Source organism: Camellia sinensis, chromosome 9, assembly GCF_055761805.1.
Source record: "Camellia sinensis isolate YWXY chromosome 9, ASM5576180v1, whole genome shotgun sequence".
In the NCBI taxonomy this organism is placed as follows: domain Eukaryota; kingdom Viridiplantae; phylum Streptophyta; class Magnoliopsida; order Ericales; family Theaceae; genus Camellia; species Camellia sinensis.
The window spans coordinates 101015714-101141166 of NC_138969.1; the positions used below are offsets into that span (position 1 = coordinate 101015714).

The 125453-nt window shown below is 38.1% G+C and overlaps 1 non-coding gene across 1 annotated transcript; it reads left to right on the forward strand.

Annotated features, from left to right (window-relative positions):
- Positions 1 to 13063: 13063 nt before the first annotated feature.
- Positions 13064 to 84807, forward strand: LOC114319951 (protein kinase and PP2C-like domain-containing protein). Its single transcript, XR_014340137.1, has 14 exons — positions 13064 to 13542; positions 20682 to 20785; positions 26298 to 26444; positions 67518 to 67634; positions 68721 to 68880; positions 72356 to 72423; positions 72551 to 72774; positions 74830 to 74882; positions 77218 to 77764; positions 78140 to 78209; positions 78318 to 78537; positions 78698 to 78802; positions 81784 to 81881; positions 84435 to 84807. It is a non-coding gene; the product is annotated as a protein kinase and PP2C-like domain-containing protein (transcript).
- The last annotated feature ends 40646 nt before the right edge of the window (positions 84808 to 125453 follow it).

A 125453-nucleotide genomic window follows, 5' to 3' on the forward strand; every position in this document is an offset into this window, starting at 1 on the left:
TCCCTCCCTAGGTGTTTAAGGTGTCCCCCAGACCTTCTTATCACACGATTTTGGCCCCCCGATGGACTATTTTCAAGCTTAGGTGCAAGAAAAGTGCCGTTTCGGACTTAGTTTGGAAACCGATAGTCCCGTGCTAGTTCCGTAAGTTTTCACAACTTACATTGGTCCCTCCCGGGGTGTTTGACGTGTTCCCCATGCCTTCTTGTGACTGTTACATGATTTTGGCCCCCGACGGCTTATTTTCGAGCTTAAGTGTGAAAAAAGTGCATTTTTTGATTTAGTTCTCAAACCAAGAGTCCCGTTCTACTTTCGTAAGTCTCCGCAACTTACCTTGGACCCTCCCGAGGTGTTTGGGGCATTTCCCGATCCTTCTCATGACTGTTACATGGTTTTGCCCCCCCGCTGTCCTATTTCCAAGCTTAAGTGTGGAAAAAGTGTCTTTTTCTAACTTAGTTTTCAAATCGGGAATCCCGTAAGTTTTCACAACTCGCGTTGGTCACTCCCGAGGTGTTTGAGGTGTTCCCGGCCCTTCTTGCGACTGTTACATGATTTTGGCCCCCCGATGGCCTATTTCCAAGCTTAAGTGTTAGAAAAGTGTATTTTCTGACCTAGTTTTCAAATCGGGAGTCCTGGGCCTGTTCGTTAAGTTTTCACAACTCAAATTGGTCCCTCCTGAGATGTTCGAGGTGTTCCCCGGGCCTTCTCATGATTGTTACACAATTTCGGCCCGCCGAGGCCTATTCTCAAGCTTGAGTGTGAAAAAAGTACCTTTTCCGACCTAGTTTTCAAACCGGAAGTCCCGCGCTAGTTTTGTAAGTTTCCACAACTTACATTGGTTTTTCCCGAGGTGTTGGAGGTGTTCTACGGGCCTTCTCGGGATTGTTACAAGATTTTGGGAGGGCCCCAATGGCCTATTTTCAAACTTAAGTGTTTAGGAAGTGCATTTTTTAACTTAGTTTTCAAACTGGGAGTCCCATGCGAGTTCCGTAAGTTTTCACAGCTCGCGCTGGTCCCTCCCTAGGTGTTTGAGGTGTTCCCCGGACCTTCTCTTGACTATCACACGATTTTGGTCCCCCGATGGACTATTTTCAAGCTTAGGTGCGATAAAAGTGCCGTTTCGGACTTAGTTTTCAAACCGAGAGTCCCGTGCTAGTTTCGTAAGTTTTCACAACTTACATTGGTCCCTCTTGAGGTGTTTGACATGTTCCCCGGGCCTTCTCGTGACTGTTACACAATTTTGGCCCCCGACGGCTTATTTTCGAGCTTGAGTGTGAAAAAAGTGCATTTTTTGATTTAGTTCTCAAACCGAGAGTCCCGTGCTACTTCCGTAATTCTTCGCAACTTGCCTTGGACCCTCCCGAGGTGTTTGGGGCATTTCCCGGTCTTTCTCGTGACTATTACACGGTTTTGGCCCCCTCGCTGTCCTATTTCCAAGCTAAAGTGTGGAAAGAGTGTCTCTTTCCAACTTAGTTTTCAAACTGGGAGTCCCGTGCTAGTTCCGTAAGTTTTCACAACTCGCGTTGGTCACTCCCGAGGTGTTTGAGGTATTCCCGACCCTTCTTGCGACTGTTACATGATTTTTGCCCTCCGATGGCCTACTTCCAAGCTTAAGTGTTAGAAAAGTGTATTTTCCGACCTAGTTTTCAAATTGGGAGTCCCGTGCCTGTTCGTTAAGTTTTCACAGCTCAAATTGGTCCCTCCTAAGATGTTCGAGGTGTTCCCCGGGCCTTCTCGTGATTGTTACACGATTTCGGCCCGCCGAGGCCTATTCTCAAGCTTGAGTGTGAAAAAAGTGCATTTTCCGACCTAGTTTTCAAACCGGAAGTCCCGTGTTGGTTCCGTAAGCTTCCACAACTTACATTGGTTTCTCTCGAAGGGTTGGAGGTGTTCCACGGGCCTTCTCGGGACTGTTACAGGATTTTGGGGGGGGCCGATGGCCTATTTTCAAACTTAAGTGTTTAGGAAGTGCATTTATTGACTTAGTTTTCAAACCAAGAGTCCCATGCGGGTTCCGTAAGTTTCCACAACTCACGCTAGTCCCTCCCTAGGTGTTTGAGATGTTCCCGACCCTTCTTGCGACTGTTACATGATTTTGGCCCCCCGATGGCCTAGCTTGAAAATAGGCCACTAGGAGTCAAATTCGTGTAACAGTCACGAGAAGTCCAAGGGAACACCTCAAACACCTCGGGAGGGACCAATATAAGTTGTGAAAACTTACGGAACTAGCACGAGACTCGCGGTTTGAAGACTAAATCCAACAAGGCAATTTTCTCACACTTAAGCTTGAAAATAGGCCATCGGGGGGCCAAAATCGTGTAGCAGTCTTAAGAAAGCCCCGGGAAGTAATCAAACACCTCGGCAGGGACCAATGTAAGTTGTGAAAACTTACGAAACTAGCACGAGACTCCCGATTTGAAAACTAAGTCAAAAAATGCACTTTTATCGCACTTAAGATTGAAAATAGGCCATCGGGGGCCAAAATTGTGTAACAATCACGAGAAGGCGGGGGGAATACCTTAAACACCTCGAGAGGGACCAATGTAACTTGTGGAAACTTTCAGTACCAACATGGAACTCCCGGTTTGAAAAGTAAGTCGAAAATGGCACTTTTTTCACACTTAAGCTTGAAAATAAGCCATTGGGAGCCGAAATCCTGTAACAGTCACGAGAAGGCCCGGGGAAGATTACGCCAAACTTCATTGAAGGGCCAACAAGATATGTCCACTATATTTTCCAGAACTTGAGCCATCAATGATGTCGATAAGCTAAGTATGGATGATCTAGCTGGTGAAGAAGGGGTACTTTAAACAGTTGATGCAGTTTTTGTTCTTCTGCTTCGTGTAATCGGTGGAAAAAAAAACTAACACTGGCTATCTTTAAACCAAATCTGTAGTCTTACAGAGTCTACCAACACGAGTCCACAGAACTTGGGTATATTTGACTATTCTGAAACTATGGTGCCCAACTACCTTGCAAAAATAAAACAGAACCCCCAATCAAATTTCAACAGCATGCTGGTTCAATTGATTATTACTAAATCACACTGAAAAAATGAACTCAAACCCCACAAACTGAAATGCCTGAACCATTCATCTAAATCTGAGAATCCCCATACATTGCACATAACACATAGCAAGAAAGAGAACAAACACCCCTATGGGGGCTAGGGTTACCCTTTTCTAGCTTTGAATTGATCTAAGGCTTCACTATTCAAACAAGCGATATCATAAATCCTAGAAATGGGAGAGCATCCTGTCCTAATTTTGGAAGGTACTATAGCTCACTATATGCATAAGGTTGGCTTTATTCTAGGGTTAATGTCAAGGTGACGCTACGAATGAGTCCTTTGGGTAATAACCAATGAAGATCCCAGGAAATCAAAAGAGTCAATATAGCCTCTCATCGAAATCTGAGAACCTTAGATAGTAGAACTACCTTTTTGACAGATCTCAAAAAGTTATAACACAAGGGCTCTAAAGTAACATAGAGATAGGTATAGTGTCACGAAAAGTTTGCCTGCATTCCCACCAAAATCTGGGCAACACAGGAACTTTAAGTTCACCATTGCATGCAATGCAATGAATATATAATTGGAAATAAAATTCATATCATAGAGGTCGAGTCAAGGTTTCTTAATATCTCCAACGGAGTCACCAAAAACTGTCACATGCCTGAGGGGTACCTATGGGCGTTAAACAGTTCGGGCCCTCTATTTATTTGATCTAGTCTCACGAGTGCAACGTGAAACATAGATGAGAGTCCAGATTTGACAACTTTTATAGAAAATCCATTTTATTGCAAAACCATTGCCAGAACTGGACTGCATCACCAGATCTTAGAGTCATTTTGGGAAAATTAGAAAACTAGCGACTCATGCCAAGGTCATTGTAACGCCCTCAAAATAGACCCATAAATCATATATCCGCGACATCCATAACCATAAGAGAAATAAACATGTTTCCATTCATCAGAGTATTTAGTCCAAAAGTATTACATGTTGACAACAAAAGTAAATGCCCTACGGGCTTATAACTTTCCAAGTCAACACCTGGTTATAAAAAGGAGAGTACTAACTCTACACAAAATAAGCCCTAGGCTTGATATACATATAATACAAAAAAAAAAATATATATATATATATAATCACGAAATAAACAAAAGAGCTTTCAACTCCCACAACCATCCAAGCTAAAACCTCGGAGGCGGCATAATACCTGAACTTGAAAATGATGTCCCACATAAGGTGAGCCAACACCCAGTAGAGATATGCTAAACATAATATGAGCAATAACTAAAACATTAGCATTTGATAAATGTTTAACTCATATAAACCAACATACAACACAACCCAGTTCCATGACAAATAATCTACGTGTCATTTCACTTTCCTTTACTTATACAATTTTCAATTTATAGACATGGCTCAGAACTTGGCCAAACAATTTAAATGAGATTACATCTCATATTAAAACACTTCCTTTATCCACAATTCACTTTCAGATGAGATAACACTCATATCAAACACTTCCATACTTCACAATAGATACACATATTTGCTGTATCAATCTCAAATAAACACTTCCATACTTCATATATGATACACAGATTTGTTGTATCAATGGAGTCCATCCCCTATCTCCTCCCAAACAACAACCGGTTTAGGAGTCCATCCCCTATCTCCTCCCAAACTGTGGAGTACATCCCCTATCTCCTCCCACACAACACAATGTATATAAGCATTTATCATATACATGTTCAATCAATACACAAATTTGATGTATTATTCCAATCGTCATATTCAATGACATTCAACCGATTAGTTTTAGTTCACCTAATCATCATGCAGTGTCTACAACAATCGAGACTATCCTCCACCGATAGCCCAAAACAATTATTTCTAAATAGATAATAAATGCATCGAACAGATAATTTATCAACATTTTCAAAAGTGGGTGATTAATCAATCCAACACCACTATTCATTCTCATAATAAACCAATTTCATTATTTCCAACTCGATTTCATATTTTCATATTAAATGTCATTAATTTCACTAATGACCCAAATATACCCAAACATGACATTTTCCCTCATTTTCTCAATATTGACCCAAAGGTCCAAATATTATCAACAACATCAATAACCTCTTTTTCAAACCCAAAACACATATGTATGAGTCAAAAGAATAAAACCCCTATTTTCAATATAACACACCTCAAACCCTAACTTCCCAAATCAAACCATTTATTCAAAAAGCTCAACATCTATGTTAAAGCTCATAAAGATAAGTAGTTATTCCTACCTCAAGAGATGAAACCAAATAGAGATGATGAAGAAATCTCAAAATGCTCCAAACCAAGAAATTTTCAGATTGATAGGTAGCCCACACCAAGCTCTACTCTTTTTACAAAGGGACAAAGGTAGGAGATCACTCAAGCTAGATCAAACCTTAGAGAGAAAGTATATGGTAGTGAGAGAAGCTCTCAAAATAGGGTTTTGAAAAGTAAAAGAGAGAGAGAGGGATATGAAAAAGTGATTTAAAATCACCCAGCTGCTAACTGATATACGACTAACTCGCTCGAGCGGAGAATAGGACGCTCGAGCGTCAAACACAAAAACTGGACCCGCTCGAGTGCCAAGACATAACTGCAAAACACACCCGCTCGAGTTCCAAGGGGAAACCCGCTCGAGCGTAGATTTCACTCTTCTAGTATTTTCACAGAATTCGAACACCCGCTCGAGCGCAAAGAGGCCCGCTCGAGCGCGACCTGCTTGAGCGTAAGGAAATCCATTCAAGCGTGAAAAACAAACCTACAGTACTTTTGCAAACGCACAAAATGCTGAAAGTGTATAAACTCCGCTCGAGTGCAAAGGGACCCGCTCGAGCGGACCACCAAAAATCTAGGCAACAAGAAATGGGACTAAAGCTCAACCAACCTGTTCGAAACACGCCAAATATATATTAAAACTCAAACATATGGAATTAAAGGATGACAACAAGACATATACAACAACCCACTCCATGGAACCTAAGTCCGGATACAACAATCAAAGAAGGAAGAATCAGGATCGCTATTCCTCGTAACCAAAGATGCTTCGCTCAGAACCTTAGGTATGAGAAAGGAAGGTTATTAATTGAGCATCCCCGCTCACCCGATTAAAGATCAGCCTCTACTAAACGATGATATGAGTTTTATTAACTTTATATGTTTATATTCTGATTATTAAATAAATCTTAAAAGTTACTATGTGAAGCATACAAATATAGACTATGCCATTCATTTTGGAACAACGTGATTTCATATGTTTTGAAAGAGTTTTGAAGATGTACAACTAAAAGAAATTGAGTTTACAATCATGAAAATCAACATCATTCCAAATTAAGCGACATAACCTCATCCATTGGCATTCATACAATTATATCAAGTAAGCAAGTAGCCATTTGGTTAGATGCTTAAACATAGTAAACAAAACACACACAAGCAGGATGCTAAAGTATGAGAAACTTACATATTTACCGACGTCCCGCAAACAGCTACAAAACAACATTAGAAAACTATGCATGATCTTATATACCCAATTCTAATGCAATTCACTCATGAAATGCAACTAAAGATTTGACTTCTAAGATATGACATGTAAATCATCTCAAGAATATGAGGTAGCGCACATAATCACATAGGAATTGATTAAAACCACAAATGCAAACTTAGCTGAATTAAGGTGCATGAAACATGGATGCAAAGCATGGATATGATTAAAAAAAATATGATGCTTATGCACAAATAAGGAAAGCAAGTAAAAGCGGAGCGGATAATTATTACAACACTTGAAAGAATAATTACAAACCAAATTAGAGAGGGAGGAGGAAAATATTATAACAAAATAAAAACCTCACAAAACACTCAAATAAAAAAAATAATAATAAAAGTTTCATACGTCTTGAAAACCACCAAAAATTGGTCAACATCAGAAGATTACGCCGTTTTATCAAAAAGAAGTTAATCGTCTGGCCTAGGCTTAGCAAAACCTGTCTTGTTGTAATACCGAGAAAAAAACAAACAAGAAATATGTAGGCAACTCAACTAACCACTTCCGATTAGCTTATAACAAAACTAATATACAACTTAAAACAAGAAAATGGCTATAAGATTGAAAGTGCAAGAAAATGAAAGAATTAAAAACTAACCGCTTCCAGTTAGATTACAACAAAACAATATGAAACAAGAGCAAGAAAATAAATATGAGTTAAACTAACTACTTGGATTACAACAAAACACTATGAAATAAAAAGTAAGAAAATAAATATGAGCTAAACTAACCACTTGGATTGTTTTGGATGGAGTGGGTGAGCCCACATTGGACTTCTTGTGGGTTTGCTTTTATTTGGGCCCACAAGTTTGATTTTGTTGAAGATACTACTGATTTTATTGGTGGTTTTGTGTAGAGTGGATTGTGGGTCCCATTTGATTTGTTTTTTTTGAGGGGGCTCACGTGGGTGTAAAGTGAAGCTAATTTTTTAGGTGTAAAGTGTGTTTGGCCGTGGGTTGTTTTTTTGGGAGTGGGTGGGCCTACATTGGATTTTCTTTGGATATTTGATTTGTTTATTGGCTACGGTTTGGTGGGTGTTTAAAGGCCACGGCAAATTGTTGGCAGTGGACCTCTTGGTTTTTTAGAAGATATTGGTGGGGCCTATTTGGACTTCTTGGTTATATTATTATTTGGGTCTATTATCCACGGTTTATGGGCTAATTCTTGGGCTCATTGTATATTGGTTTTAGAAATTTGTTTAGTCCATGAAGTTTGCTATCTACTACATTTGGTTTTTCATTATTTGGTTATTGATCCGTACATATTCATGTGATTCGGTTTTAGAGCAGTTCTCTGACCTCTTCTGGTGTGGAGTGAGGGGGACACTGCCATGGGGAATTGAGGTGTGGAATTTGCCATTGCTGGAACTGGAAGATGTGTGGTGAGTTAATTGGATTTTGATTGGCTCTTTTGTGTGGACAACATTTTGCATGGGCTATGCTTTTTTGTTGTTGATAAATCTAAGTGGGTGAGTGGTTTTGTTTTGGAAATTGGTGGGCCTTTAATTTTTGATTAGCCACACTGCAGCGGACCTTTTGTAGTCGATTATTTCATGTTGATTGATCGTGTGATCCTCATGTGACTCGATATTAGGGTGGTTTTGAGCCATTTCCACCAAGAGTGATTGGGGAGTCACTGCTTTGGGGAATAGTGGTTCGATAACTAGCCGAGTAAGAGACTGGGAGATGAGCGGGAGGATAGCTACCGGTTTTTTGGTCGCTTCTTGTCTTCATGTGACCCATCCTAATTGATTGTATTGCCACGCCTGACATGGAGTGAAGGGGACACTGCCGTGGGGTTTGAGGCTTGTGATCTACCATAGAAGGGACTGGGGGATGTGATGATTGCTCTCATGTTTTGTTGGCTATGTATTGGTTTGTTGCAGCGGGGCTATTGCTTTTTCACTAAACTTCTCAAGACCGTTGATTATGGTGATTGACTATGCTTCATGTGACTCAGCCAGGATCTTTCATGGGATAGATATTTTCCTTCGTCATAGCTTTGGTTGAGTGGCTAGGATGTCACGGCTCTGAGAAGCGAGATGCTTATTGGATTCCATGTTTTCATCCGAGGTAGAGACTGGGAGCAAGCGGGGACAGTTATCATTCTCGATTGGTCTTGTTGGGTGTTTAGTTTGTTACATTTGTATTGCGTGGTTGTCTGTTATGTTCTTGAGTCTGCGGTGTGTTTTTTGTTTACTTGCCCATATATCCATCCCAAGTTCCCATCTATTATCTCTGATGGTAGGGGTTACTTGGGAACAAAAAGGATATATGGGCAAAGTGGGGTTCTATTTTTTCTGCTGTTCTTTCGCTTTTGCGAGTGTGGTTATATGTTGTAGGATGTCCAGTGGTAATTTGTGGTGTTTTTTTTTTGTTCGTCTTTATTTGTTGTAGGGCGTACCTGGGGTATGCCCCTTGTAAACTTGTACATTTTACTGTCTTTATTTTATGACTTACTTACAAAAAAAAAAAAAAACACTTAGATTGCACAACAAAACGCTTTAAAATATGAAGTAAGAAAATAAATATGAACTAAACTAACCACTTCCAATTAGATTACAACAAAATACTATGAAATCGAAAGAAAGAAAATAATTATGAAACAGAAAATATAAAGAAAATGAAAGACTTGAAATTCACCTTCTAGAGAAAGATTGAACTTCTTGATTTCCAAACTTCATCTTGATCACCCTCAATGTTGTGAATTTTGATCTCAATCCTCAATTCAAGAGCTTGGAATTTGAGCTTAGAATAATGTTTTGGACAAGTGTATGATCACTGTTTAATTTTCTTCAACTTAGCAAGACTACTCTCGCTTTGGTCAAAGCTTTAGGACTTGGCTCTTGAGTGGTGTTTCCAAGGAAATATGAGATGTATTGAGGCTTTATAACTTCACTAATTTGGATAGACAACTCTCTTGCTTTCAAGGATTTTTTTTTCTCTCAAATTCTAACTCAAATTTTGTATTCTCTCTACACTTCTCTTCTAATTCATCTCCTCAAACTCAAGAATATAGCTCTCATTGTATAGGCAATGCTAGTAGAGCAATGGTGGAAGAAAAAGTGGATCATTTAGAAAAGATAATGGAGCTAATGGGACACTAAAATGGAGCATTATCCTCGTTGGCTCAAGCACTAGTCAATGGAGGATGAGTAAGCATGCATTTGGTGCAAAAATAGGTAAGAAATAACATCACAAAATGCCCTACACAGTAAAAAAAACTCGCCCAATTTGAATAGGTCGCGACTGTAGTAAGGCAAGTTGCACCCGCGATCACATTGGTCGTGCCTGCGATGGTGCTACCGGTTGACCGGCTAGGGTGGATTTTGTCCATTTTTGCTCTGATTCGGTCTTGTTTCGCTCTGATTTGGTCCCATTTCACTCCGGGTGTCCCACAGGGCTTAAACACTTGGCCGATATCGGCTTAGGGTTAGGAATAAAGCTCAAATTCCAAGCTCTCTTACTAATAATTTTGTGAGAAACACATTCTGATTGTCATCATCGGATAATCAAAAGAAAGTGCCCAAGTCTTAGGGCCGGTTAAAATGGGGTGTCTGCAATATTATGTGAATTTTTTTTTTCTTGTGACTAATTTTTACTATTTTTATAACTATTTATAAAATTGAAATATGTTGTGTGATTAATTTTTTTTAAACTAGTTTTATGTTTGAAACGTAAATTGTTTGGTTGAATTTTTAAATTTTGCCTTTTATTTTTTTAAAAAAAAATTAAAAGTAGCTTGATAAAAGATATCGTTTTCATTTTCATATGATTCTATTTTTGTTTTTAACGAAAATAATATTTGTATGTTTGAATAATATTTTTTATATTAATTGTATAATTTGAGTTAATATTTTTATTAGTCTTTACGTTTTTTCTTCGCAGATAAAATAATATTTTTTATTTAAAAATTAATTTTTAAAAAATAATATAAAATATTAGAAATATTTTTGTAATATCTTTTTCATTTATAAATAACTCAGATGTATATATATTTTTTAAAGTACTTTGTAGGGTACAAGTCCATTATGTGTGGGGGTACATGTTCATTATGTGTAAGTGCAAGTTTAGTATGTGTGGTGTCCAAGTTAAACCTATGTAGTGGTGCAAGTCTAGTCTGTGTTAGCATGCAAGTCGAATCTATTTGAGGGTGCAAGTTTAGTCTATGTGGTGTGCAAGTCAAATCTTTATAGTTGTGTAAGTCTAGTCTGTGTTGGCGTGCAAGTCAAATCTATATGGGAGTACAAGCTTAGTCTGTGTAGGGTACAATTAAATCTATGAAGGGTGCAAGTTGAATTTGTGTAAGGGTGCAAATCTAATCTGTGTGGGGCGCATGTTTAAGCCTCGTTTGGGAACAGACTTTTTTAGTAATTTTTTTTATTTTTTGGCTAAAATATGACATAAAAAAACTAGAATTTTTGGGATGAGTTTTTGGTTTTTTTACGAAAATATGTGCAATAAGTAGAGAGGAAAATGGAATCTTTGACTTTTTGGTATAAGTTGTTGGTTTTTTGATTTTTTTAGTGACTTTTTGACTAAAATCACCCTTGCCAAACGAGACTTTAGTCTATGTAGAGATGCATATTCAGTATGCGTAGGGTGTGCAAGTCAAATCTGTGTAGTAGTGCAAGTCTAGTCTGTGTTGGCGTGTATGTTGAATCTGTGTGGAGGTGAAAGTTTAGTTAGTGTGAAACGCAAGTTTAATTTGTGAGGGGTGCAAGTTGAATCTTTGTAGGGATGCAAGTCTAATCTATGTAGGACATGAGTTTAATCTATGTAAGGTGTGGGGTGCAAGTCTAATATGTGTAGGGTACAAGTCTAGTCTATGTGAAGTGTAAGTTTAGTTTGTGTAGGTGCAAGTCTTACTTTGTGTGTGGGATCAAACATGACCACTGTTTTTTTTATTATATTATTATTTTGGTTTGAGTTATTATTTGCGTGGTTTGAATTAATATATTTTTATTTACAATTGTACTATTCTAAACGTTTTCTCCTACCAATATATATATATATATATATTAATTAGAAAAGTAAAGTAATTTATTATTTATATTAACTTAAGTCATACAAATTATTTTAATTCTATAAAATTTTATATATTTTAGATTATTAATTTAAATTTTTATTAAATATGTGAAATATTAGTTGCATTATAAAATTTTAAATATATTTTTAGAACAATATCAATTTTATAAAAATAGAATTTGTATATTAAATATTAAATATATTTTAATAAAATAAAATAAAATAAAAAATATAAAGATAATTTTTTTTTTGTTTTTTTTTATTAAAAGAATGAGGTGAGTGTATATGTGCTGGGATAGAACTAGGAGAAGATTATGAGGGGTCATGACCCTTCTGTCTCTGTGAAAATTTTATTTTCTGTAGTACTTCTAAATATATATATATATATATGTATGTATTATTTTATAAATAAAATAGCATCTTAGTATAAAAGATATATACTTCATTCTTTTTCTCATCTTTTATTCTCTGTTATTTTTCTAGAAAAAAATTATTCATTATATTAGAGATTGTTTATATGATATTTAAATTTTTTTATGTGTATATATATAATTTATATATCATATTGTACATATATGTGTATTTGTCTATGCGGTACAAAAATATTATTTATCTTTTAACCCCTGTAGTAATAAAATCCTAATTTCATCTTTGTATGAGAGAGAGAGAGAGTATGTGCAAGGCATATTAGTGAGTATAAGAGTTAAGGGTAAAATTCGTTAAGTTTAATTTTATAATTATGATTTAAGTGTGAAATTGTGATTTTAAGTGTAGAGTTGTGAGTTCAGTTTTAAAAAAATAAAAATTTATTTGGTTATGAGTTTTGAAAATATTTTTGACTTTTTGAATAATGAATTTTGAAAAGAATTTTGAGTTTTGAAAAGAGTTTTAAGTTGTATTTTGAGTTTTAAGTTTTTGAATTTTGAGTTGTATTTTGAAATTTTTTGAATTAATTTCTTTTAAATATTTAAAAATGTTTAAGAAAAATTTATTTTTCATTTTAAATATTTTATTTCATTTTTGTAAATTTTTTAAATTCAAAACATAACTCCACACTCAAATCATAAGCAAACACATAACTCCAAACTCAATTCAAAAACTATTTTTAAAACTCATAACCAAACACATAACTCAAAACTCAATTCAAAATTTTTTTAATCAAAATATATATTTTTTATTTTTTTATTTTATTGAAAAATATTTTTTGTTATTTTTTTAAGTATTGGCCAAATAATTTGTTATGGTTTAGATATATATGGCCATCCAAATTTTTTTGAAATTAAAAAAAAATAAATATTTTAAAAAATAAAATCATTATTTTAAAACGAATTTTGAAAAAAAATTTAATTTAAATTTTGAGTCACGTGTTTGATTTAGAAAAGAATTTTGAATATTTTTTTATTAGAATTACAATTTCAAAAGAATTTGGTTATTAGGATTTTTATTAGAATTTTGCTTTATTCACCACCGCCCCCCAACGGTACAAAATTGCAACGGAGATCTTTTTATCCTCCTCTCTCCTCATTGCGATTAAGCTCACATCCCGAACCCTCTGAATAGTTTTGGTTAGGGTTTCTCTCTCTCTCTCTCTCTCTCTCGAACCCCCAATTCAACGTCCTCTCCGTTCTCCGCCAGCCTCTTCTCCCCAACGATAGATCCAGCATCCTCCCCCGTCAAAACGGCTTCGAAGAAAGAGAGGTGAGAAGCCATGGGAGGGCAGGGAAACCCTAGAGAGAGAAACAGAGAGCGGAGAGAGAGAGAGGGGGGAATGGGGGAGGGGAGAGAGAGACGATTGGGAGGAAATCGCTTCTTCCTGCTGTGGCGGCATCCACCCGACCCGGATGTCGTCTGCGCTGATTCGGCGGCTGGGGATTGAGGTCACGGGGGATTTCAAGAACATGTCCATTTTCGCCACAATTGACAAGGTTAGTAATTTTACATACATAATATGTGCTATATATTTACATATATACATATTAATTGTGCCAAATTTAGTTGTTTGAATTCTCAACTTGTATCTGTAGAATTTGTGTGAAATTCTCGTTGAACATTCTGGTAATCTCTTAAATTCCCAACTCTGAAATTGATTGCACTGTGGTTTCCTTTTCGTTGATTTTTTTTTTTTTTCTTTCTTTCTTTGTGTCTGAAATTGATTGCAGTTTGCAAGTATCTTTTTCACCTTTATTTTGAATCCTGCAATCCCAAATCACATTGCTGTTAACCTAAGATAACATGGACATAATAAAAACGGAATAAAAACGACTGTTCATATATATACCGGAAATCTTGAATTACAGTTGTTGTTGGTGCCATTGACTGCTCAAAGTTTGACAGGTTCAGCCCTTGGATCCCCACACTGCTGTGTCTTTCTGAGAGTAGATTAACAAATTAATACACCATGGTTTTGTTTTTCCATACCAAATTCTGATAATATTCATCTTTTCAATGACAAAGCCCCAAAGGGTAATCTATCAAATAGAAAATTTTCTGTGTTTTACATCCAATTTTTGTTTACATGATGGAAACAATCAAATCACACTAAGTTAGGTAAGCTACCAAATATCATACAAACCAAGCAGATAATGAAGATTTTAGTCTTTCAGTTTAATGGGTGCGTGGCTTGCACCCATTACACAAAGATTCAATTAGAAAACTGGCCCACCAATAAATATTATATCTATATTATGTTGTGGTTTGGCAAAAAAAATTTTAATTGGCTTTTTGGAGTTGAGATTTTTTTTAGTTGGGATTAAAAAGTTTGTTTGGGTTGATTATTTTAGTTTAATGGGCTTGGGGTATAGACTTTTGAGAATCTAAAATGCTTTTGGTTTACTATGATTATTTCTTTTGTGACTTGAGGAAAAGTTGCAGACTTCAAGGATTGCATTAGGGGGACCAACCTTTCATAATTTGATTTTGGGGAATCCATTTCCTTGAAACCCTAATCTCAACCTCATGTACTTAGCACTAGTTTCCATAAATCCTAATCTCAACATTATGTCCTTTTGTTACATTATTTATTTATACAGCTGGATCTATTTAAAAATAAAAATTAAATCATGTTTCAAAAAAAAATGTATCAAAACTTGACATGGCACGATAATCAAACTTGCTCACCCTAATAATGGAAAATTTCGGTGGATACATATGTAAATATAAGTTGGTGTTAATTTTGCAATTTGATGTGGATGGCAGTAGTTTAATAGGACCCCATCCTTATCAATAAATATATTGGGAACATGTGAGATAATACTCAAAATTTACCATTAATGAAAATAAATTTTAAAAAAAAATTGGTTGGTAAAGTTTTTAGAGTTTTTTTTTAAAAAAATATTCTAAAAAAATAATAATAATTTAGATAATTGACCCACTTTTCAAACTATTTGAGAAACTAACCTGCTTTTTAAAGTCGCTTTCACTTGCACAATACTATTAGGAATCTCTCTCTCTCTCTCTCTCTTGATAAATACTATTAGCAATCTCTTTCTTTTGTTTCTTGATTGATTTGTCGGAAGAATTTAGCTTATGGGTTGATGTATAGTTTGGCCTTTTTCCCTCTTATGTAATTTTTGCCCGGGATTTCTCCTTGTGTCTCGTTCTGGATTTTATCTAGCAGGAAGAGGAAAATTCTCCTTCATTATTCCCCCTTGAGATACAACATGAACAAAATAAAGTTGGTTGTCTTAAGGCTGGTGATGTTGAATTCTTAGACTATTTAATCTTGGATTAGAAAACTTAGGCTGTCATTGATTTAGTAGTACTAGAGGGCCAACATCAATCATTATATTCTCCTATGTGTTGGAGTGCTAACAAGAATTTGAATAAAATGGAAATTGATTGGATGGGATTTTGGTGTGCTGAGAAGTTGATGTACAAATGCCTAGGAGGACTAGCTCCAACCTTCAAAATCACAATTGAAGAAATAATACCTATTGGGAGCAAATATCAATCATTTTATTCCTTCTTTGTGTCTGCTTAGCAAAATCCTAGAAGAAATAATAGTACATATTGGGAGCAACTAGAATGGAAAGAACCCTCATTTTGTGATTTGACTGCTTAGCAAAATCATAGAAGAAAAAATACATATGAAAGCAAGTCAAATCCAAACAAAAGTATAAAGAAAAATCTTAGCTACAACATATCCAATTTTTTATAGGAAAACTTTTGACTTGAAGGATAGCTGAGGGACAAGCTTGAAAGAAAAAATCTTCCATTGTATGAAAATTGTGAGTTTTCAATCAACTTTGTTTCCATCTATTAAAAAACTGAGATCTCAAGTGGAAGCAGACACCCAATCTATTAAAAAACTGAGATCTCAAGTGGAAGCAGGCACCCAATCTCTAGGGATTTTCATGGCTCGAGCAGTGGCCAACGATTTTGCAAAGTCTAAGGTGGTTTTAACTTGGATTTTGGATGGGATTGGTCTTCAAGTCATCTCATTTATAAATACTCGTTCCATCCCCAACTGTTTGTCAATTTTCAGCATTCATACCTTTTAGTAGGGTCAATAAATAATGTTTTTTTTCCCTACCAATTGAAAGAAAGAATAAATAAAAAAACATAGATGATTTTTTTGGGATGTTTGGAATAGTTAAAATGGACCAGCAATTTCGTACGGGAGGAGAATTAAACTAGTTGTAACCAAAATAAATTTGTCAAATAAGAGAAGCATCCATATTCGCTTGCACTATCAATTGATTAATATGCGTTTTACATCACTTCAATACATTTCAAGTTTGTTTTGGTGATTTTCTAGTAAATGGTGGATCGCGTTTAATTTGTGGTGAATTCACAAAGTATCATGGATGCTTGATACTCTACCAACCATTCAGGAACAAACATCACCGATTTCCAGTGGTATAAGAAACACGCTAACAAGTTTTAGGATTCAACACCTAAGGCACATGAAATGGGTTAGGGTTGGGTTGTTTCTATTTTTTTTTTTTTCCCCCTTACTAATGGTGAATTGGTTGGCTATGGGGTCCTATGGTTTTTGTCCATTTTGATTTTCGATTGGAAGAAGAAGAAAAAAAGAAAAGAAAAAAGGAATCCTTTTGTGTTTCTAATTGATTATTATATTGATTGCAGAATTGATTGGCATAAAGCAAATTCGTACTGGTTTAATTGAATAAAATGAGCAATTCATAATCTCTGTCATGTTATGTTATCAATCCTAAGCAAATTCTTTTCCATTTTGAGGGCTAATCTCCTCTAGACCTTATTCAAGTGCCAAACAACATTTTAAGTGTGAAGCATTAGCACTTTATCAGTGTTAAGTATTTAAGAGCTTGTTTAGTACATGATGTACATCGAATTCTGTTCTTTTATTTTTTTAGCAAGAGAAAAAAAGCTCGAGATATATATATATATATATATATATATATATTGCATGAGAAGAAGAACATGCTTTGTCCTCTTTTTGATAACCAAATCTATTTATTTCATCTATGAAAGCCATTGACTTCCATTCTTAAATGAATGATCAAGTTATGTTGGCTTTTATTAGTGGGAGTTTTTAGAGGCCAACTGTTAATAGTGGACTGTGGAAGCATATGTGCCTTTGTTACTGATCTGTCTGATGTAACTCATGCAGTATTTCCATTTGCATATGAAGTTGGCAACTAAGATGTAGTGACTTGTGACTCCTCCCTCATCCTTTTGTTGTTTCGTAAATAATCCCACATTTGGTACTGCAAAAGTTGCTCAGAATAGCTAATCCCACGTGACCCCTTTACCTACATATGAGGGATTATTTTGTCCTAGGGGTGGGACAGTTAAACCGGGGATAACTATTTTGCATGTGAATGACTAAAATGCCTTTGCCTGGCTTACACATTCGGGGGTATCTTATCTGCCTAATCCAAACTGAAATCAAACAAAGGCGGTGTAAAGTGGTGACTGTGCTCCTTTTTTTGGCACCTGTCTAATATATTTACTTGTCAAAAAAAAAAAGGGAAGAAGAAAGAATTGGGCCGGAGTCTTCAGTGATTTGTTTTTGGTGATGCATCTAGGAGCACAACAGGAGAATCTTTAATGGAGGTGTAGTTTTTATTTTGGAGTTGAAACATTTAATATTGAGCCCTTTTTTGGATTACTAATGCGTTATGTCTTGATATTTTGAAAATTTCCTATGTCGGCATGTTCGTATCATGCGTAGTTTATGGGCAATAACATGATCTTTACTGGTTTAGATAGTCTAGTTCCTTGAGTTGTTGGAGCTTCTGTATAATGGTGGCCCTAATTTTGTAGGTATCTTTTTTGAAAATGAGACTTTAAACAGTATGGTTTCAAAGCTTGGTCATATATGGCAATAGTGGACCAGAGTGATGGTCTCTATATTCATTTTAGCAGGGGAATTAGACAACGCATTTGACATCAAAGTTTCTTTGAATCTATTTTATCTGCACAGAAATGAAAATTCTCTTTGCATGGAATTAGCTGAATGTCTTTGCTTGGTAGTACAATAAAGCTTGGTTGCAAAACCAAAATGCTGATATTCATAAAAATAAACTTTTCATAAACAACTGAAAACTGCTCGTAAAATGTTTGGGATGGTTATTATTATTATTATTTTGAATTTATTGTCGACAGCAATATAGTCTAAAAAGAACAAAAGGTTATTATTCTTTTAGCCTTATTGTTGAGTTTCTAGAACCCAAAAGCACATGCATAAAAAATTCTCGAATTTCTTTGAGAATAAGTAGATAAGGAGAAGAGGTGAACCAATATCAGAATAACTGGAAGATCTTTTGGAATATTAGTTTCTAATTGTTATGACCTTTATTTTGAATTGTTTTACTTGTGTTAAATGTTGAGTTCATATGAAAATGTTATGTTTTGTCTATGATTATTTTATAGTACAGAAGAATATAAGCTTTGAAACTGTTCTAAGTGTGCTTTTGCTGTAATAGCGCTGTTGGAAATTATTTTAATATGCATTAATAAATCTTCTTCTATGCTTCAAGTGTTCACCTGTCTTTCAAAGTTTTTTTTGCTATTTCCATTGCATTTGTGGCATGTTTACTAGATATTCCTTTTTCGGAGTCTTTTTAAATGTCGTGCTACAACAAAATTTTGATCCTTGTGCATGATATTGCATTAGAAAGCATTGCAATTTTAGGCTATTTACCTTTGTGGAGATGTTTTTCTTCTTATTTTTTTGTCGATTTTTAATTAAGAATTTGGATTATCATCTTTATTTTTATTTTGTATATTCTTTTCAATGATGACCAAAATTCTTTCAAACCTGATAGTCTCTTGTACAAACTTTATGAGAAAACAGGATTTTATAACAATGGAAAAAGGAAATGACAACTGCAATTTCATTTTTAACATACGGTTCCCACCATACTTATAAAAGTAGCATGTGCAACCCTCTTCAAATTCTTTTGTCGACAGAATGTTCATTTTTTTGGATGTTGTACCAGTCTCGGTTACCATCCTTGTGCTATGTCTTGATAGTCTTCTTATTTTTTTAATCTTCTTTCCAAGAGGATGAGATAATGAATAAGCTGCGCATCTTTTGATTTGTCCTTTGAACTTTTTTTTGATAAATAATTTATCCTTTGAACTTTTCATCCTTGAGATCCCACTTATCTGCTAACTGGGGGTTGAAAAGTTGCATGGCCCATGGTTAGCCAAATTCTCCCCATGATTATTCTTAGATGGATGACGGTGGCATGAATATGCAAGTGGTTATTGGATTAGGAGTTGTTTCTGGATTTTATTTTTTGTTTTGTGGAGATGCATTTTCTTTTTGTGTTTTCTTGCTTGTAGAGGATGCCTCATCCTTGCCTCTTTTTTGATCTATTCAATAAAATTTTGTTTTTGCTGATCAAAAAAAAAAGAAAAAAGAAAAAAAAAAGTTTTGTCATTTGAATTCAGAGGTGGTTGATTGGTTTTGAATGGTATAATTTCTTCTTATCCTGATGTTTATTGTTTTTTACTGTCTGAGGTGCATTCTTTACAGAAAGCTGTATAGGGTACAAGCTTCAGTTCACAAGTCAAGCTCACTTATAAATGGTGTAGAATTCAATTTATTTGATGAGCTTGCTAAGGCTTGGTTTGGCTTAGTAAGCCATGATTGCTTTGATGGTTTTATTTTTATATTTAAGTCTTTATGTGGAATTTTCTTTGTACCATTTAAGTAGGAAAAGATTGATGCTACTTTTTTGCAGTGAGCATTGTTGGAGGATAATTTAAGAGCAACCCACCACTTGCCTTGATGAGTTTGGATCATTGAATATTAAGCAAGCTGAGTCAGTTTATTATGCTAACATGTGCTAGATGAAGGTGAAGGTTCCCACTTCATCTAGACTGTAAATGAGATGAAGCCAGCCAAGTACAAGGAGCTTGAGCTTGGTTCAGTAGCATAGGAGCTATGCTCAATCTCAGCTTAGACTTGTTTTGACAAGTAAAATTCATACAAAGCCGGTTTTTGGAGATAAGCCACTACTAATTCGATATTTCTTGGAGACGTTTCTTTGATTGACTTGAGTGTAGTTTTTGATTCTCTCTTCTTCTTCTTTTTTTTTTTTTTTTTTTTTTTCACTTTTTATTTATTTTTTTACAAGATGTAGTTAAGAAGTTCAGCTTTTCTCTGCTTCTCTTTCTTTGGCTTCTTGCTTTGCACTTCAACTTTTCAATGAGAATCTTGAGGGTCCATTTGATTAGAGTAAAAAATATGATGGAAAACAAAAGTGATAGATAGTGAAGTGAAAGAAAAGGTGAAAGGAAAATTTATTTTCTCGTTTGCATTTGGTTTATTTTTTTGTGAGAAAGTTACAATAGTTGGCTACTTTAATGAGAGAAAAAAGTGACTGTATTTTTTTGTAAGAAACTAGAAGTAAAGTTGCCATTCTGGTGTGGGTTGTATAAGATATTTAACTTTGTTGTATTTTCCACCCTTCTCCTGCTAAACAAATACATGAAATTAAATAGTTGAATTTTTGTTCTCTTTCCCCATCTTCATCTTGTTCAAACTCAGTCTGAGTGATTGTATGTTGTTTCTTCAGCAGTCACTTGCTTTGCTAACATCAACTATTTATTTGAAATTATTTTGCAGTTGTATCCTCCTAATGATTGGCTAGTGGGGTCATCCTTGCCCTCTAAATTCAGCCAAACCATTATTGAATCAGCACTCAATGAGCTTACTCCAAACAATGTTAGGTGAGTTCATTGCTGCTCCGAGAAGCTCTAACTTACTATATTACTGATACATATGCTATGATTGACACTTCCTTCCCTTTATATATTTGTTTTGTCCAAGACGTACATTTAGTATCGATGATGCAAAATGTCCTTAATTTTGGCATTAGTAAACAAGCTAATGAAGTATCTGTTCAAAAACATGCTAATGAAGCATTCAGACTTCAGTTTACACAGAGCATACAAGATCACTCTGTGCATGCCTGCAATACTTGTTATACATTGCATGCTTGTTTTAGTTATTATTAGAGAGGTCCATTACATGCTATGAACAAATAACAGAGACAGGAGTTTGCAGCTCAGATAAATAAATGATTGTATGTTGTTCTTATATACCTACTTTATTGAAAAGACACATGGAAAATGCTTCATCTTCAGTTGGATCAGAAACTATCCAGAGAGTAATGTGACTAATAAAGTTTATGGTAGAATTGTTGTCTTTGCGAGTTAAATATCGTAAGTGTCAATATAGTCAATAATAAGACAATTTGCATGTCGTCGTGCATACAAGATCCAAATGCCATTGTTTCAAGTATACTCACAACATGTGGTTTGGCTGGCATAATATGAAAGCATGTTTAAGGTGAATGTTTATATATTTCATCTAGAAATTTAGGATGCTAGGAACTATCCAGAAAGGATGGGAAAACTGAAATTTAGGCAATCGACAATGTCTTGTCTTGCTACTTGAAGGTTTGATTTCAGTAGAATATTCAAATACTTGATTAACGTCTGCTAATTTGTCATTGGATTTTACAGTAATTATGGGTATTGTGAGTGCTCAATTCATTTTTCCCTCCTCTCCGTTTAGTACATAGCTAGTGTATTTACTGGTAAAACTTCATTAGTACACTTGCCCAAATGGAAGGTAATGATATTGAGGACATTTCTTTCACTTGGCAATTTTGATGTTGAATAGATGTTTAGACAATAATGAATACTTGTTGACTATGCTTTTATGTCCATTCTTGCCCAACAATTGTTGGGACACTTGCAAAAGTGTCACCTTTATTGACTTAAGTACGTGCAGAAGTCCAAGGGCATTACTCCTCCTTGTCAAAGAATTTTTATATGGTTATATAAGTGAATTCACTTTCATTATTGTACATCACATTCCATCCCACATCGTCTAGGTAGGAAAAGTTCCTAGGCTATATAAATGAGTTCATATTCCTTCCAAGTAACAACATGCTTTAAACCCTTGAGGGCCTAGCTCAAAGTGAACAATTGTTATGATTTGAGATGGGGGTGTTATAGTAGCAGAAGTTGTTAGAATATTTCCTTATTTCCTTATTTAGATTAGATTGTGATTGTGATTGTGATTGTGATTGTGATTGTGATTGATTGATTGTGATTCCTTAATCAGTCAATCAATCAATATAAAAGGTGATTCCTTAATCAGTGCCTTAGGGCTTCCTTTTGTAATAGTTGATTGATTAATATAAAAGGTGATGATATCATAATCATCACTTAAGCTTTGTGTTCTCTTAAATTATATGGTATTAGAGCCAAAACCCTAAAAACTGTCACTCACACAGCCACTACCACCAACCAGCCATCACCTATCACCACCCATCTTGTATCGCTGGTCCCTGAGTCTCTGTCGGAACCAGCCAAGGTCCCATAGAGCTGTTTCGACTTCAGCTGAAGGCCCTTTTGGCCTAGTCGACCCTCGTGAGGGTTGTCCTAGCCTCTCTTTATGTATTTTGGCTCCTGTGGATGAGTGTTTGTGGGTTGCCCATCTTTTGTTGCCTCAGAGTCTCTGTCGGAACTAGACAAGGTCCCACAGAGCTGTTTCGACTTCAGCCGAAGGCTCCTCTGGCCTAGTCGACCCTTGTGAGGGTTGTCCTAGCCTCTTTATGTATTTCGGCTCTTGTGGATGAGTGTTTGTGTGTTGCCCATCTTCTGTTGCCTCAAGTTTCTTTCCCTCGACCTATGTTACATGGACTCTTTGGAATTTCGAAGGTACCCGTGGCGACACGACACGACACGGGTACGGGTGCGGGTGCGGGATACGGCTCCTTAGAAACGGATATGGCAGAAGAATCGAAAGAGAAGAGAGCAAGGAGAGAACCTGGCCTTCGACTTCAATCGGTTGCAGAGCATCGATCGATCTGCGAAGCTTGATCTGCAAAGTTGATCTGCGAAGTCGATGTACTGTGCTTCGTCGTCTTCCCCTTTGATCTCGATCTCGGACTCTCTTCGTCGTCTTCCCCTTCCGTCATCTCTGCGAAGCTAACACAATTTTTATTTCTATAGGTCTTTGACTTTTCTTTTTAATATAATTTGAATTATATATAATATAAATTATATTAATATAATATTATTCATATTATATAATATTATTTATATAATATATCATAAATAACATAACTTTTATGTATAAAATTAAAATAATTTATTTTATCATATATAATATAATTTATTTTATGTCTAAAATAAAATAATGTTTATAATTTTTATTTGTTATTTTTTAATAAAATTTGTTATTCCTTAAACTTTTTAAACTCATCTTCATATAATAAATATATTTAAAAATAACTATTTAACGTATTCCTGTACCCGTATCCTAATTTGGATCCGTATCCACGTATCCTTAATTTTTAATTTTAAAGTGTCCGACCCTTAGATACACATCCATACCCGATACCTGATACCCGCACCCGATACTTGATACCCGCACCCGAGTCCGTGTAACGTAGATTACTATTAGGAATCTTTCTCTCTCTCTCTCTCTCTCTCTCGATAAATACTATTAGGAATCTCTTTCTTTTTTTTCTTGATTGATTTGTTGGAAGAATTTAGCTTATGGGTTGATGTATAGTTTGGCCTTTTTCCCTCTTATGTAATTTTTGCCTGAGATTTCCCCTTGTGTCTCGTTCTGAATTTTATCTACCAGGAAGAGGAAAATTCTCCATTATTCCCCCTTGAGATACAACATGAACAAAATAAAGTTGGTTGTCTTAAGGCTGGTCATGTTGAATTCTCAGACTATTTAATCTTAGATTAGAAAACTTAGGCTGTCATTGATTTAGTAGTACTGGAGGGCCAACATCAATCATTATATTCTCCTATGTGTTGGAGGGCTAACAAAAATTTGAATGAAATGGAAATTGATTGGATGGGATTTTGGTGTGCTGAGAAGTTGATGTACAAATGCTTAGGAGGACTAGCTCCAACCTTCAAAATCACAATTGAAGAAATAATACCTATTGGGAGCAAATATCAATCATTTTATTCCTCCTTTGTGTCTGCTTAGCAAAATCGTAGAAGAAATAATAATACATATTGGGAGCAACTAGAATAGAAAGAACCCTCCTTGTGTGACTTGATTGCTTAGCAAAATCATAGAAGAAAAAATACATATGAAAGCAAGTCAAATCCAAACAAAAGTATAAAGAAAAATCTTAGCTACAACATATCCAATTTTTTATAGGAAAACTTTTGACTTGAAGGATAGCTAAGGGACAAGCTTGAAAGAAAAAATCTTCCATTGTATGAAAATTGTGAGTTTTCAATCAACTTTGTTTTCATCTATTAAAAAACTGAGATCTCAAGTGGAAGCAGACACTCAATCTATTAAAAAACTGAGATTCCAAGTGGAAGCAGACACCCAATCTGTAGGGATTTTCATGGCTCGAGTAGTGGCCAACGATTTTGCAAAGTCTAAGGTGGTTTTAACTTGGATTTTGGATGGGATTGGTCTTCAAGTCATCTCATTTATAAATACTCATTCCATCCCTAATTGTTTGTCAATTTTCAGCATTCATGCCTTTTAGTAGGGTCAATAAATAATGTATTTTTTTCCTTACAAATTGAAAGAAAGAATAAATAAAAAAACATAGATGATTTTTTTGGGATGTTTGGAATAGTTAAAATGGACCAACAATTTCATACGGGAGGAGAATTAAACTAGTTGTAACCAAAATAAATTTGTCAAATTAGAGAAGATATTCGCTTGCACTATCAATTGATTAATATGCGTTTTACATTACTTTAATATATTTCAAGTTTGTTTTGGTGATTTTCTAGTCAATGGTGGATCGCGTTTAATTTGTGGCGAATTCACAGAGTATCATGGATGCTTGATACTCTACCAACCATTCAGGAACAAACAATTTTCCAGTGGTATAAGAAACACGCTAACAAGTTTTAGGATTCAACACCTAAGGCACATGAACTGGGATAGGGTTGGGTTGTTTTTATTTTTTTTTTCCCTTACTAATGGTGAATTGGTTGGCTACGGGGTCCTGTGGTTTTTGTCCGTTTTGATTTTCGACAGGAAGAAGGATAAAAAAAAAGAAAAAGGGAATCCTTTTGTGTGTCTAATTGATAATTATATTGATTGCAGAATTGATTGGCATAAAGCAAATTCGTACTGGTTAAATTGAATAAAATGAACAATTCATAATCTCTGTCATGTTATGTTATCAATCCTAAGCAAATTCTTTTCCATTTTGAGGGCTAAATCTCCTCTAGACCTTATTCAAGTGCCAAACAACATTTTAAGTGTGAAGCATTAGCACTTTATTTGAATCACTAGATCTTTAGCATTGTCAAATTAATTTTTTATTTGAAATGTTACTGCAATAGTCCTTTGACCAAAAGATGTGAAATAAAACCTTGTTTATAGATGAGGGCTTATTAGGGTTATATTTTAAGCCTGGCTAAGAAAGATTTATACAAGTCAACTAAAATTTGGGATATACGTAGATCATGGGATATACGTAGATTTTGTTCCCTAGGAATGGCACTGTATAGTTACCAAAAAGCATGACATGTTGCATTTCAACTGCAGGAAACTTTCACCAGAGTAAATGCTCCCATAGAGTGGCTGCGATGAATTTTTTCCACAGCGAAGCATGGCTGGTATTAAGGGCGATACATGTTAGATTAGCACAATGTAAGAATGGAGTTAATAATAAAGACTTCCTTTAGGAAAAACTGAACCTAGGTGTTGGTCAGCATGCAAACGGAAGGCTGTATACACTCACAAGACTTTAATCCTAAAGTATCAAAATTGATAAGACCTAAAGCACATACCTACTACATCAAGTGTTTTGGGAAGGGTGAGATTAGAAATCAGACAGAAAATTCATTTTACTTTTTTGGTTAGGTAAAATTCATTTTACTTATAGTTAAAAGAGATTGAAATTTTGAAAGTACACGTTTTCTTTTGATTTGTATCATTATCATTGTCATGATGATTGCACCAGCATGTGACTGTCATTACATTAGATAGCAGGATTGGTTGTGGTACGCCATCACTGCCGCCATTCCATCACCATCATGATTTCATCAACTATTGGAATAGTTTCTATTTGCATCTTGAGATTTATTAAATTATTGTGAACTGTAGCAGTTCAATGTCAACTTAATGTTTAACTGTGAATTGTCTCTATTTATTTCTTCATTTTATTGATTATTATTATTAGTTTTTTTTTTTTTTTTTTGATTTTTTCTTTTCATGCAGACATGGCGTAAAACAGTTGACAGGGCTTCAAAGGTCTTCTCGGAGATGCATTACAACCGGCACAAGCGCTTGACAAATGATATTGCTTAGACCATGCTATTTCACACTGTGGAAATTTTTATCTGACCTGGGGTGTTGGGAAGGTAGGTTTGGCCCTTGTGCACTACTAGCGTCTAACTTATATTTACTTATTCTTGTATATGTATTTTATCACCACAGCAAAATAATTGTTGTATTTTGTGTCATAAAAATTAAGTTTTTTGCCCTCAAAGTTGTCTTTATGGAGCTGTGTGATTTAAATTGGTAATCCAATTTTCCCATTATGATTTATAAAATCCAGTAAACATTTTGCTGTGGAAATTTTTGTCTGACCTGGCGTGTGGTGGAAGGAAAGCTTGGTCCTTGTGCGCTTCTAGCATCCAACTTATATTTACTATTCTTGTATAGGTATTTTTGTCACCACAACGAAATAATTGTTGTATTTTGTGTCATATAAATTAAGTTTTGCCCTCAAAGTTGTCTTTTATGGAGCTGTGTGTGACTTTAATTTGATTTTCCACTTTTCCCATTCTGAATTATAAAATCCAGTGAACATTTTGTTGTTGGTAAGCAATATTGATCTTGTGACAACCCTGTTAATCATTGGTTTTGAATGTTATTTAAGTGCTTTGTGTGAATTTGAATGCTTATTATGTGTTTAATATGGATTTTAGGTTCATATATGTTAACCGTAGGAATATCTGTTGTGATTTCGGTTATAATCTGAAATTGAAAGCCTTAATGACGTCAGAAGTTTGATTAAAATTTGATTCAAATTAAATCAATTAAATTAAGCCTTGATTAATTAGTCTTAAGCTCTATTTAACTAACTTGATCCCTAATTAAGGCCCTAAGCTAATCTATGAGAAATGTTAATTAATCTCATTTAGACACAAATTTGCCAACAATTAAGTTTAGAGAGAGAGGAAACTCAATTTTAGAGAAAAGAGCTTGGAAGCTTGGAATTTTGCTTGAGAATTGAAGAATTGAGGAAGACAACTTAAGAAATTGCTACAATTAGTGTTCTTGAAGACTTTAGGTATGTGTTTAATTCCGAATTCATGAACTGAAGTCGAAACCGGCACTTTTTTCACAAATAAGCTTTAAAATAGTCCACGGGTGCCAAAATCGTGTAACAGTCGCGAGAAGTCCCGGGGAACACCTTAAACACCTTGGGAGGGACTAATGTAAGTTGTGGAAACTTACGGAACTAGCTCGGTTTGAAAACTAGGTCAAAAAATGCACTTTTCAATCAATTAAGCTTGAAAATAGGCCATTGGAGGCCAAAATCGTGTAACAGTCACGAGAAGGATCGGGGAACACCTCCAACACCTTAGAAGGGATTAACGTAAGCTGTGGAAACTTACGGAACTAGTACAGGACTCCTGGTTTGAAAATTAAGTCAAAAAATTCATTTGTTTCACATTTATGCTTAAGAATAGGCCATCGGGGGCCAAAATTGTGTAAGCATCATGAGAAGGCCTGGGGAACACCACCAACACCTCGAGAGGGACCAACATAAGTTTCGAAAACTTACGGAACTAGCACGGGACTTTCGGTTTGAAAATTAAGCCGAAAAACTCACTTTTTTTCACATTTAAGTTTGAAAATAGGCCATCGGGGGCCAAAATCATGCAACAGTCATGAGAAGGACCGGTGAACACCTCAAACACCTCGGGAGGGACCAATGTAAGTTGTGGAAACTTATGGAACTAGTACGGGACTCCCGATTTAAAAACTAAGTCGAAAAAGACAATTTTTTCATACTTAAGCTTGAAAATAGGCTATCGGGGGCAAAAAACGTTTAACAGTCACGAGAATGCTTGGGAACACCTTAAACACCTCGGGAGGGACCAATGTGAGTTGTGAAAACTTACGAATTGTGAAAACTTATGAAACTGGCTCGGGACTTCCGGTTTGAAAGCTAAGTCGAAAACGACACTTTTTTCACGCGTTAGCATGAAAATAGGCCTTGGTCTGCCAAAATCGTGTAACAGTCATGGGAAGGGCGGGCTACACCACAAACACCTCGGGAGGGAACAATGTAAGTTATTGAAAATACGGAACTAGCACGGGACTCCCGGTTTTAAAAGAAAGTCAAAAAATTCACTTTTTTCGCATTTAAGCTTGAAAATAGGCCGTCGATGTTCAAAATCGTATAACAGTCACGAGAAGGCCTAGGGAACACCTCAAACTCCTCGGGAGGGACCAATGTCAGTAGTGGAAACTTACGGAATTTGCACGAGATTCCCGGGTTTGAAATCTAAGTCGAAAAAGGCACTTTTTTCACACTTGCGGTTGAAAATAGGCCATCGGGGGCCAAAATCGTGTAATAGTCGATGGCACGGGGAACACCTAAACACCTCCAGAAGGACCAATGTAAGCTGTGGAAACTTACGGAACTAGTACGGGACTCCCGGTTTGAAAATTAAGTCCAAAAAGGCAAATTTCTCGTATTTAAGCTTGAAAATAGGCCATCAGGGGCCAAAATAGTCTAACAGTCACGAGAAGGCCCAAGGAACACATCAAACATCTCGGGAGGGACCAATGTAAGTTGTGAAAACTTACGGAACTAGCACGAGACTTTCGATTTGAAAACTAAGTCAAAAAAGTCACTTTTTTCACACTTGAACTTGAAAATAGGTCTCGTGTATAAGTTATAGAAACTTACGGAACTAGCACGGGATTCCCGGATTGAAAACAAAGTTATAAAATGCACTTTTCAAACACTTAATGTTGAAAATAGGTCATCGGGGGCAAAAATCGTGTAACTGTCACGAGAAGGCCCAGGCAAAACCTCAAACACCTCGGTATGTAAGTTGTAGAAACTAATGGAACTGGCACGGAACTCTCGGTTTGAAAACTAAGTCAAAAAATACACTTTTTTCACACTTAAGCTTGAAAATAGGCCATCGGGGGCCAAAATCGTGGAAAATCTGAAGGCCTCGGAAACACATCAAACACCTCAAGAGGGACCAATGCAAGTTGGAAAATTTAAGGAACTAGCACGGGACTTCCGGATTGAAAACTAAGTCGAAAAAGGCCCCTTTTTCGCACTTAAGCTTGAAAATAGGCCATTAGGGGCCAAAATCGTGTAACTGTCTTGAGAAGGCCCGGGGAACCTCAAACACCTCGAGAGGGACCATTGTAAGTTGTGGAAACTTACGGAACTAGCACGGGACTCTAGGTTTGAAATCTAAGGCCTCGTTTGGGAACAGGCTAATTTAGTAACTTTTTGGCTATTTGGCTAAAAAGGAAGGTAAAAAAAACTTGTATGTTTGGGATGACTTTTTGGCTAATTACGAAAAGATGTGCAAAAAGTAGAGAGAAAAGAGAATCTTTGACTTTTTGGTATGGGTTATTGGCTTTTTGGCTAATTTAGTAACTTTTTGACTAATTGACTAAAATAGCCTCTTGCCAAACGAGGCCTAAGTCAAAAAATGTACTTTTTTCAAACTTAAGCTTGAAAATAGGCCATTGGTGGCCAAAATTGAGTAACAGTCACGAGAAGGCTCGGGGAACACCTCAAACACCTCAGGAGGGACCAATGTAAGTTTTGGAAACTTACGGAACTAGCACGGGACTCCCGGTTTGAAAACTAGGTAAAAAAATGCACTTTTTTCACACGTGAGGTTGAAAATAGGCCGTCGGGGGCAAAATTGTGTAACAGTCACGAGAAGGTTCAGGGAACATCTCAAACACCTCGAGACGGACCAATGTAAGTTGTGGAAACTGACAGAACTAACACGGGACTCCCTGTTTGAAAACTAAGTCGAAAAAGACACTTTTTTCACACTTAAACTTGAAAATAGGCCGTCAGCGGGCGAAAATCGATTAACAGTCACGAAAAGGCCCGGGGAACACCTCAAACACCTTGAACACCTCGGGAGGGACCAATGTAAGTTGTAGAAACTTACAGAACAGGCATGGGATTCCCGATTTGAAAATTAAGTGAAAAAATACACTTTTTTCACACTTAATCTTTAAAATAGGCCATCGGCGGCCAAAATGGGTGTAACAGTCACGAGAAGGCCTGCGGAACACCTCAAACATCTTAAGAGGGACCTAATGTTAGTTGTGGAAACTTACAGAACTAGTACGAGACTCCCGGTTTGAAGACTAAGTCGAAAAATACACTTTTTTCACACTTAAGCGTGAAAATAGGCCTTCGTGGGCCAAAATCGTGTAACAGTCACGAAAAGGCCCGGAGAACACCTCAAACACCTCGGGATGGACCAATGTAAGTTGTGGAAACTTACGGAATTGGTACAGGACTACCGATTTGAAAACCAAAGTCAAAAAATGCCCTTTTTTCACATTTAAGGTTGAAAATATGCCATTGGGGTCCAAAATTGGGTAAAAGTCATGAGAAGGCCCAGACCTCGAGAGGGAGCAATGTAAGCTTTGGAAACCTACGAAATTAGCACGGGACTCTCAGCTTGAAAACAAAGTCTAAAAATGCACTTTATTCACACTTAAGCTTGACAATAGGCCATCGGGGCCAAAATCGGGCAACAGTCACGAGAAGGCTCATGGGATACATCAAACACCTCGGGAGGGACCAATACAAGTAGTGAAAATTTACGAAACTAGCACGGGACTCCTCGCTTGAAAACTAAGTCAAAAAATGCACTTTTTTCACACTGAAGCTTGAAAATAGGCGATCGGGGGCCCAAAATTGTGTAACAGTCACGAGAATCCCAGCGGAACACCTCAAACACTTCAAGAAGAACCAATGTAAGTTGTGAAAACTTACAGAACTGGTACGAGACTTCCGGCTTGTAAACTAAGTCAAAAAATACACTTTTTTCACAATTAAGGTTGAAAATAGGCCATCGGGGGACAAAATTGTGTAACTGTCACTAGAACCCCCACGAAACACCTCAAACACCTCGAGATAGACCAATGTAAGTTGTGGAAACTTACAGAACTAACATGGGAGTCCCAGTTTGAAAACTAGGTCGACAAAGGCATTTTTCTCACACTTGAGCTTGAAAAAAGGCCATCGGGGGCCAATATCGTGTAACAGTCAAAGAAGGCCTGGGGAACACCTCAAACACCTCGGGAAGGACCAATTTAAGTTGTGGAAATGTACGGAACAAGCACGGGGCTCCCGGTTTAAAAACTAAGTAAAAAAATGCAGTTTTCTCATACTTATGGTTGAAAATTGGCTATCGAGGCCCAAAATCGTGTAAGAGTCACGAGAAGGCCTGAGGAAGACCTCAAATAGCTCGGGAGACACCAATGTAAGTTGTGGAAACTTACAGAAGTAGCACGGGACTCCCGGTTTGAAAACTAAATCCAAAAAGGCACATCTCTTTACTTAAGCTTGAAAATAGGCCATCGCGGCCAAAATCATGTTAACGTCACGAGAAGGCCCACGGAACACGTCAAACACCTCGGGAGGGACCAATGTAAGCTGTGGAAACTTACGGAACTAGCACGGGACTTCCGGTTTGAAGGCTATGTCGAAAAAGACACTTTTTGCACACTTAAGCTTGAAAATAGGCCATCAGGGCCAAAATCATGTAACAGTCATGAGAAGGCCTGGGGAACACCCCAGACACCTCGAGAGGGAATGCAAGTTGTGGAAACTTATAGAACTAGTACGGGACTCCCGGTTTGAAAAATAAGTCGAAAAGAGAAGTTTTTTCACACTTAATCCTGAAAATAGGTCATGGTGGGCCAAAATTGTGTAACAGTCACGAGAAGGCCCGGGGAACACCTCAAACACCTCGAGAGAGACCAATATAAGTTGTAGGAACTTACAGAACTAGCAGAGGACACCCGGTTTGAAAACTAAGTCGAAAAAGACACTTTTCTCACACTTAAACTTGAAAATAGGCCATCGGTGGCCAAAATCGTGTAACAGTCACGAGAAGGCCCGGGGAAATACTTCAAACACCTCGAGAGGGACCAATGTAAGTTGTGGAAATTACAGAACTAGCACGAGACTCTCGTTTTGAAAACTATGTCCAAAAAGCACTTTTCTAACACTTAAACTTAAAAATAGGCCACTGGGGGTCAAAATCGTGTAACAATCACGAGAAGGCTCGGGGAACAACTCAAACACCTCGGGAGGGACCAATGTAAGTTGTGAAAACTTATGAAACTAGCACGGCACTCCCGGTTTGAAAACTAAGTCAAAAAATGCACTTTTTCATACTAAAGGTTGAAAATACGCCATTGGGTACCAAAATTGTGTAACAATCACAAGAAGGCCCGGGGAACACCTCAAACATCTCAGGAGGAACCCATGTAAGCTGTGGAAAATTACGAAACTAGCACGGGTCTCCCGATTTGAAAACTAAGTACAAAAAGGCACTTTTCTCACATTTAAGCTTGAGAATAGGCCATCGGAGGCAAAAATAGTGTAACAGTCACGAGAAGGCCCCAGGAGCACATCAAACACCTCGGGCGGGACAAATGTATGTTTTGGAAATTTACGGAGCTAGCACGGGACTTTTGGTTTGAAAACTAAGTCAAAAAAGGCCATTTTTTCACATTTAAACTTGAAAATAAGGCCATCAGGGGCCAAAATCGAGTAACAATCACGAGAAGGCCCGAAGAACACCTCAAACACCTCGGGAGGGATCAATATAAGTTGTGCAAACTTACAGAACTAGCACGGGACACTTGGTTTGAAATTTGTCGAAAAATACACTTTTTTGACACTTAAGTTTGAAAATAGGCCATCGGGGGCCAAAATCGTGTAACAATCATAAGAAGGCACCTCGGAAGGGACCGATGTAAGTTGTGGAAACTTACAGAACTAGCACGGGACTTCCGGTTTGAAAACTATGTCAAAAAATGCACTTTTTTCACACTTGAGCTTGAAAATAGGCTATCGGGAGCCAAAATTGTGTAACAGTCACGAGATGGCCTGGGGAACACCTCAGACACCTCGAGAGGGACTAATGTAAGTTTTGGAAACTTACAGAACAAGCACGGGACTCCCGGATTGAAAACTAAGTCGAAAAAGGCATTTTTTTAACACTTTACCTAGAAAATAGGCCATCGGGGGACGAAATCGATTAACAGTCACGAGAAGTCCCGTGGAACACCTCAAACATGTCGGGAGGAACCAATGTAAGTTGTGAAAACTTACGAAACTGTCACGGGACTTCCGGTTTGAAAACTAAGCCAAAACACACACTTTTTCACGCTTGAAAATAGGCCATCGGTGGCCAAAATCGAGTAACAGTCACGAGAAGGCTCGGGGAATACCTCGAACACCTCGGGAGGGACCAATGTAAGTGGTGGAAAGTTACGGAACTAGCCTGGAACTCCTGGTTTGAAAAATAAGTCCAAAAGCCACTTTTTTCACACTTAAGTTTAAAAATAAGCCATCGAGGGCCAAAATCTTGTAACAGTCATGAGAAGGCCCAGGGAACACATCAAACACCTAGGGAGGGACCAATGTAAGTTATGGAACCTTATGGAACTAGCGCGGGACTCCCGACTTCAAAACTAAGTCAAAAAATACATTTTTTTCACCCTTAAACTTGAAAATAGGCCATCGGGGGCCAAAATCTTGTAATAGTCACGAGAAGGCCCGGGGAACACTTCAAACACCTCAAGAGGGACCAATGTAAGTTGTCGAAACTTAAAGAACTAGCACGGAACTCCCGGTTTGAAAATTAAATCGAAAAAGGCATTTTTCTCACACTTAAGCTTGAAAATACACCATCAGTGGCCAAAATCATGTAACAGTCATGAGATGGCTCGGGAAACACCTCAAACACCTTGGGTGGAACCAATGTAAGTTGTGGAATCTTACAGAACTGGCACAGGACTCCCGATTTGAAAACTAATTCAAAAAATGCACTTTTTTTACACTTTAAGTTTGAAAATAGGTCATCGAGGGGCTAAAATCGTGTAACTGTCATGAGAAGGCCTAGGGAACATCTCAAACACCTCGGGATTTACCAATTTAAGTTTTGGAAACTTACGGAACTCGCACGAGACTCCCGGTTTGAAAACTGTGTCTGAAAAGGCACTTTTCTCACACTTAAGCTTGAAAATAGGTCATCGGTGGCCAAAATCGTCTAACAGTCACAACGAGGCCCAGTGAACACATCAAACAACTCGGGAGGTACCAATGTAAGTTGTGCAAACTTACGGAGCTAGCACGGGACTTCCGTTTTGAAAACTAAGTTGAGAAAGGCATTTTTTTCACACTTAAGCTTGAAAATAGGCCATCGGGGGCAAAAATCATGTAACAGTGACGAGAAGGCCCAAGGAATACCTCAAACACTTCGGGAGGGACCATTGTAAGTTATGGAAATTTACGGAATTAGCACAGGACTCCCGGTTTGATAGGACTCCTAGTTTGATAACTATGTCAAAAAATGTACTTTTTCCACACTTAAGCTTGTAAATAGGTCATCGGGGGTCAAAATCGTGTAACAGTCACGAGAATGCCCGGGGAACACCTGAAACACCTCAGGAGGGACTAATGTAAGTTGTGAAAACTTACAGAACTTCAACGGGACTCTCGGTTTGAAAACTAACTCAAATAATTCAATTTTTTCACACTTAATCCTGAAAATAGGCCATCAGGGGCCAAAATTGTGTAACAGCTATAAGAAAGCCTGGCGAACACCTCAAACACCTCGACAGAGACCAATGTAAGTTATGGGAACTTACAGAACTAGCACGGGACTCCCGGTTTGAAAACTATGTCCAAAAAGACACTTTCTCACACTTAAACTTGAAAATAGTCCATTGGGGGCCAAAATCGTGGCGAGAAGGCCCATGGTACACATCAAACACCTCGAGAGAGACCAATGTAAGTTGTGGAAACTTAAGGAAATAGCACGGGACTTTCGGTTTGAAAACTAAGTTGAAAAAGTCACTTCCGTTTTGAAAACTAAGTTGAGAAAGGCATTTTTTTCACACTTAAGCTTGAAAACAGGCCATCAGGGGCAAAAATCGTGTAACAGTGACGAGAAGGCCCAAGGAACACCTCAAACACCTCGAGATTGACTAATGAAAGTTTTGGAAACTTAAAAAACTCGCACGGGACTCCCGACTTCAAAACTAAGTCGAAAACGATACTTTTTTCACAGTAAAGTTTGAAAATAGGCCATTGGGGGTCAAAATTGCGTAACATTCACAAGAATACCCGGGAAAAATCTAAAACACCTCGACAGAGACCAATGTAAGTTGTGGAAACTTACAGAACTAGCATGGGACTTCCGATTTGAATACTGAGTCGAAAAATGCACTTTTTTCACACTTAAGCTTGAAAACAGGCCGTCGGGGCCCATAATTGTGTAACAGTCACCAGAATGCCCAGGGATTATCTCAAACACCTCGGGAGGGACCAATGTAAGTTGTGGAAACTTGCGGAACTAGCACGGGAATTCTGGTTTGAATATTGAGTTGAAAAAGGCACTTTTTTCACACTAAAGCTTTAAAATAGGCCATCGGGGGCCAAAATCGTGTAACAGTTACGAGAAGTCTCGGGGAGCACCTCAAACACCTCGTGAGGGACCAATGTAAGTTGTGGAAACTTATGGAACTAGCTCGGGACTCCCGGTTTGAAAACTAAGTAAAAAAATGCACTTTTCAAACACATGAGCTTAAAAATAGGTCATTGGAGGCAAAAATCGTGTAATACTCACATGAAGGACCGGGGAACGCCTCCAACACCTCAGGAGGGACTAACGTAAGTTGTGGAAACTTACAGAACTAGTACGAGACTTCCGATTTGAAAACTAAGTCGAAAAAGTTGCTTTTCTCACACTTAAGCTAGAAAATAGGCATTCGGGGGACAAAATTGTGTAACAGTCACGAGAAGGCCCAGTGAACACCTCGGGAGGGACCGGTGTAAGTTGTGGAAACTTGCAGAACTAGCATGAGACTCCTGGTTTGAAAACTAAGTCAAAAAATTCAGTTTTTTCACATTTATGCTTGAAATAGGCCATCGACGGCCAAAATTGTGTAACAATCATGAGAAGGCTTAGGGAACACCACCAACACCTCGGGAGGGACAACGTAAGTTTTCAAAACTTACGGACCTAGCACAGGACTTCCGGTTTGAAAACTAAGTCTTTTTCCACATTTCAACTTGAAAATAGGCCATCGGGGGGGCAAAATCGTGTAACAGTCATGAGAAGGCTCGGGGAACACCTCCAACACCTCGAGAGGGACCAATGTAAGTTTTGAAAACTTACAGAACTAGCACGGGGCTCTCGGTTTGAAACTAAGTCCAAAAAGGCACTTTTCTCACACTTAAGCTTAAGAATAGGCCATCGGGGAACAAAATCGTGTTACAATTACGAGAAGGCCTTGGGAACACATCAAATATTTCGGGAGGGACCAATGTAAGTTGTGAAAACTTACGGAACTAGCACGGGACTCCCGGTTTGAAAACCAAGTCAAAAAATGCATTTTTTTTTCACACTTAAGCTTGAAAATTGGCCATCGGTGGCCAAAACTGTGTAACAGTCATGAGAAGGCCTGGGGAACACCTCAAACACCTCAACAGGGACCAATGTAAGCTGTGGAAACTTATGGAACCAGCACGGGACTCCTGGATTGAAAACTAAGTAAAAAAATGCACTTTTGTCACACTTAAGCTTGAAATTTGGCCATCGGGGGCAAAAATAAGGTAACAGTAACGAGACTTCCCGGGGAACACCTCAAATAGCTCGGGAGGGACCAATGTAAGTCATGGAAACTGACGGAACTGGCACAGGACTCCCGACTTGAAAACTAAGTAAAAAAATACACTTTTTTCACACTTAATGTTGAAAATAGGCCATCGGGGATCAAAATCGTGTAACTATCACGAGAAGTCCCGGGGAACACCTCAAATACCTCGAGAGGGACCAATGTAAGTTGTGGAAACTTACGAAACTTACACGGGACTCCCAGTTTGAAAACTATGTCAATAAATGTACTTTTTTCGTACTTAAGTTTGAAAATTGTCCGTCAGGGGCCAAAATCTTGTAACAATCACGAGAAGGCCCAGAGAACACCTCAAACACCTCGGGGGGGAAATAATGTAAGTTGTAAAAATTTACGGAACTAGCCCGGGACTCCCGGTTTGAAAACTAAGTCAAAAAATGCACTTTTTTCATACTTAAGCTTGAAAATAGGCCATCTGGGGCCAAAATTGTGTAACGGTCACGAGAAGGCCCGAGCAACACCTTAGACACCTCGAGAGGGACCAATGCAAGTTGTGGAAACTTACAAAACTAGTACGGGACTCCCGGTTTGAAAATTAAGTCGAAAAAGGAACTTTTTTCACACTTAATCCGAAAAATAGGCCGTCGTGGGCAAAAATTGTGTAACAGTTACGAGAAGGCCCGGGGAACACCTCAAACACCTCGAAAGAAACCAATGTAAGTTGTAGAAACTTACAGAACTGGCTTTGGACTCCTGGTTTGAAAACTATGTAAAGAAATGCACTTTTCTAACACTTAAGCTTGAAAATAGGCCATCGGGAGCCAAAATCGTGTAACAGTCACGAGAAGTCCCGAGGAACACCTTAAACACCTCGAGAGAGACCAATGTAAGTTGTGGGAACTTACAGAACTGGCTCGGGACTCCTGGTTTGAAAACTAAGTCGAAAGAAGCACTTTTCTCACACTTTAGCTTAAAAATAGGCCATCGGGGGCCAAAATCGTGTAACAGTCACGAGAAGGCCCGGCGAACACCTCAAATATCTCAGGAGGGACCAATATAGGTTGTGGAAACTTACGAAACTAGCACGAGACTCCCGGTTTGAAAACTATGCATAGAAATGCACTTTTCAAACACGCAACCATGAAAATAGGCCATCGGGAACCAAACTTGTGTAATAGTCGCGAGAAGGCCCAGCAAACACCTCCACCACCTCGGGAGGGACCAATGTAAGTTGTGGAAACTTAAGGAAATATCATGGGACTCCTGGTTTGAAAACTAAGTCAAAAAATGCACTTTTCGTACACTTAAAAATGAAAGTAGGCCATCGGGGGCCAAAATCATGTAACAGTCACAAGAAGCCTCGGGGAACACCTCAAACACCTCAGGAGGGACCAATATAAGTTGTGGAAATTTACGGAACTAGCACGACACTCCTGATTTGAAAACTATGTAAAGAAATGCACTTTTCTAACACTTTAGCTTGAAAATAGGACATCGCGAGCCAAAATCATGTAACAGTCACGAGAAGTCATGGAGAACACCTCAACCACCTCGGGAGGGACCAATGTAAGTTGTGGAAACTTACGAAATTTGCACAAGACTCCCGGTTTGAAAACTAAGTCAAAAAAAATACTTTACTAACACTTAAGCTTGAAAATAGGCTATCGTGGGCCAAAATCGTGTAACAGTGATGAAAAGGCCTGGGAACACCCCCAACACCTTGGGAGGGACCATTGTAAGTTGTGAAAACTTAAGGAACTGGCATGGGACTCTCGGTTTGAAAACTATGTAAAGAAATGCCCTTTTCTAACACTTAAGGTTGAAAATAGGCCATCGGAGGCCAAAATCGTGTAACAGTGATGAGATGGCCCAGGCAACATCTCAAACACCTCAAGAGGGACTAATATAAGTTGTGAAAACTTATGGAACTAGCATAGGCCTCCCAGTTTAAAAACTATGTAAAGAAATGCCCTTTTCTAACACTTAAGGTTGAATATAGGCCATCGGGGCCAAACTCGTGTAACAGTCATGAGAAGGCCTGGGGAACACCTCCAACACCTCTGGAGGGACCAATGTAACTTGTAGAAACTTACGGAACTTGCACAGGACTCCCGGTGTGAAAACTAAGTCAAAAAAGGCACTTTACGAACACTTAAGCTTGAAAATAGGCCATTTGAGGCCAAAATCGTGTAACAGTCACGAGAATGACCGCGGAACACCTCCAACACCTCCGGAGGGACTAACGTAAGTTCTGGAAAATTAGGGAACTAGCACGGGACTCCTGATTTGAAAACTAAGTCAAAGAATTCATTTTTTCACATTTATGCTTAAAAATAAGCCATCGGAGGTCAAAATTGTATAATAATCATGAGAAGGCCTGGGGAACACCACCAACAACTTAGGAGGGACCAACGTAAATTTTGAAAACTTACGGAATTAGCACGGGAGTTCCGGTTTGAAAACTAAGTCGAGAAAGCCAATTTTGCACACTTAATTTGAAAATAGGCCATCGGAGGCCAAAATCGTGTAACAGTCACGAGAAGGACCGGGAAACACCTAAAACACCTCGGGAGGGACCAATGTAAGTTGTGGAAACTTATGGAACTAGCACGGGACTGCCGATTTGAAAACTAAGTCGAAAAAGACAATTTTTTCACACTTAAGCTTGAAAATAGGCCATCGGGGGCGAAAAACGTGTAACAGTCACGAGAAGGCTCAGGGAACACCTCGAATACCTCAGGAAGGACTAATGTAAGTTGTGGAAATTTACGGAACTAGCACGAGACTTCCGGTTTGAAGACTATGTCGAAAAAGGTGCTTTATTCACACTTAAGCTTGAAAATAGGCCATCGGAGTCCAAAATCCTGTAGCAATGACAAGAAGGCCCAAACAACACCTCAAACACCTCGGGAGGGACCAATGTAAGTTGTGGAAACTTACAAAACTTGCACGGGACTCCAAGTTTTAAAACTATGTCAATAAATGTACTTTTTTCATACTTAAGTTAGAAAATAGGCCATCTAGGGCCAAAATTGTGTAACAATCACGAGAAGGCCCGAGGAACACCTCAGCACCACGAGAGGGACCAATGCAAGTTGTGGAAACTTACAGAACTAGTACGGGACTCCTGGTTTGAAAACTAAGGCCAAAAAGTAACTTTTTTCACACTTAATTTGGAAAATAGGCCATCGCGGGCCAAAATTGTGTAACAGTTACGAGAAGGCCCGGGGAACACCTCAAACACCTCGAGAGAGACCAATGTAAGTTGTGGAAACTTACAGAACTGGCTTGGGACTCCCGGTTTGACAACTAAGTCGAAAAAAGCATTTTTCTCACACTTAAGCTTAAAAATAGTCCATTGGTGGCCAAAATCGTGTAACAGTCAGGAGAAGGCCCAGCGAACACTTCAAACACCTCAGGAGGGACCAATATAGATTGTGGAAAATTACAAAATTAGCACAGGACTCCCGGTTTGAAAACTATGTATAGAAATGCACATTTCTAACACTTAAACATGAAAATAGGCCATTGGGGACCAAACTCGTGTAACAGTCATGAGAAGGCCTAGCAAACACCTCTAACACCTCGTGAGTGACCAATATAAGTTGTGGAAACTTAAGGAAATATTACGGGACTCTTGGTTTGAAAACTAAGTAAAAAAATGCACTTTTCTAACACTTGAGCTTGAAAATAGGCTATCGGGGGCCAAAATCGTGTAACAGTCACGAGAATCCCCACGAAACACCCCAAACACCTCAGGATGGACCAATGTAAGTTTTGGAAACTTATAGAACTAACACAGGAGTCCCGGTTTGAAAACTAGGTCGAAAAAGGCATTTTTTTCACACTTAAACTTGAAAATAGGCCATCGGGGGCTAATATCGTGTAACAGTCAGGAGAAGGCCTGGGGAACACCTCAAACACCTCGGGAGGGACTAATGTAAGTTGTGGAAACTTACGGAACTGGCATGGGACTCCCGGTTTGAAAACTATGTCGAAAAAGGCTCTTTTCTCACACTTAAGCTTGAAAATAGGCTATCAGGGGCCAAAATCGTGTAACAGTCACGAGAAGGCCCGGCAAACACCTCAAACACCTCGGGAGGGAACAATGCATGTTGTTGAAAATACTGAACTAGCACGGACTCTCGGTTTTAAAAGCAAGTTAAAAAATCCACTTTTTTCACACTTAAGCTTGAAAATAGGCCATCGATGGCCAAAATCGTGTAACAATCACCTCAAACTCCTCGGGAGTGACCAATGTCAGTAGGGGGAACTTACGGAATTAGCACGGGAGTCCCGGTTTGAAATCTAAGTCGAAAAAGGCCCTTTTTCACACTTAAGGTTGAAAATATGTCATCGGGAGCCAAAATCGTGTAACGGTCACAAGAAGGCACGGGGAACACCTCAAACATCTCGAGAGGGACCAATGTAAGTTGTGGAAACTTACGGAACTAGCACGGGACACCCGGTTTGTAAACTAAGTCCAAAAAGGCAAATTTCTCACACTTAAGCTTGAAAATAGGCCATCAGGGGCAAAATAGTCTAACAGTCACGAGAAGGCCCAGGGAATACATCATACAACTCAGGAGGGACCAATGTAAGTTGTAAAAACTTACGGAACTAGCATGGGACTTTCGGTTTGAAAACTAAGTCGAAAAAGTTGTTTTTTCACACTTGAGCTTGAAAATAGGCCATCGAAGGCTAAAATCGTGTAACAGTCACGAGAATACTCGGGGAACACCTCAAACACCTCAGGATGGACCAATATAAGTTGTGGAAACTTATGGAACTAGCACGGGACTCCCGGTTTGAAAACAAAGTCAAAAAATGCTCAAGCACTTAAGCTTCAAAATAGGCCATCAGGGGCCAAAATCGTGTAACAGTGGCGAGAAGGCCCGGGGAACACCTCCAACACCTTGGGAGGGGCCAACGTAATTTGTGAAAACTTACGGAACAAGCACGGGACTCCTGGTTTTCAAAACTAAGTCGAAAAAGGCACTTTCTTCACACTTAAGTTTGAAAATAGGCCATATGGGGCCAAAATCGTGTAACAGCCACGAGAAGGCCAAAGAAACACCTCAAAGGCCTCGGGAGGGACCAATGTATGTTGTGGAAACTTACAGAACTATTACCGGACTTCTGGTTTGAATACTATGTCGAAAAAGACACTCTTTTCACACTTAAGCTTGAAAATAGGCCATCGGGGTCCAAAATCCCGTAACAGTCACGAGATGGCCTAAGGAACACCTCAAACACCTCGGGAGGGACTAATATAAGTTGTGGAAACTTACGGAACTTGTACGGGACTCCCCGCTTGAAAACTAAGTCAAAAATTGCACCTTTTTTCACACTTAAACTTGAAAATAGGCCATCGGGGGCCAAAATTGTGTAACAGTCAGGAGAACCCCAGCGGAACCCCTCAAACACCTCGAGAGGGACCAATGTAAGTTGTGAAAACTAACGAAACTTGCACGGGACTCCCCGTTTGAAAACTAAGTCAAAAATTGCATTTTTTTTCACATTTAAACTTGAAAATAGGCCATCGGGGGCCAAAATTGTGTAACAGTCAGGAGAACCCCTGTGGAACCCCCCAAACACCTCGAGAGGGACCAATGTAAGTTGTGAAAACTTATGGAACAAGCACGTGATTCTCGGCTTGAAAACTAAGTCAAAACATGCACTTTTTTCACACTTAAGGTTGAAAATAGGCCATCGGGGAGGGGGGGAAATTGTGTAACAGTTAGGAGAACCGCCGTGGAACACCCCAAATATCTCGAGCTGAACCAATGTACATTGTGGGAACTTATAGAACTGGCATGGGAGTTCCGGTGTGAAAACTAAGTCGAAAAAGGCACTTTTGTCTCACTTAAGCTTGAAAATAGGCCGTCGAGGGCCAAAATCGTGTAACAGTCACGAGAAGGCCCGGGAAACACTTCAAACACTTCGGGAGGGACCAATGTAAGTTGTGGACATTACGGAACTGGCACGGGACTCCCGGTTTGAAAACTAAGTCGAAAAAGCCTCTTTTCTCACACTTAAGCTTGAAAATAGGCTATCGGGAGCCAAAATTGTGTAACAGTCATGAGAAGGCCCGCGGAACACCTCAACACCATGGGAAGGACCAATGTAAGTTGTGGAAACTTATGGAAGTGGCACGGCACTCCTGGTTTGAAAACTAAGTCAAAAAATGCACTTTTTTCACACTAAATGTTGAAAATAGGCCATCGGGTGCTAAAATCGTGTAACAGTCACGAGAAGTCCCGGGGAACACCTCAAACACTTTCGGGGGGACCAATGTAAGTTGTGAAAACTTTCGGAATTAGCACGGGTCTCCCGATTTAAAAACTAAGTACAAAAAGACACTTTTCTCTCACTTATGCTTGAAAATAGGCCATTAGGGGCCAAACTAGTGTAACAGTCAAGAGAAGGGCCCGGGAACATATCAAACTCCTCGGGCGGGACCAATGTAAGTTTTGGAAATTTACGGAACTTACACGGGACTTCTGGTTTGAAAATTAAGTCGAAAAAGGCATTTTTTTCACACTTAAGCTTGAAAATAGGCTATGGGGGCGAAAATAGTGTAACAATCACGAGAAGGCCCGGGGAACACCTCAAATACCTCGGGAGGGACCAATGTATGTTTTGGAAACTTATGGAACTAGCATGAGACTCCCGATTTGAAAACAAAGTCGAAAAAGGCACTTTTTTTATACTTAAGCTTGAAAATAGGCCATCGGGGGCCAAAATAGTGTAACAGTCATGAGAATGCCCAGGGAATATCGCAAACACCTCGAGAGGGACCCAATGTAAGTCGTGGAAACTTACGGAACTAGCACAAGACTTCCAGTTGAATACTAAGTCGAAAAAGACACTTTTTTCACACTTAAGCTTTAAAATAGTCCATCGGGGGGCCAAAACCGTGTAACAGTCACGAGAAGTCCCGGGGAACATCTCAAACCCCTCGGGAGGGATGCTTACGGAACTAGCTCAGGACTCCCGGTTGAAAAATAAGTGAAAAAATGCACTTTTCAAACACTTTAAGCTTGAAAATAGGCCATTGGAGGCCAAAATCGTGTAACAGTCACGAAAAGGACCGGGGAACACCTCTAACACCTCAAGAGGGACTAACGTAAGTTGTGGAAACTTATGGAACTAGCACAGGACTTCCGGTTTGAAAACTAAGTCGAAAAAGTCACTTTTTTTACACTTAAGTTTGAAAATAGGCCATTGGCGGGCAAAATTGTGTAACAGTCACGAGAAGAACAGGGGAACACCTCAAACACCTCGTGAGGGACCAATGTAAGTAGTGTAAACTTATGAAACTAGCACGAGACTACTGATTTAAAAACTAAGTCGAAAAAGACAACTTTTTCACACGTCAGCTTGAAAATAGGCCTCGGTGTGCCAAAATCGTGTGACAGTCATGGGAAGATCGGGGTACACCTCAAACACCTCGGGAGGGAACAATGTTAGTTGTTGAAAATAAGGAACTAGAACGGGACTCCCGGTTTTAAAAGTAAGTTAAAAAATTCACTTTTTTCACACTTAAGGTTGAAAATAGGCCCTCGATGGCCAAAATTGTGTAACAGCCACGAGAAGACACAAGGAACACCTCAAACTCCTCGGGAGAGACCATTGTCAGTAAAGAAAACTTACGGAATTAGCATGGGACTCCCGGTTTGAAATCTAAGTCGAAAAATGCAATTTTTTCACACTTAAGGTTGAAAATAGGTCATTGAGGACCAAAATCGTGTAACAGTCACGAGAAGGCACGAGGAACACAGCAAACACCTTGAGAGGGACCAGTGTAAGTGGTGGAAACTTACAAAACTAGCATGGGACTCCCGGTTTGAAAACTAAGTCGAAAAAGACACTTTTTTCACACTTAAACTTGAAAATAGGCATCGGGGGCGAAAATCGTATAACAGTCACGAGATGGCCCGGGGAACACATCAAACACCTTAGGACGGACCAATGTAAGTTGTGGAAACTTAAGGAACTCGCACGAGACTTCCGGTTTGAAAACTAAGTCGAAAAAGCCACTTTTTTCACACTTAAGTTTGAAAATAGGCCATCGGGGGCCAAAATCGTATAACAGGCACGAGACTTTCCGGGGAACACCTCAAACTCCTCTGGAGGGACCAATGTAAGTTGTGGAAAGTTACAGAACAAGCATGGGACTCCTAGTTTGAAAACTAAGTCAAGAAATGCATGTTTTTCACTTAAGCTTAAAAATAGGCCATCGGGGGCCAAATTTTTGTAACAGTCACGAGAATGCCTGGGGAACACCTCAGACGCCTCGAGAGGGACCAATGTAAGCTTTGAAAACTTACAGAACAGGCGTAGGACAGGACTCCCAGTTTGAAAACTGAGTCGAAAAATACACTTTTTTTCACACTTAACCTTGAAAATAGGCCATCGGGGAACGAAATCGATTAACAGTCAGGAGAAGTCCCGGGGAACATCTCAAACACCTCGGGAGGGACCAATGTAAGTTGTGGAAACTTATGAAACTGCCACGGGACTCCCGATCTGAAAACTAAACCCAAACACGCACTTTTTTCACACTTAAGGTTGAAAATAGGCCATTGATGGTTAAAATCGATTAACAGTCACGAGAAGGCTCAGGGAACACCTCAAACACCTCGGGAGGGACCAATGTAAGTTTTGGAAACTTACCGAATTATCCCAGAACTTCCGGTTTGAAAACTAAGTCTAAAAAGCCACTTTTCTCACATTTAAGCTTGAAAATTGGCCGTCAGGGGCCAAAATCATGTAACAGTCATGAGAAGGCACAGGAACACATCAAACACCTTGGAAGGGACCAATGTAAGTTGTGGAAACTTACGAAACTAGCCCGGGACTCCCGGTTTAAAAACTAAGTCAAAAGATGTATTTTTTTCACACTTACGCTTGAAAATAGGCCATCGGGGGCCAAAATCGTGTAACAGTCTCGAGTAGGTGTGGGGAACACCTCAAACACCTCAAGAGGGACCAATGTAAGTTGTGGAAACTTACAAAACTAGCACGAGAGTCCCGGTTTGAAAACTAAGTCAAAAAAGGCACCTTTTTCACACTTAAGCTTGAAAATAGCCCATCAGGGGCCAAAATCGTGTAACAGTCACGATAAGGCCCAAGGAACGCCTCAAACACCTTGAGAAGGGCCAACGTAAGTTGTGGAAACTTATGGAATTGGCACGAGATTCCGGTTTGAAAACTAAGTCAAAAAATGCACTTTTTCCACACTTAAGGTTGAAAATAGGCCATCGGAGGCCAAAATCGTGTAACAGTCATGAGAAGGCCCGGGGAATACCTCAAAGGAACTAGCAAGGGACTCCCGATTTGAAAAATAAGTCCAAAAAGGTAATTTTTTCAAACTTAATTGTGAAAATAGGCCATCGTGGGCCAAAATCGTGTAACAGTCACGACAAGGCCCAAGGAACACATTAAACAACTCGGGAGGCATCAATATAAGTTGTGGAAACTTATGAAACTAGCACGAGACTTCCGGTTTGGAAACTAAGTCGAGAAAGGCACTTTTTTCATACTTAAGCTTGAAAATAGGCCATCGGGTGCCAAAATCGTGTAACAGTCACGAGAAGGCCCAAGGAACACCTTGAATACCTTGGGAGGGACCAATGTAAGTTGTGAAAGCTTACAGAACTAGCACGGGACTTCTGGTTTGAAAACAATGTAGCAATCACGAGAATGTCTGAGGAACACCTCAAACACCTCAGGAGAGACCATTGTAAGTTGTGGAAACTTACGGAACTTCAACAGGACTCCCGGTTTGAAAACGAAGCCAAAAAATGCACTTTTTTCACACTTAATCTTGAAAATAGGCCATCGAGGGCTAAAATTGTGTAACAGTCACGAGAAGGCCCGGGGAACTCCTCAAACACCTCGAGAGCGACCAATGTAAGTTATGGGAACTTACCGAACTAGCATGGGACTTCCGGTTTGAAAACTATGTAGGAAAAGTCACTTTTCTCACACTTAAGCTTAAAAATAGAACATCGGGAGCCAAAATCGTGTAACAGTCACGAGAAAGCCCAGGAAACGCATCAAACACCTCGGGAAGGACCAATAGAAGTTGTGGAAACTCACGGAACTAGCACGGGACTTCCGATTTGAAATCTAAGTAAAAAAATGCACTTTTTTCACACTTAAGCTTGAAAATAGACCATCAGTGGCCAAATTCGTGTAACAGTCACGAGAAGGCCCAAGCAACACCTCAAACACCTCGGGGGGGACCAATGTAAGTCGTGAAAATTTACGGAACTTGCACGGGACTCCTCGCTTCAAAACTAAGTCAAAAATTGCAGTTTTTTTACACTTAATCTTGAAAATAGGCCATCGGGGGTCAAAATTGTGTAACAGTCACGAGAACCCCAGCGAAACCCTCAAACACCTCGAGAGGGACCAATGTAAGTTGTGAAAACTTACGGAACTAGCACGGGACTCCTGGCTTGAAAACGAAGTCAAAAAATGCACTTTTCAAACACTTAAGCTTGAAAATGGGCTATCAGGAGCCAAAACCGTGTAACAGTCACGAGAACCCCCGCGGAACACCCCAAATACCTCGAGATGGACCAATGTAAGTTTTGGAAACTTACAGAACTAGCACGGGAGTCCCGGTTTGAAAACTAGGTCGAAAAAGGCACTTTTTTTACACTTGAGCTGGAAAATAGGCCATCGGGGGCCAATATCGTGTAACAGTCAGGTGAAGGCCCGGGGAACACCTCAAACACCTCGGGAGGGACCAATGTAAGTTGTTGAAACTTACGGAACTGGCATGGGACTCCCGGTTTGAAAACTAAGTCAAAAAATGCACTTTTCTCACACCTATGGTTGAAAGTAGGCTATCGGGGGGCCAAAATCATGTAACAGTCACGAGAAGGCCCGTGGAACACCTCAAACAGCTCGGAAGGGACCAATGTAAGTTGTGGAAACTTACGAAAGTAGCACGGGACTCCCGGTTTGAAATCTAAGTCCAAAAAGGCATATCTCTTTACTTAAAATTGGAAATAGGCCATCGGGGCCAAAATCGTGTTACAGTCACGAGAAGGCCCATGGAAAACTTCAAACACCTCGAGAGGGACCAATGTAAGTTGTGGAAACTTATGAAACTAGCACGGGACTTCCGGTTTCAAGACTATGTCGAAAAAGACTTTTTCCACACTTCAGCTTGAAAATAGGCCATCAGTATCCAAAATCCTGTAACAATCACGAGAAGGCCCCCGGAACAACTCAAACACCTCGGGAGGGACCAATGTAAGTTGTGAAAACTTACGGAACTTGCATGGGACTCCCAGTTTGAAAATTATGCCAATAAATGTACTTTTTTCACACTTAAGATTGAAAATAGGCCATCGGGGGCGAAAGTCTTGTAACAGTCCGGAGAAGGCCCAGAGAACACCTCAAACACCTCGAGAGGGACAAGTGTAAGTTGTGGAAACTTACAGAACTAGCACGGGACTCCCGGCTTGAAAACTAAGTCCAAAAAGGCAAATTTCTTACACTTAAGCTTGAAAATAGGCCATCAGGGGCCAAAATAGTCTAACATTCATGAGAAGGCCCAGGGAACACATCAAACATCTCGGGAGAGACCAATGTAAGTTGTAAAAACTTACGGAACTAGCATGGGACTTTCGGTTTGAAAACTAAGTTGAAAAAGCCACTTTTTTCACACTTAAACTTGAAAATACGCCATCGGGGGCCAAAATAGTATAACAGTCATGAGAAGGCTTGGGGAACACCTCAAACACCTTAGGAGGGAGCAATATAAGTTGTGGAAGCTTACGGATCTAGCACGGGACTTCCGGTTTGAAAACAAAGTCAAAAAATGCACTTTTCAAACACTTAAGCTTGAAAATAGGCCATCGGGGGCCGAAATGGTGCAACAGTCATGAGAAGGCCCAGGGAACAACTCCAACACCTCAGGAGGGACCGACGTAACTTTTCAAAACGTATGGAACTAGCACGGGACTCCCGGTTTGAAAACTAAGTCGAAAAATGCATTTTTTTCACACTTAAGTTTGAAAATAGGCCATTTGGAGCCAAAATCGTGTAACAGTCACGAGAAGGCCAAAGGAACACCTCAAAGGCCTCGGGATGGACCAATGTAAGTTGTGAAAACTTATGGAACTAGCACTGGACTCCCGGTTTGAAAACTATGTCAAAAAATAAACTTATTTGACAATTAAGCTTGAAAACGGGCCATCGGAGCCCAAAATCATGTAACAGTCACGAGAAGGATCGGGCAATACCTCAGACACCTCGAAAGGGACCAATGTAAGTTGTGGAAACTTACAGAACAAGTACCGGACTCCTGGTCTTAAAACTAAGTCGAAAAAGGCACTTTTTTCACATTTAAGCTTGAAAATAGGCCATCGGGGGCCAAAATCGATTAACAGTCACAAGAAAGCCCGGGGAAAACCTCAAACACCTTGGGAGGGAACAATGTAAGTTATGAAAACTTACGGAACTGTCACGGGACTTCCGGTTTGAAAACTAAGTCTAAACACGCACTTTTTTCACACTTAAGGTTGAAAATAGGCCATCGGCGGCCAAAATCGTGTAACAGTCACGAGAAGGCCCAAGGAACATCTGATATGCCTCGGGACGTACCAATGTAAGTTTAGAAACTTACGGAACTAGCACGGGACTCCCGGTTGAAAAACTAAGTTAAAAAATACACTTTTTTTGCACTTAAGCTTGAAAATAGGCCATCGGGGGCCAAAATTGTGTAACAGTCACGAGAAGGCACGTGGAACACCTAAAACACCTCAAGAGGGACCAATGTTAAGTGGTGGAAATTTACAAAACTAGCACGAGAGTCCCGGCTTGAAAACTAAGTGGAAAAAGACACTTTTTTCAAACTTAAGTTCGAAAATAGGCCATCAGGGGCCAAAATCGCGTAACGGTCACGAGAAGGCCTGGCGAACACGTCAAACACCTCGGTGGGGACCAATGTAAGTTGTGCAAACTTACGGAACTGGCACGGGACTCCTGGTTTGAAAACTAAGTCAAAAAATGCATTTTTTTCACACTTAAGGTTAAAAATAAGCCATCGGGGGCCAAAATCGTGTAGCATTCAGGAGAACACCCGGGGAACACCTTGGGAGGGATCAATGTATGTTATTGAAACTTACAGAACTAGCACGGGACTGCCAGTTTGAAAACTAAGTCGAAAAAGGCACGTTTCTCACACTTAGGCTTGAAAATTGGCCATCGGGGGCCAAAATCGTGTAACAGTCACGAGAAGGCCCATGGAATAGAACAAACAATTTGGGAGGGATCAATGTAAGTTGTGGAAACTTATGGAACTAGCACGGGACTTCCAGTTTGAAAACTAATTCGAAAAAGGCATTTTTCTCACACTTAAGCTACAAAATAGGCCATCGGGGACCAAAATCATGTAACAGTCATGAGTAGGCCCATGGAACACCTCAAACACCTCGGGAGAGACCAATGTAAGTTGAGAAAACTTACGGAACTAGTACGGGACTCCTGGTTTGAAAACTATATCAAAAAATGCACTCTTTTCACATTTAAGCTTGTAAACAGGCCATCGGGGGCCAAAATCGTGTAACTATCATGAGAAGGCCCGGGGAACACCGCAAACACCTCGGGAGGGACAAATGCAAGTTGTGGAAACTTACGGAACTTGCACGGGACTCTTGGTTTGAAAATTAAGTCAAAAAATGCATTTTTTCCTACTTAATCATGAAAATAGGCCATTGGGCGCCAAAATTGTGTAACAGTCACGAGAAAGCCCAGAGAATACCTCGAACACCTCCAAGGGGACCAATGTAAGTTGTGGAAACTTATAGAACTAGCACAGGACTGCCGGTTTGAAAACTAAGTCGAAAAAGACACTTTTTTCACACTTAAACTTGAAAATAGGCATCGGGGGCGAAAATCGTGTAGCAGTCACGAGATGGCCCGGGGAACACATCAAACACCTTAGGGCGGACCAATGTAAGTTGTGGAAACTTAAGGAACTCGCACGAGACTTCCGATTTGAAAACTAAGTCGAAAAAGCCACTTTTTTCACACTTAAGTTTGAAAATAGGCCATCGGGGGCCAAAATCGTATAACAGGCACGAGACTTTCCGGGGAACACCTCAAACTCCTCTGGAGGGACCAATGTAAGTTGTGGAAAGTTACAGAACAAGCATGGGACTCCCAGTTTGAAAACTAAGTCAAGAAATGCATGTTTTTCACTTAAGCTCAAAAATAGGCCATCGGGGGCCAAATTTTTGTAACAGTCACGAGAAGGCCCGGGGAACAACTCAGACGCCTCGAGAGGGACCAATGTAAGCTTTGAAAACTTACAGAACAGGCGCAGGACAGGACTCCCGGTTTGAAAACTGAGTCGAAAAAGGACACTTTTTTTCACACTTAACCTTGAAAATAGGCCATTGGGGAACGAAATCGATTAACAGTCAGGAGAAGTCCCGGGGAACACCTCAAACACCTCGGGAGGGACCAATGTAAGTTGTGGAAACTTATGAAACTGCCACGGGACTCCCGATTTGAAAACTAAACCAAAACACGCACTTTTTTCACACTTAAGGTTGAAAATAGGCCATCGATGGCCAAAATCAATTAACAGTCACGAGAAGGCTCAGGGAACACCTCAAACACCTCGGGAGGGACCAATGTAAGTTTTGGAAACTTACCGAATTACCCCGGAACTTTCGGTTTGAAAACTAAGTCCAAAAAGCCACTTTTCTTACATTTAAGCTTGAAAATTGGCCGTCAGATGCCAAAATCATGTAACAGTCATGAGAAGGCACAGGAACACATCAAACACTTCGGAAGGGACCAATGTAAGTTGTGGAAACTTACGAAACTAGCCTGGGACTCCCGGTTTAAAAACTAAGTCAAATGATGTATTTTTTTCACACTTACGCTTGAAAATAGGCCATCGGGGGCCAAAATCGTGTAACAGTCTCGAGTAGGTGTGGGGAACACCTCAAACACTTCAAGAGGGACCAATGTAGTTTGTGGAAACTTACAGAACTAGCACGAGAGTCCCGGTTTGAAAACTAAGTCAAAAAAGGCATCTTTTTCACACTTAAGCTTGAAAATAGCCCATCAGGGGCCAAAATCGTGTAACAGTCACGATAAGGCCCAGGAAACGCCTCAAACACCTTGGGAAGGGCCAACGTAAGTTGTGGAAACTTATGGAATTGGCACGAGATTCCGGTTTGAAAATTAAGTCAAAAAATGCACTTTTTCCACACTTAAGGTTGAAAATAGGCCATCGGAGGCCAAAATCGTGTAACAGTCATGAGAAGGCCCGGGGAATACCTTAAAGGAACTAGCAAGGGACTCCCGATTTGAAAAATAAGTCCAAAATTGCAATTTTTTCAAACTTAATTGTGAAAATAGGCCATCGTGGGCCAAAATCGTATAACAGTCACGACAAGGCCCAAGGAACACATCAAACAACTCGGGAGGCACCAATGTAAGTTGTGGAAACTTATGAAACTAGCACGAGACTTCCGGTTTGGAAACTAAGTCGAGAAAGGCACTTTTTTCATACTTAAGCTTGAAAATAGGCCATCGGGTGCCAAAATCGTGTAATAGTCACGAGAAGGCCCAAGGAACACCTTGAATACCTTGGGAGGGGACTAATGTAAGTTGTGAAAACTTACAGAACTAGTACGGGACTTCCGGTTTGAAAACAATGTAGCAATCACGAGAATGTCCGAGGAACACCTCAAACACCTCAGGAGAGACCATTGTAAGTTGTGGAAACTTACGGAACTTCAACGGGACTCCTGGTTTGAAAACGAAGCCAATAAATGTACTTTTTTCACACTTAATCTTGAAAATAGGCCATCGAGGGCCAAAATTGTGTAACAGTCACGAGAAGGCCCGGCGAACTCCTCAAACACCTCGAGAGCGACCAATGTAAGTTATGGGAACTTACCGAACTAGCATGGGACTCCCGGTTTGAAAACTATGTAGGAAAAGTCACTTTTCTCACACTTAAGCTTAAAAATAGGACATCGGGAGCCAAAATCGTGTAACAGTGACGAGAAGGCCCAGGAAACGCATCAAACACCTCGGGTCGGACCGATAGAAGTCGTGGAAATTCACGGAACTAGCACGGGACTTCCGGTTTGAAATCTAAGTCAAAAAATGCACTTTTTTCATACTTAAGCTTGAAAATAGACCATCAGTGGCCAAATTCGTGTAACAGTCATGAGAAGGCCCAAGCAGCACCTCAAACACCTCGGGGGGGACCAATGTAAGTCGTGAAAATTTACGGAACTTGCACGGGACTTCTCGCTTCAAAACTAAGTCAAAAATTGCACTTTTTTTACATTTAATCTTGAAAATAGGCCATCGGGGGCCAAAATTGTGTAACAGTCACGAGAACCCCAGCGAAACCCTCAGACACCTCGAGAGGGACCAATGTAAGTTGTGAAAACTTACGGAACTAGCACGGGACTCCTGGCTTGAAAACTAAGTCAAAAAATGCACTTTTCAAACACTTAAGCTCGAAAATAGGCTATCAGGAGCCAAAACCATGTAACAGTCACGAGAACCCCCGCGGAACACCCCAAATACCTCGAGATGGACCAATGTAAGTTTTGGAAACTTACAGAACTAGCACGAGAGTCCCGGTTTGAAAACTAGGTCGAAAAAGGCACTTTTTTTACACTTCAGCTAGAAAATAAGCTATCGGGGGCCAATATCGTGTAACAATCAGGTGAAGGCCCGGGAAACACCTCAAACACCTCGGGAGGGACCAATGTAAGTTGTTGAAACTTATGGAACTGGCACAGGACTCTCGATTTGAAAACTAAGTTAAAAAATGCACTTTTCTCACACCTATGGTTGAAAGTAGGCTATCGGGGGCCAAAATCGTGTAACAGTCACGAGAAGGCCCGTGGAACACCTCAAACAGCTCGGAAGGGACCAATGTAAGTTGTGGAAACTTACGAAAGTAGCACGGGACTCCCGGTTTGAAATCTAAGTCCAAAAAGGCACATCTCTTTACTTAAAATTGGAAATAGGCCATCGGGGCCAAAATCGTGTTACAGCCACGAGAAGGCCCATGGAAAACATCAAACACCTCGAGAGGGACCAATGTAAGTTATGGAAACTTATGAAACTAGCACGGGACTTCCGGTTTCAAGACTATGTCGAAAAAGACACTTTTTCCACACTTCAGCTTGAAAATAGGCCATCAGTATCCAAAATCCTGTAACAATCACGAGAAGGCCCCCGGAACAACTCAAACACCTCGGGAGGGATCAATGTAAGTTGTGAAAACTTACGGAACTTGCATGGGACTCCCAGTTTGAAAACTATGTCAATAAATGTACTTTTTTCACACTTAAGATTGAAAATAGGCCATCGGGAGCCAAAATCTTGTAACAGTCCGGAGAAGGCCCGGAGAACACCTCAAACACCTCAGGAGGGAACACTGCAAATTGTGGAAACTTACAGAACTAGTACGGGACTCCCGGTTTGAAAACTAAGTCCAAAAAGGCAAATTTCTCACACTTAAGCTTGAAAATAGGCCATCAGGGGCCAAAATAGTCTAACATTCATGAGAAGGCCCAGAGAGCCCCCCAAACACCTTAAGAGGGAACAATGCAAGTTGTGGAAACTTACAGAACTAGTACGGGACTTCCAGTTTGAAAACTAAGTTGAAAAAGGAACTTTTTGAGAGAGACCAATGTAAGTTGTGGGAACTTGCCGAACTGGCACGGGACTCCCGGTTTTATCGCACTTAAGTCTCAAAATAGGCCATCGGGGGGCCAAAATCGTGTAGCAGTCACAAGAAGGCCTGACGAACACCTCAAACACCTCCGGAGGGACCAATATAAGTTGTGAAAACTTACGGAACTAGCAGGGGATTCCTGGTTTGAAAACTATGTAAAGAAATGCACTTTTCTAACACTTAATAAGCCATCGGGAGCCAAAATCGCATAACAGTCACGAGAAGTCCCGAGGAACACCTCAAACACCTCGGGAGGGACCTATGTAGGTTGTGGAAACTTTCAGAATTAGCACGGGACTTCCGGTTTGAAAATTAAGTCAAAAAATACACTTTTTGAACACTTAAACTTGAAAATAGGCCATCGGGGGCCAAAATCATGTAACAGTCCCGGGAAGGCCCGGGTAACGCCTCAAACACCTCAGAAGGGACCAATATAAGTTGTGGAAATTTACAGAACTAGCACGGGATTCCCGGTTTGAAAACTATGTAAAGAAATGCACTTTTCTAACACTTAAGCTTGAAAATTGGCCATCGGGAGCCAAACTCGTGTAACAGTCACGAGAAGGCCCAAGGAGCACCTCCAACACCTCGGGAGGGACCATTGTAAGTTGTGAAAACTTACGGAATTGGCACGGGACTCCCGATTTCAAAACTAAGCCAAAACATGCACGTTTCTAATTGTTAAGCTTTAACATTGGACATCAGGAGCCAAAATCGTGCAACAGTCACGAGAAGGCCCGAAGAACACCTCAAATACCTCAGGAGGGACCAATGCAAGTTGTGGAAACATATGGAACTAGCACGGGACTTCCAGTTTGAAAACTAAGTTCAAAAAGGTATTTTTCTCACACTTAAGCTTTAAAATAGGCCATCGGGGGCCAAAATCGTCTAACAGTCACGAGAAGTCCCGGGGAACACCTCAAACCCCTTGGGAGGGACCAATGTAAGTTTTGGAAAGTTACGGAACTAGCTCGGGACCCCTGGTTTGAAAATTAAGTCAAAAAATGCACTTTGCAAACACTTCAGCTTGAAAATAGGCCATTGGAGGCCAAAATCGTGTACCAGTCACGAGAATGACCGGGGAACACCTCCAACACCTCAGGAGGGACTAACGTAAGTTGTGGAAAATTACGGAACTAGCACGGGACTTCTGATTTGAAAACTAAGTTAAAAAATTCACTTTTTCACGTTTATGTTTAAAAATAGGCCATCGGGGGCCAAAATTGTGTAACAATCATGAGAAGGCCTGGAGAACACCACCAATAACTCAAGAGGGACCAACGTAAGTTTTGAAAACTTACGGAACTAGCACGGGTCTTCTAGTTTCAAAACTAAGCCGAAAAGGTCACTTTTTTCACACTTTAAGTTTGAAAATACGCTATCGGGGGCCAAAATCGTGTAACAGTCACGAGAAGGACCGAGGAACACCTCAAACACCTCGGGAGGGATCAATGTAAGTTGTAGAAACTTATGGAACTAGCACGGGGACTGCCGATTTGAAAACTAAATCGAAAAAGACAATTTTTTCACACTTAGGCTTGAAAATAGGCCATCGGGGGTGAAAAACGTGTAACAGTCACGAGAAGGCCCAGGGAACACCTGTAACACCTCGAACATCTCGGGAGGGACCAATGTAAGTTGTGGAAACCTTACGGAACTAGCACGGGACTTCTGGTTTGAAGACTATGTTGAAAAAGGCACTTTTTTCACACTTAAGCTTGAAAATAGGCCATCGGGGTCCAAAATCCTGTAACAATCACGAGAAGGCCCAAGGAACACCTCAAACTCGGGAGGAACCAATGTAAGTTGTAGAAACTTACGAAACTTGTACGGGACTCCCAGTTTGAAAACTATGTCAATAAATATACTTTTTTCATACTTAAGTTTGAAAATTGTCCATCAGGGGCCAAAATCTTGTAACAATCACGAGAAGGCCCAGGGAACACCTCAAACACCTCGGGGGGGAAATAATGTAAGTTGTGAAAACTTACGAAATTAGCCCGGGACTCCCGGTTTGAAAACTAAGTCAAAAAATGCACTTTTTTCACACTTAAACTTAAAATAGGCCATCTGGGCCAAAATTGTGTAACGGTCACGAAAAGGCCCGAGCAACACCTTAGACACCTCGAGAGGGACCAATGCAAGTTGTGGAAACTTACAAAACTCGTACGGGACTCCCGGTTTGAAAACTAAGTCGAAAAAGGAACTTTTTTCACACTTAATCCGGAAAATACGCTGTCGTGGGCAAAAATTGTGTAACAGTCACGAGAAGGCCCGGGGAACACCTCAAACTCCTCAAAAGAAACCAATGTAAGTTGTAGAAACTTACTGAACTGGCTTGGGACTCCCGGTTTGAAAACTATGTAAAGAAATGCACTTTTCTAACACTTAAGCTTGAAAATAGGACATCGGGAGCCAAAATCGTGTAACAGTCACGAGAAGTCCCGAGGAACACCTTAAACACCTCGAGAGAGACCAATGTAAGTTGTGGGAACTTACAGAACTGGCTCGGGACTCCTGGTTTCAAAACTAAGTCGAAAGAAGCACTTTTCTCACACTTAAGCTTAAAAATAGGCCATCGGGGGCCAAAATCGTGTAACATCTCAGGAGGGACCAATATAGGTTGTGGAAACTTACGAAACTAGTACGAGACTCCCGGTTTGAAAACTATGCATAGAAATGCACTTTTCAAACACTTAACCATGAAAATAGGCCATCGGGAACGAAACTCGTGTAATAGTCGCGAGAAGGCCCAGCAAACACCTTCACCACCTCGGGAGGGACCAATATAAGTTGTAGAAAATTAAGGAAATATCATGGGACTCTTGGTTTGAAAACTAAGTCAAAAAATGCACTTTTCGAACACTTAAGAATGAAAATAGGCCATCGGGGGCCAAAATCGTGTAACAGTCACGAGAAGGCCTGGGAAACACCTCAAACACCTCAGGAGGGACCAATATAAGTTGTGGAAATTTACGGAACTAGCACGGCACTCCTGGTTTGAAAACTATGTAAAGAAATGCACTTTTCTAACACTTTAGCTTGAAAATAGGCCATCACGAGCCAAAATCATGTAACAGCCACGAGAAGTCATGGAGAACACCTCAACCACCTCGGGAGGGACCAATGTAAGTTGTGAAAACTTACGAAACTTGCACAAGACTCCCGGTTTGAAAACTAAGTCAAAAAAAATACTTTACTAACACTTAAGCTTGAAAATAGGCTATCATGGGCCAAAATCGTGTAACAGTGATGAAAAGGCCTGGGAACACCTCCAACACCTTGGGAGGGACCATTGTAAGTTGTGAAAACTTAAGGAACTGGCATGGGACTCCCGGTTTGAAAACTATGTAAAGAAATGCCCTTTTCTAACACTTAAGGCTGAAAATAGGCCATCGGGGGCCAAAATCGTGTAACAGTGATGAGATGGCCCGGGCAGCATCTCAAACAACTCAAGAGGGACCAATATAAGTTGTGGAAACTTATGGAACTAGCATGGGACTCCCAGTTTAAAAACTATGTAAAGAAATGCCCTTTTCTAACACTTAAGGTTGAATATAGGCCATCGGGGCCAAACTCGTGTAACAGTCATGAGAAGGCCTGGGGAACACCTCCAACACCTCTGGAGGGACCAATGTAACTTGTAGAAACTTACGGAACTTGCACAGGACTCCCGGTGTGAAAACTAAGTCAAAAAAGGCACTTTACGAACACTTAAGCTTGAAAATAGGCCATCGGGGGCCAAAATCGTGTAACAGTGATGAGAAGGCCTGGAGAACATTCCCAACACCTTGGGAGGGACCATTGTAAGCTGTGAAAACTTATGAAACTGGCACGGGGCTCCCGATTTGAAAACTAAGTTTAAACATGCACATTTTTAATAGTTATGCTTGAAAATTGGACTTTTTCACACTTAACCTTGAAAATAGGCCATTGGGTGACGAAATCGATTTATAGTCACGAGAAGTCCTAGAGAACACCTCAAACACCTCGGGAGGGACCAATGTAAGCTAACTGCCACGGGACTCCCGGTTTAAAAACTAAACCAAAACACGCACTTTTTCACAATTAAGGTTGAAAATAGGCCATTGATGGCCAAAATCGAGGAATAGTCACGAGAAGGCTCAGGGAACACCTCAAACACCTCGAAAGGGACCAATGTATGTTGTTGAAACTTACGGAACTAGCACGGGACTCACGGTTTCAAAACTAAATCAAAATATGCATTTTTTTCACATTTAAGCTTGAAAATAGGCCACGGGGGTCAAAATCGTGTAACAGTCTCGAGTAGGTGTGGGGAACCCCTTAAGCTTGAAAATAGGCCATCAGGGGCCAAAATCGTGTAACAGTCTCGAGTAGGTGTGGAGAACACCTCAAACACTTCAAAAGGGACCAATGTAAGTTGTGGAAATTTACAGAACTAGCACCAGACTCCCGGTTTGAAAACTAAGACAAAAAAAGGCACCTTTTTCACACTTAAACTTGAAAATAGTCCATCAGGTGCTAAAATCGTGTAACAGTCACGAGAAGGACCTGGGAACACCTTAAACACCTTGGGAAGGACCAATGTAAGTTGTGAAAACTTATGGAACTGGCACGAGATTCCGGTTTGAAAACTAAGTAAAAAAATGCACTTTTTTCACACTTAAGGTTGAAAATAGGACATCGGAGGCCAAAATCGTGTAACAGTCATGAGAAGGCCCGGGAACACCTCAAAAAAAAAACATCGGGAGTGAATAATGTAAGTTGTGAAAACTCACGGAACTAACACGGGACTCCTGATTTGAAAATTGAGTCCAAAAAGGCAATTTTCTCACACTTAAGCTTGAAAATAGGCCATTAGGGGCCAAAATCGTGTACAGTCACGAACACAACAAACAACTCGGGAGGCACCAATGTAAGTTGTGGAAACTTACAGAACTAGCACGGGACTTCCGGTTTGGAAACTTACAGAACTAGCACGGGACTTCCGGTTTGAAAACTAAGTCGAGAAAGACACTTTTTCACACTTAAGCTTGAAAATAGGTCATCGGGTGCCAAAATCGTGAAACAATCACGAGAAGGCCCAAGGAACACCTCGGAAGGGACCAATGTAATTTGTGGAAACTTATAGAACTAGCACGAGACTCCCGGTTTGAAAACAATATCAAAAAATGCACTTTTTCACACTTAAGCTTGTAAATAGGTTATCGGGGGCCAAAATCGTGTAGCAGTCACGAGAATCTCCGGGGAACACCTTCAGCATCTCAAGAGTGACCAATGTAAGTTGTGAAAACTTACAGAACTTCAACAGGACTCCCGATTTGAAAATCAAGTCAAAAAATACACTTTTTTCACACTTAATCGTGAAAATTGGCCATTGGGGGCCAAAATAGTGTAACAGTCATGAAAAGGCTGGGGGAACAGCTCAAACACCTCGAGAGCAACCAATGTAAGTTGTGGCAACTTACCAAACTAACACGGGACTCCCAATTTGAAATCTATGTCGAAAAAGTCGCTTTTCTCACACTAAAGCTTAAAAATAGGATATTGGGGGCCAAAATCTTGTATTTTTCAAACTAATTTTCAAATCGGGAGTCCCGTGCCTGTTCGTTAAGTTTTCACAACTCAAATTGGTCCCTCCTGAGATGTTCGAGGTGTTTCCCGGGCCTTCTCGTGATTGTTACACGATTTCGACCCGCCAAGGCCTGTTTTCAAGCTTAAGTGTGAAAAAAGTACCTTTTCCGACCTAGTTTTCAAACCGGAAATCCCGCGCTAGTTCCGTAAGTTTCCACAACTTGCATCGGTTTTCCCGAGGTGTTGGAGGTGTTCCACCGGCCTTCTCCGGGACTGTTACAGGATTTTTTTGGCCCCCGATGGCCAATTTTCAAATTTAAGTGTTTAGGAAGTGCATTTTTGGACTTAGTTTCCAAACTGGGAGTCCTATGCGAGTTCCGTAAGTTTCCACAACTCACGTTGGTCCCTCCCTAGGTGTTTGAGGTGTTTCTCGGGCCGTCTCTTGGCTGTCACCCGATTTTGGCGCCATCCCCCTCGATGGACTATTTTCAAGCTTAGGTGGGAGAAAAGTGTCATTTCAGACTTTGTTTTCAAACCGGGCGTCCCGTGCTAGTTTCGTAAGTTTTCACAATTTACATCGGTCCCTCCGGGGGTGTTTGACGTGTTCCCGGGCCTTCTCGTGACTGTTGCACGATTTTGACCCCCGACGGCTTATTTTCGAGCTTAAGTGTGAAAAAAGTACATTTTTTGATATAGTTCTCAAACCGAGAGTCCCGTGCTAGTTCCGTAAGTCTCCTCAACTTACCTTGGACCCTTCCGAGGTGTTTGGGGCATTTCCCTGTCCTTCTCGGGACTGTGACACGGTTTTGGCTCCCCCGGTGTCCTATTTCCAAGCTTAAGTGTGAAAAAAGTGTCTCTTTCCAACTTAGTTTTCAAATCGGGAGTCCCCGTGCTAGTTCCGTAAGTTTTCACAACTCGTGTCTGTCACTCCCGAGGTGTTTAAGGTGTTCCCGGCCCTACTTGCGATTGTTACATGATTTTGGCCCCCTAATGACCTACTTCCAAGCTTAAGTGTTAGAAAAGTGTATTTTTCGACCTAGTTTTCAAATTGGGAGTCCCGTGCCTGTTCGTTAAGTTTTCACAACTCAAATTGGCCCCTCATAAGATGTTCGAGGTGTTCCCCGGGCCTTCTCGTGATTGTTATACGATTTCGGCCCGCCGAGGCCTGTTTTCAAGCTTAAGTGTGAAAAAAGTACCTTTTCCGACCTAGTTTTCAAACCAGAAGTCTCGCGCTGGTTCCGTAAGTTTCCACAACTTACATTGGTTTCTCCCGAGGTGTTGGAAGTGTTCCACGGGCCTTCTCGGGGACTATTACAGGATATTTTTGGCCCCAGATGGCCTATTTTCAAATTCAAGTGTTTAGGAAGTGCAATTTTTGACTTAGTTTCCAAACCGGGAGTCCCATGCGAGTTCCGTAAGTTTTCACAACTCACGTTGGTCCCTCCCTAGGTGTTTAAGGTGTTCCTCGGACCTTTTCTTGGCTGTCACCCGATTTTGGCCCCCCCGATGGACTATTTTCAAGCTTAGGTGGGAGAAAAGTGCTGTTTCGGACTTAGTTTTCAAACTGGGAGTCCCGTGCTAGTTCCGTAAATTTTCACAACTTACATCGGTCCCTCCCGGGGTGTTTGACGTGTTCCCCGGGCCTTCTCAAGACTGTTACACGATTTTGACCCCCGACGGCTTATTTTCGAGCCTAAGTGTGAAAAAAGTGCATTTTTTGATTTAGTTCTCAAACCGAGAGTCCCGTGCTAGTTCTGTAAGTCTCCGCAACTTACCTTGGACCCTCCTGAGGTGTTTGGGGCATTTCCCAGTCCTTCTCGTGCTTGTGACACGGTTTTGGCCCTCCCCGTTGTCCTATTTCCAAGCTTAAGTGTCGAAAAAGTGTCTCTTTCCGACTTAGTTTTCAAACCGGGAGTCCGCGTTCTAGTTCCGTAAGTTTTCACAACTCGCGTCTGTCACTCCCAAGGTGTGTGAGGTGTTCCAGGCCGTACTTGCTACTGTTACATGATTTTGGCCCCTCGATGGCCTACTTCCAAGATTAAGTGTTAGAAAAGTGTATTTTTCAACCTAGTTTTCAAATCTGGAGTCCCGTGCCTGTTCGTTAAGTTTTCACTACTCAAATTGGCCCCTCTTGAGATGTTCGAGGTGTTCCCCGGGCCTTCTCGTGATTGTTACATGATTTTGGCCCGCCGAGGCCTGTTTTCAAGCTTAAGTGTGAAAAAAGTACCTTTTTCGACCTAGTTTTCAAACCGGAAGTCCCGCGCTAGTTCCGTAAGTTTCCACAACTTACATTGGTTTCTCCCGAGGTGTTAGAGGTGTTCCACGGGCCTTCTCGGGGATTGTTATAGGATATTTTTGGCCCCCGATGGCCTATTTTCAAACTTAAGTGTTTAGGAAGTGAATTTTTTGGCATAGTTTTCAAACCGGGAGTCCCATGCGAGTTCCGTAAGTTTCCACAACTCACATCGGTCCCTTCCTAGGTGTTTGAGCTGTTCCCCGGACCTTCTCTTGGCTGTCACCCGATTTTGGCCCCCTCACCCCCGATGGACTATTTTCAAGCTTAGGTGGGAGAAAAGTGCCGTTTTGGACTTAGTTTTCAAACTGGGAGTCCCGTGCTAGTTCCGTAAGTTTTCACAACTTACATCGGTCCCTCCCGGGGTGTTTGACGTGTTCCCTGGGCCTTCTCGTGATTGTTTCATGATTTTGGCCCCCGACAGCTTATTTTCGAGCTTAAGTGTGAAAAAAGTATATTTTTTTTTTTAATTCTCAAACCAAGAGTCCCGTGCTAGTTCCGTAAGTCTCCGCAACTTACCTTGGACCCTCCCGAGGTGTTTGGGGCATTTTCCATTCCTTCTCGTGACTGTGACACGGTTTTGCCCCCCCGGTGTCCTATTTCCAAGCTTAAGTGTGGAAAAAGTGTCTCTTTCCAACTTAGTTTTCAAACCGGGAGTCCCCGTGCTAGTTCCGTAAGTTTTCACAACTCGCGTCTGTCACTCCCGAGGTGTTTGAGGTGTTCCCGGCCCTACTTGCGACTGTTACATGATTTTGGCCCCCCGATGGCCTACTTCCAAGCTTAAGTGTTAGAAAAATGTATTTTTCGACCTAGTTTTCAAATTGGGAGTCCTGTGCCTGTTCGTTAAGTTTTCACTACTCAAATTGGCCCCTCTTGAGATGTTCGAGGTGTTCCCCGGGCCTTCTCGTGATTGTTACACGATTTCGGCCCGACGAGGCCTGTTTTCAAGCTTAAGTGTGGAAAAAGTGTCTCTTTCCAACTTAGTTTTCAAACCGGGAGTCCCCGTACTAGTTCCGTAAGCTTTCACAATTCGCGTCTGTCATTCCCGAGGTGTTTGAGGTGTTCCACGGGCCTTTCTCGGGGACTGTTATAGGATATTTTTGGCCCCTGATGCCCTATTTTCAAACTTAAGTGTTTAGGAAGTGCATTTTTTGACTTAGTTTCCGAACCGGGAGTACCATGCGAGTTCCGTAAATTTTCACAACTCACGTTGGTCCCTTCCTAGGTGTTTGAGGTGTTCCCCGGATGGATTATTTTCAAGCTTAGGTGCGAGAAAAGGGCCGTTTCAGACTTAGTTTTCAAACCGGGAGTCCCGTGCTAGTTCCATAAGTTTTCACAACTTACATCGGTCCCTCCTGGGGTGTTTGACGTGTTCTCCGGGCCTTCTCGTGACTGTTACACAATTTTTGCCCCCGACGGCTTATTTTCGAAAGTGTGAAAAAAGTGCATTTTTTGATTTAGTTCTCAAACCGAGAGTCCCGTGCTAGTTTCGTAAGTCTCCGCAACTTACTTTGGACCCTCCCGAGGTGTATTGCGCATTTCCTGGTCCTTCTCGTGACAATGACACGGTTTTGGCCCCCCCTGGTCCTTCTCGTGACAAAAGTGTCTCTTTCCAACTTCGTTTTCAAACCGGGAGTCCCGTGGCAGTTCCGCATGTTTTCACAACTCGAGTTGGTCACTCCTGAGGTGTTTGAGGTGTTCCCGGCCCTTCTTGCGACTGTTACATGATTTTGGCCCCCCGATGGCCTACTTCCAAGCTTAAGTGTTAGAAAAGTGTATTTTCCGACCTAGTTTTCAAATCGACAGTCCCGTGCCTGTTCATTAAGTTTTCACAACTCAAATTGGTCCCTCCTGAGCTGTTCGAGGTGTTTCCCAGGCCTTCTCGTGATTGTTACACGATTCGGCCCGCCGAGGCCTATTTTCTAGCTTAAGTGTGAAAAAAGTAACTTTTCCGACTTAGTTTTCAAATCGGAAGTCCCGCGCTAGTTCCGTAAGTTTTCAAAACTTAAGGAAGTGTTCCCCGGAATTGTTGGTCTTCCACGGGCCTTCTCGAGACTGTTACGGGATTTGTTTGCCCCGGATGGCCTATTTTCAAACTTAAGTGTTTAGGAAGTGCATTTTTTCACTTAGTTTTCCAACCGGGAGTCCCATGCGAGTTCCGTAAGTTTCCACAACTCACGTTGGTCCCTCCCTAGGTGTTTGAGGTGTTCCCCGGACCTTCTCTTGACTGTCACACGATTTTGGCCTGCGATGGACTATTTTCAGGCTTAGGTGTGAGAAAAATGCCGTTTCGGACTTAGTTTTCAAACCGGGAGTCTCGTGTCCTCCCGGGATCTTTGACGTGTTCCCCGGGCGTTCTCGTGACTGTTACACGGTTTTGGCCCCGACGGCTTATTTTCAAGCTTAAGTGTGAAAAAAGTGCATTTTTTGATTTAGTTTTCAAATCCAGAGTCCCGTGCTAGTTCCGTAAGTCTCCACAACTTACCTTGGACCCTCCTGAGGTGTTTGGGGCATTGCCAGGCTAAAGCCTGAGGAATTTAGCTCAGCCATTCCGTTTATGAAGAATTGGTGGATAATTAGGTGGGGCACGTCTAGTTGGCCTAAGGAATTCGCAAATGAGTGGTTGGACTGAGAGCCAAAGTTCCCCCTCTACGATGGATATCACGGTAAAGGGAACAAAACCTGATTTGCCCCAAGGGGTGGTGTCTAGCTCGACTCAGGAAAGGTGGACGTCGTCCGGAATATGGTAGTCGCTTCGAAATTCAACCATGGCACAAGCAAGTCCACCAAAAATCGGTATTTGCCCATTGGTTTAAAAATTGTTATGAACACGGCTGCCTAGCTCGGCCCTGGTGTGACTTTGGATGGCTCGGCTGAGCAAACTCGCCCAGGGGGAAAGTGCAAGGGTGTGCCTGGTCAACCTAGTCATGTTTGCAAAGTGGAAATAAAAGTGTTATGCCCAGATAACTGGACCGCGCTAAGTAAATAGGCAAAGTAATATCAGCCTAGCTTGGTTACAGTTGAGTTACAGACCATTTCTAATTCGGCCGTGAAACAAGGCCGACTCAAGGTTTATAGCACGGTTGGTGTTCTATACATTTCTAGTTTAGTCGAGTACTATCCCAAGGGTCGCAAACAAGTTCATAGTTCGGTCACAGCACAATTTTGGATCAAAAATCATGTTCGAAACTGATTCAAAATCCAGTTGAGTGTGTCTTTAGGTTTGAGCGTGAGGTTTTTTGGGTTTATGGTATTTGCTCAAGGCTCTATTGCATATAACACACATATATGGGAGATTAATTGCTATTCTTTAAGAAAATAAACAAAGGCGTATCAGTTAAAACAGAGAAAATGGCATGAGGAACTTACAGATTAAGGGCGTGAAAGCAGAATTCAATCAAACGAGCCCCTGCGACTTGGATTAGGACTTGGCAGTAGAAGATAAGGATTTGGAGTCAAAAATGTGAGAGGTTTTCCAGAGAGCAGATGAACAATAACAATGGACGTTTGAAGACTAAGGGAATAAGTGCAAAATGGAAGTAAAAAGGCGGGACTATTCAAATTTTGGAAGTTATGATTGACGGCTGTCACAGCAGTAGAGGCAATCAAGGGGAGCCACGTATCCCAGTAAGGGCGTGGTGTCAGCAGCGTCGAAAAGCGGGCTGTACTACGTCAAAGACGGGAAAACCGAGTGGGTTTTGTAGCTCGGCTAGCCGAAGTACTTCACTTTGGCTAATATCTTAGCACGGTTTGAAGGTAATAATCTCAATCATGCTTCGCAGATGGAACTAAGGGCCAGTTGAGAGGATAATTTATATGCATAAACCGAGCCGAGCTAGGTCCATTTGGTTTAAGTATTGGGCCTAGCTAAGTAGACTCCACAATTCGTAAGGGCGCTTGCGGCCGAGCTAAGAGCTTTTATAGCTCGGTCTTGTGGTGTACAGCTATCAATCCAAGGACTGGAGCAGATTGGCTAAATGTAAACAGCAACTCGGACCGGGGTATATTTGTAGCATACTGGACTGAAGGTTATCTTAGTCGAATACCATCTTGGTTCTATCCAATGTAGAGCAGGGGCAGGCTAGCTCGATTGAGTGTACTACCGAGCCAAGGTAGGAGGTTAGAGCCGTCTCACTTGGTTGGTAGTGAGTAGGATGTTATCAGGATAGGGATTATCCTTGGGAGTGTGATTATTAGGAGGACTCGTATAAGGAGAGCTGGAGTCCTACTAAGATTGTGCCAGGTGGAATCTATAAAAGCTCATGATAGGACCTACGTACAGGTATCAGAATTCTTATTCTCAAATACACAGAGCTTTTTATCTATAGTCTATTTGCTGACTTAGGCATTGGAAGGGTTTCCGGCACACACCCACCAGCTAAATCACGTTTGTATTTTCAGGTGATAAGACGACGACGTTTGAAGGAGTGCAAACTTCATCAACAGAATTATACGAGACAAATTATTTCGTGCTCGTACAATTTTAATAAAATAAATAAAAATTCAACTTTTTAACCGACCTAGCAAAATAATCTATCTTCATCCTCTCCATCCCAGCCCCAACCCGAAGCTTCGTTTTTCCACCCTCTTCTACATATACATAAACATATAAATATATACATGGGTGAGAGGCGAGAGAGAGAGAGAGAGAGAGAGATATGGGGGTGGAGATTGTGGAGCCAAACACATGCATTCGGGGTTGCTGCTGGAGCGACTCAATTCCTCTGCATCTCCCACCTTCTTCCTACTCTCTCTTAAACCCAATTGCTCGAGGTGTCAATCAATAAATATATGTGTGTATTTGTTTTTTTGTTTCTCAATTGCAATTCAAAGAGAGCTTAATTTGTGGCCCTTAATTTGTACCCCTCTTTGGCTTTGCTCTCACATTGGCTTTGTTGTTGTGAATGTGAAACTGAATTGGTGTGTATTCATTCTGTTTCAGGAGCAGAAGTGTGGTTTATGAAGCTGTTTTGGATGGAAACAAGGTTGCTGTGAAAAAACCCATTTTGTCTACCTCTGATCACATTGATAAATTCCACAAGGAATTGCAAATGCTATGGTCATTTCTACTCTCTCTCTCTCGCTCTCTCCATATATACATTAGCTCATTTTGTCCTATTTAGCACACAAATATTCTCCACCTTTTCTCATTTTCTATCTCTGCCTTACGTGAATTCCAAATTAGCAAATCCCCTTTTTGTGTGTATATACATGTGTGTGTGTGTCTCACTATGTAAGTAACCGACTATAGTGCGATGATCAAGGCCTGCCCTGAGTTGTTGGAGCCCTAAGCGGACTCTTGAAATTGGAGCCTTTTATATATAATCATTAAAAAAATTGCATGTAAAATAGTAAGTATTTACATTTGATGTATATATATATATTTAAATTTGCTATTACCCACACAAATTTAGCTTGCAGATATAATTACTAAAATTTACTTACACAAATTAAGACCTGATTGGAAAAATCATTACAAGAGCTCAAAATGATAAGAATATTGTCTTGTTAGTTTTATAATTTAACCAAATTCAGTTTACAAAAAGGTATCAGTTAAATAATACCAAATAAAAATTGAACCAACTACAACAGTGTATCAGTTAAATATTACTTTTCTCACATTTTTTAATGCAAAATTTTACTAATTAAGCTTGCATAATCTATAAGGACCCTTTAGTTTAGATTGTGAACTTAGATTAGTTGTACTGAATCCTTATTTTTGAGCCTACTAATGCTATAAGAGTTAAAATTAATTAGGGGCCCCTAAATTTTGTTAAAATTTGGAGGCCCTTGGTGGTCTTGCCTCAAGGTTGGGGCTGGCCATGCATTTGGGGGAGGAGAGGGATATTGGTTCTGGAAAAGGATGTTGAGGTGGTTTTAGGTAGTTTTACCATTTTATCATTCTGTGCAAATCAAAATAGAATCCAAAGATGTTTTGAGCACGGGGTAATTCAGGCATACTAAAAATCTGTCAGGGACATCAATTAAGGTGTTACCTTCTAATAATAGTATAAAATATGTGCTTATATATGAATTTATGTGTGTAGATGTTTATGTATGTGTATTTGGTTTGTTTATTTGAACGTCTACATATGATATGCGGGATTCTTTTTTGACAATTTGGTTATATGATGTGATGATGAAGCAAGTTAGCTCATCCAAGAATTGCCACATTGGTTGCAGCACATGCAAAGCTTCCAAATTACATGTTTTTCTTCAAAGAGTCCCTAAATTTGGCGAGAAACTACACGTGGAAGAGTGGAATCCAACTTTTGATCAAGTGCTCACCATCTCAGTCTAGTTAGGTATGTCTTTGATGATCTTGGCTTCATTTGAGTTTGTTTTAATTTTGTGAAGTAAACCTTAATTCCTTACTCGTCATTGAAATTCTTTGTATTTTCTTTGTGATATTATGTGCAAAATTCCTCTTATTAAGGGTAAATAAGTAGTATAGATTAGGCTGAACATGACACTCGTGGACTCATAGTGTTTTATTACCTGTTATGATTAGTTTAGGTAATATGAAATACTTGAGATGATTCTTATAGGTGCTTAGTTCACATTGATGACATGTTAGTGATGTGGTGTAGATTTCAGGTTTAGTTTCCTAACTACTGTAAAGTTATATAGTGAATCTTTCCATTGGTGGTTTTCTTGCTTGAAGTCTCTTTTTACTGAGTGTTGCTAATGGTACTACTCGTGCTCTGTCACAATTATTACAAATGATGAATTTTCGGAATTCTTGGACATTTAGTCTTTTTTGGAAAAATAATAAATAAAGAAATGTAGTAAATCCTTTAGACAGAGTCTTCTATTAAACCTAAATTGTTTTCAAAGCATCTTTTCAATTCTGGACGAAAACAAAAATTTTAGCCCTAGTTTTTGTTTAGATACAATTGAAGGAGTAAAATTGTAACTTAAATCATAGATTTGTGTTAGGAGCAAAACTCCAACAACCCTAGCAATAATAATAATAATAATAATAATAATAATAATGATAATAATAATATTTATCAAAAAAAATAATAGTAACAATTATAAAAATTTAGCCATTAAACAATAAACACCTATGAAGTACGGTACTCCAAAAATCTTACCGGGTGCGGGTACGAGTACTAGTACGGCAGTACGCGTACCGGGTACGCCGAATACATGCCGAGTACAGCAAATACATTTGGGTACGTTGTGGGTACGGCATGGGTACGACACCAGTACGGCAAAATGATTTTTTTTTTTTTTTTTTTCCCTAAGATGCTAGAATTTATTGCAGCCTTTATTATTATTCTTTCAATTTTGAAAATATCAAATAATTTATTTCCTACACTCTTTACCTATGAGTCATGGTTTTGCTCTCTTTTGTATCCTGTTTTAGACAATCAAAAAAGAAAAAAAAATAATTGTATAACCTTTTAGACAAGTTGTTCTCTTTTTAGTTTTGATATTGAAATTTTGATTTGTAGGTTGGATGTTTAGCTATAAATTTTTAAAAAAATTAAAAAAAAATTGACGTAAAATTGATGCGCCTAGCCGTACTAGTACCCTACTTTTTAAAGAATTTGCCGTATCGGTGTACCCGTATCGTACCCGCACCCGCACCCATGCTTCATAGATAAACACTTAAGGCTGCAAATTACTATTTGACGATTGTCACCGTCTAGAGGGAAAAAAGGTAATAAAAAAAAAAATGATATGAAAGTCAAAATGTAAATGCTTTGTATGTAACTTTAATTTGTTGATTAAGGTTGGAGTTTTCTATTTATTTGGGAGGCTTTTATAGGAACAAATGAAATTACAATGGACTTCATTTGATTGAAGGGTTGATATCATGTCTTTAACAAATTAGGAGCAATTGAAATAGGCGCACGCCTCGGATGCGCTTCGTTAATGTCATCTCACCTCAGGGATGGCAATGGATCGGGTTTTGAGTGTGAATTCTTGCTTTTAAACTCAATTAGTTTAGTGATACAATTTTATACTTTGCTATAAACCTAACAGTTTTGACCTACCTACCGCTGTAGTTTACCCTACCCTGGCACAAATACAATTGGGCCGAGGAATTTTGCCATCCCTCAGGTGCACTTTACTGCACTTTGTTCCTAGGTGCGTGCCTAAGCACGCTTTTGATAGCATTGGCTTAGATTTTACACACATTCCATAAAACATACGGTGTCAATGATTAAGGATGTGCAATCTACTACCATGTTGTGTTCTTAAGTATTATTTTTTTCAAACATATAGGAATTAGTAGTGTTTTTTGTCAATTTTGAATAGATTATTCCTGATGCATCTAGAGAAGGGAACCCAAACTTAGATTAGGTTATTGACCATTGACCAAAATAAAATAAAGAGATTAACTTATTGGTAAGTTTTAGCATGTTGCACAAGATTTATAAGAATGTCTAAACATATGAGTGATGGTAATGAAGTATTTATGTCACGATGGACATAATGCTCTTCAAAAATTTTGATATATATCCTTGAATTTCTGTAAAACATGGGAATAGCTAACGTGGAATATGATTTCAATTTTTAAAACATTTATGAATAAATAATGCAAATAATATTAATTTTTCTAAATTATTTCCAACATCTCACCAATTTAACCTGCATGGATAGCCTAGTAGTCAAAGGAGTGAACTCTTGGATAAGATATAAACTCAGATGTTTTGGGTTCAGCTCTTGCTGGCATCTAGACCCTGTCTTGGAGAGGTTCTTCATCATCCAAAAGGAAAAAAACCTCGCCAATTTTAAAATTTGGTATTGCTACTTAGCATCTTAGGTAGACGTCCTAATTAGATACCTCTTTAAGTTTCAGCTGAAAATTCTTGGAATTACTTTATGGATTTAATGGTAACTACTGAACCTCTTCAAATTACTCGTCCCATTAATTTAGAAATTCCAAATTTGTTTTGGTTTCAGCTCTCGCTTCTTCTTCTCTGTTTCTTTCTCTCAACATCTTCTGCTTCCTTTGTCTCTCTCTCTCTGCATATTCTTCTCTTTTCTACATCTTCCCTGGTTCTTTCTCCTTCTCTGCATAGCTTAGCTTCGCTTCTTCTTCCTCTTCTTTACTGCTTTCTTCTTCTTCATCTTCCCAGCTGGTTTCTTCTTCCTCTCCTCTGTTGCTTTCTTTTTCTTCTTCTTCACTGATGTTGCTTCTATTCTCTGCTTCTTCTTTGAATCTATTATCTACTTCCTTACTCCTGCTACTGCTGATCTGTCTGTTCTCTGCTGTAGCTGTTGTTTTGTCTTCTGCCTAACTGTTGTTGGATCTTTCCTCTGTCACTGATGTTGCCTTCTCTCTTTCTTCTCTGCTACTACTGCTGCTGATGATGATGATGATGAGGATTTCATCCGTGTCCAATCACTTAATTTGTTTACTCTTTGCTTGGTACCACATGTGTTTTGATGGAATTCCTATGAGAAACCAGTTTACTTGTTTGGGAGTTTGGGCTGAATGTAGTAAAGTTCTCCATTTGAGTTATATCACTTGAAATTTTTTCTAACCAAAGTACCAAACTAAGCTAAATCCGAGTACATAGGAAGGAGAAACTTCGGAGCAATTTTTTTTGAAACGTAAACATCTCTTCAAACTCGAGATGGGTTTTCCCCGACAAGAGGGGTTTGATGTAATGTGGTCCCATAGGAAAAGATTGATTGCTGATTACTGGCATTGGATAAGCTTATTGCTGTATGTCTGTTCCTTTGTTTTGATTCTCTGTTTTATGAACGTATGATAAGGTTTATACTAAAGTTATAATGATCATGTTTCCTATTTTACAGCTAAAGCTCTGCAACATCTACATAAACTTGGGATTGTACACAGGGATGTAAAACCAACAAATATTCTTGTAAACGCCATCACCATTTTCTGATTTGTTTTGTTTCTGATCTTTTTGTGGGTAAGATTTTGTGTTTCCTATTGAAGTGGTTGAATAACATGTTGCTGCTTCCTCTATTTTTTTTTTTTTTTGGAAGCTTGATGAAAACCTTCGTCCACATCTGGCAGACTTTGGTTTAGCAGAATATAAGAAAGATCTTAAACGAGTTTCTTTGGAGAACTGGAGATCATCTGGAAAGCCAACTGGTGGTTTCCATAAAAAGAATATGGTCGGCACACTCATTTATATGGCACCTGAAATATTGAGAAAGGAGATACATAATGAAAAGTCAGATGTATATAGTTTCAGTGCGACAATAAAGTAAGAGTTTGACATTAAATTAATGATTTTTCTATGCTCTCTGCCACTTTGAATTATAGCAAATCAAAATGTTGTTTTATCCTTTGTACCTGATGATGTGTTATGAGACGGACAAGAAGTTTTTTGAAATGCTATATGTTGATGACAAGTTAGTGATCGTAGAACCATGCTTTGATACTGAAATAAATAGCCTGCACCCGTGCTTGTAGCCTCTGGTAGCTCCAAAAGGTTTATTGAGTTTGCTCTACAAATTGCTGGCAGAAATTGCAGTCTTTAGTAGCTAGTACCTTGTCAGTTAACATTCTTGAGAAGTTGATGACAGATCCAATGATACATGTTGGACATTTCTTCATGTTAGATGCATGTCCAAATATGTCAGTAGTTTTTTAGATCCGGACACATTTTGGACAATCGGGGGACACGTGTGTACACTTAAGAAAGGTGATAGGATTTTGTTAGTTAAATTAGTTATTGGACAAAATATAGTAAACGTTATTAGTGCTTACGCCCTCTAAGTTGGATTAGATGATCAGACTAAGAGATTTTTGGGACCAAATGGATGAGGTGTTACAGAAAATACCCGTATGAGAGAACCTTGTTATAGGTGAATATTTCAATACCCATGCAGGAATAGATAAATTAGGTTATGAGAGGGTGTATGGTGGTATGGTTTTGGTGATATGATAAGACTGGAGAGAATATTTTAGATTTTGCGTTGGCTTCTGACCTAGTGGTAGCCAATACTATGTATAAGAAGAGAGCCTTTAAGAGTGCGTCAATTAGGAGCCAAATAGATTACTTTCTAGTAAGAAAAGTGGACCACTTAAAATGCAGCAACTGTAAGTTGATTCCTACAGAGAGCCTAACGTGTCAACATAGGATTTTTGGTACCAGATTTATGCTTTAAAGGGAAACACCAAGCTAGGAAGAATATTGGGCGCTGTAGGACGAAATGGTGGGGCCTAAAAGGGGATAAACTAGAAATATTTAAGAATAGAATGGATGAAGAAGGTAATTGGGACTTGGAAGAAGATGCCAACATTATGTGGAACTCAATGGCCAATTGTATGAGGAGAATCTCAAGGGAAGTCCTTGGAGAGTCGAAAGGAAAGAGATCCAACTCTATGGAAACTTTGTGGTGGAGAGATGAGGTTCAAGCAGTAGTAAAGATGAAAAAAGAGTGCTTTAAAAGTGGCAAAAGGATAGAATTGAAGAAAATCTTAAGAGTTGCAAGTTGGCTAATCAGGAGGTTAAAAAAGTAGTGAGAGAGACTAAGTTAAAAACCTATGATGACCTATACACTAGACTAGATAGTAAGGAGGGAGAGAATAGAATATACAAACTTACTAAGATAAGAGAGGAAAATAAGAGATTTTAATCAGGTTAAGTGCATCAAAAGTGAGGACTCTAAGGTGTTGATAAAGGATGAAGAGATTAAGAAGAGGTGGAAGAGCTATTTTGAGAAGTTGTTAAATGAAGAACGTGGAGGAAGGTCAAAATGGAAGTAGCCAGTAATAAGGAATATCAAAACTAAGGCTTTAGGACCTTTGAAGTGGAGATTGCACTTAAGAAGATGAAATTGAATAAGGCTTTAGGACCCAATGATATCCATGTTGAAGCTTGAAAATGTTTGGGTAAGAAGAGGGCTGCTTGGTTGAATAGGTTATTTAACAAAATTTTGTTGATTAGGAAAATGGAGTGGTGGAAGAGTATTTTAGTGCCAATCTATAAGAATAAAAGAGATGTCTAGAATTGTAACAACTATAGAGGAATCAAGCTAATGTGTCATATAATGAAAGTGTGGGAGAGAGTAATGGAACGTTGATTGCGAGATATAAAAGAGATGTCAGATAATTAATTTGGATTTATGCTCGGTAGGTCAATAATGGAAGTGATCTATTTTTCAAGGAGAGTAATAGAAAAGTGTAAAGCAAAGAAAAAAGACATTTATATGTTTTTTGATCTTGAAAAAGCATATAATAGAGTCCCTCGGGATATAATCTAGTGGGTGTTAGAGCAGAAAAGAGTGACAAAATGTTATATTGATGTGATTAGGGATATGTATAAAGGTGTGGTGACCACTATTAGATTGTCGGCTGGAGAGACAAGTGAATTTCCAATTACTGTGAGGTTATACCAAGGATCAACCTTAAATCCTTATCTTTTTGCTTTAGTCATGGATGAGTTGACGAGAAATATTCAAGATGATGTGCCATGGTATATATTTTTTTGCAGATGATATCGTGTTAGTGGATGAGAGTAAAGGAGTTAACACTAAGTTGAAGACTTGGAGAGAAGCATTTGAATCTAAAGAATTTAGGATAAGCAGAAATAAGACAGAGTACATGGAGTATAATTTTAGTAATAGTAACAATGGACATAGAGGAGAAGTGAAGATTGAGAACCAAGAACTACCTAAGAGTGAACATTTTTATTATTTATGATCGATTATCACAACAACTAGGGAAGTTGGAGAAGATGTGGTTCATACAATTAAGACAGGGTGGCTTAAGTGGAGGAATGCGTATGGGGTACTGTGTGATAAACGAGTACCCACTAGATTAAAAGGAAAGTTCTATAGAATGACTACTAGAATAGCGATATTGTATGGGATGGAATGTAACTAAGAAACAACATATAGATAAGATAAGTGTTGATGAAATGAGCATGCCAAGGTAGATGTGTGGCAAGACTAGAAAAGACAGAGTTAGGAATGAGTATATTCGTGAGTGGGTAGGAGTTTATACCGATAGAAGATAAGCTGAGAGAGAATAGATTAAGATGGTTTGGTCATATACAATGGAGACTAATAGAGGCAGCAGTGAAAACATGCGATATAGTGACGGTAGAGGGAAGTGTTAGGGGAAAGGGAAAACCTAGATTGACGTGGGCTAGTATAGTAAATAGAGATATGAATTTCCTTAATTTGACTAACCAAATGGCTTTTGATAGACTCGAGTGGAGAAGAAGGATTCATGTAGCTGACCCTATTTGATGAGACTTAAGGCTTGGCTTGGTTTGGTTTCGTTTGGTTTTGTATTAATTAAAGTATTAATATACATGACATATAATAAATATATAAAACTATTTATTTTGCAGGTGTCCTTCACGTGTTGCATCTTGCATTTTTTGAAATTTGTTGTGCTAGCGTGTCCATGTCATATCTCTATCGTGTCTCTTGTCCATGTCCATACTTCTTAGAGTGTCTAATAATGGATTAAACACTATTTTCTTGGGCTGACTATTTTCATGTCGTACTTGTCAAAAAGCAAATAGAATGATTGGTCATCTTGATCATTCATGAATGCCTTAATTCACTTTATCTAACAAATTTCGTGGCAATGTAATAACAAGAAGGGTATGCATGTACTTTATATTGTTAGGGGATAACATTTCAATGCTAGATAGTATGTATAGACCGAGTCTTTTGCTTTGTTATCTTGGTAGCTTATATCTCTTACAGTCCTACCTTGTCCTAGAACTTGGGATTTGATAGATCATTATCATTTGCAATGACATGTAGAAGAATTTATTTTATAAGAGGTGATGTAAGGGGTGCTAACTCCTATTTATAAGAGGGGGGTCACAAGACCCATAACAAATTTCCTAGATATTTCTGGATTCCATTAGGATATGCCACAACGTGTGGCTGTGTATCAATCCCTTAGGATTTGCCTTGATCCCTGAGCATCCACACAAAAGGTCCAATGGTGTGGTATCTCTCTCTCAGTAAGGCTGGCTTAAGTGGCACTCACGGGGGTGTCATAGTGATCAACACTTTAGTCTCTAGCCACCAAACCACAAAATCTTCCGAGGTGCTATGTTGAATACTTCAGCATATATAAGTCCTGCCTCTTTGACTTGGCTATTGGACGAATGGCACAGTGTTTCTATCGCAGAGTTGAAGGACATGTAGTTTGGCCACCATGGTGATTAAGACAAGTGGAACACTTGAATCCTGCAGTTTAACCACAGCAGTTTCAGGCAAGCGTGGCATGAACTCATTTTCTGGGACTCGGGGTATATTTCCTGCCACTCTGTGTTGAAGGTCATGTAGTTTGACCACCACGCTAAGCTCTCTCATTTTCAGCTACTCTGTGTTGTTCAATCTCATTTAACATCTAGTGGGATTCCTCTTCCTGCTTTCTAGATTACTTCTCATACCATTCCTCATTTTTCTTGTCATTCAGTTTATGAGCACACATATGTTCATGCATATAACTGCTTATCAGGGTTCAGGTTTCCCATATAATTTTCATATTCTAAAAATTGTATTAAAAAAAAAAGGTTTCTGTTGAAGTTAAGTTTCTTCTGGACGTCCAATTCTTCACAGATAATATCTTACATCTTAATCTGATTGAATGCCCCCTAATCATTTGACCCGTCAACTATGCTTTTTAACATGGTTGTGCCTCATCGGTGCATCATGTGATCTGCTTGCAGGCCCACACTGTGCTGGAAATGAACTATACTGAACAGCAACTTACAGCAGCTGTGGTGTCTGAAGGATTGCGACCTGCTCTTGCTGGTCACTGCTCGTCTGCACCAACAGGTTTCCCGTCCTTGATACAGAGATGTTGGGATGCAAATCCCCAAAATAGGCCTTCTTTTGATGATATTATTCTGGAACTTGATCCCATCTTGGAATGCAGAAAGAGAGTAGAGGAAGACAAAAAGGAAAAGGCACTTGTTGAACCTTCAATCCCTCTTGGTGATGAGGGCATCCCGAGCCTTCTTGCTTATCAAAAAAGTATTAACTGGTTTACTGAGGGTGAAAACCTGTCAAAGAGATCTTGTCTCGCAGCTGATTCTGGTGTCAGAATTTGGCCTGATCCTTTTACTGATCCTTCAGCATACCATCCAGTGCTGTCTTGGGGATCCTTCAGTACTTGTGTGAGAAGGGAGACAATGGTGGACACTCACTTTCTTATGCCCCATATGTGCGGTGAGAAGGATATCCATGTGTTTGGAATCTTTGATGGTCATCGAGGTGCGTCATAAATTAAGAGCTACTTATTTTCATCCTATTGGTGTATTTGGTACCAAACTCAAGCAACAGTGGATTTTAATGAGAACTAAAGCTCATGTGGGTGATCACAATATTAATTAATAAACAATAGCTTGGGCATCACTTGAAGTGTTTCTTAATGAAACCAGAATGACATAATGAGCATTACAAAGCCCAACTATTACAAAATGGAATTATTTTGGAAATTAGTTTTTAGAAATAAATGTTTAAATTCTTGAAGAATTCCTTTGTTTTTTCTTTTTTTTTTATAATTCTTTTTGGTTGTTTCCAAACATAGCCTATGTTTCGTGCATTAGTTGCTCTAGATTACAATAAAAATGGCAAGATCAAATGCAGGTGCAGCAGCTGCTGAGTTTTCTGCTCGAGCTCTACCAGGATTTTTGCAAAGTCTTGGTTCCATAAAAAGGTTTCTTCCATTCTATTATTCTTGTGGGCTCTTTACATTCTATAATCTATATATGAATCTATTTCATAAGAAGTACATATTTTTATTTTGTATTTGATAACAATGCAGTCCGTCCAATGCATTACTAGAAGCATTTGTCAAGACAGATGTTGCATTCAGGAATGAATTGGATTCCCATCGTAAATCTAAGGGAGTTATTCAGAAAGACTGGCATCCTGGTTGCACAGCCATTGTGGCTCTTATAGTCAGAAACAAGCGTTTTGTTGCTAATGCTGGCGATTGCAGGGCAATGCTATGCCGAGCTGGCAGTGCTTATGCTCTAAGTAAGGTGAGATCGGACTTGATTTATCAACTAAATGATTGTGTAGTTGAAACATTCTATTAGAATAAAACATGGACCTTTTTTAACTTATTTTATTAAAAATTGTCTCCTTTGCTTACCCAAGTGGGTTAAATTGTTCTCCAACTAATTCAACTTGACGCTGTAGGATCATGTTGCAAGTTGTCCTGAGGAGAGAGAACGTATTATCAGTGAAGGGGGACAGGTCAAATGGCAAGTTGACACGTGGAAGGTTGGGCCTGCTGCTCTCCAGGTTTTCTTCTTATCCTTTGCTTAACGATATTCTAGAAAAATGTGTAGACTATTGTCTTCTAATAGGGTTGTCTATTGTGAGGAAGTATATAATATAAACTTATTTGTTTCGTCAAATTCTTTTTGCACCAAGTGTTAAGACACATGGACCACCACTACAACCCGTATCTAGGGATATCTTGAGCATTATGATTACCAAAAATACTTATGATCACTAAAACATGAGAGAAAATATAAAAGGTAAGGAGTTGGTCCTTGCATCCTTCTCCAACTTCTGAGCGTAGCGAGGAGGCTCCTTGTGTCCTGCATCGGCTGGTAGTTGTATGGAGGGTTCATCAGTTGTCACCATGAAGAGGAACATTATGCAAGTTGGGTTGAAAGCATTCGATGTGGTTGTTGACGGGGTTGATCGCAAGAAGATGTGGGTCGCGAAAAAGGGTAGATCTCTGCAAAGATCCCTGATGTTGGGATTTGAAGTTCCTTTGTTGGCTCAAAAGAAGCTTCTTAATTCCTGAAGAGAGGTCTTTTGGGCAGTCTCAACCTCTCAGAGGGCGCATAGGCTTTTGGAGGTCTAGAGACTGGTGAATAGGAGTGGTTGCTCCTTGAGGTTAGGATTTTTGGGGCAAATCAGTGGCAGGTTGTCACACCCCAATTTCAGATTAGAAATCTAGGGCATGATGGTTAAGGGTTTAAGGCTAGTTAAGATTATTAAGTTAATATAGTGAGATCTTCTATTGTAAGTTCATATTGGATGTGGACTGATTCAAAAGAGTAGGGTGATTGATGTATGTTTTAAAGCCTAATTAAGTGTTCAAGGGTTCAACAACAAAAATGGAAACGAATAGCAAAGCAAATGATTTAGATTTCAATAACAAGACTTGCTTAATATGTGTGTTTATAATCCTAGTGTATAAAAGTAGCACACACCAAACTCTCTTTCCTCCCTACTCAAATCCCCTTACATTACACAAAAGAAATAGTACAGGTACAACTTTCAGGTATATACATTACACTTTACAATTAGCTCACAACAGTACAATAAAAAATAGGGTAAATTACATTAAACCCCCCTCAACTATGACCTATTTTTGAGTTGCCCCCTTAATGTTTTAAAGGCAACACTTACCCCCCTTGAAGTATATGAATTGCAAAAGTCATTAACACTGTTAACAGAAATTATTAAGTTACCCTTTTACCCCCTTCAATTGTATTGCTATCAGACTACCATTATCTTCTTCAACCACTACCTAATTTCTTCCAAACCCTAATCAAATCAATTCAATCCCAAACCCTTAATTCCATAGTGTCTCCACAATTCCGATTAACAAACACAACAAATTCATTTGACAAAGGGAGTAAAGTCAGCCACTGTGAATCACCACAACAATCCCATATTTTTGCAGGACCTAATGATCAACAAAGGGACTGAAGTTTGGGGGTGGCAATGGAGATAGGGGTGTTGTTTAAGGGCTTGGGGTTTTGAACTCATTGAAGAGAGAGAGAGATGAGGGGTTGGCAGTGGCTACAACAGCTTACGGCAATGGCAATGGCGACAACGGTGGTTGAAGACAATGGCCCACCTCTCTTCATCTCACTCGCCACATGCAACTCCTCTTCCAGCCTACACCAACTCCTTTTTTTTCTTTCTTTAACCAATGGCATCTCCTTCATTGTTCCTCCCTCCTCCCATCTCTACACCACCACCTTATTTCCCCCACCACTCACCACCTCTCCTTTCGATTCCCACCAAGCTGAAACCCCTTACCCACAGCCTCCCTCCCACTGATCAAACACCCCAATACACATTGAAACCCCTCAACACTAAAAGCCCTATATTAATTCAACATATGTCCACTAAAATCCCCCCACCTAATCAACGTGTCACCATCAAAACCCTCAATTCTTTTGCTGTGAAACCTTTTTATCAAATCATAATGGCTTGGCTAATAAGGGTTCTCTAGTTGGTATTAGCCATGGAAGTTTCTGGTTATGGCTTGGCATTTCTAGCCATGTAGAGTTGCTGGTTGTGTATATATATACAATGTATGTATATATAATAAGGCTTTTTTAGTCATAAATTTTTAATTACAGTATGATACATTTATGCCAAATGACTACCGGTGTGATGACATAAGAGGTTTAGAGTTACAAAACAAAACTATAAGCGGGTTGAGTGTTGAATTTTAAACATTGATTTTTAACTTGACAATGGGTCATAGTTGAGGGGGGTTTACTGTAATTTACCCTAAAAATATATATGTTGTTAGAATAGGAAATTGGTAGAATAGGAAATAATGAATTGTATTCTTATTTATTCCTTTTTTAGTTGCTCGAATTATGCCTGTAATTGATCAGAATTATCAATATAAAAGGGAATGAAGTCTGACTCATTCCCTAACTCTTTCTTTTCTCTAAACCTACATATGTGTATATATATGTATGTATGTATGTATATATGTTAATATAATTTACCCTAAAACATTGATTTTGGTTCTTTGTGTGGTGTAGCTAAAATTAAATACAACAATAGGTTGTGTATAGGAAGATTCATAATTCTCAACCAAACTTGCTAGCATGTCCACCAACAAAGCACACCTACGCAAACATTTTTTCTTTAATTTGTTAAAGTTATATATTCCTTTATTTTTATTTTTCCTTCATGTCTTGTGAGGGCCTGAACCTTGCACCTTATCTTTTTGGGTATTAAGAGATAGCACTGAGCTAATAACTGATATTTTATTTTTTTTATTTTTTAAATTCTAAATAATGAATTAGAAATAAAAGGTTGGTTTCTATTTAATGAGGTTTCTGTAAACTAGATTTAAAAAATAAAGAAACAAGAAGAGGGTGGGTAAACAAGAACACATGGTCCCTGCCCGGCCCCACCCTTTGCCCGTGCTTCCAGTATTCAACATGATGTGAAAGCAATAATCAATAATTTGTAGTTGAATTTGAAGTTTATTAATCACATATTTTTTACAGGTTACGCGCGGTCTATTGGTGACGATGATCTGAAGCCTGCTGTGACTGCAGAACCTGAGATAACTGAGACCATACTGTTTGTAGAAGATGAATACTTGGTAAGGTCCTTTGATCTGATAATCTTCTGTTATCTGGGGTTTATTATTTGTGTGCTACGAGAAACTAATAAATGAATTTGTGGCTTCTAAATAGACTTTTATGTACAGTTTCCAGGGAAATCAGAAATTTTAAATAACTGCAGTTGCATCTGCTTTAAGCACCTTAAAAGCATTTGTTCTGTATGCCATTACCAAACACAATTTTCTGTAGTGCCTGGATGATCATAGCACAATTCATGTTCTTGCAATTTGAAATTTGTAGGCCCCCAATTTAGGAGGTCCCATACTTGGAAATGTTATTAGCAAGACAATAGAATAATCCTGAGATATATTATTGAAGTTTGAAATCTGTAGCCTTACAGAACAAGATTTTCTCCAAGTGTTTCCCACAAACACTCCATTAATCCTAATAGTTTAAAAACACTTTTACGAATGATGTGGAAAAGAAGTAACACAAGGTTTTAGAACAATAGACTTTTAAGGAGTTGAATTTAAACAACAAAGCTCAAATGCAAAAGAATATGGAAGTTGAAGCTCAAAACTTGAAAGATCTTGATGGGTATTACATTTAATCCTTCATCCCATGTTTGTAGACATGTAAAAATCTTCTTTTTATTGCCCTTCATCTCATTTTGGTCATTCCAGTGCAGTAAATGCGTCTCTAGCAGTTGAAACAAAGTAGCTGTTGCATATTTTAGAATTTAAATTTCGTGACGAAGGAGTCAACTTATTTTGAATCTAGGTGAAATCTGAAGCTCTCAGAACTTTTCTTAAGGGATTCGATTTATTTTGTCAAGGAGTTGACTAATCCTTTTTTCTGCACGACAACTGGAGGTTAGGGTCGACTCATTTATTTGAGGTCGACTCAAGACCTTCAATGTTTTAAAAAGTTTCACGTGTTAAGCTTCTCAAACTCATCCAAAACACTTTCTAACGCCAAAATAATTTAGATAATGAACATTTAATCACAAAACAAATATCAAAGACTTATTTTGGAGCTTTTTAATCTCAATTATTACAGCAGGAAAAATGTAAAACTTTTAAAATACTTGTACTCCTTTTGTAATGAATTATTCATCAAATACTAATGACAAAATCATGTTACATTCTCATATTTCATTAAGCTATCCAATAGCTAACACCAAAGGATATTGACAATTCAAAGTACGAGTTTATCATTTGCTAGCCACTCACTAATTTTGTATTGTGAAATATCAAACATATATCACTGTAAAACACAACCAACAAAAGCATCATAGACAAAATCAAAACTAAACCATAGGTCTAATTTCTCTTTCACTTGAAGCATTTTGAGGCTTCTTGAATTCAACCCTTATTCTTTTGTTATGTTTACAGTTAAAATATAATACAAGTACCTTGGCAGACTAACCCCAAGGGGTTGGCCTAGTGGTCAAGACCTGGGCCTAGGGTGTGCTCCCTTCAAAATCTTCTAAGTGCAAACAATTTCTTGGGACCAGTTCATATGGGACTTTGCCCCGACCCCCCACTAGTGGATGGTGGGATTGGTCTTCCGGAGTAGTTGGTCTAGTGGGCCAGATGTTGAGTTGTCAAAAAAAAAAAAAAAAAAATTATCTTGGCAGACTTGTAATTATTCTAATTTGTATTATGCTTTTCGTTTGTTAGTGCATAGCACAGGTAGGCACTCAGATCAAACTTATTCAAAAGAGATCGTATACCACAATTTGAACGATTATGGTTTATGCCTTGGTTTTTCGGTTCTAAAAATAAAAAAATTCTAGCGACCTTGCCCTATCTCTTTCCTCCCCATTCACACCTCATGGTTTCAAAGCATTGAAATAAGACAAAACAGGGAGGGTGTGGAGTAAGCCTAGAATAAGAAAGTGTTCTGACGATTGAACTTCCATAGAACTACATGTAAAGTGAGACAGTCCATACCTAGTATTAGGGAGATAACATCTCTAGTATATTTGGGACTGGTTAAGTTTGAGATAACATTATAGTGTTAAAGATATCATAATATATGAAGATCCATAACTGAAGGGATTTGATTGTATCTCCCACTTTATATATATGGTGTACCATGTAATCAAGAGGATTAAGTAGTGTGAATAAAAGATGTAGCCCATTGGGCTTTATATGTGTGGACGTAGGCCAAGATTGACTGAACCACATTAACTTTTTGTGTTCTTTCTTCTCTCTTTTCTATTTTTATTATCTCTTCATATTCAACCTTCTTGTCATATTACCAATATCAACCGTTAACACCTCTTTTCACATGCTTCTCATATTTCTGAACTTGGAGTTATATTCTTTAGTTTGGTGATCTCTAAAAAATGATCTTTTGAAAAAAATTACAGTGGCTGAAAAGGGGGGTGGGAAGTAAAACCCTAGATAATTTTGCGACCTTTATGCTTTTCCCAATAATTCTTATTTAATTCAAATGCTTATGATGTATGTTTCATTTGTAATCAGATCATTTTCACAATTTTGCTCTATTTATGACGGTTGGTTGTGACTTGTTAGCATATCACATTTTTATAGAGAGAGTAACAATATGTGTTCGACTGTCAGGTTATGGCTAGCGTTGGCTCTGGGATGTTATGAGCAACGCAGAGATTGTTTGCATAATAAAGGACACAGTGAAAGAGCCTGGGATGTGCTCAAAGAGATTGGCAACCGAGGCTGCTGAACGTGGAAGCAAAGATAATATAACTGTTATTGTCGTTTTCCTGCATCCTGTATCTACTGCAGAGAGGATTTACTAGGTTTGATGGTATTCTTATACAAATTGTTTTGTATGTATGAAATTAATTTTAGTGAGACATGGAAATGAACCAGAGGTGGTAGGAAAAGGTTTACCTCCTCGTCTTGTGGAAATTGTATGCGTACATTTATTTTTAGTGGGAAACTACACAAAGCATATGCTTGTATTATTGGATTTCAATGTGCGTATATGGAATAATATTGCTAATGGATGTTTAATGAGTTCACAGTGCGCACGCGCACACACACACTCTCTCTCTCCCCAAAAAGGCATGAACACTTCATCAAAATTAAAAATTGTACTACATGATTAAGGCAGGAATTTTTGATATGATAATACGATTCAAATCTACATTAATATGTATATAGCACGACTCGTTAGCACGAATATTAAATAGGTTGGATTACTGTCGAATTTGTATAGAACAAAGCTGACACGAATAATCGGTATAATGAAAAATTAGTTACATATTTAATATTATTTCTATTAAAGTGTGTTATGACATTTTTTAATCTCTTATATAACTCCATCTAACTAAGAAAAAAGCATGTAAAATAGGATTTGAAAGCTAATAAAGGTTTTGTTTTTGTTTTTAATTGAAAATTTATTTGTCTGCTGTTTGAGTTAATTTAGTAAAAATATATATATATATATATATATAATAAGATATTGTTTTTGTAAATTAAGAAAATCAAATTGAATTGAAATCAAATATTCTTATGAATAATTTCATTCAATATAGATTAGTTTCATAAAAATTAAATTGTGAAGGAATTTTTTTTTATATTTTTTGTACGCTTGATATTTTTAGCTTGTGGTAAAATATTATTACATGACACGTTAATATTATACAAATCGGATACAAATCAGAAATGACATGACACAATAACACGAAATAATACATGAGTTAGGTTATTATTAAGATAATTTTGACACATTCAAAATATCACGACACGAACACGACCCCGAAAGCATGCGAAGAAAGCAAGAAAACCTATACAATTATATTAGTAAAGCGTAAAGATATTTCCTCTTCTTATTATCTTAGTATTGACCCTGAAACATTTGTACTAACCCAAATCAGGTTCATCCCCCTTTTGATTTATTAACTAGAGTTTCAGGCTTGTTGATATTATTATGGCCGTGAAAGGCCTTAAATGAGAGATTTTTCTTACTTCACTCCTAGCATTGAAAATAGGCAGCCTTATGTCAATATGAGCTCGTCCGAAGATCGTGATTTAGCTGTTGCGAACTCCTCAGCTTTCCGCTAGACCCACCCTCTAGCTGTAAAAATTAATGTCTGCCATTTATTTGTTTCATAACCATCACTACTATATCATAATCTAGGATCACAAAATTTCTAAACCAAGACAACTACTATACACAATTCTAAAAACAAAAAAAAACAAAAAATAACAACCACCACTATTCGTGATAATCAAACACAACTATAAATCATTAACCAAACATTCCTAATGTTATTTTGGTTAATAAATTTGGTTGCAGATTTAGCAAATCAAAGGGAAAAAGTGTGTAAAATGCGAATAAAATATAGTTACATTTTATCTACATTTAACACAACTTTTCCTTTTTCTTTTCAAATCCTTACTAAAATTTATCAACCGAATACAACCTAAATATTTGGGGGAAATCAAAACAGTACACTTTTGGGATATTCTAAATAAGTGCATTTTTTGACTTTTTATAAAATATGAGTTGGATATGGGTTGGGTTTGAAGTGATGTGATAGAGAGGTGATATGACTTATAAATAAGTGCACTTTTTGACTTTTTATAAAATATGAGTTGGGTATGGGTTGGGTTTAAAGTGATGCGATAGAGAGGTGATATGACTTAAATAGGATAGTGACTTTTTGACTTTTTAATTTTTTTAGAGGATGACAAACAAGGACGGCAAGATTTTTCTTTACTCTAACCAGGGGCACGACTATAAATTTTCTTGTAATTTTATTGTGCATAGCTTTAAACTATAAATGACCGAAATGATATTTGCAATGCTTTGTGATCGGGGAGAAGTTTGGTATTAAAATAGTTAAAAACTTATTAAAAATCAAAAAGCTTAAAAGTAATATAAAAAATAAAAAAACTCATTATTTATTTTTTTGCATATTTTCTATAAAAAATAAAATAAAAATTAGAGTCATTTACAAACACTTTCATTTTTCACTTCATATCTTAATCAAAAAATTACTAAAAATAAATCACTTCCCAAAAGAAAATTAAAAGATGGGAAGACGAGTAATAGTATTTGATTGTATTTGTACCAATGTAGTCACTATGTTAAACCACTTGCGTGGTTAGTCCTTTGGTCACTAAGCCTCTCTTAAGGAGAAATTTTGAGTTACTCTTAGGAGTATAATAGGAGGCAAGACTTAGTGTTTGCTAGGAGAAGGTGTGAGTTCAACTCCCTTAGATGTTAATCTAATAACTAATTACTAATTTTTGCTAATAAGAAAATAAAAAATAAAAGCAGAAAATTAATGAAAAAAGAAGGGTTGAAGATGGAAGAAAAAGTAAAATAAATGAGAAGAGAGGGGAAGGAAATAGGGAAAATATTGTACGTAAATATATTAAAATATACATTTTTATAATTATAAAAAAATTAAAAAAAGAATATCATTAAATTTGCAATAATTTTCCCAATCAATATTAAAATAGATGTATATTTGAAAAACAAACAATAAAAAAGAAAATAATATTATATAGATACTTTTTTCATATTATAGAACAAGTAGTGCTATATAAAAAATAAAAATAAAAAATTGTACAGAAATATTGCAATAAAAACAAAATAAGTAATGCTATATGGGTGTAATTTTTATCATTGTTACGTCATTTTGAGAGTAAATTTTATATAAAAATTATGGTGACATATCATTTTTCTTGTAAAAACATTATGTTAATTTGGACCTAAACATCTAAAAATTCAAGAAATGACTAGTGTACTCACCCTTTTAAAAAATAATCACACCATAAGAATCTCTAATTCTGACCCTTAAATATTTGAAAATTAATGTGTCCATTTATGTGTTTCACAACTATCACCACTATATCATAATCTAGCATCACTAAATTTAAAAACAAAGACAACCATTACACTCAAATAAAAAAATAAAAAACAAAAAAGGCAACCAATACATGTGATAATCAAGCACCACTATAAATCATTAACAAAACATTCTTATGTATATGGGGAAGAAAAAAAGATTGGGTATTCTAAATTAAGAGTTTTAATAGTTTTAATTGGTGTGTAGATCTCGTGTGATGTGATGTTTTGATTTTGATTTTTTTCTTTTTCTTTTTTTTTTTTTTTTTTTTTGATTTCTCACATTATTAGTGCAAATTAAAGGGATGTATCATTACTGATTTGGGAAAAACCAAATCTGTGCATTTAATAATGCAGAATTTTCTTTACTCTAGCAGGGCCCACAAATATAAATTTTCTTGTAATTTTATTGTGCATAGCTTTTAACTATAAATCAGCCAAATAATGTTTGCAATGCTTTTGTGATTGAAAAGAAATTGTTTGGTGTTAAAATAGTTAAAAACATATTGAAAAGAATAAAAAAGTTAAAAAATCATATAAAAAATTTTAAAATTCTTTTTCATTTCTTTTACACATTTATTCTAAAAAAAAAATTGAAGTGCTTTAATTTTCCAAATACTTTAATTTTTTCACATTACATTTTAACTTAAAAAATTTACTAAAAAAATCACTTGCCAAAAGAAAATTGAAAGATGGGAAGATAAGATTAGTGGTATTTGGTTGTATTTGTACCAAGTCATTGGTTAAACCATTAATCTAATCAAGGAGAGGGTGTGAGTTCTCCATGGTGTTAATCTAACAATTAATCACTAACTTTTGCAAATAAATAAATAAAAGCAAAAAAAACAATTAAAAAAATTAAAATTAAAGCAAAAGCAAAATAAATAAGGAGAGGGGTAAGGGAATGAGTGTAAAATTGGTCTGTCGGCCCGATATTCGACACAACCCGACCCCCTAGTCTAGGGCTTGGTCCATGCTTTTTTAGGCTTGACCTAGCCTGAACAGCCCAACTTGAGGCCCAAACCGTCTGACGCCCAACATCACTTGCAAGCTAAGCCCAAGACCAAGTCCAAACCCAGGCCTGAGGTCTGATTAACCCTAGGATTGGACTTGGGCCTAGGCCTAAATTTTTTGGAACTGGACTGGCCCTGGTCTGACCCTAATTTTTGGCAAGAGCCTGAGCAGGACCAAGCTAAACGGGCCAAGCCAAGCCGATTTTACACCCCTAGCAAAGGGTCGTTATCTATATATCTATTTCTAAGAAGCTTTTGATTACACCATATAAAAATATCTCTTTCAATTCATACATAAAAGTCATTCTTTATCTATGTAATGTATAAAAAAAATTAACTATCATCGTCTTTTTTTTATTGAAATAACGCAATAGTGAAATATATATATATATTAATCCACGATATCTCATGTTAGTTGTCCACTTCAAAATTCTCTTCTTTCTCTTTATCTTTTCTACATGACGATCTGAAAGGGCTATGAATTACAAGAGACATCACATGCAAATGCTGTTAGGGTAATGCTAAAATATGTAAACCATATGCGCTTTTGTTATATATTTTTGTGATATATATATTATATATTTTTTGCCTCAAAGTGGCAAAAAATAAAATGGGGTTTAAAAAGCACAAATGGGCTTAAAGAGCACCAAAGCGATACTGTTTGGCCCCATAATAAATTCGATTGTGCTCAGCAGGTACCCCTTCTTCCTAAAAGTTTGGGAGGTTCTATTCTATGAGGTATACAACCCATGAAAAGCAAAACTAATGGGAGCCCCATGGAGAAGAAGTGCGGGTGTTGATCATATTTCATTTCCAAACCCTCTGGCTTCCAATGACACTGCCAACACCATCCCAACAGCTAGTCTTGTTTATCATCCATGTATCATATATAATATATACACATACATACTATATATATTGCAAAAAATGCATGCCTGCCTGAGACCCAACCCGACCAGGCTTAAGGCCTAACCCCCCCAGGCTAGGGCTTGGGCCATGTTTTTTCTAGCCCTACTTAGCCCGAGCTGCGCCCAATGACAGCTGGAAGCTATTTTGGTGAAAATAACTAAATAAATAAATCAGGCCGAACACAAGCCTATGCCCAGGCCTGAAGCCCGATTACACCTAGGCATGGGATTTGACCTAGGCCTAGATTTTTACGAACTAGACCGACTCAATCTGGCCTAATTTTTTGCAAGAGCCCAAGCAGGGCCAGGTCAAATGGGCCTGGCTGGGATGATTTTAAACCCCTACTAAAGGGTCCTTATTTGTATATCTATTTCTAAGGAGCCTTTGATTACATCATATAAATATCTATTTACATTTCAATAGTGCTAGAGACCCCCACATGGGGGTGACCCCATCACCTCCACATACACGTAGGGGTCAAAGAGTGGAGAACAAAAAATAAAAAATAAATTTTTTTTAAGCCAATCAAAAATCAGTGATGGTGGTGGGGGTCTAAGTCATTTTTTATTTACATTTTATATATAAAATCCTTTCTTTATAATGTACAACTATGATAATGTATAAAGAAAATAAAATTTTAACTATCATAGCCGCTCTTTATTATTGAAATGACATAATAGTAAAATATATATACATATATATATATATATATTAACCCACAATATTTCATGTCAGCTACCTACTACTAAATTCTATTTCTCCTCTTTATCTTTTCTACATAATAGTCTAAAAAGGTTATGAATTGACTGAGACATCACATGCAAAAGTTGTTAGGGTAATGCTAAAAGGTGTGTACCATATACGTTTTTGTCATGTATTTTTGTGAAATATAATATTTATTGTTATAGTAAATGTTATGTATTTTTAACCCAAAGCGGCCAAAAATCAAAAAAAAAAAAAAATCTTGAAAAGCACACCAAAGCATCACCGTTTGGCCCCATAGCAAATCTTACTATACTCACAGGTACCCATCCTCCCTATAAAGGTTGGGTGATTCTATTCTATGAGGCTCACAACCCATGAAAAGTAGAAGTAGTGAGAGCTCCATGGAGAAGAAGCGTGGGTGTTGGTCATTTTTCACTTGCAAAACCCTTTGACTTCAAAAGACACTTCCAACAGTATCCCAACAGTCAGTCTTGTTTATGATCTAGGTATAGTATATATTTATATTGCAAAACTAGCCTGACTAGGCCCGAGGCCCAGTCCATCCCAACCCTTTCGGACTAAAGCTTGGACCATGTTTTTCTGACTTAACCCTCCCCGAAGCCTAGGCCCAATGACACCTACAAGCTATTTTGGTGAAAAAAATTAAAAAATCAAAAAAATCAAGCTCGAACGAGAAATGACCAAAGCCTGTGCCATGGCCCAAGCTGAGACCCGAAGCCTGATTATCCCCAAGCCTGGGCTTTGGCATGGGACTAGATTTTTAAGAACTAGACCTACTCGGTTCAACCTAATTTTTGCACGAGCCCAAGCAAGGCCAGGCCGTGATGATTTTATACTCCTGGGAACGGGTTGTTTCCTGTATATCTATTTTCTAGGGAGTCTTTGGTTACACCATATAAATATCTATTTTCATTTATATATAAAAGCTTTTCTTCATAATGTACAACTATGATAATGTATGAAAATAAATAAATTAATAACTATTATAAAAAAATGACTTGTTAAATTTATTTAATTTTCTCCTTATGAAATATAACATAATTTTCACAAAGTTTAAGTAAGAAATTATATTCGATTAATCATATACTAAAACTAATTCAATTTTTTTTATTCACACCCTGGCCCATGAACCTTTTTATAAAACTAATTATATTCAATTTTTTTATCCATGAACCTTTGTAGATGGTAATTTGACTAATAAAAAACTCACATACAATTTATTCAATTAAATACATGAGGAGACCAGTGGTCTTTGTGGACACTAATTTGACTAACAAAAAAATTGAAATAGAATTTGTTCAATTAAATACATATGGAGACCATAGATCTTTATAGACAGTAATTTGACTAACAAAAGAATTGGCATAGAATTCATTCAATTAAGTACATATGAAGAACACGAACCGTTGTAGATAGTAATAAGACTAACAAAAAAAATTGGCATAAAATTTGTTTAATTAAATACATATGGAGTCCATGGATCTTTGTAGATGGTAATTAGACCAACAAAAAAATTTACATAAAATTTGTTCAACTAAATACATATGGAGACCATAGATCTTTATAGACGATAATTTGACTGACAGAAAAATTGACATAGAATTTGTTCAATTAAATACATATGGAGACCACAAACCTTTCTAGACGGTAATTTTTTATGCGACCTACAAAATATTGATATGGAATTGTTCAATTAGAAGTATGCTTAGTATTAACCTATGTAACCCTTAGCTTGTTTATGGTTTGATAATCTATAAGGAATATGTGTAAATTTAAAGGTAATAAAAAGTTATATAATCTATCATAAGTGAAAATATTATGAGGGAAAGACCTTAACTAGGTTGCAAACGAGTAATAGTTTGTTCAACATTGGTTTGAAAACCTGTTCATTTTCAAAGCATATTCAAACTTGGTATATTTAAGTAACAAGTTTATCTCGAACAAGTTTTTAACAAGTCAAATACGAGTTGAACTCGAGTAACTTATTTGTTTTATAGTGCACAAATATTTAACAGTGATCAAACTTGGCTTATTTACATAACAAGTTAATCTTGAACAAATTTTTAACAAGTAGTAGAACAAGAGTCAAGCTCGAGTAGTTTTTTTTAATAGTGCATAGTCGATAATAGGTTGTTTAATTGATTTGAAAACTTAATAAGATTTAAAATGTGTTTATAATTGGCTTGATTACATAAGGAGTTCTCGAACGAACTTTTAACGAGTCAAATACTAGTCGAGCACAAACAACTTTGTTTGTTTTACAATCCTAACTTTAATTAATATGTAATAAAAAAAATAGTTTAATTTGTTAAATCTAACTGGGGACTTTTACTTCCCTTTGGACTTGCCACTCTCCGAAACAAAAAGAGAAAGACAACTTATTTAATTTTTTAACTAAGTCCACGAAGAAGGAAAGTTACTACACCCACATAGAAAAGAAGGTGCAGAGAATACATTATAAGAATCCTAAATTTGCGAGAAAACTAAGAGCTAGTCGGAAGGAAAGAAAAGATATCCATTTGAATCCTTACTTGTGTACTCGTTGACAAAGTAGAATGATAACAAAAATAATACATGTAATTGACCTTACTTAATTGAGACACAACTAAGATTAATTTGGTTAAGATGTAAATTTATTTTCTTTATTGTAATATAAGTGATAAATAAGCTATAAATAAATTGGTAGATAGTACTAGCATACCCATTACAACCCAACATTAAACATGCTACACATGTCAAATTAACCCAACACAATTTATTTATTTATTAATTAACTAGTTAAGTTGCTATTGAACTATTTTGTGTAATATATTTGTAAGTCAACATGACCCTACAGACCAGTTAATCGAACAGGCTTGACATTCCTAGACTATTCCAAATGAATCAAATAATTAAATAAATTACATATATGAGGAGTATTTTTTAAAGATACAAATTAATATTTGGTTTGAAGTATTTATTTCAAGGGAAAAGGTGTTTTGAGGTTATGCTCAGACACGTGGCATGGTATGATGCACTTAGATGTACAAATATGGTCCAAATAGGCTTTAAGTGATCTGGCATATGAGGGCGGACTCAAGAAATTAAATCAGAAAGACACTTATTAATTATTACATTAAAAACTTTTACAAAAATATTTCACATAAATTTTTACGATTAACTTTAAGAAAAATAAAAAATAATAATAATAATGTTATTTGTAACTTGTTTATCATAGACCCAAAAAAAAAAAAAGTCATGGATATAAGTTTTAAGATAAAATATATAATGATAAAGTAATTTTTATACCAAATATGAGTAAAAATTCAATATAATAGTAATATTGCGTCATCATTGACATGTGATATCACCAATCAATAGTAAAGAAATACACGGAGGATGAACAACGCATGTCAAAATGTAACTAACAATCCAATAAATTCCATATCTTTATTGAGATTAATTATTTTTCATGTCAATTATAATAGATATCACCACTATATTAAAATTTTCATAAACAATAATAGGACTTATTGTAGTCTCTTTATTTTCAATCAAAATAACCATTATTGTTATCATAATTTAAAAAATGTCATTGACATTTCATTCTAAATAATTTTTTTATAATTTTTTTATTTAAAGTATTTTTTTATGTTTGTAAAAAAAAAAAAATCCAAAACTCAAGGGGGCACGTGACCCTTAGACCCTCTTTGCCTCCGCCGCTGACAACTATTGACAACTACTGATGTGGTTGGACTTGTAGGGCTTACTACTGGAGGTCATTGAGATGGTACTAAGAGGCTAATCTGGCATATCAAATTATATGTGGTTAGTTGATCCTTCTTAAGCAGAGTGTACAAATATCGTTAGAGTTGTTAGACAGTGTTCAGGAAGCTTGAAAGGCTAGCCAAAATGCCTTTGGAAGGTTCCTAAATTACTGCTGAAGAAACACCTTTGGGTTCAGATGGAGTTAAGCACGATTCTTATGATGTTAGAGAGGCATGTTTAACCCCTACCATCCTCTATTTTCATCTACGAAAGTGTACAGGTGGTCTTACACCTCAAAGAATGTGAATAATGCAGTTATTTAGGCTAAATATAACATAATATTAACAGAATTAGCAGAAAATAGCTGGTATAGTGTATTGTTAAGGACATATGTATAGAATATGTTACTGTTGAAAACTATAATGTAGTAGTAGAGATTTAGCTGTAAAACTCTCGTAGGAACAAGGAGACTAAGTTCAAAGATTAATTCAGATATAAAACATATGCAAAAAATGGTCAAAGGCTTTGTTTTGCTCAAAAAGAACTCTGAAAGCTAAATTTGTGAAGAACTAGAGCTTCTACTATGGAGATTTTCAAGAGAAAGAGCTTCCCCAATAAAGAAGAAGAACCCCTTATTTATAGAGAAATAAGGCTTCTAAGATTTAGACAAATGTATAGACCAATAATTGCATATAGATACTAATATGATATATGCAAAGTTTATTTCCATAATAGGAAAAGAAATTGATCTTACCATATATAGTAAATTTCAGGAGTAATAGTTGTCTGCCACTGCTACTGAACAAATTGAAAGATGGCTGAGATTACCTAATTAGACCTCCATCAATGAGAAAGTGACACTTAAGAGGTGACTACAGACACCTCTTTTTGATCGACCCTAATACTTGAGCGCTTTCTTTTGATTACCCGATGATAAAAATAGGAATGTATTTCTCGCATAATTCTCAGTAAGAAATATAGAATTTATGTTTTAGTTCACACCCTAAGCTTGTTTTGGCTTAAGTGTTTAAGTCTTGTTCAAAACTCTCTTTCGAAACCTTCTTTCCGCTTTTTGTTCCGAATATTTTCGTAGTATTTCGAGGCTCACTTTTAAACTTCAAAATGAAACTTTTTTCTGAGGAAAATGAGCAAAGAACAGTGTAGAAATAGGAGGAAAGGATGATAATTTTGTCGAAAAATCTTGTTTCGTGCAAAATAGTCAACCACGACTAACTTTTTTGGCCGGCCGGCCAATTAATCGACCAGCCAGCCAATTAGTTTGCCAGCCAGCCAAGGTTTTTTGGCCGATTGGCTAATTTGCCCAGGAGTAGGGCAATTTAGACAGAATTCTTGTTGAAAGCGTATAGGTCATGCCATTTCAGATTTTTGGTTGACATATTCATGCACGATGTACACACCCACCCTCTCTATTATCCTCATTTGGCCTCTATTGTCAAAGGGTGATTGTCTTCTTCCCAAAAGAGAGCATCCAATACAACCACCCTTGTCACCCCATTATACTTGTCGCTCACCTTGTCTCCCACTTCCTTGACTTGGCCTTCCATCATTGGCTATATGGAGGATCAAAGGAATGAATGAAAGGGAAGAGGAATGAATTAAGAGAAAAAGAGAGAAATATAGAGAGAAAGAGAGAAGTCTTCAACATTTGAGCTATAAGCTTCCATACACTGATATACCATCTTCCATATATCAAAACTAGCCCAGAAATTCTGTAAAAGCCATATTCTTGAGCCTTAATCGAAAAGAGAGTGAGTGTTGTTGAAATTGAAAAAAACAGAAAGTTATATAACTCCCCACACACACACACTGTTAAACAACCCAAAAATACCATTCTAACTAGAATTTCAAATTTTTGAACTGAGAATTGAGAACACACTTCATAAACTTGAAAAGGAAGTTTGGAAATCAAATTCTTCTTTGGAAGGTAAATTTTACATAATTTTCATTTTCTTTTACTTTCTTGCATTTTCTTTCTTATATTGCTTTTCTTGCTTCAATTTCATGTTATAAACCTGTTGTAAGTTAACTGGAAGTGGTTAGTTGAGCCACTTGCATATTTTTCATTTGTTTTTCTAGTGTTTGAACAAAATAGAGTTTTTGTCCTGACCTGATTGGCCGGCCGGTCAACTTTTGGTCGGCTAGCCACCTCTTCTGGACAAAACCCAACAGCCTCCCGATGTCAAGAAAAACAGTCTCCGATGGTCTCTGAGGCCCCCTGAAGCTCCTATTTTTCTTTTATTTTAGTTAGAGAGAGTTGTGAGGATATTTTGCTGTAACATTTTTGTTGCTCTTCCCCCCAAATCTTATTTGTAATATTCAAAGCGTTGTAATAATTCCCTATTCTCACTTCTTTCCATCACGTTCTTTTATTTGCTTTCCCTATCTGTACATATGTAGTATATCAAGCTTGCTATCATGTCCATGCTTTGCATCCATGTTTTATACCTTAAGATCTGGCTAAATTTGCATCTATGAGTTTAATCTTATTATGTGATTTTGTGCGCTACCTCATGTCTTGAGATGATTCATATGTCATATATTTTAGAAGTCGGATATTTAGTTGCATTTCATGAGTGAATTGTATTAGGATCTTGTATATAAGATCTTGTATATAGGATCATGCATGTTTTATTAATTTTATTTTATAATTATTTGCAGGATGTCGGTAAATATGCAAGTTTTTGTGCTTTAGCATCCTGCTTGTGTATTTTTCTTGCTATGTTTAGTATCCTACCATGTGGCTATGTGCTTATTTGATATAACTCTGTGCATGCCAGTGGGTGAAGGTTGTGTTGTTTAATTTGAAATAAAATTAATTTTTATGATTGTACTATTCAAAACATTTTCAAGATAATGAAATCAAACTATTCCAGAATGGACGACACAGTCTATATTTGTTTGTTTCACATTATAAATTTTAAGATTTATTATTAATAATCAGAATATGAACATATGAAATTGATAAAATTCATCTCATGGTTTAGTTGAGGCTGATCTTTTGATCGAGTGAGTGGGAGTGCTCAATTAATGACCTTTAAGGTTCCGAGCCAAGTATCTTTGGTTATGACGAATAGTAGCATTGGCACGAGTCACAGGTTTCCTAATTTTCCAAAAACATTTGGTGACAACTCTGAGATCTGATGAAACAGTCCATTTCTGGCAAAAGAATTTGTAATAAAATGGATTTTCTATAAAAGTTGTCAAATCTGGACTCTCATCTATGTTTTGCATTGCATTCATAAGACTAGATTGAAGATAGAAGTTTCATGCGTCTTGGAAACCACTGAAAATTGGTCAACATCGGAAGATTACGTCGTTTTATCAAAAAGAAGTTAACCGGCTGGCCTAGGCCTAGCAAAACCTGTCTTGTTGCAACACTGAGAAAAGAACAAACAAGAAATATGTAGGAGACTCAACTAACCACTTCCGGGTAGCTTACAACAAAACTAATATACAACTTAAAACAAGAAAATGACTATAAGATTGAAAATGCAGGAACATGAAAGAATTGAAAACTAATCGCTTCCAGTTAGATTACAACAAAACAATATGAAACAAGAGCAAGAAAATAAATATGAGCTAAACTAACTACTTGGATTACAACAAAACACTATGAAATAAAAAGTAAGAAAATAAATACGAGCTAAACTAACCACTTGGATTGCACAACAAAACGCTTTAAAATATGAAGTAAGAAAATAAATATGAACTAAACTAACCACTTTCAATTAGATTACAACAAAATACTATAAAATCAAAAGTAAGAAAATAATTATGAAACAGAAAATATAAAGAAAATGAAAGACTTGAAATTCACCTTCCAGAGAAAGATTGAACTTCTTGATTTCCAAACTTCATCTTGATCACCCTCAATGTTGTGAATGTTGATCTCAATCCTCAATTCAAGAGCTTGGAATTTGAGCTTAGAATAATGTTTTGGAGAAGTGTATGATCATTGTTTAATCTTCTTCAACTTCACAAGACTACTCTCGCTTTGGTCAAAGCTTTAGGACTTGGTTCTTGAGTGGTGTTTCCAAGGAAATATGAGATGTATAGAGGCTTTATAACTTCACTAATTTGGATAGACAACTCTCTTGCTTTCAAGGATTTTTTTTTTCTCTCAAATTCTAACTCAAATTTAGTATTCTCTCTATACTTCTCTTCTAATTCATCTCCTCAAACTCAAGACTATAGCTCTCATTGTATAGGCAATGCTAGTGGAGCAATGGTGGAAGACAAAGTGGATCATTTAGAAAAAGATAATGGAGCTAATGGGGCACTAAAATGGAGCATTATCCACGTTGGCTCAAGCACTAGTCAATGGAGGATGAGTAAGCATGCATTTGGTGCAAAAATAGGTAAGAAATAACATCACAAAGTGCCCTACACAGTAAAAAAAACTCGCCCAATGTGAATAGGTCGCGACCGTAGTAAGGCAAGTTGCACCCGCAATCACATTGGTCGTGCCCGTGATGGTGCTACCGGTTGATCGGCTAGGGTGGATTTTGTCCCTTTTTGCTCTGATTCGGTCTTGTTTCGCTCCGGTTTGGTCCCATTTCACTCCGGGTGTCCCACAGGGCTTAAACACTTGGCCGATATAGGCTTGGGGTTAGGAATAAAGCTCAAATTCCAAGCTCTCTTACTAATAATGTTGTGAGAAACACATTCTGATTGTCATCATTGGATAATCAAAAGAAAGCGCCCAAGTCTTAGGGCCAGTCAAAATGGGGTGTCTACAATATTATGTGATTTTTTTTTTTTCTTGTGACTAATTTTTACTATTTTTATAACTATTTATAAAATTGAAATATGTTGTGCGATTAATTTTTTTTAAACTAGGTTTATGTTTGAAACGTAAACTGTTTGGTTGAATTTTTAAATTTTGTCTTTTATTTTTTTTAAAAAAAAATTAAATGTAGCTTGATAAAAGATATCGTTTTCATTTTCATATGATTCTATTTTTGTTTTTAACGAAAATAATATTTGTATGTTTGAATAATATTTTTATATTAATTGTATAATTTGAGTTAATATTTTTATTAGTCTTTACGTTTTTTCTTCGCAGATAAAATAATATTTTTTATTTAAAAATTAATTTTAAAAAATAATATAAAATATTAGAAATATTTTTGTAATATCTTTTTCATTTATAAATAACTCAGATGTATATATATTTTTTAAAGTACTTTGTAGGGTGCAAGTCCATTATGTGTGGGGGTACATGTTCATTATGTGTAGGTGCAAGTTTAGTATGTGTGGTGTCCAAGTTAAACCTATGTAGTAGTGCAAGTCTAGTCTGTGTTAGCATGCAAGTCGAATCTATGTGAGGGTGCAAGTTTAGTCTATGTGGTGTGCAAGTCAAATCTTTATAGTTGTGTAAGTCAGTCTGTGTTGGCGTGCAAGTCAAATCTATATGGGAGTACAAGCTTAGTCTGTGTAGGGTACAATTAAATCTATGAAGGGTGCAAGTTGAATTTGTGTAAGGGTGCAAATCTAATCTGTGTGGGGCGCATGTTTAAGCCTCGTTTGGGAACAGACTTTTTTAGTAATTTTTTGACTTTTTGGCTAAAATATGACATAAAAAAAACTAGAATTTTTTTGGATGAGTTTTTGTTTTTTTTTTACGAAAATATGTGTAATAAGTAGAGAGGAAAATGGAATCGTTGACTTTTTGGTACAAGTTGTTGGTTTTTTGATTTTTTTAGTGACTTTTTGATTAAAATCACCATTGCCAAACGAGACCTTAGTCTATGTAGAGATGCATATTCAGTATGCGTAGGGTGTGCAAGTTAAATCTGTGTAGTAGTGCAAGTCTAGTCTGTGTTGGCGTGTATGTTGAATCTGTGTGGAGGTGAAAGTTTAGCTAGTGTGAAGTGCAAGTTTAATTTGTGAGGGGTGCAAGTTTAATCTTTGTAGGGATGCAAGTCTAATCTATGTAGGACACGAGTTTAATCTATGTAGGGTGTGGGGTGCAAGTCTAATATGTGTAAGGTACAAGTCTAGTCTATGTGAAGTGTAAGTTTAGTTTGTGTGGGTGCAAGTCTTACTTTGTGTGTGGGATCAAACATGGCCACTATTTTTTTTATTATATTATTATTTTGGTTTGAGTTATTATTTGCGTGGTTTGAATTAATATATTTTTATTTACAATTGTATTATTCTAAACGTTTTCTCCCACCAATATATATATATATATATATATTAATTAGAAAAGTAATTATTATTTATATTAACTTAAGTCATACAAATTATTTTAATTCTATAAATTTTTATATATTTTAGATTATTAATTTAAATTTTTATTAAATATGTGAAATATTAGTTGCATTTTAAAATTTTAAATATATTTTTAGAACAATATCAATTTTATAAAAATAGAATTTGTATATTAAATATTAAATATATTTTAATAAAATAAAATAAATTTAAAAATATAAAGATATTTTTTTTTGTTTTTTTATTTTTATTTTTTTTATTAAAAGAATGAGGTGAGTGTATATGTGCTGGGATAGAACTAGGAGAAGATTATGAGGGGTCATGATCTGTGAAAATTTTATTTTCCGTAATACTTCTAAATATATATATATATATATGTATGTATTACTTTATAAATAAAATAGCATCTTAGTATAAAAGATATATGCTTCATTCTTTTTCTCATCTTTTATTCTCTGTTTTTTTTCTAGAAAAAAAATTATTCATTATATTAGAGATTGTTTATATGATATTTAATTTTTTTTTATGTGTATATATATAATTTATGTATCATATTGTACATATATGTGTATTTGTCTATACGGTAAAAAAATATTATTTATCTTTTAACCCCTGTAGTAATAAAATCCTAATTTCATCTTTGTATGAGAGAGACAGAGAGAGAGAGAGAGAGAGAGAGAGAGAGAGAGAGAGAGAGAGAGAGAGAGAGAGAGAGTATGTGCAAGGCATATTAGTGAGTATAAGAGTTAAGGGTAAAATCCGTTAAGTTTAATTTTATAATTATGATTTAAGTGTGAAATTGTGATTTTAAGTGTGGAGTTGTAAGTTCAGTTTTAAAAAAATAAAAATTTATTTGGTTATGAGTTTTGAAAATATTTTTGAGTTTTTGAATAATGAATTTTGAAAAGAATTTTGAGTTTTGAAAAGAGTTTTAAGTTGTATTTTGAGTTTTAAGTTTTTGAATTTTGAGTTGTATTTTGAAATTTTTTGAATTAATTTCTTTTAAATATTGAAAAATGTTTAAGAAAAAATTATTTTTCATTTTAAATATTTTATTTCATTTTTGTAAATTTTTTAAATTCAAAACATAACTCCACACTCAAATCATAAGCAAACACATAACTCCAAACTCAATTCAAAAACTATTTTTAAAACTCATAACCAAACACATAACTCAAAACTCAATTCAAAATTTTTTTAATCAAAATATATATTTTTTATTTTTTTATTTTATTGAAAAATATTTTTGTTATTTTTTAAGTATTGGCCAAATAATTTGTTATGGTTTAGATATATATGGCCATCCAAATTTTTTTGAAATTAAAAAAAATTAAATATTTTAAAAAATAAAATCATTATTTTAAAACATAAAATAAAAAAATATTTTTTAAAATTTTTCTTTAAATAAAATTTTAAAAAGAGTTTGATTATGAATTTTGAAAAAAAATTTAAAGTAAATTTTGAGTTACGTGTTTGATTACACATTTAGAAAAGAATTTTGAATTTTTTTTATTAGAATTACAATTTCAAAAGAATTTGGTTATTAGGATTTTTATTAGAATATTGCTTTATTCACCACCGCCCCCACCCAACGGTACATTTCTCTCACGGAGATCTTTTTATCCTCCTCTCTCCTCATTGCGATTAGACTCTCTGAATAGTCTGAATAGTTTTGGTTAGGGTTTCTCTCTCCCTCTCTCTCTCTCTCTCACCCCCAATTCAACGTCCTCTCCGTTCTCCGCCAGCCTCTTCTCCCCAACGATAGATCCAGCATCCTCCCCCGTCAAAACGGCTTCGAAGAAAGAGAGGTGAGAAGCCATGGGAGGGCAGGGAAACCCTAGAGAGAGAAACAGAGAGCGGAGAGAGAGGGGGGAATGGGGGAGGGGAGAGAGAGACGATTGGGAGGAAATCGCTTCTTCCTGCTGTGGCGGCATCCACCCGACCCGGATGTCGTCTGCGCTGATTCGGCGGCTGGGGATTGGGAGGTCACGGGGGATTTCAAGAACATGTCCATTGTCGCCACAATTGACAAGGTTAGTAATTTTACATACATAATATGTGCTATATATTTACATATATACATATTAATTGTGCCAAATTTAGTTGTTTGAATTCTCAACTTGTATCTGTAGAATTTGTGTGAAATTCTCGTAGAACATTCTGGTAATCTCTTAAATTCCCAACTCTGAAATTGATTGCACTGTGGTTTCCTTTTCATTGATTTTTTTTTTTTTTTTTCTTTCTTTCTTTCTTTGTGTCTGAAATTGATTGCAGTTTGCAAGTATCTTTTTCACCTTTATTTTGAATCCTGCAATCCCAAATCACATTCTTGTTAACCTAAGATAACACGGACATAATAAAAACGGAATAAAACCGATAGTTCATATATATACCGGAAATCTTGAATTACAGTTGTTGTTGGTGCCATTGACTGCTCAAAGTTTGACAGGTTCAGCCCTTGGATCCCCACACTGCTGTGTCTTTCTGAGAGTAGATTAACAAATTAATACACCATGGTTTTGTTTTTCCATATCAAATTCTGATAATATTCATCTTTTCAATGACAAAGCCCCAAAGGGTAATCTATCAAATAGAAAATTTTCTGTGTTTTACATCCAATTTTTGTTTACATGATGGAAACAATCAAATCACACTAAGTTAGGTAAGCTACCAAATATCATACAAACCAAGCAGATAATGAAGATTTTAGTCTTTCAGTTTAATGGGTGCGTGGCTTGCACCCATTACACAAAGATTCAATTAGAAAACTGGCCCACCAATAAATATTATATCTATATTATGTTGTGGTTTGGCAAAAAAAATTTTAATTGGCTTTTTAGAGTAGAGATTTTTTTTAGTTGGGATTAAAAAGTTTGTTTGGGTTGATTATTTTACTTTAATGGGCTTGGGGTATAGGCTTTTGAGAATCTAAAATGCTTTTGGTTTACTATGATTATCTCTTTTGTGACTTGAGAAAAAGTTGCAGACTTCAAGGATTGCATTAGGGGGACCAACCTTTCATAATTTGATTTTGGGGAATCCATTTCCTTGAAACCCTAATCTCAACCTTATGTACTTAGTACTAGTTTCCATAAATCCTAATCTCAACATTATGTCCTTTTGTTACATTATTTATTTATACAGCTGGATCTATTTAAAAATAAAAATTAAATCATGTTTCAAAAAAAAATGTATCAAAACTTGACATGGCACGATAATCAAACTTGCTCACCCTAATAATGGAAAATTTCGGTGGATACATTTGTAAATATAAGTTGGTGTTAATTTTGCAATTTCATGTTGATGGCAGTAGTTTAATAGGCCCCCATCCTTATCAATAAATATATTGGGAACATGTGAGATAATACTCAAAATTTATTATTAATGAAAATAAATTTAAAAAAAAAATTGATTGGTAAAGTTTTTAGAGTTTTTTTTTTTTTTAAAAATGTTCTAAAAAAATAATAATAATTTAGATAATTGACCCACTTTTCAAACTATTTGAGAATCTAACCTGCTTTTTAAAATCGCATTCACTTGCACAATACTATTAGGAATCTCTCTCTCTCTCTCTCTCTCTCTTGATAAATACTATTAGCAATCTCTTTCTTTTGTTCTTGATTGATTTGCCGGAAGAATTTAGCTTATGGGTTGATGTGTAGTTTGGCCTTTTTCCCTCTTATGTAATTTTTGCCCGGGATTTCTCCTTGTGTCTCGTTCTGGATTTTATCTACCAGGAAGAGGAAAATTCTCCTTCATTATTCCCCCTTGAGATGCAACATGAACAAAATAAAGTTGGTTGTCTTAAGGCTGGTCATGTTGAATTCTCAGACTATTTAATCTTGGATTAGAAAACTTAGGCTATCATTGATTTAGTAGTACTGGAGGGCCAACATCAATCATTATATTCTCCTATGTGTTGGAGGGCTAACAAGAATTTGAATCAAATGGAAATTGATTGGATGGGATTTTGGTGTGCTGAGAAGTTGATGTACAAATGCCTAGGAGGACTAGCTCCAACCTTCAAAATTACAATTGAAGAAATAATACCTATTGGGAGCAAATATCAATCATTTTATTCCTCCTTTGTGTCTGCTTAGCAAAATCGTAGAAGAAATAATAGTACATATTGGGAGCAACTAGAATGGAAAGAACCCTCCTTGTGTGACTTGACTGCTTAGCACAATCATAGAAGAAAAAATACATATGAAAGCAAGTCAAATCCAAACAAAAGTATAAAGAAAAATCTTAGCCACAACATATCCAATTTTTTATGGGAAAACTTTTGACTTGAAGGATAGCTAAGGGACAAGCTTGAAAGAAAAAATCTTCCATTGTATGAAAATTGTGAGTTTTCAATCAACTTTGTTTCCATCTATTAAAAAATTGAGATCTCAAGTGGAAGCAGACACCCAATCTATTAAAAAACTGAGATCTCAAGTGGAAGCAGGCACCCAATCTCTAGGGATTTTCATGGCTCGAGCAGTGGCCAACGATTTTGCAAAGTCTAAGGTGGTTTTAACTTGGATTTTGGATGGGATTGGTCTTCAAGTCATCTCATTTATAAATACTCGTTCCATCCCCAACTGTTTGTCCATTTTCAGCATTCATGCCTTTTAGTAGGGTCAATAAATAATGTATTTTTTTCCCTACAAATTGAAAGAAAGAATAATTAAAAAAACATAGATGATTTTTTTGGGATGTTTGGAATAGTTAAAATGGACTAGCAATTTCGTACGGGAGGAGAATTAAACTAGTTGTAACCAAAATAAATTTGTCAAATAAGAGAAGCATCCATATTCGCTTGCACTATCAATTGATTAATATGCGTTTTACATCACTTTAATACATTTCAAGTTTGTTTTGGTGATTTTCTAGTCAATGGTGGATCGCGTTTAATTTGTGGTGAATTCACAAAGTATCATGGATGCTTGATACTCTACCAATCATTCAGGAACAAACATCCCCGATTTCCAGTGGTATAAGAAACACACGCTAACAAGTTGTAGGATTCAACACCTAAGGCACATGAAATGGGTTAGGGTTGGGTTGTTTCTATTTTTTTTTTCCCTTACTAATGGTGAATTGGTTGGCTACGGGGTCCTGTGGTTTTTGTCTGTTTTGATTTTCGACTGGAAGAAGGAAAAAAGAAAAGAAAAAGGGTATCCTTTTGTGTTTCTAATTGATTATTATATTGATTGTAGAATTGATTGGCATAAAGCAAATTCGTACTGGTTTAATTGAATAAAATGAACAATTCATAATCTTTGTCATGCTATGTTATCAATCCTAAGCAAATTCTTTTCCAGTTTGAGGGCTAAATCTCCTCTAGACCTTATTCAAGTGCCAAACAACATTTTAAGTGTGAAGCATTAGCACTTTATCAGTATTAAGTATTTAAGAGCTTGTTTAGTACATGATGTACATCGAATTCTGTTTTTTATTTTTTTAGCAAGAGAAAAAAAGCTCGAGATATATATATATATATATATTGCATGAGAAGAACAACATGCTTTGTCCTCTTTTTGATAACAAAGTCTATTTATTTCATCCATGAAAGCCATTGACTTCCATTCTTAAATGAATGATCAAGTTATGTTGGCTTTTATTAGCGGGAGTTTTTAGAGGCCAACTGTTAATGGTGGACTGTGGAAGCATATGTGCCTTTGTTACTGATCTGTTTGATGTAACTTATGCTGTATTTCCATTTGCATATGAAGTTGGCAACTAAGATGTAGTGACTTGTGACTCCTCCCTCATCCTTGTGTTGTTTCATAAATAATCCCACATTTGGTACTGCAAAAGTTGCTCAGAATAGCTAATCCCACGTGACCCCTTTACCTACATATGAGGGATTATTTTGTCCTAGGGGTGGGACAGTTAAACCGGGGATAAATCTTTTGCATGTGAATGACTAAAATGCCTTTGCCTGGCTTACACATTCGGGGGCATCTTATCTGCCTAATCCAAACCAAAATCAAACATAGTCGGTGTAAAGTGGTGATTGTGCTCCTTTTTTTGGCACCTTTCTAATATATTTACTTGTCAAAAAAAAAAAGGGAAGAAGAGAGAAATGGGCCGGAGTCTTCAGTGATTTGTTTTTGGTGATGCATCTAGGAGCACAACAGGAGAATCTTTAATGGAGGCGTAGTTTTTATTTTGGAGTCGAAACATTTGATATTGAGCCCTTTTTTGGATTACTAATGTGTTATGTCTTGATATTTTGAAAATTTCCTGTGTCGGCATGTTCGTATCATGCGTAGTTTATGGGCAATAACATGATCTTTACTGGTTTAGATAGTCTAGTTCCTTGAGTTGTTGGAGCTTCTGTATAATGGTGGCCCTAATTTTGTAGGTATCTCTTTTGAAAATGAGACTTTAAACAGTATGGTTTCAAAGCTTGGTCATATATGGCAATCGTGGACCAAAGTGATGGTCTCTATATTCATTTTAGCAGGGGAATTAGACAACGCATTTGACATCAAAGTTTCTTTGAATCCATTTTATCTGCACAGAAATGAAAATTCTCTTTGCATGGAATTAGATGAATGTCTTTGCTTTCTAGTACAATAAAGCTTGGTTGCAAAACCAAAATGCTGATATTCATAAAAATAAACTTTTCATAAAAAATTGAAAACTGCTTGTAAAATGTTTGGGATGGTTATTATTATTATTATTTTGAATTTATTGTCGACAGTAATATAGTCTAAAAAGAACAAAAGGTTATTATTCTTTTAGCCTTATTGTTGAGTTTGTAGAACCCAAAAGCACATGCATAAAAAATTCTCGAATTTCTTTGAGAATAAGTAGATAAGGAGAAGAGGTGAACCAATATCAGAATAACTGGAAGATATTTTGGAATATTAGTTTCTAATTGCTATGACCTTTATTTTGAATTGTTTTACTTGTGTTAAAATGTTGAGTTCATATGAAAATGTCATATTTTGTCTATGATTATTTTATAGTACAAAAGAATATTAGCTTTGAAACTGTTCTAAGTGTGCTTTTACTATAATAGTGCTGTTGGAAATTATTTTAATATGCATTAATAAATCTTCTTCTATGCTTCAAGTGTTCACCTGTCTTTCAAAGTTTTTTTTGCTATCTCCATTGCATTTGTGGCATGTTTACTAGATATTCCTTTTTCGGAGTCTTTTTAAATGTCGTGCTGCAACAAAATTTTGATCCTTGTGCATGATATTGCATTAGAAAGCATTGCAATTTTAGGCTATTTACCTTTGTGGAGATGTTTTTCTTCTTATTTTTGTGTCGATTTTTAATTAAGAATTTGGATTATCTTCTTTATTTTTATTTTGTATATTCTTTTCAATGATGACCAAAATTCTTTCAAACCTGATAGTCTCTTGTACAAACTTTACGAGAAAACAGGATTTTATAACAATGGAAAAAGGAAATGACAACTGCAATTTCATTTTTAACATACGGTTCCCACCATACTTATAAAAGTAGCATGTGCAACCCTCTTCAAATTCTTTTGTCGACAAAATGTTCATTTTTTTGGATGTTGTACCAGTCTTGGTTACCATCCTTGTGCTATGTCTTGATAGTCTTCTTCTTTTTTTAATCTTCTTTCCAAGAGGATGAAATAATGAATAAGCTGCATCTTTTGATTTGTCCTTTGAACTTTTTTTTTGATAAATAATTTATCCTTTGAACTTTTCATCCTTGAGATCCCACTTATCTGCTAACTGGGGGTTGAAAAGTTGCATGGCCCATGGTTAGCCAAATTCTCCCCATGATTATTCTTAGATGGATGACGGTGGCATGAATATGCAAGTGGTTATTGGATTAGGAGTTGTTTCTGGATTTTATTTTTTGTTTTGTGGAGATGCATTTTCTTTCTGTGTTTTCTTACTTGTAGAGGATTCCTCATCCTTGCCTCTTTTTTGATCTATTCAATAAAATTCTGTTTTTGCTGATCAAAAAAAAAAAAAAAAAAAAAAAAGTTCTGTCATTTGAATTCAGAGGTGGTTGATTGGTTTTGAATGGTATAATTTCTTCTTATCCTGATGTTTATTGTTTTTTACTGTCTGAGGTGCATTCTTTACAGAAAGCTGTATAGGGTACAAGCTTCAGTTCACAAGTCAAGCTCACTTATAAATGGTGTAGAATTCAATTTATTTGATGAGCTTGCAAAGGCTTCGTTTGGCTTAGTAAGCCATGATTGCTTTGATGGTTTTATTTATATATTAAGTCTTTATGTGGAATTTTCTTTGTACCATTTAAGTAGGAAAAGATAGATGCTACTTTTTTGCAGTGAAGCATTGTTGGAGGATAATTTAAGAGCAACCCACCACTTGCCTTGATGAGTTTGAATCATTGAATATTAAGCAAGCTGAGTCAGTTTATTATGCTAACATGTGCTAGATGAAGGCGAAGGTTCCCACTTCATCTAGATTGTAAATGAGATGAAGCCAGCCAAGTACAAGGAGCTTGAGCTTGGTTCAGTAGCATAGGAGCTAGGCTCAATCTCAGCTTAGACTTGTTTTGACAAGTAAAATTCATACAAAATCGGTTTTTGAAGATAAGCCACTACTAATTCGATATTTCCTGGAGACGTTTCTTTGATTGACTTGAGTGTAGTTTTTGATTCTCTCTTCTTCTTCTTCTTCTTCTTTTTTCACATTTTATTTATTTTTTTACAAGATGTAGTTAAGAAGTTCAGCTTTTCTCTGCTTCTCTTTCTTTGGCTTCTTGCTTTGCACTTCAACTTTTCAATGAGAATCTTGAGGGTCCGTTTGATTAGAGTAAAAAATATGATGGAAAACAAGTGATCGATAGTGAAGTCAAAGAAAAGGTGAAAGGAAAATTTATTTTCTCGTTTGCATTTGGTTTAATTTTTTGTGAGAAAGTTACAATAGTTGGCTACTTTAATGAGAGAAAAAAGTGACTGTATTTTTTTGTAAGAATCTAGAAGCAAAGTTGCCATTCTGGTGTGGGTTGTATAAGATATTTAACTTTGTTGTATTTTCCACCCTTCTCCTGCTAAACAAATACATGAAATTAAATAGTTGAATTTTTGTTCTCTTTCCCCATCTTCATCCTGTTCAAACTCAGTCTGAGTGATTGTATGTTGTTTCTTCAACAGTCACTTGCTTTGCTGACATCAACTGTTCGTTTGAAATTATTTTGCAGTTGTATCCTCCTGATGATTGGCTAGTGGGGTCATCCTTGCCCTCTAAATTCAGCCCAACCATTATTGAATCAACACTCAATGAGCTTACCCCAAACAATGTTAGGTGAGTTCATTGTTGCTCCGAGAAGCTTTAACTTACTATATTACTGATACATATGCTATGATTGACACTTCCTTCCCTTTATATATTTGTTTTGTCTAGGACGTACATTTAGTATTGATGATGCAAAATGTCCTTAATTTTGGCATTAGTAAACAGGCTAATGAAGTATCTGTTAAAAAACATGCTAATGAAGCATTCAGACTTCAGTTTACACAGAGCATACAAGATCACTCTGTGCATGCCTGCAATACTTGTTATACATTGCATGTTTGTTTTAGTTATTATTAGAGGTCCATTACATGCTATGAACAAATAACAAAGAAAGGAGTTTGCAGCTCAGATAAATAAATGATTGTATGTTGTTCTTATATACCTACTTTATTGAAAAGACACATGGAAAATGCTTCATCTTCAGTTGGATCAGAAACTATCCAGAGAGTAATGTGACTAATAAAGTTTCTGATAGAATTGTTGTCTTTGCGAGTTAAATATCATAAGTGTCAATATAGTCAATAACAAGACAATTTGCATGTCGCTGTGCATACAGGATCCAAATGCCATTGTTTCAAGTATACTCATAACATGTGGTTTGGCTGGCATAATATGAAAGCATGTTTAAGGTGAATGTTCATTTATTTCATCTAGAAATTTAGGATGCTTGGAACTATCCAGAAAGGATGGGAAAACTGAAATTTAGGCAATCAACAATGGTTTGCCTTGCTACTTGAAGGTTTGATTTCAGTAGAATATTCAAAAACTTGATTAACGTCTGCTAATTTGTCATTGGATTTTACAGTAATTATGGGTATTATGAGTGCTCAATTCATCTTTCCCTTCTCTCCGTTTAGTACATAGCTAGTGTATTTACTGGTAAAACTTCATTAGTACACTTGCCCAAATGGATGGTAATGATATTGAGGACATTTCTTTCACTTGGCAATTTTGATGTTGAATAGATGTTTAGACTAATGAATAATTGTTGACTATGCTCTTATGTCCATTCTTGCCCAACAATTGTTGGGACACTTGCAAAAGTGTTCACCTTTATTGACTTAAGTACGTGCAGAAGTCCAAGGGCATTACTCCTCCTTGTCAAAGAATTTTTATATGGTTATTATTTTAGGTTAAGTATGCTATATAAGTGAATTCACTTTCATTATTGTACATCACATTCCATCCCACATCGTCTAGGTAGGAAAAGTTCCTGGGCTATATAAATGAGTTCATATTCTTTCCAAGTAACAACATGCTTTAAACCCTTGAGGGCCTAGCTCAAAGTGAACAATTGTTATGATTTGAGATGGGGGTGTTATAGTAGCAGAAGCTGTTAGAATATTTCCTTATTTCCTTATTTAGATTAGATTGTGATTGTGATTGTGATTGAATGATTGTGATTGAATGATTGTGATTCCTTAATCAGTCATTCAATCAATCAATACAAAACGTGATTCCTTAATCAGTGCCTTAGGGCTTCTTTTTGTAATAGTTGATTGATTAATATAAAAGGTGATGATATCATAATCATCACTCAAGCTTTGTATTCTCTTAAATTATATGGTATTAGAGACAAAACCCTAAAAACCGTCACTCACACAGCCGCTACCACCAACCAGCCATCACCTATCACCACCCATCTTGTATTGCTGGTCCCTAAGGCTCTGTCGGAACCAGCCAAGGTCCCATAGAGCTGTTTCGACTTTAGCCGAAGGCCCCTCTGGCCTAGTCGACCCTCGTGAGGGTTGTCCTAGCCTCTCTTTATGTATTTTGGCTCCTGTGGATGAGTGTTTGTGGGTTGCCCATCTTTTGTTGCCTCTAAGTCTCTGTCGGAACCAGCCAAAGTCCCACAGAGCTGTTTCGACTTCAGCCGAAGGCTCCTCTGGCCTAGTCGACCCTTGTGAGGGTTGTACTAGCCTCTCTTTATGTTTGTGGGTTGCCCATCTTCTGTTGCCTCAAGTTTCTTTCCCTCTACCTATGTTACATGGACTCTTTGGAATTTCGAAGGTACCCGTGTCGACACGACACGACACGGGTACGGGTGCAGGATACGGCGGGGATACGGCTCCTTAGAAACGGATACGGCAGAAGAATCGAAAGAGAAGAGAGCAAGGAGAGAACCTGGCCTTCGACTTCAATCGGTTGTAGAGCATCGATCGATCTGTGAAGTTGATCAATTTGCGAAGCTTGATTTGCGAAGTTGATCGATCTGCGAAGTCGATGTACTGTGCTTCGTCGTCTTCCCCTTTGATCTCGATCTTGGACTCTTTTCGTCGTCTTCCCCTTCCGTCGTCTCTGCGAAGTCATTGCTCTACCAACCAATTTTCTAGGTCTTCCCCTTCCGTCGTCTCTGCGAAGCTGACACAATTTTTATTTCTATAGGTCTTTGACTTTTCTTTTTAATATAACTTGAATTATATATAATATAAATTATATTACATTATTCATATTATATAATATTATTTATTCAAAAAAATATTTTATAATATAATATATCATAAATAACATAACTTTTATGTCTAAAATTAAAATAATTTATTTTATCATATATAATATAATTTATTTATGTCTAAAATAATGTTTATAATTTTTATTTATTATTTATTTGTTATTTTTTTAATAAAATTTGTTATTTCTTAAACTTTTTAAACTCATCTTCATATAATAAATATATTTAAAAATAACTATTTAACGTATCCCCGTACCCGTACCCGTATCCTAATTTGGATACGTATCCACGTATCCTTAATTTTTAATTTTAAAGTGTCCGACCCTTAGATACACACCCGTACTCGATACCCGCACCCGAGTCTGTGTAACGTAGATTACTATTAGGAATCTCTCTCTCTCTCTCTCTCTCTCTCTCTCTCGATAAATACTATTAGGAATCTCTTTCTTTTGTTTCTTGATTGATTTGCCGGAAGAATTTAGCTTATGGGTTGATGTATAGTGTGGCTTTTTTCCCTCTTATGTAATTTTTGCCCAGGATTTCTCCTTGTGTCTCATTCTGGATTTTATCTACCAGGAAGAGGAAAATTCTCCTTCATTATTCCCCCTTGAGATACAACATGAACAAAATAAAGTTGGTTGTCTTTAGGCTGGTCATGTTGAATTCTCAGACTATTTAATCTTGGATTAGAAAACTTAGGCTGTCATTGATTTAGTAGTATTGGAGGGCCAACATCAATCAATATATTCTCCTATGTGTTGGAGGGCTAACAAGAATTTGAATCAAACGGAAATTGATTGGATGGGATTTTGGTGTGCTGAGAAGTTGATGTACAAATGCCTAGGAGGACTAGCTCCAACCTTCAAAATCACAATTGAAGAAATAATACCTATCGGGAGCAAATATCAATCATTTTATTCCTCCTTTGTGTCTGCGTAGCAAAATCATAGAAGAAATTATAATACATATTGGGAGCAACCATAGTTGTCAAATCGAGATTCGTATCGTGAATCGAAATGACCTTGTACCGAATCGCGAATCGAATCGAATCGTGAATCGTAAAGATTCGGTCACTTTTTTAAAATTACTTAAAAATATATATTTACACATTTAGATGTTAAATATATCTTATGAATATGAAATATTTAGACTTAAATCAATGCAAATGTTATTTTGCGTGATAATCACATAGTTTAATAGGTAAGAAGTTAACAAAGATTCTTATGTAAGATCACTATCTTACTTTTTTTCTTTTTAGATATTTTTTATCAACCATTCTTAATAAAGATAATAACCAAATAGACAAATTATCAATTTCTAAATAACAATAATTAATAACGATATTGATATTTGGACAATAAGCATACGTACTTTTCTAAGTAACAGTGAGCAAATAATAAGAAAGAATTATTTAGAATATTTTATTTTAAAGCCTAAAACATTTTCAAAGGTATAACAGACCTCACATATGTAATATTCAATTATATTCAATTTAATAAAATAGTAATAGATAATTCATATTGTAACTTTAATCTTACACATCTTTAGAAGATATATTATGAATTTTTAAAGGGAAAAAAAAATGAGAAGAAAGGTTAAAAATATGTTGGGTCTGACTGAATCTGATTGGATTCTATTAAAAACTTCATGATCACTAAAATAACAACAAATTATGTATATATGTTGGTTATTTTAGTATTAAACGCTATTAAAAGTTGTATTATGTCATTTTCACTAAAAACATGGAAAAAAAAATAGTCGAAAATATGCCGGACACAATAATTTAAAAAATTACATGAATCATAAAAAGTGAATTGAATCGTAAATCGATTGTGAATCGTGCGATTCACTAGAGATTTACTTCCAAAATAGATTCATCCATAGATTCGTATCGATTTTGCAAAAAATTTGAATCGAATCGTGAATCGAATCGCGAATCGTAAGATTTTGATAAAAGAGAGATTCACCTATAGATTCGTATCGATTTTGCAAAAATTGTGAATCGAATCGTGAATCGAATCGCGAATCGTAAGATTCTGATAACAGAGGGAGCAACTAGAATGGAAAGAACCCTCCTTGTGTGACTTGATTGCTTAGCAAAATCATTGAAGAAAAAATACATATGAAAGCAAGTCAAATCCAAACAAAAATATAAAGAAAAATCTTAGCCACAACATATCCTATTTTTTATAGGAAAACTTTTGACTTGAAGGATAGCTAAGGGACAAGCTTGAAAGAAAAAATCTTCCATTGTATGAAAATTGTGAGTTTTCAATCAATTTTGTTTCCATCTATTAAAAAATTGAGATCTCAAGTGGAAGCAGGCACCCAATTTATTAAAAAACTGAGATCTCAAGTGGATCTAGGGATTTTCATGGCTCGAGCAGTGGCCAACGATTTTGCAAAGTCTAAGGTGGTTTTAACTTGGATTTGGATGTGATTGGTCTTCAAGTTATCTCATTTATAAATACTCGTTCCATCCCCAACTATTTGTCCATTTTTAGCATTCATGCCTTTTAGTAGGGTCAATAAATAATGTATTTTTTTCCCTACAAATTGAAAGAAAGAATAAATAAAAAAACATAGATGATTTTTTTGGGATGTTTGGAATAGTTAAAATGGACTAGCAATTTCGTACGGGAGGAGAATTAAACTAGTTGTAACCAAAATAAATTTGTCAAATAAGAGAAGCATCCATATTCGCTTGCACTATCAATTGATTAATATGCGTTTTACATCACTTTAATACATTTCAAGTTTGTTATGGTGATTTCCTAGTCAATGGTGGATCGCGTTTAATTTGTGGTGAATTCACAGAGTATCATGGATGCTTGATACTCTACCAACCATTCAGGAACAAACATCACCGATTTTCAGTGGTATAAGAAACACGCTAACAAGTTTTAGGATTCAACACCTAAGGCACATGAACTGGGTTAGGGTTGGGTTGTTTCTATTTTTTTTTTTCCCTTACTAATGGTGAATTGGTTGGCTACGGGGTCCTGTGGTTTTTGTCCGTTTTGATTTTCGACAGGAAGAAGGAAAAAAAAAAAAAAAGGGAATCCTTTTGTGTCTAATTGATTATTATATTGATTGCAGAATTGATTGGCATAAAGCAAATTTGTACTGGTTTAATTGAATAAAATGAACAATTCATAATCTCTATCATGCTATGTTATCAATCCTAAGCAAATTCTTTTCCATTTTGAGGGCAAAATCTCCTCTAGACCTTATTCAAGTGCCAAACAACATTTTAAGTGTGAAGCATTAGCACTTTATCTGAATCACTAGATCTTTAGCATTGTCAAATTAATTTTTTATTTGAAATGTTACTGCAATAGTCGTTTGACCAAAAGATGTGAAATAAAACCCTGTTTATAGATGAGGGCTTATTAGGGTTGTATTTTAAGCCTGGCTAAGAAAGATTTATACAAGTCAACTAAAATTTGGGATATACGTAGATCATGGGATATATGTAGATTTTGTTCCCTAGGAATGGCACTGTATAGTTACCAAAAAGCATGACATTTTGCATTTCAACTGTAGGAAACTTTCACCAGAGTAAATGTTCCCATAGAGTGGCTGCGATGATTTTTTCCACGGCGAAGCATGGCTGGTATTAAGGGCGATACATGTTAGATTAGCACAATGTAAGAATAGAGTTAATAATAAAGACTTCCTTTAGGAAAAACTGAATCTAGGTGTTGGTCAGCATGCAAACAGAAGGCTGTATACACTCATAAGACTTTAATCCTAAAGTATCAAAATTGATAAGACCTAAAGCACATACCTACTACATCAAGTGTTTTGGGAAGGGTGAGATTAAAAATCAGACAGAAAATTCATTTTACTTTTTTGGTTAGGTAAAATTCATTTTACTTATAGTTAAAAGAGATTGAAATTTTGAAAGTACACGTTTTCTTTTGATTTGTATCATTATCGTTGTCATGATGATTGCACAAGCATGTGATTGTCATTACATTAGATAGCAGGATTGGCTGTGGTACGACATCACTGCCGCCACTCCATCACCATCATGATTTCATCAACTATTGGAATAGTTTCTATTTACACCTTGAGATTCGTTAAATTATTGTGAACTGTAGCAGTTCAATGTCAACTTAATGTTTAACTGTGAATTGCCTCTATTTATTTCATCATTTTATTGATTACTATTATTAGTTTTTTTTTTTTTTTTTTTTTTGATTTTTTCTTTTCATGTAGACATGGCGTAAAACATTTGACAGGGCTTCAAAGGTCTTCTTGGAGATGCATTACAACCGGCACAACCGCTAGACAAATGATATTGCTTAGACCATGCTATTTCACACTGTGGAAATTTTTATCTGACCTGGGGTGTTGGGAAGGAAGGTTTGGCCCTTGTGCACTACTAGCGTCTAACTTATATTTACTTATTCTTGTATATGTATTTTATCACCACAACAAAATAATTGTTGTATTTTGTGTTATACAAATTAAGTTTTTTGCCCTCAAAGTTGTCTTTTATGGAGCTATGTGATTTAAATTGGTAATCCAATTTTCCCATTATGATTTATAAAATCCAGTAAACATTTTGCTGTGGAAATTTTTATCTGACCTGGCGTGTGGTGGAAGGAAAGCTTGGTCCTTGTGCGCTTCTAGCATCCAACTTATATTTACTATTCTTGTATAGGTATTTTTATCACCACAACGAAATAATTGTTGTATTTTGTGTCATACAAATGAAGTTCTGCCCTCAAAGTTGTCTTTTATGGAGTTGTGTGTGACTTTAATTTGATTATCCACTTTTCCCATTCTGAATTATAAAATCCAGTAAACATTTTGTTGTTGGTAAGCAATATTGATCTTGTGACAACACTGTTAATCATTTGTTTTGAATGTTATTTAAGTGCTTTGTGTGAATTTGAATGCTTATTATGTGTTTAATATGATTTTTAGGTTCATATCTGTTAACCGTAGGAACATCTGTTGTGATTTCGGTTATAATATGAAATTGAAGGACTTAATGATGTCAGAAGTTTGATTAAAATTTGATTCAGATTAAATCAATTAAATTAAGCCTTGATTAATTAGTCTTAAGCTCTATTTAACTAACTTGATCCCTAATTAAGGCCCTAAGCTAATCCATGAGAAATGTTAATTAATCTCATTTAGACACAAAAATCTGCCGACAATTAAGTTTGGAGAGAGAGGAAACTCAATTTTAGAGAGAAGAGCTTGGAAGCTTTGATTTAGTTCTCAAACCGAGAGTCCCGTGCTAGTTCCGTAAGTCTCTGCAACTTACCTTGGACCCTTCCGAGGTGTTTGGGGCATTTCCCGATCCTTCCCGTGACTGTTACACGGTTTTGGCCCTAATTTCCAAGCTTAAGTGTAGAAAAAGCGTCTCTTTCCAACTTAGTTTTCAAACCGGGAGTCCCCGTGCTAGTTCTGTAAGTTTTCACAACTCGCGTCTGTCACTCCCGAGGTGTTTGAGGTGTTCCCGACCCTTCTTGCGACTGTTAAGGGATTTTGGGCCCCCAATGGCCTACTTCCAATCTTAAGTGTTAGAAAAGTATATTTTCCGACCTAGTTTTCAAATTGGGAGTCCCATGCCTGTTCGTTAAGTTTTCAGAACTCAAATTGGTCCCTCTTGAGATGTTCAAGGTGTTCCCCGGGCCTTCTTGTGATTCTTACACGTTTTTGGACTGCCGATGCCTGTTTTCAAGCTTAAGTGTGAAAAAAGTACATTTTTCGACCAAGTTTTCAAACCGGAAGTCCTGCTAGTTCCCTAAGTTTTCACAACTTACATTGGTTTCTCCCGAGGTTTTGGAAGTGTTCCACGGGCCTTCTCGGGACTGTTACAGGATTTTTTTTGGCCTGCGATGGCCTATTTTCAAACTTAAGTGTTTAGGAAGTGCATTTTTTGACTTAGTTTCCAAACCGGGAGTCCCATGCGAGTTCCGTAAGTTTCTACAACTCACGTTGGTCCCTCCCTAGGTGTTTGAGGTGTTCCCCCGGACCATCTCTTGGCTGTCACCAGATTTTGGCCCCCGATGGACTATTTTCAAACTTAGGTGCGAGAAAAGTGCTGTTTCGGATGTAGTTTTCAAACTGGGAGTCCCGTGCTAGTTTCGTAAGTTTTCATAACTTACATCGGTCCCTCCTGGAGTGTTTGACTTATTCCTCGGGCCTTCTCGTGATTGTTGCACTATTTTGGCCCCCGACGGCTTATTATCGAGCTTAAGTGTGAAAAAAGTGCATTTTTTGATTTAGTTCTCAAACCGAGAGTCCCGTACTAGTTCCGTAAGTCTCCGCAACTTATTTTGGACCCTCCCGAGGTGTTTGGGGCATTTTCTGGTCCTTCTCGTGACTGTGACATAGTTTCGGCCCCCCCGGTGTCCTATTTCCAAGCTTCAGTGTGGAAAAAGTGTCTCTTTCCACCGTAGTTTTCAAACCAGGAGTCCCCGTGCTAGTTTCGTAAGTTTTCACAACTCGCGTCTGTCACTCCCGAGGTGTTTGAGGTGTTCCCAGCCCTTCTTGCGATTGTTACATGATTTTGGCCCCCCGATGGCCAACTTTCAAGCTTAAGTTTTAGAAAATTGTATTTTCCGATCTAGTTTTCAAATCGGGAGTCCTGTGCCTGTTCATTAAGTTTTCACAACTCAAATTGGTCCCTCCTGAGATGTTCGAGGTGTTCGCCGGGCTTTCTCGTGATTGTTACGCGATTTTGGCCCGCCGAGGCCTGTTTTCAAGCTTAAGAGTGAGAAAAGTACCTTTTCTAACCTAGTTTTCAAACAAGAAGTCCCGCACTAGTTCCGTAAGTTTCCACAACTTATATTGGTTTCTCCCGAGGTGTTGGAGGTGTTCCACGGGCCTTCTTGGGACTGTTACAGGATTTTTTTGGCCCCCGATGGCCTGTTTTCAAACTTAAATGTTTAGGAACAGCATTTTTCGACTTAGTTTCCAAACCGGGAGTCCCATGCGAGTTCTGTAAGTTTCCACAACTCACGTTGGTCCCTCCGTAGGTGTTTGAGGTGTTCCTCGGACGTCCTCTTGGCTGTCACCCGATTTTGGCCCCCCGATGGACTATTTTCAAGCTTAGGTGCGAGAAAAGCGCCGTTTCGAACGTAGTTTTCAAACCGGGAGTCCCGTGCTAGTTCCGTAAGTTTTCACAACTTACATCGGTCCCTCCCGGGATGTTTGACGTGTTCCCCGGGCCTTCTCGTGACTGTTACACGATTTTGGCCCCCGATGGCTTATTTTCGAGCTTAGGTGTGAAAAAAGTGCATTTTTTTATTTAGTTCTCAAACCGAGAGTCCCGTACTAGTTCCGTAAGTCTTCGCAACTTACCTTGGACCCTCCCGAGGTGTTTGGGGCATTTACCGGTCATTCTCGTCACTGTGACACGGTTTTGGCCCCCCCTGTGTCCTATTTCCAAGCCTAAGTGTGGAAAAAGTGTCTCTTTCCAGCTTAGTTTTCAAACCAGGAGTCCCCGTGCTATTTCCGTAAGTTTTCACAACTCGCGTCTGTCACTCCCGAGGTGTTTGAGGTGTTCCCAGCCCTTCTTGTTAGTGTTACATGATTTTGGCCCCCCGATGGCCTACTTCCAAGCTTAAGTGTTAGAAAAGTGTATTTTCCTACCTAGTTTTCAAATCGGGAGTCCCGTGCCTGTTCGTTAAGTTTTCACAACTCAAAATGGTCCCTCCTGAGATGTTCGAGGTGTTCCCAGGCCTTCTCGTGATTGTTACACGATTTCGGCCCGCCGAGGCCTGTTTTCAAGCTTAAGTGTGAAAAAAGTACCTTTTCCGACCTTGTTTTCAAACCGGAAGTCTCGTGCTAGTTTCGTAAGTTTCCACAACTTACATTGGCTTCTCCCGAGGTGTTGGAGGTGTTCCACGGGCCTTCTTGGGACTGCGGCAGATTTTTTTGGCCCCTGATGGCCTATTTTCAAACTTAAGTGTTTAGGAAGTGCATTTTTTGACTTAGTTTCCAAATCGGGAGTCCCATGTGGGTTCCGTAAGTTTTCACAACTCACGTTGGTCCCTCCCTAGGTGTTTGAGCTGTTCCCCGGACCTTCTCTTGGCCTTCACCCGATTTTGGCCCCCCGATGGACTATTATCAAGCTTAGGTGCGAGAAAAGCGACGTTTCGGACTTAGTTTTCAAACCGGGAGTCCCCGTGCTAGTTCCGTAAGTTTTCACAACTCGCATCTGTCACTACCGAGGTGTTTGAGGTGTTCCAGGCCCTTCTTACGACTGTTACATGATTTTGGCCCCCTAATGGCCTACTTCCAAGCTTAAGTGTTAGAAAAGTGTATTTTCCGATCTAGTTTTCGAATCGCGACCTTGTTTTCAAATCGGGAATCCCGTGCCTGTTCGTTAAGTTTTCACAACTCAAATCGGCCCCTCCTGAGGTGTTCGAGGTGTTCCCCGGGCCTTCTCGTGACTGTTACGCGATTTCGGCCCGCCGAGGCATGTTTTCAAGCTTAAGTGTGAAAAAAGTACCTTTTCCGACCTAGTTTTCAAACCGCAAGTCCCACGCTAGTTACGTAAGATTCCATAACTTAAATTGGTTTCTCCCGAGGTGTTGGAGGTGTTCCACGGGCCTTCTCGGGACTATTACAGGATTTTTTTTTTCTCCCAATGGCCTATTTTCAAACTTAAGTGTTTAGGAAGTGCCTTTTGTGACTTAGTTTTCAAACCGGGAGTCCCATGCGAGTTCCGTAAGTTTCCACAACTCACGTTGGTCCCTCCGTAGGTGTTTGAGGTGTTCCCCGGACGTTCCCTTGGCAGTCACCCGATTTTGGCCCCCCGATGGACTACTTTCAAGCTTAGGTGCGAGAAAAGCGCTGTTTTGGACTTAGTTTTCAAACCGGGAGTCCCGTGCTAGTTCCGTAAGTTTTCACAACTTACATCGGTCGCTCCCGGGGTGCTTGACGTGTTACCTAGGCCTTCTCGTGACTGTTACACGATTTTGGCCCCCGACGGCTTATTTTCGAGTTTAAGTGTGAAAAAAGTTCATTTTTTTATTTAGTTCTCAAGCCGAGTCCCGTGCTAGTTCCGTAAGTCTCCGCAACTTACCTTGGACCCTCCCGAGGTGTTTGGTGCATTTCCCGGTCCTTCTCATGACTGTGACACGGTTTTGGACCCCCCCGGTGTCCTATTTCCAAATTTAAGTGTGGAAAAAGTGTCTCTTTCCAGCTTTGTTTTCAAGCCGGGAGTCCCCGTGCTAGTTTCGTAAGTTTACACAACTCGCGTCTGTCACTCCCGAGGCGTTTGAGGTGTTCCAGGCGTTCTTGCGACTGTTACATGATTTTGGCCCCCCGATGGCCTACTTCCAAGCTTAAGTGCTAGAAAAGTGTATTTTTCGACTTAGTTTTCAAATCGGGAGTCCTGTGCCCATTCGTTAAGTTTTCACTACTCAAATCGGCCCCTCCTGAGGTGTTCGAGGTGTTCCCCGGGCCTTCTCGTGACTGTTACGCGATTTCGGCCCGCTGAGGCATGTTTTCAAGCTTAAGTTTGAAAAAAGTACCTTTTCCGACCTAGTTTTCAAACCGCAAGTCCCACGCTAGTTCCGTAAGATTCCATAACTTAAATTGGTTTCTCCCGAGGTGTTGGAGGTGTTTCACAGGCCTTCTCGGGACTGTTACAGGATTTTTTTTTCTCCCGATGGCCTATTTTCAAACTTAAGTGTTTAGGAAGTGCGTTTTGTGACTTAGTTTCCAAACCGGGAGTCCCATGCGAGTTCCGTAAGTTTCCACAACTCACGTTGGTCCCTCCGTAGGTGTTTGAGGTGTTCCCCGGACGTTCTCTTGGCTGTCACCCGATTTTGGCCCCCCGATGGACTATTTTCAAGCTTAGGTGCGAGAAAAGCGCCGCTTCGGACTTAGTTTTCAAACCGGGAGTCCCGTGCTAGTTCCATAAGTTTTCACAACTTACACCGGTCGCTCCCGGGGTGCTTGACGTGTTCCCTAGGCCTTCTCGTGACTGTTACACGATTTTGGCCCCCGACGGCTTATTTTCGAGCTTAAGTGTGAAAAAAGTTCATTTTTTTATTTAGTTCTCAAGCCGAGAGTCCCGTGCTAGTTCCGTAAGTCTCCGCAACTTACCTTGGACCCTCCCCAGGTGTTTGGGGCATTTCCCGGTCCTTCTCGTGACTGTGACACGGTTTTGGCCCCCCCCGGTGTCCTATTTCCAAATTTAAATTTGGAAAAAGTGTCTCTTTCCAGCTTAGTTTTCAAACCGGGAGTCCCCGTGCTAGTTTCGTAAGTTTACACAACTCGCGTCTGTCACTCCAGAGGCGTTTGAGGTGTTCCGGCCGTTCTTGCGACTGTTACATGATTTTGGCCCCCCGATAGCCTACTTCCAAGCTTAAGTGCTAGAAAAGTGTATTTTTCGACCTAGTTTTCAAATCGGGAGTCCTGTGCCCATTCGTTAAGTTTTCACAACTCAAATCGGCCCCTTTAGAGGTGTTCGAGGTGTTCCCCCGGCCTTCTCGTGACTGTTACGCGATTTCGGCCCGCCGAGGCATGTTTTCAAGCTTAAGTGTGAAAAAATTTCCTTTTCCGACCTAGTTTTCAAACTGCAAGTCCCACGCTAGTTCCGTAAGATTCCATAACTTAAATTGGTTTCTCCCGAGGTGTTGGAGGTGTTCCACGGGCCTTCTCGGGAATGTTACAGGATTTTTTTTTCTCCCGATGGCCTATTTTCAAACTTAAGTGTTTAGGAAGTGCGTTTTGTCACTAAGTTTCCAGACCGGGAGTCCCATGCGAGTTCCGTAAGTTTCCACAACTCACGTTGGTCCCTCCGTAGGTGTTTGAGGTGTTCCCCGGACGTTCTCTTGGCCGTCACTCGATTTTGGCCCCCCCGATGGACTATTTTCAAGCTTAGGTGCGAGAAAAGCGCCGTTTCGGACTTAGTTTTCAAACCGGGAGTCCCGTGCTAGTTCCGTAAGTTTTCACAACTTACATCGGTCGCTCCCGGGGTGCTTGACGTGTTCCCTAGGCCTTCTCGTGACTGTTACACGATTTTGGCCCCCGACGGCTTATTTTCGAGCTTAAGTGTGAAAAAAGTTCATTTTTTTATTTAGTTCTCAAGCCGAGAGTCCCGTGCTAGTTCCGTAAGTCTTCGCAACTTACCTTGGACCCTCCTGAGGTGTTTGGTGCATTTCCCGGTCCTTCTCGTGACTGTGACACGGTTTTGGCCCCCCCGGTGTCCTATTTCCAAATTTAAATTTGGAAAAAGTGTCTCTTTCCAGCTTAGTTTTCAAACCGGGAGTCCCCGTGCTAGTTTCGTAAGTTTACACAACTCCCGTCTGTCACTCCCGAGGCGTTTGAGGTGTTCCGGCCGTTCTTGCGACTGTTACATGATTTTGGCCCCCCGATGGCCTACTTCCAAGCTTAAGTGCTAGAAAAGTGTATTTTTCGACCTAGTTTTCAAATCGGGAGTCCTGTGCCCATTCGTTAAGTTTTCACAACTCAAATCGGCCCCTCCTGAGGTGTTCGAGGTGTTCCCTGGGCCTTCTTGTGACTGCTACGCGATTTCGGCCCGCCGAGGCATGTTTTCAAGCTTAAGTGTGAAAAAAGTACCTTTTCCGACCTAGTTTTCAAACCGCAAGTCCCACGCTAGTTCTGTAAGATTCCATAACTTAAATTGGTTTCTCCCGAGGTGTTGGAGGTGTTCCACGGGCCTTCTCGGGACTGTTACAGGATTTGTTTTCCTCCCGATGGCCTATTTTCAAACTTAAGTGTTTAGGAAGTGCGTGTTGTGACTGAGTTTCCAGACCGGGAGTCCCATGCGAGTTCCGTAAGTTTCCACAGCTCACGTTGGTCCCTCCGTAGGTGTTTGAGGTGTTCCCCGGACGTTCTCTTGGCCGTCACCCGATTTTGGCCCCCCGATGGACTATTTTCAAGCTTAGGTGCGAGAAAAGCGCCGTTTCGGACTTAGTTTTCAAACCGGGAGTCCCGTGCTAGTTCCGTAAGTTTTCACAACTTACATCGGTCGCTCCCGGGGTGCTTGACGTGTTCACTAGGCCTTCTCGTGACTGTTACACGATTTTGGCCCCCGACGGCTTATTTTCGAGCTTAAGTGTGAAAAAAGTTCATTTTTTTATTTAGTTCTCAAGCCGAGAGTCCCGTGCTAGTTCCGTAAGTCTCCGCAACTTACCTTGGACCCTCCCGAGGTGTTTGGGGCATTTCCCGGTCCTTCTCGTGACTGTGACACGGTTTTGGCCCCCCCCGGTGTCCTATTTCCAAATTTAAATTTGGAAAAAGTGTCTCTTTCCAGCTTAGTTTTCAAACCGGGAGTCCCCGTGCTAGTTTCGTAAGTTTACACAACTCGCGTCTGTCACTCCCGAGGCGTTTGAGGTGTTCCGGCCGTTCTTGCGACTGTTACATGATTTTGGCCCCCCGATAGCCTACTTTCAAGCTTAAGTGCTAGAAAAGTGTATTTTTCGACCTAGTTTTCAAATCGAGAGTCCTGTGCCCATTCGTTAAGTTTTCACAACTCAAATCGGCCCCTCCTGAGGTGTTCGAGGTGTTCCCCGGGCCTTCTCGTGACTGTTACGCGATTTCGGCCCGCCGAGGCATGTTTTCAAGCTTAAGTGTGAAAAAAGTACCTTTTCCGACCTAGTTTTCAAACCGCAAGTCCCACGCTAGTTCCGTAAGATTCCATAACTTAAATTGGTTTCTCCCGAGGTGTTGGAGGTGTTCCACGGGCCTTCTCGGGACTGTTACAGGATTTGTTTTCCTCCCGATGGCCTATTTTCAAACTTAAGTGTTTAGGAAGTGCGTGTTGTGACTTAGTTTCCATACCGGGAGTCCCATGCAAGTTCCGTAAGTTTCCACAGCTCACGTTGGTCCCTCCGTAGGTGTTTGAGGTGTTCCCCGGACGTTCTCTTGGCCGTCACCCGATTTTGGCCCCCCGATGGACTATTTTCAAGCTTAGGTGCGAGAAAAGCACCGTTTCGGACTTAGTTTTCAAACCGGGAGTCCCGTGCTAGTTCCGTAAGTTTTCACAACTTACATCGGTCGCTCCCGGGGGGCTTGACGTGTTCCCTAGGCCTTCTCGTGACTGTTACACGATTTTGGCCTCCGACCGCTTATTTTCGAGCTTAAGTGTGAAAAAAGTTTCTTTTTTTTTTTAGTTCTCAAGCCGAGAGTCCCGTGCTAGTTCCGTAAGTCTCCGCAACTTACCTTGGACCCTCCCGAGGTGTTTGGGGCATTTCCCGGTCCTTCTCGTGACTGTGACACGGTTTTGGCCCCCCCCGGTGTCCTATTTCCAAATTTAAATTTGGAAAAAGTGTCTCTTTCCAGCTTAGTTTTCAAACCGGGAGTCCCCGTGCTAGTTTCGTAAGTTTACACAACTCGCGTCTGTCACTCCCGAGGCGTTTGAGGTGTTCCGGCCGTTCTTGCGACTGTTACATGATTTTGGCCCCCCGATAGCCTACT